The 123,527-nt window shown below is 52.4% G+C and overlaps 2 protein-coding genes across 3 annotated transcripts; both read left to right on the top strand.

The window, feature by feature from the left end:
• The first annotated feature begins 7,468 nt into the window (after positions 1-7,468).
• CA5A (carbonic anhydrase 5A) lies at positions 7,469-40,979 on the top strand. 2 transcript variants are annotated; one of them, XM_028502067.2, is made up of 7 exons: positions 7,469-7,705; positions 13,607-13,804; positions 28,144-28,262; positions 30,443-30,538; positions 30,694-30,756; positions 37,744-37,899; positions 40,620-40,979. In XM_028502067.2, the coding sequence occupies exons 1-7, from the start codon at positions 7,549-7,551 to the stop codon at positions 40,761-40,763; spliced, it is 933 nt and encodes a 310-aa protein (XP_028357868.1). In that variant the 5' UTR covers positions 7,469-7,548; the 3' UTR covers positions 40,764-40,979. The 2 variants fall into 2 exon arrangements, with proteins under 2 accessions (XP_028357868.1, XP_035868267.1); XM_036012374.1 differs by lacking the exon at positions 37,744-37,899.
• Positions 40,980-70,969: 29,990 nt separating this feature from the next.
• On the top strand, positions 70,970-109,031 carry SLC7A5 (solute carrier family 7 member 5). The gene is made up of 10 exons (XM_028501742.2): positions 70,970-71,589; positions 86,168-86,293; positions 97,751-97,856; positions 98,536-98,580; positions 98,976-99,099; positions 100,125-100,228; positions 100,691-100,787; positions 102,248-102,397; positions 104,352-104,529; positions 105,767-109,031. Exons 1-10 carry the CDS (start codon positions 71,052-71,054, stop codon positions 105,820-105,822), a joined length of 1,524 nt encoding a protein of 507 aa, XP_028357543.1. The 5' UTR covers positions 70,970-71,051; the 3' UTR covers positions 105,823-109,031.
• The last annotated feature ends 14,496 nt before the right edge of the window (positions 109,032-123,527 follow it).

Below are 123,527 nucleotides of genomic sequence, written 5' to 3'. Positions count from 1 at the left end.
GCCCCCAGCACCCCCCACTCGGCAACCACTGATCCACTTTCTATCTCTACATATTTGCCTATTCTGGGTACTTCATGCTAGTGGCATCATACAGTATGGGGCCTTTTGTGACTGCTTCTTTCACTCAGGATAATATTTCCAATGTTTCTATGTCATCGTGTGTATTGGCACTTCACTTTTTAAAATTAATGAACTTGAGTTTTTAGAGCAGTGTTCAGACCACAGTAAAGTTGAACAGAAAGGCACAAAGATTTCCCATGTACCCCTTCCTACGGCATTATCAGCATCCCTCAGCAGAGTGCTGCATGTGCGGCAGCCAGTGAACTTGACACATCATCGTCACCTGGGTCCGTAGTGTACAGTAAGGTTCACTCTTGGTGTTGCACATTCTTTGTATCTTTTGCTAATATTTCCTCCCAGTCTGTGGCTTGTCTTGTCTTGACATTGTCTTTCACAGAACAGAAATTTTTAATTTTATTGAAGTCCACTTTATCTATGATTTTTTTCATAGATCATGCCTTTGGCATTATATCCGAAAAGTAATTGTCAAGGTCATGCAGGTTTTCTCCTGTGTTATCTGCCAGGAGTTTCATAGTTTTGTGTTATACATTAAGGTCTGTGATCCGTTTTGAATTATTTTTGTAAAGGGTGTGAAGTCTGTATCTGGATTCATTTCTTTTGTATGTGGGTGTCCAGTTGTTCCAGCACTGGTAGTGACTTTTTTCTCCATCATATCACCTCTGCTCCTCTGTCAAAGATCAGCTGACTGTATTTATGTGGGCTAGTCTGTCCTGTTGATTATTTGTCTGTTTTCTCACCAATACCACGTAGTCTTGATTACTGTAGCTTCATTCTTTTTTATGACTGAATAATTACATTTTGTGATATACCACTTTAATTTGCTCATTGATGGACATTTGGGCTATTCGTGTCTTTGGGTTATTGTGAATAAAGCTGCAGTGAACATGTGTGCACAAGATTTGTGTGGATGTGTGTTTCATTCCTCTTGGGTACATGCCTAGGAATAGAATTGCTGGGTCACCTGGGAACTCTGGGTTTGACTTATTGAAGAAACCACTTGACTTCCTAAATGATGCTCGTCATTGTTTGGGAGTGAGCAGATGCTGACTTCTGATTCCGAGAGGCCCACAGGCAGAGGAGCCGCCAGCCAGCCAGCACCACCTCGCCAGCGACATGAGGGCGCCACCTTGGAAGTGATGCTCCAGCCCCACATGAGCCATCCCAGCCGACGCCTCCTGGAGCAGAGAGGGGCTGTCTCCCCCGAGCCCTGCCCACATCATAGGTGTGTGAGTTCAATAAGTGATTGCTGTTTCCAGCCATTGAGTTTTGGGGTGGCTTGTTAGGCAGCAATAGATAACTGGAGCATAGGCTTCCACACACACTTTATATTCCAACTAAAAACCTCCTTGCTCCTGGTAAGAATTTAGAATAAATGACTGGGCATTTTCCTACAGGACAACATGCACTGATTGCGCACCTTATATGTGACTGTACAAGCAACTAACAGCCATGCGTTAGGGCTCAAAGAGGTAATGAGCTCAAGGCCATGTACTTGAGCCCTGAGTGGCTGTGCCACTTGCCATATTCTAGGTAGGGAGCACTTACACCATGCATGTCATGTTAGTATCCTTTGGAATAGAGAAAAAAATTAACTAGCTTAGTAAAAGGAACTTACAGGCCCTGGCTGGGTAGCTCAGTTGATTAGAGCATCATCCCAATATGCCAGGGTTGTGGGTTCTACTCCTGGTCAAGGGACATACAAGAATCAACCAATGGATGCATAAATAAAGTGGAACAACAAATCAATGTTTCTCTCTTCCTCCCTCTCTAAAATCAATAAATAAAAAAATTTAGATAAATAAAAGAGCCCTGGCTTGCGTAGCTCAGTGGATTGAGCGCAGGCTGTGAACCAAAGTGTCACAGGCTCGATTCCCAGTCACGGTACATGCCTGGGTTGCAGGCCATGACCCCCAGCAACTGCACATTGATATTTCTCTCTCTCTCTCTTTCTCCCTCCCTTCCCTCTCTAAAAAATAAATAAATAAAATATTTAAAATAAATAAATAAAAGAAACTTAAGGATTCACATAAATGAAAAGTTTGGAGGTGGACTTGCATATCCTAGAGCTTACAAGCACACCAGGGCGCAGAGAGCCAGGTCACTGGTGGAGAGAGAGCATGGGCCTGCAGTTCTGCTTTTATTGAGGTCCAGGCTGGGGTGCAGGTTTCATGGACTCACTCTTTATTGCTGAATTTAAAATTATAAGAGCAAGAGCTGTGGCCAGGTGGCTCAGTTGGTTGGAGCATGAGCTCATATACCAAAAGTGTGCGGGTTTGATCCCCACTGGGGGCATGTATAGGAGGCAACCAATTGATGTTTTTCTCTCTCTTCAGTCAATAGAAAAAAATATATCCTTGGGCGAGGAATAAAATTCATTAACTAATTAAAGTACAAGTACAAGAATGTAAAGAGTGGGAGAAGTAAACAAGTGAGCCACATATTCAGTTATTAAATCAACCAAGATCTCTAAACAAAGGTGTCTGAGTGTGGGAGGTGACCTGGCCCTTTATCTAGGGTGTGGCTAGTACTGTATTAAACTGAGATAGCCTGCTTTGAAGTGGCAATCAAAGCTTAACTGAAACACTCTGATTATGAAAAGAAAAGTCAGACTTTTGGTTGGTTAAGATGGCAGCATAGGCAGACATGGCTTGTCTCTTTGCACAACCACACCCAAATTACAACTGAAATATAGAACAACCATCACTCAGAACCATTAGAAATCAAGTTGAATGGAAGTTTGACAACTACAGAATTGAAGAAACCACATCCATCCAGCCTGGTGAGAGGGAAGCGGAAGCAGAATGGGCTGGTCTCTCACCCACGTGTGGCAGATAAAAATTTGGTAGGGAACTCTGGTTGGTGTGGCTCAGTGGATTGAGTACCATGTTGCAAACCAAAAGGTCACTGGTTCGATTCCCAGTCAGGGCACATGCCCAGGTTGTGGGCCAGGTTCCCAGTAGGGGGTGCATGTAAGACAACCACAAGTTGATGTTTCTCTCCCTCTCTTCATCCTTCCCTTCCCCTCTCTCTAAAAATAAACATGATCTTTCTAAAATAAAATACATTTTTAAAAAATTCGGGATGGATGTCTCAGGAACAAGGAGTCCCAGCCCCTCAAAAGGCCCCCCAGCCCAGGGTTCCAGTCCCAGGAAGATAAGTTCCCACAATTTCAGGCTGCAAAAACCAGTGGGGATTGAGGCAGTGGAGGAGCCCCAAGCAGTTCCTCTAAAAGAACCCACACACGGATTTACTCAGACTCAATCCCTCTGAGCTCCAGCATTGGGGTAGCAGCTTGAAAGGCACCAGTGGCATACAGGGAAAAACTGAAGTATCTGACATCAAGGCAAGGCCATTGTCCTTTTTCTAAATCTTCTCCCCACAGAGCTGGCAAGCTGGTGCCATATCTGAGACTCCATCAACCTGACTAACACTGTTTGACTCGCCTTGGAGATCCCCAGAGACTCTGCCCCACCCAACTTATAGGCCCACCCAAGCTGCTTTTCCTTCCAGTCTTGGCTTATGCTTCACAACTTCAACTTCCAAAATCCTATCAAATAAGCAACAGCTGGCCTCAATGAGCCTTAGGCCTGGCACTAGCAGCAGCCAGCCTAGATTCATAGCTTGATTTTGCTTGGGACTCTCCAAGCCCAGCACAGGTAGCAGCCATCTCAGATTGCTTTATAGCTCAGGCAGAGTGGCCCCAGGCAAAACATAGGTGGGGGTTGATCTTGACCTGCACCACCTGGGAAACCCCAGGGCCAGCGCACCCAGTGGACAGCTATAGACCACAATAGAGCACCACCACCCTGTCCCTGCCCAGCTGATCTTTCACGCAGGATGAAGGTTTGTGGTCACTGGTCACTGCCAGTCCTTATAGCTGACTAGCCTGGGTAAATCCCTCCCATTGATTTGCTAACAGCAACCAAGGCTCAACTACAAGAGAAGGGTGTACTCAGCCCACACGAAGGGCAAACCTTGAGGACCCAGCTTGGGTGATGGGGAGGCTATGCCACTGGACCCTACAGGACACCTACTACATTAGGTCACACTACCAAGACATGGAGTCAAAGCAGCTCTATCTAATACATAGAAACAAACCCAGGGATGCTGCCAAAATGAAGAGACAAACAAATGTGACCCAAATGAAAGAACAGATCAAAACTCCAGAAAAATAACTAAACAAAATGGAAGTAAGAAATCTATCATATGCAGATTTCAAAACACTGGTTATAAGGATGCTCAAGGAACTTAGTGAGGACTTCAACAGCATAAAAAAGACCCAGTCAGAAACAAAGGATACACTAATTGAAATAAAGAATAATTTACAGGGAAACAACAGTAGAGTGGATGAAGCTGATCATCAAATTGATGATTTGGAACAAAAAGAAGCAAAAAAACAACCAATCAGAACAATAAGAAGAAAAAAGAACCACAAAAAAGAGGAAAGCATAAGCAGCCTCTGGGACAACTTCGAGAGGTCCAAAATCCACATCATAGGGGTGCCAGAAGGAGAGGAGAAAGAGCAAGAAATTGGAAATCTATTTGCAAAAATAATGAAAGAAAATTTCCCTAATTTGGTGAAGGAAATAGACATGCAAGTCCAAGAAGCACAGAGAGTCCCAAACAAGATGGATGCAAAGAGGTCCACTCCAAGACACATCATAATTAAAATGCCAAAGGTTCAAGATAAAAAAAGAATTTTAAAAGCAGCAAGAGAAAAGAGGTTAATTACTTACAGAGGAGTTTCCATAAGACTGTCAGCTGATATCTCAAAGGAAACTTTGCAGGCTAGGAGGGACTGGTAAGAAATATTCAAAGTCATGAAATGCAGGGACCTATAGCCAAGATGGCTCTACGCAGCAAAGCTATCATTTAGAATTGAAGGGAAGATAAAGAGCTTCCCAGACAAGAAAAAAACTAAAGGAGTTTATCATTGCCAAACCACTATTATATGAAATGTTAAAGGGACTTATTTAAGAAAAAGAAGATCAAAACTATGAACAATAAAATGGCAAAAAACCCCACACATATCTATCAACAACTGATTCTAAAAAACAAACTAAGCAAACAAGAAGAACAAGACAGAATCATGGATGCAGAGAGCATTTTGAGAGTTACCAGGTGGGAGGGGGGTGTGGGGAGATGGGTGAAGAAGGGAGGGCATTAAGAAGTACAGATAGGTAGTTACAGAATAGCCATGGGGACGTAAAGTACAGCATAGGAAGTAGAGAAGCCAAAGAACTTACACACAAGACCAGTGGACACAAACAATGGTGGGGGTGTTGCCTGAGGGAGTGGGCAGTGCTAGGTGGAGGAAGGCAAAGGGGGAAAAATCAGGACAGCTGTAATAGCACAATCAATAAAATATAAATATAGGACGAAAAGCCCATGCTCAGGGCTCACACTACCATTCCTCGGTGTTTGTGGTGATGTTGGTGTACACGAGCCCACTCTGCCACCTGTAGGATGAAAGCAGAATGCACATGATTACAGTAGCAGACTGGACCACCCAGGTTTGCGTAAGTGCTCTGCGATGTTTGCACAACAAAATTACCCAGTGACCCGTTTCTCAGACTGTATCCCCAAAATTAAGCTTATGTAGCTTGGAAATTTCTAGAAAGAGCAACAAGAAACTGCAATCAGCAGTTCACTCTGGGAAAGAGAAACTTTTACTCTTTACCTTTGAACTGCTTGTACAGTGTATGGCTTTTATACATATTTTAATGGTAGAGATTTCAGTTTCTGTTGTTGATAGTGATTGAAATGATGTGCAAGTCAGCAGTGAAGGATGTGCAGGACGAGGTGGGTGATGATATTTTCTAAGTGAAGCAGAGCCCTGCCATGTGGCTATGGAAGATAGGGAGACACCAGCCCCCTGGGATGGCCAGTGATGCAATCTACCTTAAGTAAGCAGGTTGAAGATGGCAGGGCAGCCTGGAATGGCAGAGGACATGTCCCCGAGAGGAAAGGGGACCTGCTAGTGTCAGCTGACTGGTTTGCTCATGCCAGGGGATGCCTGTGCTCATCTAGCCCTGCAACACGATGCTTGGTGTGTAGTAATAGCAGTAGTTCCGTTCTAAGCACTTTACTCATATCAATTCATTAAACCCTCAAAGCAATGCAACAGAGTGTTATTTCCCCAGTTATGGATAATGAAACAGAGGAAGAAGTGAAGGAAGAAAGGAAGGAAGGAAGGAAGAGAGGAAGGGAGGGAGGGAGGGAGGAAGGCACCCAAGGCTGGGTATATCTCTAAAGTGACACCGTGGGAAGAAAAGCACATATATTCAAGTTGGATTTTTTTGTGGATTGCAACAAAGGCAATCGAACTCATGGTTCCATCAGTGAACTGGATGAAAGCTACAGGCAGATTATGCAAGGAATCAATGGGATCCTTGGGTTCCTGGGAGCCCACAAATGGACTCAAGGTTCAGAACCCCTGTTCTGTGGGTTTTTCAGATCAAAGACCCTAGGATTCTATGTTAAGTTATGATATCCAGCCCTGGCTGGTGTGGCTCAGTGGACTGAGTGCCGGCCTGCAAACCAAAGAGTCACTGGTTCAATTCTGTCAGGGCACATGCCTGGGTTGCAGGCCATGACCCCCAGCAACCGCACATTGATGTTTCTCTCTCTCTATCTCCCTCCCTTCCCTCTCTAAAAATAAATAAAAATAAAAATAAAATCTTTAAAAAAAATTTTTAAAGTGTCTGTGGAATAAAATACTGTGAAGTCCAAAGTAAGTTCTTTTGTCGTCATGTACAAATATTATAAGCTGTATAATGAGGGGGACCATCTAATTACTGTCCAAATGTGGAGAGTTTTGTGCATGAAAGGAGCACCACAACCTGGGAGTGTCTAAGCCAGCCAGGACAGATTACTTGAGGCAGAACAAATTTGTATTATCAAGCCTTGTCTGTTTTATGGACAGTGGGGACTGGCTGCTTCACCCAGGAGACCTAGGCAGAGAGGTCACCTGCTCACGTGCCCCAACAACCTGGCAGCTTTGGCCGATTCCCATCCCTGCACTTGTGAACCTACCGTTCCTGTGCATACACAGTGTGGTTTGTGCCTGGCCTGGAGCAGCCCTAGGCCAGAGAGCTGCCCGTTCTGAACTAGAGGTCAAGACCAAGAGCAGGGCCTTCGCCCTCCCCGGTGTGTCCTCCTGGACTCCCCTGGACTTGCAGCAGGCCTGCCTCCCTGGCCCTCTGACCCGGCTGCTCACCGGATCAAAGCACGGTGGCTCCAGGGACCTGGCCATGGTGAAGGCCACAAGTCACGGACACCTCCAACTAAACCGAATGTCATCCTGGAAGCTGGGGTGGGTTAAAATTTAACCATCAGGGCTCATGGTTTGCATGAGTTTTTACAAAACCAGCTGGGTCCAATCGACTCCACTGCAGTCCCGATCAACGTGAGGGTGGTAGGAGGAATCACCCTCTCTCTCCCGGGCTCTGCGGGGACAGGCCCAAGATGCTGAGGACCCTGATGCTGGGCAGGAGCCACCTGAAGACCTCAGGTTTCCCCGCCGTGGTCAGGCAGGTGTGGGGGACTCTGCGACAGCCTCTGAGAAGGCCTGAGCGACCATGCTCCCAGGTCTCCTGTGCACAGAAAAACAGGAGGGATGGTCGTAAGTAGAATTTCTTAGAATTCCCGATTTCCCCAAACGTAATCTGATGTCTAATGTTATGGCGTGTTTCAAAATGGAAGACAGTCTGGAGCCAGAATGCTTGAGTTCAGATGTCTGCTCTCGTTCCCTGTGACCTTGGGCAGATCCTTTAACCTCACACTCACGGGGTAGTTGGTAGGGCGAGAAGCTAGGAACAAGACAAGTACCCAGTGCCTTTCCCCCAAGCTGTTACTATGAAACATCCAGCCCAGAAGGACCAAATGAGCCCATTGTTAGAGCTCCGAAACCCCTCCAGCAGAGGACATGCCCAGCAGACATGCAGTGAGTAAACCACCACCCAGCTCTGTCCAGAGACTACCTGCCTCAGCCTCATTCCGGCATCGGCACAGTTAATGCTCTGGGAACTTGGACTCATCCTTTCCTCTTCTCGGGTCTCAGATTCTTCCTCCGTCAAACAAAGGGCCTGAGCGGAAGGCTGATAAGTTGGCTTCTGGTGTAAACACCATATTTTGCCATGTGCATTGCACAGTTTTATGCCCAAATTTTTGAGAGGAAAATAAAAAGGTGTGCGTGATACATGGGTAGCACCTGAAATACCTTGTATCTGTTCTTGTGTTTTGTAATTATTTGTGACACAAAATTTCTCATACTAAAACATGTTCAAAAATAAATGCTAAAATTCCTTTATAATACAAAAACCAAGTCTCTAAATATAAATAAATGAATAATTGAATTAAAAAAATGAAAACGAAAGATTTTTTTTCCTGAAAGTGTGGACCAAAAACATGGGTGCACAATATAGATGGGAGGGCGTTATACACAGCAACACGCAGTGCCCCACACCCTCCAGGACGAAGTGGGGTTCAACTTGTAAATCTTAGTCCTCAACTTGTAAAGCCATGGGTTCCACAACCAGTCGCTCCTGGGGTTGGGCATTAGTTACACCTGTCTGCAGTGAGACCTGGGCATTGCCTCACCTCCCCGAACCTCGGTTTCCCCATCTATAAAATGGGATGACTGTCACACAGGGCCACATGAAAATGAGATGACGTGCGTGGAAAGCCTTGGCACACCCCAGGCTCTCAGTGAGCGTCATTAGCTCTGTCCCATTAATCTGTTGGTCCACACCTGTGGGCAATGCTGAACTCGCTGTCTCAAAATCACAGGGCGGTTTCCAGAAGCATGTTCAGGCTCCCCTGGGATTCCCGTTAGGCCAGAACTCAGGTCTGTGAAGGTGAGGGCGAGCAGCCTGGGGTAAGCCCAGCCCCAAGCTTTAAGAGGCCTGCGGTATTCAGGACCTACAGTAGGTCTCCGAGAGCAGGGAGCCCAGTGACACAGCACAGAGACAGAATCCACAGTCACCAGGACTCGTACCAAACCCCCCCCACCCAGAAAGGGCAGAAATGGAAGCCTTGTCCCAGCCCTAACCCTATCCTTTCAGTTGCCCCACACTCAGTGTGGGGTCCTCAGACTAGCACCCACAGCACTACCTGGGGGCTTGCTACAATTGAGGAACCTCGGGCCCCATCCCAGACCTACCTGTAAACTGCAGACCAAACAGAAGCTATGCATTCACATAGAAAGACCCCCGACCTGTCCCCCTCTGATCCCAGTTCCCAGAGGCAACTGCTATGAGTGGTTTTCGGTGCAGCCTTCTGACACTTGCCCCATGCACAGAGCAACCTGTCCACACACACACACACACACACACACACACGACTTCGAAAAATAAAACAGCACTGCACTGCACATGCTTATCCGCCCCTCGGTTTTCTTTCTTTACCTACTGTAGACATCTCCACCATGGTCTCTCCGCAGCTGTCCCCTTAGTGCTTAGTACAACTACGGGGAGCAGCAGGCCACTGGGACGGAATCTTGGCCCACTGCTTTGTAGCTGTGCACCCCTAGGCAAGTTTCTTAACCTCACAGAGCCTCAGTTTCCTCACCTGCAAAAGGTGGGTGACGAGACATCACACACAGCACCGCCGGAAGCATGAAATGAGGCGAGGTGTGGAGAGGCTTGGACCAGCAGCTGGCACCTTGTGAGAAGTCTCGGCCACCATGTAAGGACAGTAAGTGGGGTTCGACTCGTCAATCTTAGAAAGCTCACTCTCCCACATGTTTGCGCACTTGTGCGGGACGGAGTAACAGCAACTGCATGGAGAGCGCCTGGACTGGTCTGTGGGGCATTGCTCCACGCAGGCCCGCGGGGGCCGCCCGGCGCTGCTGTTTCAGCAATGGACCCCCCAGCAAATGGGGTCCATTCTGCTGAACAGGGAAGACTGGAGCTTGTTCCTCCTCAGTGTTTTGTTTATTGGGATTTGGCAAAACATTTCATTTTGAGAAATAAAAGAAGCTTTATTACTAACAATGATTGAGAATCGCTGGTGGTTTGGCCCAAAGAGAAAAGTCAGAGTTATAAAATGTTCAGAAATAATTCCAGGCACCATTCCAGCTGTGTCCTCTGGCCACGTTTCCACGTGTGCGGAAGCTGCCTTTTACCGGCAGTGGGCATCTCGTCCGACGTCTGTGACCGCGACTCACGGTGGTAGCTTGAGACGGGCCACAGTGGGAGTTTTCAGGGTAGTAATCAGTAAACATTCCACATCAGAGCTTCTTAATCCTCTGCTGAGCTGGTCATTAAACTTTCAGCAGCACACCGCTGCGTGCTCTCAAACATTTAAACAGCTTTTCTTGCTAGTTTGTCTGCCGGGATTCTTGGGTTCAGCGCCTCCGCCTCCGCCCCCGCACCCGCCCCCACCCCGGCTGGGCTGGGCTGGGCTGGGCTCCTGCTGGCAGGGGGCGTCCAGACCCGTTCAGTGCGTCTCTCATCCCTGGCTGCACTGGTCCCAGAGGAGGAGCACTATGCATATTTACTGAAGGGCGGAAAAAGTGTAGAACACTTTACCTTTATCGCTTCCTATCAGAGAGCAGCTTCAGTTACAAGACTTACTTTGCTGACACCAGCTTTCACCTGGAGATACACAGCCAACTTGAGCAAACATTGGAAACCGATTTAAGGTTTCTGTTTTTTAATATATTTTATTGATTATGTTATTACAGTTGTCCCATTCCCCTCCCCTTTTATTCCCCTCCACCCTGCACAACCCCTCCCACCCACATTCCCCCCCTTTAGTTCATGTCCATGAATCGTACATTAAGTTCTTTGGCTTCTACATTTCCTATACTATTCTTACCCTCCCACTGTCTATTTTCTACCTACCATCTATGCTACTTATTCTCTGTACCTTTTCCCCCTCTCTCCCCCTCCCACTCCCCTGTTGATAACCCTTTGTGTGATCTCCATTTCTGTGGTTCTGTTCCTGTTCTAGTTGTTTGCTTAGTTTGCTTTTGTTTTTGTTTTAGGTGTGGTTGTTAATAACTGAGTTTGCTGTCATTTTACTGTACCTATTTTTATCTTCTTTTTCTTAGATAAATCCCTTTAACATTTCATATAATAAGGGCTTGGTGATCATGAACTCCTTTAATTTGGCCTTATCTGAGAAGCACTTTATCTGCCCTTCCATTCTAAATGAAAGCTTTGCTGGATAGAGCAGTCTTGGGTGTAGGTCCTTGCCTTTCATGACTTGGAATACTTCTTTCCAGCCCCTTCTTGCCTGTAAGATCTCTTTTGAGAAATCAGCTGACAGTCTGATGGGAACTCCTTTGTAGATAACTGTCTCCTTTTCTCTTGCTGCTTTTAGAATTCTCTCCTTCATTTTAATCTTGGCTAATGTAATTATGATGTGCCTTGGTGTGTTCCTCCTTGGGTCCACCTTCTTTGGGACTCTCTGAGCTTCATGGGTGTCCTGGAAGTCTATTTCCTTTGCCAGACTGGGGAAGTTCTCCTTTATTATGTTTTCAAGTAAGTTTTCAATTTCTTGCTCTTGTTCTTCTCGTCTGGCACCCCTATGATTCAGATGTTGGAATGTTTAAAGATGTCCTGGAGATTCCCAAGCCTATCCTCATTTTTTTTTTTGAATTCTTTTCTTCATTCTTTTCTGGTTGGATGTTTCTTTCTTCCTTCTGGTCCAAATCGTTGATTTGAGTCCTGGTTTCCTTCCCATCACTGTTGGTTCCCTGTACATTTTCCTTTATTTCACTTAGCATTGCCTTCATTTTTTCATGTAATTTCCTCTAATTCAACCAATTCTGTGGGCATCCTGATTACCAGTGTTTTGAACTGTGCATCTGATAGGTTGGCTATCTCTTTTGTCACTTGGTTGTATTTTTTCTGGAGCTTTGATCTGTTCTTTCATTTGGGCCATTCTCTTCTGTCTCGGCACTCCTGTTACGTAGTGAGGGGCGGAGAATCCATGTTGCTGTATTGTGACGCTCTTTGTAGGGAAAGGGTCCAAGAGGCAACAGTGGCACTTGCTCTGCTCTCTGCTGGATTTCAGTCACTTCCTCCACTTCCCACAAGCACACTGGGCCCTTCTGGTGCTGATTCCCAGGTGGGTGGTTTATGTACATTCTAGGACCCTGTGGGTCTAACGAACTCTCCTGTGAGGCTGGGAGTTTCTCCCGCTGCCGCCTCAACCCCCATAGGTGTTTTCAGTCAGTGGTTTGAGGCTTTATTCCCACGCGCTGGGACCTGGGGTTACGTAGTCTGTCTCGCTCCCTGGGTGTTCCTCCCGGTTTATCCGCAAGTGAATGTGAGACTGCCGGCTCCACCAGCCGCCACCTCACTGGGTCCACCCGCTGCTGCCTTGCCAGCCAGCCAACGCCCTGACCGACCCAGTCCTCAGCCCCCACTTTGCTGGGAGTTCTCTCTGCCTGGCTGCCCGGCTCTGCCCCTCCTACCGGTCTGGATGGGTGTTTCTTCTTTAACTTCTTGATTGTTAGACTTCCATACAGTTAGATTTTCTGTCCGTTCTGGTTGCTTTTTGTTTTTAAATTTATTGCTGTTCTTTTGGTTGTGCGAGGAGACACAGTGTGTCTACCTATGCCTCCATCTTGGATGGAAGTCCAAGGCAAAGTCAGAAGCCTATTTAGGGTTTAAGTGACGTCATCTCTGTGCAGGCCACAATGGGCAGCACCCTCTTATTTGGTGGCAAGGACAGTGTTCCACACAGATGGTTGGGGTTGGCAGCCCCTTCACCCTTCGTGAAGTTTCGCAGATGTGACCTAAAGACCCCACTCTTCCCACCTTGCATCTCCGTGTCAGGGGCCAGCTGAGCCCCCGGTCAGAGGAGGGCTGCCTCTGTGGCTAGCAGCCCCTGCATTCCGTGTATGTTGAGGGTCGTGCAGCCGTGCGAATTCCGTTTGCCTTCAGGGAGGATCTCTGCAGGGGCGTCCAACCTTTTGGCGTCTCTGGGCCACACTGGAAGGGGAAGAGTTGTCTTGGTCCACACATTAAATACATCACGACACGTAATCATGAAAAAAGTCTCATAATGTTTTAAGTAAATTTATGATTTTGTTGGGCCACATTTACAGCCATCCTGGGCCGCATGCAGCCCGAGGGCTGCAGGGTGGGCGCCCGGTAGGAGGACGGCTGTGAGTGCTGTGCTGCTGTGTGAGCACTGCCCCCGTCTGGCTCGGGCCCCTTCTGCACGCAGGGGGCCTCGGGAGAGAACAGACAGCGGAAGGCCAGGTGCTGCCAGTAGAGATCTGGACTGAAGCAGAAGGAGGCCTGCTCTACAAGGACACCAGACAAAGGCCCAGGCCGATTACCCGGCTCTGTGTAGGTCTGTCTCCAAGAAGGGGAAGCGGAGGTGCCCACAGGCGCTTCAGGCTGCTGCTTCCCTGGGCTCAGCAGTCACTGCTCTAGCACACCGGGCCGGCATCTTTGCAACGGGAAGCACCTCTGCTGGGCTGTGAGGCCAGAGTGGGAGCCCTGTCCTCCGATCTTGCCAACCCGCTGTTATGCTACACAACTGTCCTTCTCTCTGCCCACAGTGCACCCTCTGTGGAAGAGCGCAGGCTCCGTGCCCGGGGGGTCCCGGCAGTCCCCCATCAACATCCGCTGGAGGGACAGCGTCTACGACCCGGGGCTGCAGCCTCTGCGCATCTCCTACGACGCTGCAGCCTGCCTCCACGTCTGGAACACCGGCTACCTCTTCCAGGTGGAATTCGATGACGCCACTGAGGGGTCAGGTGAGCCCGAATTGGGATTTGATCCCTTTCTTTCCTTCTGTAACATCCTAGGAGTGGGGTCATGGGCTTAGCACAGAAGGGGATGAGAGCTTTATTTAAGTGTGATGCTGGGGACAAGGAACAGCATTGCGGCGGCATGGAAAGGTCCGAGAAGGCTGTCTGCAGGAGGAACAGAGGAGTGACGCTTACTTTAAAGATCATGATACCAATCTCTACATTCTCCTGGTTTCACTGGGGACGAAACTAGGAGGAACAAAGTTAACTCCCTTCCTTCATGGTTCACACTCCAGGGACTGGGAAGGAAGAAACACCACGCTAATAAACACAACTGTATTGCACGTCAGAGGAGAACAGCAGAGCAGAGCAGAGGAGGGGGCAGGCTTCAGTGTGGCTGCACGGAAACAAGGGAGGAAGCTGTGCTGCCACTGGGGCGGGTGTCCGTGCCGGTCCCCCCCTCTCCACGGGTTCTTCCAGGGTGGGACAGGCCACCAGCAGACACTGACCTGGCTGATGTTTTAAGTTTTTGTTTTTATGTACAAAAACATAAAAACAGCCCTGGCTGGCGTAGCTCAGTGGATTGAGCTCAGGCTGCGAACCAAAGCATCGCAGGTTCGATTCCCAGTCAGTGCACATGCCTGGGTTGCAGGCCATAGCCCCCAGCAACCGCACATTGATGTTCCCCTCTCTCTCTCTCTCTCTCCCTCTCCCTCCCTTCCCTCTCTAAAAATAAATAAATAAATAATCTTAAAAAAAAACACATAAAAACAGAGTGGAGAAGGGAGGCAGAAAGAGAGGAAGAGAAACATCCATGTGAGAGAGAAACATCTTTGATCAGTTGCCTCTCATATGCACCTGAACCGGGGACAGACACCTGCAACTCAGGCACGTACCCTAACTGGGAATCGAACCAGTGACCCTTCGCTTTGCAGGATGATGCTCAACTGAGCCACAGCAGTCAGGGCAACCTGGCTGGTGTTTTAAGTGAACGCCCAGCTGCCATGAGGAAGAGGAGGGATGGAGGACAGGGTGGAACAGGGACCACCTGGGAGCTGTCTGGGATGATTGTGGTGGAGGGCTGTGTGACAGGTGGGCAGGGAGGTGGGAGAGAGACCCCAGAAGCGCCTGTCCCTTTACCGGGTCCCGATGCCCTGAATGGGCTTTATGTGAACCAGCTCATTAAATCCTCTCCAGGATGCTGAGAAGTTTGGGTTGGCTTGACCTCTGATACTTGGCAGGATTGGCTGCTCCATCCCAGCGGGTGTTTTTCAGCCCCCTTCCGTGTCATCATAAGCCTTGTTTACGTGGAACATCTGTTTTGTTTTGGGCATGGAGAATGTTCGTACATGCCAGGCAGAGGGTGCCCACGTGACTGGCCCCCAGGGAAAACCTTGGGCACCAAGTCTCTCATAGGCGTCCCTGGTGGACAACACTTCATGCACGTTGTCACAACTCATTGCTGGGGGTCAGCGTGTCCCTGTGACCTCGTCAGAGAGGGCACTGGAAGCTGGTGCCTGGCCTCCTCCAGGCATCGCCGCATGCACCTTTTCCCTTTGCAGATTTGGCTTGGACCCTCTCGTTGTAATAAATCTGACCTGTGTGTCCGTCTATATGCTGAGTCCTGGGAGGCCTAGAGAATCATGGATCCTGGGGGCCCTGATACATCCCCCAGCCCCCATCCTTTCTGGGCCAGCCCCTGGCCTACCTCCTTTGACATGCTGGTTCTAGTATATCGTTCACTCACCTGTTGCCCAGGCAGGGGAGTGAGCTCCTGAGGGCAGCCTGACCTGTGTGTGCTAGTCTTCTTGGAGCCCTGGCGGAGGGACTGGGAGCCGAGCGAGGCCCAGCCTCCCTTGTCTCGCTTCCGATGGACTGGATGGCTGCAGCAGGGGACAGAGAGTTCTCTCCCCCCCGTGCGCACACCCAGCAAAGTGCTTCCCACGCAGCCTGGCTCGGCCTCTCCAGGTCTCTCTCCTCATCTCATAGGTGAGAGGGAGTTGTGTTTCCTGAGCAGCCACCTGCATGCCTGGGGCTCACGGTCACTGGTCAGTCTTCACAGTGGCCCTCAGGGACACTTCTTGGGTGGGACTCCTTGAGCACAAGGGACAAGAGCCCAGACTCTGGCCAACATAAGCTAAGAAGATTTTCTTGAAAAGCCAAGCTGAGCTCCAAGAGAAGGGAAAGCTGGACACCCAGGTCTTGGAAAGCACAGGAACTGGGCCAGCTCAGGGCTCCGGGGAGCAGGGGTGATCGATTTATTTACTCAGCACACCAACTTTGTTTTCTGCCCACGCTGGCCTGGCCCAAGTTCAATTCCCAAGGAGCAACTGAAATTGGCTTCACAGGTTTAATATGGTTTGTATTATTTTTAAACATTTTATGCAGCAACTTTAGAAGATTAAATAAAGAATAATGGTCCCTGAACTTTTGCTTGATTAATAGTTGTGTGACTAGTCTGACAAGATTGAGAAAAACAGACATGGAAGTAGATGAGTTCACATCCTCCTATATAATTTGTATGTGTAGCTGTGGGTCTAACTGATACCTCTGTAACAGGTTTATATTTTTTAAGTTTTAAAATATAAAAAGGTTTTAAAAATTATTTATTTATTTATTTATTTTTAGAGAGAGGAGAATGGAGGAAGAGAGGGAGAGAAACATCAATGTGTGGTTGCCCCTTGAGTGCCCCCTACTGGGGACCTGGCCTGCATCCCAGGCATGAGCCCCAACTGGGAATTGATCCAGCGACCCTTTGGTTCTCAGGCCAGCACTCAATCCACTGAGCCACACCAGCCAGGGCATAAAATATAAAAAAATTTGAAGGTTACTTTGAACTTTTGTATGAGTATCATTAAGGTACAGCTGACAAAATAATTCAGATTCCCAGGCAAAAAGGTCTGGTGGCTGAGCTTGGCATTCACACAGCCTTTGGTCAGTGGGGGACCCAGCCCCCTGACCCATGTCCCCACCGAGACCACATGCCCAGGGAAGTGGGGTCCTGGGGGAAACTGAGGTTCTATTTCTAGAGGAAGGGAGTTGTGCTGGCCAAACACACACCCTCTTTGAAGAGCACCATCACTGATGGATAACAACACACACAAAACAGACACCACTCTGGAGAGCACTGGGGGACCCCAGTTCTACGCAAGGACAAATGGGGGCTCAGCAGGGAGGTGACTCACTCAGGATTGAATGGCAGAGAAGTGGAGGGGTCAGGTTCAAGCCCAAGTCCTGCTGACTCTAAAGACCCCCAAAGCCCTTCACTGGCCCCTTCTCCTTGTCAAGGGCTTCACTCACACAAACTTAAGTATCCTTTGTAACAACCGTGTGAGATGCATATTATTTCCCACTTTACAGAGGATGAAAACAAGGCTCAGAGAGATGCATGGCTGGAGGCCTCAGAGCCCTCCTGATGAGATTCTCTGCTCTCCAAAGAAGGAAGTGTGAGGAGCATGAGTCCTCTGTGGAAGGGGTCTGCACCCATAACCACAGGGTTCAGGTGGGAGCCGCTGTGAGGGAGGACAGGGCTAGTGCACAGGTAAATGCGGTCATGCTCACGTTAGGTCCTAGGGAGAGCCAGCAGCCTGCTCAGGGTCCAGGTGGGCTCCCAGCTCAAGCCCAGCCAAGCCATGTCCCGTGTGGTCACCCAACAGGAGGGCCAGTGGGCAGTGAGGCCAGCCTGGGCGCCGGGTGAGAACATACCAGGAGGACATCACCCACACCCAGACCCTCCTGACAGGTGGAGCAGGGGCATCTCCATGATGCTCCAAGGGCCCAGTTGTTTATTTATATTATATTATATTATATTATATTATATTATATTAAATTTATTTGGGTGTCTTAGAGCATGTGTGCCTTGGAATCTAGTTCCTATGTCCCACGGGAGTTCAGAGTCAGAATTTAACCTGGGAAACTAGACTATTATAGGTGACAATCCCCAGAGTCACAAGTCAAAACCTCCTTTGGGTCAAGAATTTCAACCTCTTAAATTTTCACCCCAAGCTTGAATCATAGGAGTGGGCATGGCCAGTCCCAACAGCCCTTTCTCTGGCTTCAGCGCTTGGTCCAGGGGTGGGCGTGTGACCCAAGCCAGGCAATGACAGCCAAGAGCTTTTCTTGGAAATGTTCAAGGAAAACCTCTTTTCTGCCTGCCATGTGCTGGGGCCAGCCTTGTGTGAGGCCAGGCCTGGGGGTCCTGCGGGCAAAACAAAGAGGTGGGTAAAAATTGAGGCCCGAGGCCATTGTCAGAGCCTCTGACTGCAGTTGTGCCTGAAGGCGAGCTAGCTCCTGGACTAATCAACCTCTTTTTTGCCTCAGTCAGTTTGATTTAAATTTCAGTCCCTTGTTTTCAAGAGTTCTAATACAAGTACACATTAAAAAGTCTACTTTCAGACTACATTAAGAGAGAGGAAATAGAAGGGAGGCAGCTGGAGAATGGCCAGTTTCAATCTTTGCTCAAATGTAGTTCAGATGGAAAAAAATAATAATAATTCAGCTATAGGCTGGGTCCGTGGCATCCAGGGTGGAGCGGAATGCTGGTAACGCTATGTTGGATTTGACCCAGAGAGATCGGTGGTCTGAGTGTGGTGCTTTAACAGCTGTCTGAGAAGCCAGGCCCACATAAGTTTGGCCCTTCTGAGTACATGGAGACCTGATAAAGTTTTAGCAGCTGGCTTTCTGGGGTGTAGGGTGTGGGTGGAGGTGAGGGGGACAAGAAGCCATGATTTGTAGTGTTTGCTGCTTCCCGTGGTGTAAATACTCCTGCACAGCCAGATGATCCCAACCCCCCAATGCAAAGTCACTGATCATGAGTTAGGAAGAGATGCACGTGGTGAGTTTGCAGGAGCCAGTAAGAGCCTGCCTCACACGTCACCGTCCTGTTCTTTCTTCCCTCTCCTCCCTGCTGCCTCAGATCTTATTTTTGCTCTTGTTTTTGCAAGACATTCACTGTAATTGGTTAAGACTTCCTTTGTGTTACATGTGGCAGAAACTCAACTCAAACTGGCTTAAGCAAAGAAGAGGAAAACTTACTGGCTTAGATTCCCAAAACGTTCAGGGTGTGACTGGGTCTGAATCCCCGCCCCCACCCCCAGCTCTGCCTTCCCCTCGTGGGTTCTTTCCAGATGAGGATCCTGGAGTGGGGCAAGGATGGTGGCCCGTGGCCCCAGGCGGCAGCTTGGTAGACCCCCCAACAGAGTGGCACAAAGGGGTAGCACCTCTTTCGCAGCAAGGGCAGCCCCGGCCCCAGCTCTTGTCCCCATCGCCCCGTTTCAGTCACTCATCTCGGGTGAGCTGATCACAGTGACTCAGAGGGTGAGCTGCCCTGGAGGAAGGTGAGGCCAGAGCAAAGGGCCCAGGGGTGCTGTTCCCAGAGGTAAAGTTAGGCTGGATAGGCACAGTCAGGGCTGTCTCCACTGGCCCTGACATCCTCGCTGCTGACCCTGGGCTTACCTCGGCCCACCCCTGATTCACATCACTCTCCAAGTGCAAGGTCTTTGCACCCATTGTTGCAGCCAGGCCTCTACGTTGACCCGGTCCTGACCCCCACATTTTGGCTTCCCCACCTTCTCTATCGGGTTCAGAGAGGCCCACCCCACCCCGCCACAGACTGAAAGAATTAGCTGGTGTCTCTCCGCGGCCACGTAAATTAGTTGGGTGATCCCTCCCGTGGCTCACGTCCACGCAAGCCAATCTGGTTTTACTTTACTTGTCATTTTCTGTGGAACCCAGTTTCCCTCTTTTTTCTTTCCTACTCCGTTTCCCAGGCTCTTTTTCCAGCCTCTGGTCCCACCCTTTTCAGATTATCTGTCTTTTTTTTTTTAATCTGTCTTCTTTTTTCATCTCTGTTGGAAATTGGGAGCTGCGAGAGCACAGGAAATGGAAAATACAGTGGAAAGAGAGAAAGTACTAAAAATAGTTTCGCAGCAAGAAACTGAGAATAACGAGACACATTAAAAAAACCTGGGTGGACTAAAAGAAAATGCTTCCTGAGCAAGAAAAGAAGTGAGTAGAGAAGGCACACGGGGCAGAAGTAGTTTTGCATAAAATGTGATGACTTACGCTGGGCAACACCAACAGGCGGGACCAGAAACTCAAAGCAAAACAGAACTGGGAGGCCAAGCACATTTTCCGTCCGCAAGGTGGGTTCCAGCAGTTTTTCCGTGGGCGAGGGACACAGGCGCTTGGATGCTCACACCGGCCACAAGGACCAATAACAGAAGTGGAGGCAGCGGCTCTTTCCAGGGAGTGTGCGTGGCCTGCGGCCCAGGGAGCCGGGGCTGGAGGAGGGGGCAGTGAAGGGAAACAGCCCCAGCTGGGGCTTCATGTGGCCCCCTGCTGTCAAATGCCACAGACTGCCTCACAGATGGAGGAAGATCCTTTTCCTTTTCTTAATGAGTGTCAGTGCCGTTTCCACCTGATGGGCATGCTAGTGCAGCAAACGTGTCAAAGGTCAGAGGCCACAGATGGGTCCCAGGGCTCCTTGACGAGACCCCCCTGCTCTGTGAACCAAAGCCCACACGGCTGCAGTAGCAACAGTCACTGCTGCTGCCCACGCTCGGATGCGCACACCAGTGTGCCAGCCAGGGAAGTTTCCAGGGCATCTAATTCTCACAAAACCCCCAGAGATGGGTAAGTGGTTCCCTTTGTTGGAAAAGGACACCCACGTCCAGGATTCAGACCCAGAGCTGTTTCCAAACCCTGTGCTCTCTCTGCCAACCGAGTCTTAAAGAGCCAGTGCGGCCAGTCCTGCTGTGAGTGTGGGCCTGACTCCGGGCTCTGGGCGCCCTGATGTCCCCGCAGCCCACCCACTTCGCTGAGTGGGCGAGTAGGGCGGCAGATGGCAGAATGCCTCTGTCTTCCACGCGAGACCCTTCGTCTTGGGGGCAACAGGGTCCTGGGTGGCCCCTCCAGTGCCCAGGGGAAGGTTCACCTTATTCCTCGGGAGCGGGGGGTGGGGGGACAGCATGGTATTGAGGGCCTCGCTCTGGAGCTGGCACAAGCAGGGTGTGAGGCTGAGTTCCCGCACTCACTGTCCAGCTGGCATGAACACATCACCTGCCCTCTTCGACCCTCAGTCTCCTCCTCTGCAAACTGCAGATTGGAACCCGTCCGTCTATCTGGCTAGTGGGAAGATTCAAAGAGGGCCCCAGCGAACCACTCAGCTCTGTGCCCAGTGAATTGGGTACAGTGCTTGGTAACGATAGCTTCACCTACCGTGGTGCATTCAGAATGGGAAGGCCAAAGCAAGGCTGTGTGCTCTGTTAGTGTCTTCCACCAGCGGGGGCACAGAGAGGACCAGGAAGCAGCTGCTGGCCAGGCCTAGTCCGGCTCTCTTTGGCTGGGGAGGACTCCGTGTGTTTTCAGGACGGGTGGGCAGAAGGAGGACAAAAGGATCCTCCCAGGTCCCTGCGAGGGCCACCGGGACACTTGGCTGCCCGAGGAAAGAGCACTAGAAGGAGGGTCTCATGGCCAAGTGCAAGGCTGGTGTGTAGAACGGAATGGGCCACTACACTTGCCCAGGGTTCTGAAAAACAGAGGGGCCTGTAGAGAGGAAGAGGAGGAGAGGAAGACAGAGGAGCCTGTAGGAGGAAGAGGAGAAGAGGGGCTGTGTGTGGCTGAGGGGACCACCTGGGGGACCACCTCGGGAGAGGAGGGGCAGGAGATGGTGGACAAGATACAATAGAAAGGAGGCAAGATAGAGAAGAGATTTGAAAGGAGCCATGGTGGAGGCCTTGGAAGATGAATTCAAGGGCCTCTGAATGAGAGGCTGAGTAGGGCCCTGTAACACGCTCCGGAGAGCCCACCATGGAGATGTGTCATTCCTCAGGGCTGTTGATGTTGGCCCTGTGACTGAGGACCATACCCACGGGCAATGGCCCACAGCCTCCAGGCCTCGGGGCCCCCGGCTGTGCTGCGGTCCTCGCTGCTCCACCGTGGTGGGCAACTGCCCAGAAGGACGCCGGTCCACACACAGTGTGGTTCCTCCCTGCACGCCAGCCAGCATGCCGGGGGAATTGAGGAATCGGTTGATTTGTTTGGGCAAATCTTGCGTGATGTGTCCATTTTTGAAGACCAGAACATTCAAAGTCTGTCAATGAAGCTCCCCTACTTGGCCACTGCCCACACCTGCACTGTGCTCCCCAACTCATCTCTCATCTCTCCGTGCTTCCTGCACAAGCTTCCCCCCACCCCGCCACGCCCCCCCCTTCTACCAGCCACTCGGACCATCCCCATCCATCTGTGCCCGCACGGTGGCCTCCTCCTCTCTCTCCCTCCAGGCTTCTTATCTCCTGTCCCCGGCTGCCTAGAACCGTTTCCATCTTCATTCTCGGGGCTCAGCTGAACCACCCCTTCCTCAGGGATGCCCTACACCAGTTTAGGTCCCCTCCAAAGACTTCTTCCTGACTGTTACAACACTCATACCTGCTTATGTTCATCACTCGGTGACTGTCTGCCTGCCTCCCTGGATTCCCCACCCCAGGAGGTCAGGATGGCAACTGACAGCTCTCTCCCGATCCCCAATACTTAGCAGGGGGCATGCACACAGTAGGAACTCAGTGAGTATCTGTTAAATATATGAATGATTTTTTCTCTTTTATGCATCTGTGCCTGGCTGAGCCCCTTCTAATGGACAATCTTTCAAGATAATGTTTATCCTTCAGTGTCTTTATGGGCAGGTCCTATCTTGGTACAAAGAGTGGCTGTTTCAGGTGACTGCAAATCTCTGTTTTGATGATGATATTGATGAAAATCTAAACAAATTTTTTAATCGTCACCCAAGGGCTTGCTGATTTTAGAGACAGAGGAAGGGACAGCGAGAATATAAAAACATCAATGTGAGAGAAAAACACTGATCAGTTGCCTCCCATAAGCACATCAACTGGGGACCAAACCTGCAGCCTAGGTATGTGCTGACTGGGGATCAAACCCCCAGACTTTTGGTGTACTGGCTGACACTTGGAGCGACTGAGCCTCCACCTAGCCAGGGCGATGGTGACAATAATTTTAACAAGAACAATAATACCAGTAACAGTAACAGAAAGTGCTGCCGCTAGTTGAGATCTTCCTGGTGCCGGGGGCTCTGCTGGGGAGCATTTTGCAAGCATCACTGTATTTGATCCTCACCATGTTCCGATGAACGAGGTGTCATTAACTTTTTCAAAGTGTGGAACCTGAGACACAGAGAGATAAAACAACCCACGCAAAGCTGAACTGCGTGAAACCAGGATTTGAGCTCAGGTTTGCCCGCCTATAGAACCAGAGCCAAAGCATGATGACCTGAGCATTTAGTTCCGGGGCAGCAATCTGGCCTCCCTCATCCCAGGGTCCCGGAGTGGGGTGGTGCCCCCCCCCACACTGACAATGTGCTGGCACCTGCTGGGCTCCCACTGCCTGGAGGGCATTACAGAGCTTTCTGGTTTGGAGAACACACAGAAACCCTTTGCCCTTGAGCTCGACGGCTTTGGAACATTTCCTAAATCCCAGAGTGGCACCAAGATCAGCCTCCTCCTGGGCAAAGAAGTCATGTTTGTTGCAGTTTTGACTAATTCGAACATCTCAAACATCTCTAACACTTACTTTAAATGTTAAGACAGATGTGCCTGCCAAAAGCCTGCTTATCCTGGTAAAAACGGACTACAAATAGGTGGCCATTGACGGCCACCGCTGGAAGCACAGAGACAGCAGTATCTGGGGCCAGAGCACTGCAGCGGGGAGTCGTCCTGCAGTGCCTTCGGTTCTCGGGGTGTTTGGAGGGTCTGGCAGTCACTGACAAAGTTCCCTGGTGACTTCTCAGTGGGGTCTGATCCTGCTCTCGGAGAACTCTGGGGCGGTGTGCGGCCTCCTCTCTGAGGACAGGCCCTGCGGACAGCAGAGTCTGGGGGCTGGGGCCGGCAAGCTAAAGACCCTCTTCTCATGTAGTGGGCTTGTCTTTTTAAATTGCTTTATGAAGTCTGGCTGGTGTATCTCAGTGGATTGAGTGCTCGCTGCAAACCAAAGGGTCACCAGTTCTATTCCCAGTGAGGACACGTGCCTGGGTTTGCGGGCCAGGTCCCCAGTGGGGCCATGTGAGAGGCAACCACACATTGATGTTTCTTTCCCTCTCTTTCTCCCTCCCTTCCCCCTCTCCAAAAATAAATACATAAAATCTTTTTAAAAATAAATTGCTTTATGAAAGGGATTTTTTTGACACTGTTGTCATTACAAAAAGTCACTTTTGGATTGCCTAAATCGAGGGCTGCAACTTTAAATTGGGTTCCTAACTTTCCAAGAAAAACCGCAGTTTGCTTGAACCCTGCAATGTGAGCCGATGTACTGAACCTTCAAGCAGGCCTGGGTTGGGGTTACCGGGTGACCTGAGGCACGTGACTTAACTCCTGAGCCCAATTTCCTCATCTCAAAAATGAGCAAATAGTACCTGCCACAAGGAGGTTCCGTGTTCCCCAGGGGACCTAAAGCACCATGTGCATTGCCCAGCACATAGCAGGTTCTCAGTGAGTGCTGGCTGGTTAGGTAGCAGCACATACAGCAGGTGCCAGCTGGCCATCAGGCACCGAGAGTCACACAAGCTGGTGGACGTTGGCGCACAGCGCCCGGAACCCAGGAGATGCTAACCAGTGAGAGCCTTGCTTCTTTAATCGGTTATTTCATCCCACACAGAGACATGCCAGTGGATGCATGGCTTTGTTCTTTGAGTGCTTCCAAATTGCCAGGCATCATACTAAGAACTTTGTATGTACCACATCGCTTAATTCTTGCAATGCCCCTCTGAACGAAACTAGGATCGCCCCCATTTTACAGGTGGGGAAATTGAGGCTGGGAGCAATTCAGTAACTGGAACAAGATCACTCAGTTTTGAAGAGATGGGGCCAGAATCTGACAGAGACCCTGCTCCTGACCCCCTACAGAAAGGGCGACACAGCACAATTTCCCAGTTTTTAAACAAATACATGGGCACTTTGCTAGTAGGTCGTCATTGCGGGTCAGGTCTAATTTAAGGGATATTATTACAATTATAGCTTCTTCTCTGTAGTCCGTATCTGCTGGCGTTCTTGAATTTATCATGCTTTTTGATGTGCTCTTGTAGGAGTGAGGCTGCATAGACTAGAATGGCCAATCCTGGAGTGTCTCCACCGATCGGCCACAGGAGGGCGCTCCAACCCAGCTCGAGTAGCTCATCCTCTGCCCACCTGCCCTACACCTTCTTCCTCCTCCCGCGTCCTCGCAGAAAAGCTCCTGTTTTGCTTATCTTCTACGTGTGTTTATATGTTATAAAGCTAGTAAGGGGCAGCAGGCTTCTGGGGGTTTTGTTATGTTTGCTTGGTCTCAGCCCAGGTTTCCAGCAAGTCCCTGGTTTCTGTATGAACGACCAGATGTCAGTTTGAACACGAGAAGGAAATGTATATTCTGGAGGCCCCACTGAAAAGGAACATTCTTCCTGTGGTGGGAGAGTCCCAGGGTTTCAAAGAACAGACTTCCATTTATATTCAGGCTACTGGGTCTTCCAGCAGCAGACAGGCAGGAGTCTGACTAGTAAGAGGATTCTTTAATAAAGAATTCTGGGGGCAGTTTGATGTTGGTAGGGGAGAGCGTGGAGCTGTGGTCCATGGGCTCCAGGCCTATCTGGAGGGTGAACTTGGGAAAGCCTCTGACCTCTGCATCTCTTTACCTGCCAGAGGAAGAAGCCAGGCTCTGTGCTCCCAAGTCCCCGCCCATCCCTGCAGTCTCTGGGTCTGGCTCTGTTGTTGGCAACAGTGGGAAGCGATTTTCTGAAGGTTATTTTTGGTGGGGATCTGGCGGGCATCCATCTGGGGGCGAGTACATGCCTCATGCAGTTTGTATCATTCCTTTTGGAGACATAGGTGCCTACATAGAACTCTAAGATGCTTGAGCTAGAAGGGACCACTAAAACCATTTAGGTACCCATTCTTTTTTTTTTTTTTTTAAATAGATGAAGGAGCTGAGTCCCTGAAAGGTTATGTGACATTCAGTGACCAGCATCATTATCATTGTCATCATCTGGCAGCACTTTACAAAGTGATTTCCCCGCCATTATTTCCATGTATCCTGCCAATGCTCCTCATTTTGCAGGTGGGGAAGCTGAGGCTCGGAGAGACTGAGCAACTTGTTCAATGTGACACAGCAAGTTAGAGCTAAACTGCAAATCCAGGTCTTTAAATAATTATAACGTTCTGTGGAATTCCCTAGAAAGCCCAGGCAGTTCCAAGGTGCTGTAGGAAAGATGAATTCTGCTGTGATACACAGATCAGCTTACTGACTGGATGAATGAACCAATCAGTGAGCTGAATAATCCCACTCACTCATCCGCTGGGTGCCCCGAGTGGGTGTGTCCCGGACTAAGTGCTGAGAATACAGAGATGAACAAGGCAAAAATGGTCCCTGTCCTGGGAACTTGACTGGGTGGTATTTAACTCAGAGCCTTACAAATTGTGTCCACCAGTTTGTGTCCAATTCCACTTTCCCTGACTTAGATGAAACACCCATCACCCCTGCCTTCTCACACTTGAGTTCTGGACAAGATGACACAGATGTGCATTAGTACCCATGGGGTTACCTTCTGTGTGCGCAAGCATGTTGCCAGTCTCAGTGTCTCAGAGCCCAGGGCATCTCCTGAAGGGCAGTTGGTCAGACAACAGGCTCTTGGTCACGAAGTGATGTGTTTTGGTGCACGTGGTCTCTGGCTGCCCAGTGCTCAAACTCATTCTCCACCTCTGGTACAAAGTGCCAGGCAGAAGCGCCACTGCCTGCATATCATGGTCCCATAACTCCTTAGATTACTTTTGTACTTCGAAGGGTAAAGTGGAAAGGGGCACATTTGGTGTCAGACATGGGTTCGAATCCTGCCTCCAATCATTACACCTCAGGGATTACTGGCAACCTATTTAACTTCTCATCATAAATTAAAACACAACACAAAACTACAAAGGCTGATCTGCTCAAGTATCCTCACTCATCAAAGGCAAAAAAAAAAAAAAAAAAAAAAAAAAAACACCACTCTTGTATTTCTAACCGCAGAACATTTCCATTAGTCTTGCAGTTTGAATCCATCTGAGAGGTTTTCTTCCTTCGTGCTCACAGCACTCTTAGCCAGCAACAGATTCAGCGTTTATGAGTTAAAATGTTTTTATATACCTAGTATGGAAAGTGATATTTCTACGTATTTTAAACAATTAAGACATAATTCGTATCTGGGGAATAGAAGATTATCTCATGAAAACACAGAATTTTATGACCAGATGAGAGCCTAATGACCTTCTCACCAACACCCTTATTTCGAGTCAAGAAAGGTGGCGGGAAGCTTTACAACTTGATCAAGAGCAGAGTCATGAGTCATCATAGTCCAGTGTTTCCTGCCACAAATACTTTCTATGGTAACGACAAAACAGAAAATACCACTAGCCCGTCGTATTTGACACACAGAGGAGCTGACGCACACAGGGACCCCGGGAACTCACTCCATGATGCTGCTGTGTTTCCCGGACTTGTCCCAGCCAGCCAGTAGCACAAGCTCACTCCAGTGGAAAGCGAGGTGCCCGATAGTGACCGCTGTATTTGTAGCAGTTGTCCATGCAAATCTAGTAGCAAAGTGCAACTAGAGGTGGGCTAAGCTGTCTACATCAGAGCCACCAAGGAGGTCATTAAAATACAGAGTCCCTGCCCTGACCCTGAACCTCTGGAGGGCCCCCACAGTTCTGCAGCTGAGAGCCAGATTCTGCCACAAAGGTGCTCTCCGAACTCGTGTGCCTCAGGCTAACAGCTCTTGGGGAGGCTACTCCAGGGGGTTAGAGTGACTTAGAAAGGAGTGTTCCTATATAAACTGGTCAGAGAGGAGACTAGATGGAGCTAGACTGCATAGAGACCAGATATGGTGGAAAAGGTAGCATGTTGTAGCTCAGAATTTGTTTGTTTTAAAATTTGCTCTTTACATACTAGTTTATTAAATTATTTGGTGATAGGATTTAAGCCCCCTTTTTTACTCAAGAAACATTTTTTTAAATTAAGGAAGTCTGGATCTTATAGGACGCGCATGCATCTCACAAATGGTTTTTCTTTGCCTTATTGCGGCAGGCAGGGGTTGAAGCCTCTACCGCCACCTGGTGGCAGCACTGGAATCAGCATTCTCTCAGGCATTTACTGTAAGGACCTAAGGGCTGGCTTGGGGCCCTGTGACTGGGACACAACGCCCACCTTCCAGTTTGTCATTTCAGGAGGACATCAACCGGGAGTGAAATCATATGATTTCAGTGTACACAGTGTCACAGCGATACCGCAGCCCACCGAACAGGCAATCTAACACAAGTTCCACTCGTTTCATTTTTCAGGAATTAGTGGTGGCCCCTTGGAAAACCACTACCGGCTGAAGCAGTTCCACTTCCACTGGGGAGCAGCGAATGAGTGGGGCTCGGAGCACACGGTGGATGACCACGTGTACCCAGCGGAGGTCTGTAGATGTCACCACCGCAGCAGTGAATATGTGGGTGCTCCCTATGTGCCCGGCTCAGTGGTAGGAGGACCAACCATCCCAGTGGTGGAGAAAGGGAGGATTTTCTGGGATGTGGGGCTCTCTCTGTGCTCAAACCAAAGCAACTGGCCACCCTGTCCATTCAATCACACAACGGTCCTAAAGGGAGGGTGTTATAAGCACTTTCATGTACCAGAAGAAGAGACTGAAGTTCTAAGTCGTTAGGTAACGTACCAGAACAAGACGGCTGGGGTTCAAGAACAGTTTGTGCCCCTGACGGCTTCTCACTCAGCCCTGTGCTTGCCGGTAGTCGATTTCAGACAGCCCTTCCTGTCCTTCGAGGCATTTGAGGCCTCCTGCTGAGAATCTGAAAAATCTCTGCAATAGAGATCATCCTAGAACAAAGTGATATTTGCAACATTCAAAAATGGGAGTCAGGAAAAACGAGCAGATAAATGTTAGGAATTGGTGTTTGCAGTTATGGTGGGGTGATAACCAGTGCCTTATAGATTTCCCCCAATATTGTATTCTGAAATTCTTCGGAAAAAAATGGAAAAAAATGTACAGGGAGTGAGAGCCCACAAGGCTGCCCCCCAGATCCTATGATTAACGTTTTGCCGTGTTCACTGTATCACACCTCTGCCCACACACCCGTCCCTTCCTCCACCCACCAACCACCCGAATTTCAAATGCATTTCAAGTTATGAACTGTGTTTTTTTTTCAACTTTTTGTTGCCCTTATTATGGAGTAATACTATAGCTAAAATCAAACTAGAGTCCAGCCAAAATAAAAAATAAAAATCACCTGTAGTCGCACACCCAGAGGTGACCTCTGGAGATAGCTTATAAGTAGGGAATTACATCTATAGTTATAATTATACACATATTTACAAACATGGCAAAAGGAACATTCTTTCATCTGACAGCACACCTTTTATCTTCATAACTGTGTATCCTCACCATGGCTTTTAATGAACAATTATTTGAACAGGGAGGTGGTTGTAATTTATTAGCATAGAGGCAAGATCCTGGATGGGACCCGCCAGGAGCTCTCTCTGAGTCAGATCCCTCCTGGCCTTGCCTGTGATGCAGGTTTTGGGGTGCGGTTTCCTGTGGGGGTTTGCGAGGTGAAGCCAGCTCCCAAGATGGTGTCTGTGAAGGAGGGAGGCTGCAGGCAGCACCCTGGGCCCCACTGCCTCCATTTCTGGGAGGTTGCAACAAGGCAGCAGTGGGGGGTTCCAGGTCAGCTATGGACGGGCCTCACCACCTTCTCAGGCCCCAGTGCACGTGGCTGGGAACACCTGACTTGGGAGTGAGGCGCCACCTAGAGCACGGGCGGACCCAGCATCCCAGCAGAGGATCCTGGGGCCCCAGGATCTGGCAACCGTGTGGGGAGGGCCTCGGGGTTTGGGTCACCATTCAGAAAGGCCTCCACAATTCATTCCTGTAGAAGGAAGTCTGTGTGGACACCCAGGCCCTTCTAGGTTCTGAGCCAAACCCAGCATCGCCATCCAAGCTCTCATCACGGGGAACCCAGAACCGGGCCCAGGGGTCCTGGCTCCGCCCCCCCCTTGCCAGTGACCCAGGAGAGCCTGTTTCCCAAGCCATCCCCGTTTTAAAAGCTCCTGTTTTAAATCTGTGTCATCTGGTTCATCCCGATGCCGAATCTGGACTTGGGAAAACGGAAGGAGGGATGCGAAATAAGGACACAGGAAGTTCCAGGGAGGGTGACCAATGTAGAAAAAATGCAATATCTAGGGCATCAGAAATTATTTGTTGTTTATCTGAAATTCGAATGTAACTGGGAGTCCTCTATTTGATCCTACAAAGCACATTCAAGGATATCTGAAACATATGAAAAATAGAAAGAAATCCAACCACCCATTTTTATTTTATAAAGTTAAAATGAACTTCTTGCTCTCCCACCAAAATCACGGAGGCGCTTGCTGTGCACGATGTTGTCAGCCCTCTGGGGGCTCCGAGCAGGCTGCTGGCACCATCCCTGAACCGGCAGCTCGGCGGTACTCCTCACGTCAGCGCGTGGGCAAGTGGGTCTGCCGTGCAGAGGGGCAGGCAGGCCTGCCGTACGGAGGGGCAGCGACAGCTCTGCTTCCTGCCGCACTGTGCCAGGTGTGAGTTCTCTTTCTCCTGTGTTTCAGCTGCATCTAGTTCACTGGAACTCCGTGAAATACCGGAACTACAAAGAAGCTGTGATGGGAGAGAATGGCTTGGCTGTGATAGGCGTATTTTTAAAGGTAATCTCTTGCTGGGGCCTCGCTCTCCTAATGGAGAGAGTGATGCTCAGTTAACGAAGAAAGGCTTTTTAAACGCTGCCTGCAGAGAATGAGGTGTGCCCGGCACCCTGTCCCCAACCTTTTCCAATGAACATGTGTGTGTCTGTGCTGTGCAGCTGGGGGCCCACCACAAGGCACTGCAGACGTTGGTGGAAGTCTTGCCGGAAATAAAACATAAGGTGAGCTACGTATATCCAAATCAGCATAATTGGGAAGGCAAAACTGTCTAGAGTATTGAGTCATTTGCGAGAGGAAAGTGACCAGCGTGGTAGAGAGAGTGCTGCAGAGAGGGCCTGGGCCCCACGGGGGGACGTCGGCTCCCTCCCTGACGTCATTGTGCCCCTGCTCCTCCCGGGGCCTCTCTTCTCAGTGTAACTGGGGTGCTGGACTCTATTTGAGTTTCCAAAACTTCAGTCATTTAGGCAGCATCTTCAAGATTTTTGCCATGTCCCCCTGTATTGGTCCGATCCCAGGCAGGCAATGACATCCATTAGTGAAAATGTTTGTTTTAAAACTGATTGGAATAGATACCTATTAACATTTAAGAGCGCCTACCCAAGTGCTACCTGGCACAGTCCTGGTGGGGGGACTTAGGACCACCCCAGCCCCAAGGGCACGGAGACTGCGGGGAGGGGAAGTCCTCTTGCCACCCCTCTGTGTGGCAGAGTGGACCTTGGCCCAGCTCCCCTGGGACACCTTGTTGCATTAAGCGTGGTTCAAAAAGATGACAAGGACAACAATGTAGCTTTTCTTCAACATCACCTAAGAAAGGACTTTGATGGAGAAGTGGAAATTCCAAAGAAACGCAGTTTATTTGTTCAGTACCAAACAAAAGCCTTCTGAGACAGAAGAAGTCACCACAGTCCTTGAACGCATGGACGGTTGGGGCTCCCACCTGTCTTAACAATGGTGAGCTCGGCTCCACAGGAAAACAGGGGGTCAGCCCTTCCTCGGTTGGTTCTCAGGGGTCCTTTGATCTGTGCGGTGCATTCCCCTTGATGTGGACCTCATGGGACTGAGACCAGATCACCCTTCCCACACCCCACTGCCATGTCTGCCAGCTCAGGAACTCCACAAGGTCAAGGTGTTCAGTGCATCCTCTTCCTCACTGGTCCTCGGCCAGAATAAACCTGGGATGTTTTCCCCACCAGCATCCACCCCCTACAAGTTGTGGTCTCCACCTCCTGGTGGGAAAGAAAGGAGCTGGCTGTGAGGTCCTGTTTACTCAGGGGGGTGTTTTCCTTCAATGGAAGGCTCTGCAGCACCCTCCCCCCCAACACACACACACACACACACACACACACACACACAGGGGCTAACTGAGAGTCTCCTGGGCCAACCGCACCGGAGAGAAGGTGTCAGCGTGGTGACAGAAGACACTTCCTGGGCTCCGTTCTGGCCCTGATGATCATCTCGGGGCCTCAGTTTCCTCACCTGAAGAATGAGTTAGAATCTTAAGAGGTAAAAGGCCCAGCCTTGGCAAGCAGGAACCCACGCTCCAAGGGCTGGGAAGCGTAATCCACGAGAGTCATTTATCGCAGTCTGTGCTCCGTCCTGCGTTCTGTGTCAATTTTTAAAATTGTGCAGTGTTACAAGTCCCCTCGGTGGTGTCCATTCTATCGGTTTTGACAAATGCTCAGGGTCCCGGGTCTCCCACCCAGGACCACTCAGAACGGCGCCCCACCCTGCACACTCTGTCCTGTGGTGCTGGTACAGTCAGGCCCCCTGCCCCCAAGCCTTGGTGACTACCGATTTGTTCCAAACCTGATGATTTTTCTTCTCCCACTTTTATTCTCCCATGTTGTACTGAACGGAGCTTTCTTTGTAAGCCACATCCCCCCTTCTGCAGAGGGATGTGCATTTGAGAGAAGAGAACAGCGAAGGCTGACGGCAGGGGCGTGCATGCACCAGGAGCTGGACTGTCTCTGTCCATGATGGCTGGTGGTCCAGATCGTGCCCTGGGCTCTCACCTAACACTCAGCCAGTGGGGCCGACAGACTCGTGCAGAAGGGGACCTGTCTGGCTTTGCCCCCCCCGCCCCCCCCCCGGGGAACAGCTTTCTGCATCGCAGGCTGCTCTGAATGCTAACGTGCTTTAGGGACAGGACACACAGCTCCTGGGGACCTTACTAGAAACACATAGATGTCCTCTCAAAATTTTAATTGGCTACCCTGGCTGGCGTAGCTCAGTAGATTGAGCTTGGGCTGCGAACCAAAGTGTCGCAGGTTCGATTCCCAATCAGGGCACATGCCTGGGCTGCAGGCCACGGCCCCCAGCAACCCCACATTGATGTTTCTCTCTCTCTCTCTTTCTCCCTCCCTTCCCTCTCTAAAACTAAATAAATAAAATATTTTTTAAAAAAATTTTAATTGGCAAGGAACCAGCAGTGAGCAGAGTGCTGGGAGCCCCTGCTGCTGCTCTGTGTGAGCTGCTGCCTTTGCGTCTACCCTGCAGCCCGCGGGGAGGGAGGACCCAGTCCTGGCTTTTAAAAAATTATTATTATATTTTATTGTTTGTGCTATTACAGTTGTCCCAATTTCCCCCTTTGTCCCCCTCCACCCAGCCCCCCACTCCCTCAGGCAATCCCCACACCATTGCCCAAGTCCATGGGTCATGCATGTGTGTTCTTTGGCTACTCAGTTCCCTATGCTGTACTTTACATCCCCATGGCTGTTCTGTAACTACTTGTTTGTACTTCTTAATCTTCTCCCCTCTTCACCCATCTCCCCACACCCCCTCCCATCTGGCAACCGTCAAAATGGTCTCTATCTATGATTCTGTCTCTGTTCTTCCTGTGTGCTTGGTTTGTTTTTTAGATTCAATTGTTGATAGATATGTATTTATTGCCACTTTATTGTTCATTTTTTTTATCTTCTTCTTAAAGAAAATCTTTTAACATTTCATATAATAATGGCTTGGTAGTGATGAACTCCTTTAGCTTTTTCTTGTCTGGGAAGCACTTTTTCTGTCCTTCCATTCCATTGCTGGACAGAGTAGTCTTAGATGTAGGTTCTTGCCTTTCATCACTTTGAATATTTCTTGCCTGTCCATTTTGGCCCACTAAGTTTCTTTCTTTCTTTTTTTTTTAACTCTGGTAATCTTTTTTTAAAGGTTTATTTATTTATTTTTAGAGAGGGAAGGGAGGGAGAAAGAGAGAGAGAAACATCAATGTGCGGTTGCTGGGGGTCATGGCCTGCAACCCAGGCATATACCCTGACTGGGAATCGAACCTGCGACACTTTGGTTTGCAGCCCGTGCTCAATCCACTGAGCTATGCCAGCCAGGGTTCCACCAAGTTTCTTTTGAGAAATCAGCTGACAGTCTTATTAGAGCTCTCTTGTAGGTAACCGCTTTTCTCTTTGTATTTGAGCTTTGGCATTTCGATTATGATGTGTCTTCATGTGGACCTCTTCAGGTTTCTCTTCCTTGGATCTTCTGTGCTTTCTGGACTTGCAAGTCTACCTCCGTCAGCAAGTTAGGGAAGTTTTCTGTCATTATTTCTTCAAATATATGTCCCATGTCTTATTCTTTCTCTTCTCCTTCCAACCTTGAGACAGACCTCCCACAGCACCTGGGTTCTGCCACTGTCTAACTGGATTTGAGAAAGTTGTTTTTACCTATCTCACTTTCTTCATCAGGAACATAACAATACCCCTTAAAGGGCAGTTCTGAAAATTCAAGGCAATAGTCTCAGAAGGTGTCTGGCAGCTTTTGGGGCTGGGCACTAGGGGGAGGAGAGGGGATCCATTTGTCACTACATACCCACTAGTACTTTTTGCATTTTATCCCGTGTACATAGATGACCTGTTTCCTTCAGGAACTAAGTAGAGCAAAAATGGAATGAACACCCTTTGGCCATAAAAAAGAATGAAACACTAACAGACACCATACCGTGGACGAACCTTAACAATATAAGCTGAATGGGAGAAGCCAGTCACAAAAGCCCACACATTGTATGGCCCCACTCAGGGGCAATGTCCGGAACAGGCAGACCCATGTGGGTGGCGAGCAGGGTAGCGGGCCTGAGGCAGAGCTGGGTGGGGCGGAGAGGCTGGGGGCAGCAAGAGCCACACAGCATTTACCAGGGCTCCTTTTTATTTCTGGAGTCCTTTTCTGAGTTGATGAAAACATTCTAGAGTTGACTGTGGTGATTGAGGGCTACACATATTTCCCTCTGAATATAATAAAAGCCATAAATTGTATACTTTATTTTTTAAAAAGATTTTATTTATTTACTTTTAGAGAGAAGGGAAGGGAGAAAGAAAGAGAGGGAGAGAAACATCAATGTGTGGTTGCCTCTTGAGCGCTCCCTACTGGGGACCTGGCCCACAACCCAGGCCTGACTGAGAATCGAACCAGCAACCCTTTAGTTCACAGGCCTGCACTCAATCCACTGAGCCATACCAGTCATGGCAATTGCACACTTTAAAGGAGTGAATTCTGTGCTATGTGAATTAGATTGCAGCATTGCTGTTTTGAAGACATTCCGAGATAATAAATTACAAAGTGGAATGACACCTGGCACACGCAGTGTGAACCAACTTACTTCCTTCTTGTCAGCAGCTTCACCAGCGTCTCCTGTGTCTGACCGATGAAAGCCAGCTGTTGGTGCACAAGCAAGGGTGTGTGGGCCCTTTGATTTTGCCTTTGAAGGCCAGGTGGGGGGATTTGACAGGCAGCGAGGCCTCCTTCCTGTGGGGAAAGAATGTCTGCTTCCTGCTTGAATGTCGCCCTGCAGTGCCCGGCCTGGGCTGGGGCCGGGGCTGAGGCTGGCGGTGCTGTGCTGCTTGCAGGCCTGTCCCTGAGTCAGCCTTCAGTCTCACCAGATGTACAGAGGGGCGGAAGCCACCGTCCTGGGCCTGTCAATCTGAGGGACCCTGAGGGATCATTTCCCATGCGTGCAAAAGCCTGCTCAGGTGCCGTTGGCCTACAAGGGGGCAGACAGGGGCCCAGAGGCTGTCCTTCCTCTACACGCCCCTGGCGCTGTGCCGGGCAGCATCGGAATAGTAGTCCCTTGCTCCTGCCTTTGCTGGTGGGTTTTCTCAGTGGTCCCAGCCCTAAGCAGAAGCAGGGGTGTCCCCACACCACATCTCTTTTTATTGCTTTTGGTCTCATTTATTCATTCCAGCCTCTTTGCTGTTCCTCTAGCCTCTCAGGGCCTCTACTCTGTCCACTCCAGAACCTACATAGCCTCTTCCGCCACCTCCTCCATGTCTTTGCTCGGATGACACTATCCCAGTGAGGCCTCAGGTCCACCCCCTTAAATCCACCCCCCGCCACTCACACACACTGCCCTGCTTTATTTTCCTCCATCATGCTTATCACTGTGTAAACTGCTAGATATGTGCTTATTCTTTGGCTTGTTATTGCTATCCTCCCGTAAACGGTGAGTTACGGGAGGGCAGGTGGTTTTGCACCCCAGCACCAAAGATAGAGTCAGACTCACTATGGATGCGAAACGCATGTGGTGGGTGCAAAACGCTCGCTGTGAGTGACTGAGTGAGTCAGTGGTGGCATCCGTAGGCATCCCTTGGAGCTCAGAACGGTGGGTTTCTCCTCATCCTTTATAAAGCACAGAAAGTGAGCAAACGTGAATTCTGAAGTTCAGAACACAGGGCTCCCAAGCAGAATGTGCCAGCGGGAGTCCCCGTGGGAGCAGCACAGAAATCCTGGCGCTCAGTGGCCAAGAACACCTGTCCGGGCCCAGTGTTTCCGCCCACTCCCTGGGGTACGGGAGATCCTGGCATAAGAGCCAGGGAACGAGCTTGACGTGGGGCGTCCTTCTGAGCACATGTCCTTACCGCGGCTCTTACAGCAGGGCCAGCTGCTTTAGGAGAAGTTCGGCTGTCTGGAAAGGGCAGCCACCATGGAACACAGTCTGGCAGTTCCTCAGAACACTAAACATAGAATTCCCATAGGATCTAGCATTTCCACTTCTGGGTATAAACGCAAACTAACTGAAAGCTGGGTCTTAAAGAAACAGTGGCTTATTCATGTGCACGGCAGCGTCACTCACTGCGGCCACGGGAGGAACGCAGCCCACGCTCTCTCCGTCGACACAGCACGGGTGGACCTTGAGGACATGCCGCTGAGGGAGCTGAGCCAGCCACAAAAGGACGAGTGTGCACGAGTCCACTCGCACACGGCTCCCACGGGAGCTGGATTCACAGACACAGACGGTGGGGTGGCGGGCCTGGCCGGGTGGCGCAGCTGGTCGGTGCGTCGTCCTGAACGCGGCCAAAAGGCTGTGTTTGATCTCCAGTCGGGGCACAGGCCTAGGCTGCAGGTTTGGTCCCCAGTCAGTGTGCGTGCAGGAGGTAACCCATCCGTGTTTCTCTCTCACATCGATGTCTCTCTCCCTCCCTCTCCCCGCCCACCCCTTCCTCTGTCTCTAAAATCAATGAGCATATCCTTGGGTGAGGAATTTTTAAAAAGTGGAGAGTTAGGATGGTGGGTGCCAGTGCCTGGGGTGTGAGTGTTTAGTGGCAGCAGTTCCGGGCTGAGGGGATGGGAGGTCCTGTGGGTGGATGGTGGGGACAGCTGTACAGCAGGGGTGGCTGGACAGCAGTGGCGGTTGTACAGTGGTGACGGTTGTGCCTCGGTGCAAATGTGCTTGATGCCACAGACTTAAAAATGGTTACAGCAGTAAACTGTATGTTGTGTCTGTTATTTTACCACAATTTTTTAAAGTGTGATATTTCCACAGCCTAGATATATGAAAACAAATAACTTTAAAAGAAAAAACATAAATATTCAGTGGGGATTCGTGTTCTGCTGCAAGTCATAGGTGTTTTTTTTATTTTAATTGTTGTTCAAGTACAATTTTCTATCTTTTACTCCCATCCCAGCCTACCACCCAGCCCTCCCCAACTCCCTCCCATTTCCATCTGCCCCTAGTTTTTGTCTGTGTCCTTCATACTTGTTCCTGTAAACCTGTCCCCCTTTCCCCTGAAATTCCCTCCCTTCTTCCCTAAGAGTCATATGTTCTTGTCGCTGCTTCCAAGTGTGATAACCATGGCCTCACAGTCTTTATCTTGGGGCACACACTTCCCCCGTAGCAACATGGCGGCCACATCTCTGAGATAAAGAAGGAGCCCCATTCCCTTCCTTCCTGAGCCCCCGTATCTCTGCCCAGGCACTGACACAGCCTGTGGTCTGTCTCTCAGGACACGTGGGCGGCTGTGGGCCCCTTCGAGCCCTCCTGTCTGCTGCCCACCTGCCGGGATTACTGGACCTACCCGGGCTCCCTCACCACCCCCCCACTAACTGAATCGGTCACCTGGATCATCCTGAAGAAGCCCATTGAAGTGGCTGCGAGCCAGGTGAGCTGTGCCTGTGGCCAGTGCAGTGGGACCCTGTTCAAGAAACTGCTGGGCAGTGTCACTAAGATGTTGTGAGCGAGCATCATGGGTTTTATCTTTTGGTGCATTTTGGATGTTTCTGCATGAGAAGAATTTTCCAGTTGAAATACAAGCTTGTTGAGATCGGACAGAGGTTCAGAAGTCACAATTCTTCTGATGTTGAGACATTAGTGTGTGAGAGATACAGAGAGAGACGGGGGATAGGGGGTAGGGGAGGAAGAGGGAACTGATATGGGGGAAACGGTTACATTTTGGCCGATATAATCTTTCGTGGCTTAGAGTTCAAACGTGGCAAGCATCCCCAATGACTAATGGTTGAACTTGGCCAATGCTTCCTCTTCAGTCTATGTCAGGGTAAAGCTACTTTGAAAGAACAGCAGTGACATTATAATGGTGACACAGGTGCTTGCTCACAATGGCCCACAATAGGTATTTGCTGGTGAATAAATTAACCAAGAAAGGCAGGCCACAGATGGTGTCGGACAGCCACCGAAGAAGCAGGACCGTGGAGGGAGAAGAGAACATTGTAGTTCGTCCCGCTTCTGTGGATGACAGACCAGTAAGAAACTGGGATTGCAGAGGATTTTCTCAAAGGCTGTATGAAGAAGTTACAGAGCTATATATGCCAAGAGAAAACTCCAGAAGGACCCTATCAGTCAGCTATTGCTGCAGTAATGCTGCATAACAAACTACCCCAAACGCAACAGCATGTAACAAGCATTTGTCTTTTCTGCTTGTGGGTCTGTGGGTTGGCTCGGGGGCTCTCTGCGAGGCTGTGGGTGGCTGGGCCTCACTGACTGTGGTTGGCGGTTGGGTCGGGCCCAGGGTCTCTCCTTCCCCCGGGACCAGTGACTACCAAGGGCTGCTTCTCATGGTCAAGGATGAAAATGCAAAAGGCAAACCACACCACACGTGCACACTTAAGGCGTATACTCGCATCACACCCATTCACACCCTGTCAGCCCAGGCAAGCTGCCACGGCGAGGCCGCAGTCAGTGGGGCAGAGAGGAGGTGAGTGGGTGTTCACTGGACGACCCCACAGTTCACCATGTAGACACGCACCAGAAAGTTGCTGTTCACTGTCCCAGGCTCATGGAGCTACAGTGGGTTTTATTCTCTTTTTCTTGTCTCCATGTTCTATTTTTTCTAAAGTAGATTTTGTGTACACATTTTTTAAAAGCTGCAGTATCTTTGTGTGTGGAAATCTCAAGAATTGGGAGGAAGTCCGTCTGTCCAAGACAGTTTGCGCTTAGGGAGGACGGCCACACAGCAAGCGTGGTGTCACTGGCTCACCGCCCTTCCCAGGGCAGCCGTTTCTGACCAATCACAGCAGTCCCTATCACCTCTGGTTCAGCTACACTCTTTCTGAGGGCTCTGGGTGTTCACTTAGAGGTTCTCCCAGGCTCACGAGTCTGTGAAAATAGTCTTTTATTTAAAAGTCATGGAACGATGCCCTTTGCTTCGAGAGGCCAACCGTCGAGATGTGGGTTGCCACTTACCTGCCCTACCCCCAAACCAGAACTGTTGCAGACGTCAGGAAGGCCTTGATGGGAGAGTGGCCCTAGGCACCAAGGCCCCTCTGTCACTCAACAAACGAGTAATAAGCACTCATTCTGTGTCAGGTGTGTAGCAGGAGAGGGTGGGAGGAGGTAGGAAGGAAGAGGGTGATACAAAAACAATGATGCCAGTCTCTGCCAACTGCTGTCTGGTGAAAAGTGGATAGTTTTAAGGCAGGGTGGTAAGGCAATATACAAAAGTACAGAGCAGAAGCCCCTTACCCCGACCAGGGGAGCTGGGGTGGGGGGTGTGTGCACCCCCTGGACAGTAGGAAGGAGACTGCCAAGTGGAGGAGAAGAGAAAGGCTGCGTTTCTGAGACAGCCCAAAACATGAGCAAACCAGAGCACTGAGCTCAAGTACCTGGAAGACCGTGTGCACCGTGCCCCACACAACTCTAGAGGGCGCTTCATCAACCATGCAGATCTAACTCGCTCCATAAGTGGTCACAGTGAAGGTAAAAATGTCACTTCTGCATTAATTCAACATGTGAGTTATTCTCACAGAGCTCATAAGTACTTTCTGAGCACAAATGAGATGATATATAAAAAATAATCTTTTTGTTCCTTGAGTGAAAAGTGAATCAAATATTACTTTAGCATTTAGATTGTATGTATTAGTTCTCCATCCCTGTGTAACAAATAGTTTCAAAACTTGTAGCTTAAGAAAACGATAATTGTTATCTCTCAGAGTTGCTGTGGCTCAGAATTTGGGGTGATTCTGGCCTAGAATCTCTCGTGGAGTTGCAGTCAGTCTACTAGGGCTATAGTTTTCTGAAAGCTTACCTGGGGTGGGAGGATTTATTCTCAAAGTGGCTCACGCAAGTGACCTGCAAGTTGGTACTGGCTGTCAGCTCAGTCCCTTCCCTGGGGCCTCCCCGTGGGGCTGTTGGCGTGTCCTCACAACATGGTGGCTGCCTTCTCTAGAGCGAGTGACCCAGGAGACCGTGGTAGAAGCTGCACAGCCTTTCCTGACATTGCTCAGGAGTCCCCTCTGCCATGTTGTGTTGGCCACACAGGGCCATCCCGACTCAGTGTGGGAGGGGACGACACAGGCACGAGGGACACCCAGGAGCAGGCTCGCTCTGTCCCTGCACCCAGATTACTCTGGTACCTCTCTATTCCAGCTGGCCGAATTCCGCACGCTCCTGTTTTCTGCACTGGGTGAAGAAGAGAGGATGATGGTGAACAATTACCGCCCACTTCAACCCCTGATGAACCGGAAGGTCCGTTCATCCTTCCAGGCCACGGAAGAGCGCACCACATCCTGAATCTGTAACATCCGAGTCAATGGGCAGAACTGACTATGAAAAGATGTAATGTTTTTCAAGTCTCACAGTCGGATCATATGCAATCTCTGAAATTAAAAAAGAGGGCAGAAATCATTGTTTTCTTCAATGCATGTTCCAGTTCTGATGAGAAGAATCACTTCAGAGAAACTTGAGTGTGATGGGGAGTGGTCGTCAGGGGCACACACTGTCTCAGGGAGTCACAGCGGTGCACAGCAGCCTCCGGGGCTGAGGTCGGCCGCCCAGCCCTCTGTCAGGTCCATGCTGTCCTCTCCCCAGGGGCCAGGTGTGCGCCTTCTGTTTCTCCACCCCTAAGGCCACCCGGTAGCTCCCAGGCAACAGAGTCTGGGCTGATGTCCTTTCACCCAGTTCCAAATGTCTGGGTGTGCCTGTCCTGGGGCTGCTATAATGAAGGACCCCAAACTGGGGGGTTAAACAACAGAAATGCTTTTCTGAGACTGGAGTCTGAGGTCAAGGTGCCAGCACAGCCAGATTCCGGTGTGATCCCCCACCTTGGCTTACAGGCGGCCCCCTCTCCCTGCGTCCTCACATGGCTTTCCTTAGCTCAGCTCGTGTGTGCAGAGAGTAAACTCTCTCTCCCTCTTCTTACAAAGCCACCAATCCCATAAAAAAAAAAGTCATGACCCCTTATGACCTCATTCAACCTTAATTACCTTCTAAAAGTCCCATTTCCAAATACAGACACGATGGAAGTGAAGGCTTCTGCATATGCCTTGGGACAGGGAGGGGGAGGTGCTAGGGGGACAGTTTAGCCCATAGCAGTCACCAATTGTGGCTTTAAAACAAGGGAATGTGTTGTCTCACTGCTCTGGGGGACAGAAGCCCAAATTTAAGGTGTCAGCAGGGCCAGTTCCTTCTAGAAGCCCTAGGGGGAAATCCATTTCCTCACCTTTTCTGGCTCCCAGAGGTGCCTGCAGCCCTTAGCTTGTGGCCCCCGCCCCCGACTTCAGAGCTGGAGAGCTCTCCAAAGCGAAGGCTCAGGACGAGCCGCCATGTTATTGTGCTCGTGGTTTCTCCTTGTTGTTTCCTTTTAATTGTGGTGAAATACACATAACACAGACATTGTCATCTTAACCATTTCAAGTGTATAATTCAGTATATTAAATATATTCACAATGTTGGGTAATTATCACCACCATCCATCACCACAGCTCTCTTCATGTAAAACTGAAACTCTGTACCATTGAACAAAAATTCTCCACCCTCCCCTCCCCCTAGCCCTTGGCACCTACCATTCTACCTCCTGTCCCTATGACCTGGAATGCTCTAGAAATCCACATGAATGGAATAATGCCATGTTTATCCTCTTGTGGCTGCCTTGTTTCACTCGGCAAGGTTCATCCATGTTGTATAGTGTAGAATGTCCTTTCTTTCTCTTTTGGAGGCTGAATAACATCCTAGTTGATAATAGATTTTTATTTTTGGAGCATTTAAAATATTCCCCTCTGACAGAGACGCGGCTCTACAAATACCTAATCCTGTCATCTTCCAACATTATCTTACAGGCAGGTAAACCAGGAAAAACAGCGCAGAAAAATGAGCAAATGGTATTCTGTCTAACCAAGGGGCATCGCTACACTCCATCTCATTTCGGGAGATTAAAGAATAAGAGTACTCATGAGAGTCCCCACATAACATCTAAAATCAGAGAGAACCTATATTATGAATGTGGTTTCTTTTGGCAGAGATTCATATTTTTCCCCCAATTGCAGGACGTCCTGTGGTGCCCACTGGGCGCAGTCTGGCCTGGAGTACTCAGTGCTCTGGCCCCACCCCAGAGAAAGCAGGCCTGAGGGTCCTCACACACGTTCTCTCCTGGGAAACAGAGCTGCTCGCGAGCACCCATCATGTTACCGTGCTCTGTCCAGAGCAGCACGGCAAGCCTGAACATTTGTTTACAAAGGCCCCAGAGTCCGTTTTGTTTCACCACAAAAGAAAAAAGTTGGGGTGCATTCGCAGTGGGTCGGGGCATGGATGTGCCCCTGGGCATAGGGCTCCAGACAGGTGGACAGCTTCAGTCCTCAGGGACATACAGTATCCGAGAGGGAAGCAGATATTTTTAAGTTCGGTTTGAACCCCAGAATATTTCTTGTCTTTTGAGAAAATGTAGCCATTCTTGAGGCTCTAGTGAAGTGGGCTGTAGCCCGTAAGGAGAGTTACCTCTGACTGTTGTAACAAATGACCACAACTTGGTGACCTCCTGCCTCCCTCTTACAAAGGCCCTGTGAGGACATTGGGCCACCGGATATCCAGGATAATCTTTCCCCTCGAAATCCTTAACTTACCCACACCTGTAAAGTCCCTTTGCCATGTAAGGCCACTTAGTCACAGGTCCTGGGGATCAGGATGTGAACATCTTGGGCTATTTTATTATTCAGTGGACTGTACAGGCAAAACCTGTCTGTAGCAACTTCAGCCAAGCTGCATGCAGCCGCCATGATGAGATCGGTCTTTGCTGGGGGGAGGGGGAGGGGGTCGACCGGGGAAGGTGCAGTGGAGCGGGGGCCAGGGCGGGGGTGGGTACTGGGAGTGTTCCGGAGCTGTGCTATCCTATAGCACTTTCTGTGGCGGTGGAGTCCTCCAGAGCTGCACTGTCTTACATACAGCAGCCCTTGGGCACATGCAGCCATTGGCACTTTAAATGTGGTCATTGTGATTCGGGGCTAAGTTTTAATTGTACGTAAGTTTAAGTAGTTAAAATTGAAATGCCACACGTGGCCAGCCCGGGGCCACCTTGCTGGACTGTGCAGCTCTCTATCTTAACCTGGGCGTTGGTTACATGGGTTTGTCTGTATGTGAAGCACCACTGAGGTGAACACTCAGTATTCATGCATACTTTACACACTGCACAAGATGTACATTACACGTCGATTTAAGCGACTACTTCACTTACCCACTCAAGAGCTCAGTTTCTGAGCTTCTGTGGGAAGGAAACGAGGCCACCTGGAATGTTGGCTCGAGCACTTCCAGGAGGAAGCAAAGCAGGCGGGAGATGAGGGCCCCAGGATGCACTGACAGGGGTGCGGGGGCTGCTGGATCCAGGATGTCACAGGGGTCGCTTAGCGGGGTCGCTTAGCGGAGGCCAGGCAGACAGGCCCTCCTTGGCCTCGTTCCTTAGCTACCTACAAAGCACATCAGGAAATAGGCCGCCCCACCCTGGCAGCCAGTGCCACCGAGAGAAGTTGACTCCGGTTACTGAGGCAGCCACAGGTAACCCATTCCCAACAAAAATGGTTTGAGATAAAATATGTTTGGTTCTAAAAGGATTGAGTTCAGAGAGGATGCTGGGTGAAAGAGGATTGGCTTGAAGGAGTCAAAGTAAGTGTTGAGAAAGGAGCCTGATCAAAACAGACACATTTGTATTCAACTTGTAAGCTGCCGTCCCTGCGCACTTAAAATCGACGATCAGGAGTTCGCCGCCCAACAGCAGGGTGTGCCCCGGCCGGTCACAGTCCACACAGATCTGGCCGCGCTCCCAGACAGACGAGGGCTGCGTGTTTTCACGTGTATACAGCAGTCCTGGACCTCCCCTCATGCGTCCGGACCTCAGGGGCCCGGCCCTGACCCTCAACGCTGGTGTCGCCCTAGGTCTGAGGGAGGGTTGTTGTGAAGCTCCCCGAGCCACTGGGTTGCGTGGCCAGGGATGACACCACAGCAATCCTATACAGTTGTTATAACAAGTTCTACAAAAGTCCTATACAATTACCCTTGTGGGGAAACTGAGGCTCACTTTGGGGGTGGAGACTCTTGTGATCTCTGGACTATCGCTTCTTCTGGGACCCATGCAGCCTTTCGCTTTTGCCCTCTCTGATGTGCGCAGTTAGATGAAAGAAGGAATGCAGCCTTACAGCAAAAACACGAAGTCCTGAACTTCACACTTTACGGAGAAATTGTATTCTACAACCAGCTGCAGTTGTATTTACAAACTCCATGCAAAAAAGGCACCTGCTCACACCTCCTGCAGCTTATAATGAGAGCCGCATTCTCAGGCAGGGAGTGAGAAGAGGGAGGGGCCCTGGAGTGAGAGCCTGTGGAGAGCAGCTGGGGGTCAGTTCTCCGTGGGGCATTTCAACAGGGACTTGGGGACAGAGAAAAGCCCCATGTCCAGAGGAGCCTTGCAGGAGGGAGAAAGGATTGCAGGGTCCTGAGCTCCGTTCCACGCATCACATGGTCGTGCCATGCTCCAACAAGAACTCCAGGACCAGGTGGGGCTCCTTTCTCTTCATTTTTCATGTTGATGTAGGTCTTTCCTCCGAATGCACAAATGTCTTTGTCTCCTGGTAGACGTTCTCTGTTGTCAGTTATTTTTTAAAAACTGGCGTTAGCCTTGAGATGCAGATTTTCCTGGTAAGCACACCGAGCCTGATGCAATGCCCCGGGAGGAAAGACATTGATCTTAGCCCTCAAAGCACAGCACGATAAAGCAAACACCGCCGCTCCCACTCCCTGTCCGGAGCGGCGGCCAGGCGAGGAAGTCAAGGTCTGGGGGGTTGTGGGATGGCTCTCACTGTGACACCATTGTGATTCAGGGTTGTATTGTGGAATTTCTGGCCCGACTTTTAAAGTTCAAGGCTTCCTCCCTTTGCTTTTATGTTATTTTCTCGTTTTGTAAAAATACAAACGTGTGAGAAGCTTGCAGGTTTGTGGCAAAGGCTGTCCCTCCTTCCCCTCCCTTCCTTTCTCCTGCTCATTCTTGGGTGATTGAGTAAGAGTGGGCCACAGGCCTGACTAAATCCCCTCCTTATTGCCCCCCTTGGGACAAAACCCACAGTTCTTAGGCAGTGACCCTGCCCACTCTCCCCCTCCACTCCAGGCTGTGCGTTCTGTGCCAGTGAGGAATCCAGCTGCTCCCCATAGCTGGTCCTGGCCAGACTGGACATCCCCTCTCCCACCTGGTCAACCAACAGCTGCTTCTCCTTCTGCTCTCAGCTGAAACACCCACTCCCAGGGGCCTCCCTGGGGCCCCCAGACTGCACCTGGTGCATAGCTGTACCCCAGCGATAAAGGGGTCCCTTGTCCCTTAGGTCTTGTCCCTTTTGCTGAAAGGCACTCACCAAACCCATCTCAATACACGGCACCTCCATCCACCCAGCGTTCAGGCCAGCCTAGGGGAAACCTCTCGTGACCCCCCGCCCCCTGCCCCCACATCCCAGTGTCAATGGGTCCTGTTGGCCACACCCCCACCCTAGTGCATATTCCAGATCCACTCACTGGTCTCCATGTCCTCTGCTGCTGGCACTCGATAGCTCCATCTCTAGCTGGAATTATATCACTAGCCTCCTGGTTTTCCCACTTCTTTCCAGATTCTCCCCATTCCCACCTAATCCATTCTTCTCTTAACAGTGCTGAGATTTCAGAGGGGGGAATGCCAACCTGATTTTCTGCCTCCCTGTTCAAAACCAAGGCTTTCTATTACACCTAGAGTTGAGCACAAACCTCTCTTATGTCAACCTCTGAGCATGGGGCTCTCCTCTTGGCTTCCTGCCCCCAAAGCTGTTTGCATGTCACCTGCACCTTCAATCTCCTCCTCAGCCTCTGCCTTGGCCACAGGCCTCCCTGCCATCCTCTACCCCCACTACATGGATCCAGACTCATCTCGGTCCACAGTAGCTTGTTACCACATTTGTTAGCTGTTCACTGCTTGCTTCTCACCCTGGGAGGTAAGCCCTACGAGGGCTGGACCCTACGAGGGCTGGACCCTACGAGGGCAGAGTCCTCAGATGCTCTCAGCACTAAATAAACATTCACAGAGGTAGAAAGTGAATGAGGTGCTCCAGCTTGTAAAGTTCAGTGCTCCTTGACGCCCCCAATGGGCCGTGTGCACTCTTGTCATGCTGTTCTCTTTCCTGGGAATGCCCTTCCCCTTCAAGGCTCAGTTTATAAACTTTTTTCATCATTCAGGCTCAGTTCAAGTGCCTTCTCTTTTGTGATATTTTCCTTGACACCACCCTAGGAGAGGTCACCCTCTCCTGTGTGCTGCCGCATACCCTACTGATGTGTGCAAGAGTGAGTGAGGGGGAACAGGTGTGGATCAGTGTGGATCAGCACAGAGTAACCTGGAGCAGTGTGGGGCAGCATGGAACAGCATGGGGCAGCGTGGAGCAGCATGGAGTAACATGGGGCAGCGTGGAGCAGCCATAGTTTCTGGAACCTCACAATAGGAGGCATTGTGTAGAGTGGTGAATATTTCTAAAGTACAGAATTGAGCTCTCAGCTCCCAAATCTGCCTTCAAAGACCTCTTGTCCCTGACCTGGTGCGTGTGGCATCTGCCCTGTGGCCTTGTGTCCAAAAGGCTGAGAGGAAGGCCAAGTAGCCTGAGAGACCAACTCTGAAAACCCTGTCTGCAAAGAGTACAGGTGTCTCCAAACTCTATAGAATTGTAAGAGTGGCTTCCTAGCTCACGCACACCTACCCTAGTGCTAGCACTGCTCAGTGCTGGGGTGTGGCACATGGGGCGAGTGCTCCCTGCAGTCCAGGGCAAGGTCAATGTGAAAGTCAGCCTATCTTCACGTCCACTAATACGCAGGCTGTTACACTTGTGAGGCTGAGCAGTAGGAATGCCTGGCTCCCATGTCTATGGAAATGTTCAAATGTATGTCAACAGGAAAAAAAATCTTCTGTTTCCGCCATGCTTAGGATATATTCACCAACTGTTGCATTGAAGATTGAGGCTGTGTATTTTTTCAATGTCAAGGGTATTCTCTTTATCAAAATTTCCTGTGTCAGTTTGGAATACTTTTTTAAGTAACAATGAAATAGGGGAATTAGTTTTAAGCGAAGTAAAATCTTCTGATCCTTTTTACTGAATTCTGGAAATTCAGAGGGGACCACCCCATAGGGGTTTCAGGTCCTTGAACACATTGACACAAATCAAAGCGGAGAAATCAGGCACGAGGGTTTTCATGTGTATCCACCTTACATAGTCCCTGATTTTTTTCAGGACAAGTTAGTGTGGAAGACAAGTGGGATACATCAGTGGCCGAAACCACAAAGTACCCAGGCCTTGGCCTGGGCGGAGCTTGTATCCTTGGGGCGGAGCTTGTATCCTGGGGGGGGGGGCAGAGAACCCATGAGGGTGGGTAATAAACAAGAGAGGGGTGTGCTAGGGGTGACCAGGGCTCTGGAAAAAGCAGACTGGAGGCAGAGAGCCAGGTGGCCTCGCTGAGAAGTTGACACCTGAGCAAAGACTTTCAGAGGTTCAGGGGGCGAACTGTGCAGAAACTGGGGATGGTTTCTGGAAAGTTCCGGAGCAGCAGAGAAACCAGGGTGGCCAGGGTGAAGTGAGGAAACAGCAGTGTCAAGGGAGGAGGAAACAGAGGGGACAGGCCCAGAAGAGCCTTGGGAACCACTTAGAGGTGGGGCTTCCCTGGAGGAGAGGACCCTTCAGAGCAGGCACGTCTCACTCCTGTTCTTAAGGAAGGGAGACTCAGGCAACCTGCGAACGCCCTGGCAGCCTGTGCAGCGATGGGGCGAGAGGAGTGGAGGCCGGAGACACGCGTACTGCGAGCCGGGCCTGCTGGCCGTGGGGTAAGAGAGAAAGGGAGGTGTGGAGGATGAAGCAGTGTTTGGTGCCAGTGGCTCGGAGGACAGAGTTGCCCTCGTGCACGGGGAAGGCTGGGGGTGGAGGAGAAAGCTGATCAGGCCAGACATCTCCCGTTCCCTGCAACTCTGACTTTACCTCGTCGTTGTGTGAGCTCCGCTTTTGTTTAGTCGCAGCTTGTTTTCCCATTTCCCACCTATTTCTGGAAATGAAAAAGGGCAAAATGCAGTTTTTTTAAGAAGGGCAAATGTGTCGCTGAGTGGAGAAAGATGGAAGTGACTGGGGTTGGGCCCTTGGCCGACAGGCGTGGCCTGGCGGGCCTCAGGGAGCCAGAGTGCTGTGGGGGTGACATGTGTAGCACCCCCAGAGTGGAGTGCTCAGAAGCTTTCGGGCAAAGTGAGCAGGATCTCATCTGGTTTCTCCCAAGGAAGCTTTCCAGTCACACGGGGTTGACAGCAGAGGCAGCCAAGACCTTCTATCACACCCGTTGGCTGTGCCCACTTGGGGTGAAACTGTCAACAGGGACAGGACACACGGTGCCAAAGCCCCCTCACCCAGTCCTTGCCACTTCCTTCCTGTCAGCCACCAGGAGCTGACTGACCGCTGGAGATAGCTCATCACCCCTGCCCCTCACCCCATGATGGAGGAAATGACAAGGTGCCAAATGTCCTGGAGACGGCCCGCCTGGTGAGGAGGAAGCCCTGGGTCCTGATGATGTGCAAGCTTCCATCAGTGTCTGCAGAACAGCCTGGGGGAGGCCAGCGAGTGAGGCCTCGGGGCCTCAAAGGGCAGCATCACATCCGTCCTGTCCCTCCCTCCAGCCATCAGCTGGCTCTGCATGGACACCCCTTGCCAGCTTCTGCTGGCTTTGTGTCCCACTCACTTCGGAGGCATCTGCACAGTCACAGTATCATGTGACCATCACTACTGTCTAGTCCCGAGACCAGTCATCACCCTACAGAGAAACTTGGTCACTCCCCATCTTCCTCCCGTGGTCCCAGCAACTGCCAGTGCCCTTTCTGCCACTGTAGATGGACCATTTCTGGACATTCATGTAAACAGAACCATACAGCTCCATGGGTCTGGCTTCTTTCACTGAATGTTTTCACAGTTCACCCGTGCTATAGCATGTGTTAACGCTTCATTTCTTTCTGTGGTTGGAAAATATCTGTTGTATGGTTATGATATATTTTATTTAGCCACCTGACTGCTGATGAGTAGGTCTGAACTCCTCGTCTGTTTCCTACTATTGCCTCTTCACAATCTTCAGGAAGCCAAATGCCGTTTCTGGGAACACTGACAGGGCCAAGCTAGGGGACAAAGCTGAGATGCAGGCATAGCCCTCACAGGGGCCAGTCACAAGCCCAGTGCCTGAAACACAAACTCCTTTTTCCTATAACTTAGCTGCACCCTGAGTGACACCACTAGCTCTATAGCCTCCAGCGTTGCTTCTCACCATTACTCAGAGTTCCCCAGGGCTTTGGGTACCACCTGGAGGTACAGACACTCTTACCCTGTGAACTGCAGAAAGTTGGGTGGCTTTGCTGAGCATTTGAATGCAGCCAAAAAGATTCTGTGAAAGAAGGTCACAGAGTCCTTTTTCTCACAAGAATGGGGGATTATTCCAATCAAGGACAACGAATCTGCGGGGAGCCACCAGGAGTAGCTGAAATACAGCTTTTTTAACCGAAAGAGTCTGCATGCTTGCAGGTTTGCTCCTGGAGGGCAGGAGACCTGCTGGCCGGTGTGAGAGGCACCGTGGGGCCCCAGCACCGCAGCTACGACTAAGGCTCACCCTAGGTCTGAAGCTGGCTTGGCCACTTAGTAAATTACTAACTGCCTTATTTCTCTAGCACAAATACACACCACTGGTAGGATCTAACTAATACTGATGTAAGAGTTAAATGACATCAAGTATCTGTAAATCCTGGCCCAGCTAAACACTCAGTACGTGGATTGCTGTTGTTGGGCCCGGGAGACTGTCCCCTTTCCCCTTGAATTCTCCTGGCTGGTCAAATAACTCAAACAACACACAGCAACCTAACAGAAAGTTACATTTTTAATATGTGCACGTGGGGAATTCACATGTGCATGAAAATTTCAAAGACAGTGAGGCAACATTGGGCATATATGACCTTGTACAATAGACAAACGGGGAAACCGGGGTCTCGGATTTCAGAAGTGAGAATGAGTGACGTGTGGCTGCTTGAAAAAAAGCCAAACACACACAAGTTAATTGTTTGCCAGGCAACTCAGGAACACTGGGACCCCCGGAGTAATGCAGCCAACACCCTTGGAGCCTTCTAACTAATGCTAAGGTGAAATGCTTAAGGTGATTATGCAAATATTCCTTTTCTGAAGCAGCCTTTCCTAGCTGAGTCTCTTTAAGAAAAAGGGAAGTAAAAAAAACTCTTCCAGAGTTTGTTGGGACCCCCACAGTTCCCTCTTCTGAAACTCCCCTAGGAATGTCACAAATCAAAATCAGCAGTGGCTGTGGAGAGAAGTGAGTTAGTAGTTGAGGGGCAGGGGAGCTGCAAAGAGAGAAAAGAACATAGATTAACTGGAAGACAAATCCCCACCCCCACACAGAGAAAAGAACCAATGGGAGCCCATTGCCCGACACCCCCTTAACCAGTCCCCCATTCCTGGGAATGAATCCATCCGATATAATTAACAGGACAAAAGCCACTTTCTCAGTCCTTCTGTCCCAGAGCTGTCTAGACCCCCAAGCACAACTGACCCTAATTGTTTTATGAGCCTTTATCCTCAGGACAAGAAAAGTACTGGAAGCACCCGGAAGGCGCAGAGGCTCTGGGAACCCACGAAACAGGACAAACCAGACCACGACCGACCGCAGGACGCTGCACCCAGAGATAACATCTGAACAAGCAGCTGCCCAACGGAAACATCCTGCGGCACAACCGCCACGAAGCCGGGACAGCTCGAAGCCCCACCCCTCGGCCCTGGAGCCCCTCGCCCTCTCTTGGGAAAGTAGAAATAACACCTTTACTCTCTTCACGTTCTTCTCTTTATGAATTTTCACAGCCTGTGTCACTGACACCCCTAGCAATAATGTCTTTGCTTTATTTGATGGAAAATGTTAATCCTTTCTTTTTACACAAAAGTCCCGTTCAGTTTACACAAAAGCAACATCCTTCACTGATGGCTATTATGAGCTCCACCTAGATTGCGGTGGCTGGGGACAACCACAGAAATTAAGCTGTTAACCCTTGTGGTTAACCTCTGGAGTGTTTTCAGAGTCTGTATAGTGATATTGAACCCCGGTTTCACTACCATGAAGAGTTTAAGACTGCCTTTTCCAATTCATAATCTCCAAAGCTTGGGAAGAAGACCTTTAATGTCAAACAGAATTTGGAGCTTTGAGTGTCTCTGGAAGGCTTCTACAAAGTGTTCAACAAGTGCGTTTGGAGTTTCTCCTTGTTCAGTACACAATTCAACTTTTGACCAGTTCACTTTGGGAGGCAAGAACTCCATTATCATTCTTATTAACCCTTGAATGTCGGCCTCTAGTTGGAGAGCCTGGGAGAGGGTCTGACCAACTGTTCCCCCTTGGGGGGCGGGGGGCATTCTTCAGGTGGTGTCTTAATGGGGGAACTCAAGAGTTAGAAAATTTTCTAGTTTTAAGTTATAATGAACACGTTTAGCAACTGATACATGTAAAAAGGTATTGTTTCAGGAATTGAAGCTATGACCCACCCAGATTCCAGGATTCCACCTTTGTGCCCTGGAGGGCTGCAAGCCACCCCCTTGTGCTCCAGGGAGAGAGGTCTGCTGCTCAGGACACAGATAAAGAACCCATGGCGAGCAGATGAAAGGATCGAGGAAAATCGCCAGGTGGCTTTTATCTGATTAACCTTTTCCCTGAATTCCAAACCCCTTACCTAGTTTTTTCCTGAATTCCAAACCCCTTGCCTACACTTTTTCTCTTTATAAAAAAGGTTGACTTGAAATTAAATGTAAGACAGTCTTTTAGGATATAACCTACCATCTTCTCGGATTGAGGGCCATCTGAGTAAAGCGCCCATGAAGATTCAACCCTTGCCTCTACTTACTGGTTCTGGTGGGGACAGGCCACATGAACCCGACCTCCCCGGCTCAGCCTGGCCTGTCCGACAACCACAGTGTGCCGTCACGGGTCTCAAGTGCTCCCTCAGTAGCCAGTCCAGCTCCTGGCATGTGGGGCTGTAACAGCTATTAACTTTTCTAATTCCCTCTGAAGTTTGTTGGGTCTTCTGAGAGAGAGAGGGTAAGAGGGCTTTATAGGTTAAAAGATCGGCTGCTGTCCCGGGTGTTACAGAACAACGGGGTCCAAGGACAATATACTATTACCGACACAAACTCCCCCTGGTTTGTTATGTCTGCTACCAGAGGAAAGATGTCTCTCAATGGCAGAGATTCATGAAAAGGAAAGGAAATGTCTATTTAATGCTATACAAACTTAAAGTAGTGACCTAATGTCTTCATCAAAATCCCAAAGTCCCTTAAAACACCCACAAACACACACAGTCCTTCCTTCCCCGCTTTGCCCAGTCTGGGGTACCGTATCTCAGGAAAAGAAATAGAAGTCCGTGGCTCAGGCAGCCCTGGGTTCTTCCCGGTAATCCATGCTCGGCTGGTAGGCCTCCCTCTGTTCCCGGCACTGTCAGCTGTGTCGCCGTGATCTCTGCTAAAGCTGGGTAATGGCTCCCCCTTCTAAAGCTTCAGGGGTCCCCGCTCTGGCAAAGCCAAGTGGCTCTCCTTTCTGTTGCCACAGCTGTGTGGTCCTCTCTGCACAATTGTCACAGGTGGGCACAGGTAACCAGGTTCTTGGTGATCGGGACAAAGAATTGAACCGAACACCCAGAGTTTTTTTTTTTTATTTTTTTAAATTTTTACTTTTTTTTTTTAAAGATTTAATTTATTTATCTCTAGAGAGAAAAGGGAGGGAGGGAGGGAAGGAGGGGGGAAGAGAGAGAGTGAGAGAGAGAGAGAGAGAGAGAGAGGCATCAATGTGTGGTTGCTGGGGGTCATGGCCTGCAACCTAGGAATGTACCCTGGCTGGGAATCGAACCTGCGACACTTTGGTTCGCAGCCCGCACTCAATCCACTGAGCTATGCCAGCCAGGGCTACGCCCAGAGTTTATAGCAGAGAACATGGGAGCAGGCCAACTCCAAGCAGAGATTGACCTCACGGGCTGGAGGGACTCTACTCTTATAGGGCGGATCCTTCCCAGCTAGTTTTGCTGGGCTTTTACTGAGCATGTACAAGTAGTTGTATTACTTTAAAGCTACAGCACATGTGGTCTCCCATGATCCTCCCCTATTGGCCACCAGGGAAGAGGGTCCCACAATGCTACCGAATTGACCCCCGTTTCTCCTGGGGTCCCCCTGTACTAGGTTCGCCTTTCCCTAAGCCAGAGAATTATAGCTCTCCATGTTAGAGATTGGTGAAAAGGAAAGGAATTATTTACTCAAGTTACACAGCCTTAAGAGTAATGACTTAATGTCTTTGTCAAAATCCCAAAATCCCTTAAAACACCCACAAACACACACAGTCCTTTCTTCCCCCCTTTGCCCAGTCTGGGGTACTGTATCTCAGGGAAAGAAGTAGAAGTCCATGGCTCAGGCATCTCCTGGTTCTTCCCAGTAATCCGTGCTCGGCTGACAGGCCTCCCTCGGTTCTTGGCACCATCGGCTGTGTTGCCGGGATCTCCAGCTAAAGCCGAGTGGTGGTTCTCATGGCTGCAGCGGGGTGGGGGGGTTGGGGGGATGGGTCCCCCTGTACCAAAGGTGCACGAGCTTCCTTACATGGCTGCAGCCGCATGCTTCTCTTCAATGGCCGTCAAGTCTGGGTTTAAATATCCTCCAGCTTTACTGGGCTCCATGATGAGTCTGCGCAGGGGCGGCCCCATGTCATGGAGCCAATCAGCTCCGAGCGCTCACGCAGGCGCTGTAACTAGGGGGGACCTGCCCCCCAGTTATGACCCGGTGGGGAAGTTATTTCCATTCCCCTGGCTCAGAGCAGGGCCACAGCTATTTAACATATCTATACAACCAGTTAAAGGTTATAGGTATGTTAAATGACCACACCAGAGGTTAGCTGCAAGGCTGATGATATTCAAAACAGCTCTCAATGGCCCTGCTCCCTGTGTCCCTTCCCCCAACCCACACCTGTGCAGGGGAGGGGTGAGGACATCCTAATATTTCCTGGATACCTTGAGTTCCGGACCCCATTCCAAATCCCTATTTGGGGCCCCCTCTTGGCTGCACCCTGTTACAAGGGGACACGTGTTCTTGGTGGTGCAGGGGAGGACAGGATGCATTCACCAGGGACGCTGCTCACGAGTCACTGAAGCTGGGCAGGCTTGTGTATGAAGCCTGGGACACAGGAGAAACCAAAGGGGACAGCAGTGGGTCTTTCTGCCTTTCCTGATGTCCAGCTTTTATACAAATTACCTGGCCACTTCTTAGCTTGGAGGTCAGGCCTGGATACCCTATGTAACTCTTGAGAGAAAAGGGAAATTAAAACAGGCAGCTGGGCATTTAGGGGCTCTTCTAGGGAGGTTGGAGGATACTTAGGGTGTAAGAGGTCTGACTGGGGAACTGGAGTTAGGTTTCAGTGGGGGACCATTTAGACCAGAAGATTCTCTGCAGTCAGGGGCAGGGAGTTGTGGGGAAAAAGACTCTTGGGTGTTCTGCTTGTGTTCTTTTCAAACTGATCTTCCCATAAACACCAACGAGGCAGTTGCTTATTATGAGAACTTTCTACAATTCATTTTAAATATAGAAGTGTCTCTAATTCAGTCTTGGCTGGTGTGGTTCAGTGGATTGAGCACTGGACTGCAAACTGAAAGTGTCACAGGTGGGCACAGGTAACCAGGTTCTTGGTGATCGGGACAAAGAATTGAACCAAGCACCCAGAGTTTATAGCAGAGAACATAGGAGCAGGCCAACTCCAAACAGATATTGACCTCATGGGCTGACGGTGTAACCAGAAAAGACATCGGCATTTGGGCTGCCTGTCACTACCAAATCCAATAAGCAATGACAGTGATTGAATCTTCTATAGGCGCTTTATTTAGAAGGCCCGAGATCCGAGAAGATGTCGGATTCATACCCTAACAAGCCATCTTACTCTTTCTTTCCCGGCCAGATCTTTTATAAGGGGGTTGGGGGAGGGCAAACAAGGTGTCAACAAAAGCCTTTGAAATTCAACAGTTGCCTCCAAGTGGAGAAGGGTGGTCACTTGCTTTTTCCTGATACAGATGTCTCCAGGTCAGCTGCTTATTCTCAGGCGCCAGGATGGGCCTTATCTGTAGTTACTGAAACAAAAACTTTACACATTCCTTGCTAGATTTGAGTATTTACCTTAAGCTAAATTTTCCCAAGTCTTAAGCGCCTATCATTCCCCACCATTAGTATTAAACTATCTCATTTCTATGAGATCAGCTTCCTATGGAAGTATTTACTTTTCTGCCATGCCTGTTGCTGGACACTGGATTGTTCAGCGGGGGTTTTAGGAATACACAAAACTGCCGACTTACATAAGGGGGCAGACTGTATACAACAACAAGCTATGATACTGAAGAAAATGACAAGGATGAAAACAATAAAAGCTTCTCGAAGACCAGATATGCTGGGCAGCCAGGAGGTTAGTTTAGACCAATCAATGCCAAAGAATCCTTTTCCCTGTTTTATATTGGACACCACATCATTTATTTGCTTTACTTTATGCTCTCTAAGCTGTGAAGTATCAGTTAGGTTAAAACAGCAGAGTCCCTTAAATTCCTCACATCCATGATTATGTCTCAAAAGAAGGTAGTCTATAGCTGCACGATTCTCCAGTACTGCTTCTCTGGCTTGTCCTAGTTCTTGAGTAATGGCACTAATAGCTTGAGACATGGCATTTAAGGCTTTCACCATAGCACAGGCTAATCTACTCATTTTTACATTAAATAAGTTACCATGGTTGACATTACAAACATAATTAAGGACACATTCAACAGGGCTAAAAGGTGTAAGTCATTGATGCAATCAGGTGTTAAGAGAGACATTCCGTCAACCCGGGTTAAGTGGGGCTTCTGAGGTATAAACACCGTCAGTCTTCCCAGAGAGCATGGTTCCCCAGAGCTGTTTGCTGAAACATAAGAATAAACTGTTATTCCACATATCAGGAACCATCCTATTGGCAGCTTAACATGGGCATAAGCATAAGATACATCAGTGGTGGTGGTGGTGCAACTCATCTTCACACCTGCTGAGAGCACAAGACAGTTTTAGTGCAGTTGACAAAAATTACATATTCTCTAGCTGGGGTTACATTAGCGACCTTTAATGAAAACATTTCCCTGTCTTTTATATTTACCACCGGTCCCCAATTATAAATGTCAGAGTAGACCATTTTCTTTTCAATATGCTCAAACATAGTATAGTTTCTAAAGCTTTCCAAAGGGGCACAGACGCCTATAAGACAGGAAGTGATAGTGTTACGGAACACACAAGGGGGGCCAGGGACGATATACTATTATTAAAAGAAGGCCCCGGTCCGTTATGTCCGCCGCCCTAGGAAAGACATCTCTTAATGCCAGAGATTCGTGAAAAGGAAAGAAAATGTTTATTTAATGCTATACTAACTTAAAGTAGTGACCTAGTGTCTTTATCAAAAAAAATCCTAAAGTCCCTAAAAATACCCACAAACACACAGTCCTTCCTTCCTTCCCCCTTTGCCCAGTCCAGAGTACCGTATCTCAGGAAAGAAAATAGAAGTCCATGGCTTAGGTAGTCTTCTGGTTCTTCCCAGTTAGAACTCCATCTCGACTGGGAGACCTCCCTGGATTCCCGGCACCCTCGGCTAAGTCACCAGGATCTCTGCTAAAACCAGGTGGTGGTTCCCCCTTCTAAAGCTGTGGGGGTCCCCACTCTGCCAGGCACGTGGTCCTCTCTCTCAGGGCTGCAGGAAGGGAGAGTCCCCACTCTGCCAAAACTGCATGGTTCTCTCCTCCAGGGCTGCCACGTGGTTCTCCCTCTCTCAGGGCTGCAGGAGTCTCCACTCTGTCAAGGCCGCGTGGTTTCTCTCTCAGTGGCTGCCGTGTCTGTGTTTAAATCCCCCGCAACAATCTTCTTCTGCAGCCCCATTTCCGACTCCTCCTACACTTGGGCACACTTGCCCTCAATCTGCTGTCTTCTCCAGCTTTTCTGGTAGCCATCGTGGGTCTGGGCAGGTGTCACCCCATGTCATGGAGCCAATCTTCTCCCAGCTCCCATGCAGGCGCTGTAACTCAGGGGACCTGCCCCCCAGTCCCGTCTTGAGGGGGAGATCCCTTTCCATCCCCATGGCCTTGAGCCTGGCCATAGCTATTTAGCATATCTAAGTGACCAGCCAAAGGCTATAGGTATGCTAAATGACCATGCCATGGATTAGCTGCAAAGCTGCCCTGCATGTTCTTGCTCTGTGTGCCCCTTCCCCAAACTCGCACCTGTGGGGGGAAGGGGTGAAGACACCTTAAAATCTCCTGGACACCTTGAGTTCTGGACCCCATTTCAAATGCCTATTTGGGGTCCCCCCTCTTGGCTGCACCCTGTAACAATAGTTTGTTTTACATAAGTTCCTCCTGCAAGACAAAAGTCAGAAATATTTAGGACATTTCCCCCCAAATATACCCAGATGTTTTCATCTCATTTGAATAGAATAAGTTGTCCATAACAAGGGGTCAAACAGGAGGTAATGAAGAGAACATGTCACTGTTTTTCAAAGATGACTTTCAGATCTTCTTCCTGTGCTTTCTTTATTCTGGTGTGATGAATCGAAGGTTTTATTCCTGCCAGCTTCACTGCAGCTGGGGTGGTGAGGAGTATATCCCAAGGTCCAGCCCACTTTTCTTCTAGTTGATTTTCTGGGGATCCTGTCCTCCAAATCTTGAGCAGCACCTTATCTCCTGATTTGAACGGATGCAGTGGACCTATGGGAGAGAAGTCCCTAATACAGGCAAAGTTAATCATCACAACTAAGGTCTGATTTAAATATTGCACATATTTTTTTTTCTTACCTTCAGATTTTTATCTATATACATCTTTCACCCCAATTGTGACCTGAAATGGCTATCTGGACACAATTTTATAGGGACTCAACTGAATCCCACTTTGAGGAGCCACCTTTATCCTGAGCAGGGTAATAAGTAAAGCCTGATCCCAATGAAGATGAGCCTTTTGACACTTTGGCTATATTTTTCTTCAAGGTGTGGCTCATCTTTTCTACTTTTCCAGAAGCCTGGGGTCTCCATGCCGTATGGAGTCTCCACTTAATTCCTAGGATTTTACTAACCTGTGTGATTTCTGAAACAAAAGCAAGTCCATTATTGCTCTGAATGCTGTCAGGGAGACCAAAGTGAGGGATTATTTCCTCTAATAATGCTTTTACTACTTCTGAAGATTTCTCTGTCCTACTGGGATAGGCTTCTACCCATCCTGAAAAGGTGTCCACAAAGGTTAACAAGTATTTCCACCCTTGGACCTTTGGCATCTGGGTAAAGTCTATTTGCCAGTCCTCGAATGGGCACTGTCCTTAATATTGCTTTCTTTCTTTTGGTGGGGTTCTGTTTTGGGGTTGTTCTTTTGGCATATAATACATCTAGCAGTTATTTTTCTTATTGCTTTAGAAATTCCAGAACCTGTGAGCCACAGTTGACATAGGTGGTTGATGAGTCTTTTCCACAGTGCGTGGCCTCGTGCAAATGCTTTATGACTGGCTTGACTAAATGTGTAGGAAAACAGTATGGCTTCTTTCTAATTCTTTTCTATTGGCTATCAGGACCTTTTTCATTAAACTCTATTTCTTAACTTTTTCTAAGTCTGCAGTCAAATATTCAGGGTCAAATTTTGACAAGTCCAGAACAAGTACTAATGGCATCATAAATATTCTTTTAGCAGCCTCTTTTGTTGCCCGTTCAGCCAGATTGCTTTCTCGAGCCACTTCAGTTCCCTCTCTTTGATGCCCCGGGTAGTGCATGACTGCCACCTGTAAGGGTGCCTGGACAGCTTCTAATGACTTTAGAATTTCGGCTGCATGCTTAATTTCCTTTTTATTGGAGGTTAACAGTCTTTTGTTTTCTCAGATGGAACCATGTGCATGCAAAATCAAAAAGCTTACCTTGAGTTGATACACACATTCACTCTCTTTCCATGAGACAATTCTAGCACCCTTGTCAATGCAGCCAGTTTAGCCTTCTGGGCAGAGGTTCCTGGCAGCAAGGCCTTGGCCTCCACTATTCCTTGAAGTCACAACTGCATATCCAGCTTCTCTGCTTCCTTTGTCCATATAACTGCTTCCATCTGTACAGAGAGTCCTGTCTGCTTCTTCTACAGGATGGTTCTGCAAATCAATTCTGCTAGAATACATTTCATCAGTTATTTCAGCACAGTCATGTATTAGTGCAGCTGAGTCAGGGTCTGGGAGAAAAAGGCAGGAATTACTTTACTTACAATTTTGAGGGAGACATTGGGATTGTCAAGATGAAAGGGCTTGGTACCTGCCCCTTCTTTCAGCAGTCAGCCACATATTTCCCTTTTGCTCCAGCAGGCTCAACACTTGCTTCGACATGTAACTGGCATAGGCTGCCCCAAGGCAAACTTTTTCAGTTTCCTCCAAGAGCTCGCAGGTGGTTGCCACTCTCAAGCAGGCTGACCACCCCAGGACAGTGTGATTTAATATCCTTGACAATTATGCGATGGATTGCAAATGTCAGTAAGCATTTGGGTGAGGAATTCTAGGGCAACACCCTGTTTCTCACACACATGTCATTGAAAGGGCTCCAGTAGGCTTGAAAGCCCCAAGGCTGGTGCTGAAGCCAGGTGCACTTTCAGAGACTCAAAAGCCTGAGTGCACTCCTTTGTCCACTCTAAAGGGCTATATTCTGGTCCCTTCAGAGCCTCACACAGTGGATTAGCAGTGAGCCCAAAGCTTGGAATTCAAATGCAGCAGTCACTTGTCATCCTCGGGAATCTCCTTAACTGTTTCCTGGTGTTGGGAGGAGTCCTCTGTGGACTTTTGCTGCACAGCCTGCACTTACTTAGACTTTCTGTTCAGGGATGCCTTTCCCATTCCCTCAAGGAGGAATCTTTTATAATGTTCTAAGAGATAAAGGCCAACCCCTTAAGGGTCCCAGTTGGGCTCAGTGACAGGTATTGCCCTGGGAAGGCCCAGAGCCCCATCTGGATTTTCTTGGCTTAACCTCCGAGCCTCTTCATTTGCCTTATCCAACACCAGCCTCTGCTCATCCCCCTTACTGAAGCAAATAACTCAATAAGGCTCCTATGTCTGCCCAATTGAAATGATAAGTGGCAAAAACTGGAGCGATCAAATCAGTCATTTTAGCAGGGTTATGTCCCTAAGAAGGGTTTGAGCTTTTCCAGTTTAACAGATCCAATGTACAAAACAGAGTATGTGCCAGATAACATCTAGCAGACTGGCCTTCCGACCTTACTCTAACAGAAAAAAGTCTCCAAAAAGAATATTGCCCTGCCTTGGTAGGGGCTTTTCCTCCACCGAATCTGGTTTCTTGACTGATTCAAGACAGCGATGCCAGTTCAGGTGCACTTTTCCCATTTCACTCACAGGAGTGGATCCCCTGGGGCTGCAGGAACTCTGACCAGCCTGCAGTGGTCTTAATACCTAGATCTTCCTGGACCCTCTCCTCTGACCTTCTATCTTTCATATGTAAATTCTCTTTTCTCTGAGCCATTAACCGACTTTCCTCTTTTTTTTTTTTTTTTTTTTTTTTTTTTGCTTTTTAACGCTGCATGCATCTTTATCATGTAAACCCAAAAACTTCTAGATAAGGCAATTTGTCCTACTTCCCTGATTTTGACAAAACAACTCTAGTTACAGTATAATACAGTAATTTAAAGACCCATTCAGTGACCAGCGCTCTCCTGAGTCTAAATTATACAGGACACAAACAGAACAGTACTACAATAAAACAACATACGCTTTCAATATATGCTGATATGTCGATCAATTTACCAGAACCCACCCCAGCGGGCTGTTTTTCAGAATGGAGGGTTCCCCCCCACCCCCCCATATTACCAGATGGAGCTCACCGGAGCTCCAGAGATGTCTTTTTGGACCAGACAGATGTCCTCATGGACCAGATGGAGCTCCAAACAGACGGTACCCAAACAGAACAGATGACTTAAATTGTGACCCAGGATTTCAACCTGAACCAGAAAGTGCAACGATTCAATCCAGTGTGATGCACAACTAGAGGTGCTGGTGTCACAGGTGGGCACAGGTAACCAGGTTCTTAGTGATCGGGACAAAGAATTGAACTGAACACCCAGAGTTCATAGAAGAGAACATGGGAGCAGGCCAACTCCAAGCAGAGATTGACCTCACAGGCTGGAGGGACTTCTATGCTTATAGGGCGGATCCTTCCTGGTTAGTTTTGGTGGGCTTTTACTGAGTATATACAAGTAGTTGTGTCACAGGTGTGCACAGGTAACCAGGTTCTTAGTGATCGAGGACAAAGAATTGAACCGAACACACAAAGTTTATAGCATAAAGAAAGAGGGAAGATTTATTAAGTGATAGTACACTCCACAGGACACGGGAGTGGGCCAGCTCTGAGCAGAGAAAAAAGGGCACGTGGGCTGGGGGATTCTATTCTTATAGGGCAGAAGCCCCCTTGCTAATCTTTGGTGGGCTTTTCCTGCGCAGGTACAAGGAGTTGGATTTCAAAGCTACTGCGCATGTGTGGTTTCCTATGATTTTCTTGATTGGCTACTGGAGAAGGGAGTCCCACGATGTTATTTCATTATAATGATATTATAATGAATCAGGGGTAGCGCGCAGGCGCATTCTATGATTCAGAGTTATCCCAGAAAACAGGAACAACCCGTCTTAGGAGTTCTTTGTCATGTATAGATGTTTTCTACCTCAGCCCTGCAGGGGCCTCTGGAGCTTCCTTCCTGACTATCTCCTGCCTCAGTTGCATTGCTTTAAAGCTACTGCGCATGTAGTTTCCCATGATCCTCCCCTATTGGCCACGAGGGAAGAGGGTCCCACAATGCTACCGAATTGACCCCCGTCTAGGTTCGCCTTTCCCTAAGCCAGAGAATTATAGCTCTCCATATTAGGGATTGGTGAAAAGGAAAGGAATTATTTATTCAAGTTATACAGACTTAAGAGTAATGACTTAATGTCTTCATCAAAATCCCAAAGTCCCTTGAAACACCCACAAACACACACACAGTCCTTTCTTCCCCCCTTTGCCCAGTCTGGGGTACCATATCTCAGGAAGAGAAATAGAAGTCCATGGCTCAGGCAGCCCCCGGTTCTTCCGAGTAATCCATGCTCAGCTGATAGACCTCCCTGGGTTCCCAGCACCATCGGCCGTGTTGCCGGGATCTTCAGCTAAAGCCGTGTGGTGGTTCTCTGCTAAAGCTGCGTGGTGATTCTTCTCATGGGTACGTCGGGGGGTGGGGGGGAGTGTCACCCCCACTCTGGCCAAAACACGTGGTTCTCCTCACTGCTACAGCCGCATGGTCCCTCTTCTTACATGGCTACAGAAGTCTCCACTCAGCCAAAACCGCATGGTTCTCTCTTCAATGGCCGCCAAGTCTGGGTTTAAATATCCTTCCAGCTTTACTGGGCTCCACCATGAGCCTGCGCAGGGGCGGCCCCATGTCGTGGAGCCTATCAGTGCCAAGCTGCTCTCACGCAGGCACGGGCGCTGTAACTAGGGGGAGTTGCCTCCCAGTTACCTCTTTCGGGGGAAGTTCCTTCCATCCCCCAGGCTCAGAGCATGGCTACAGCTATTTAACATATCTATGCAACCAGTTAAAGGTTATAGACATGTTAAATGACCACACCAGAGGTTCGGGGCAAAGGTTAGTTGCTATGCAAATTAGCTCTGAATGGCCCTGCTCCATATGTCCCTTCCCCCAACTCACACCTGTGGTAGAGGGTGAGGACATCCTATATATCTGTCTAATATTTCCTGGACACCTTGAGTTCTGAACCCCATTACAAATCCTTCTTTTGGGGACCCTCTGGTTGCACCCTCCTACAAAAGGTTGCCAGTTCGATTCCCAGTCAGGGTGCATACTTGGGTTGCAGGCCAGGTCCCCAATTGGGGATCTGCAAGAAGCAATCAATTGATGTTTCTCTCCCTTTCTGCTCCTCTTCCCCTCTCTCTAAAAATAAATAAAAATAAAATCTTAAAAAGAAGTTTCTCTAATTCAAAAATCTGCCTTCTGGTCATTGACAGGTAGGATCCTCATCAGTATATTTATTCCAATATCCACTCATTCCAATAAACCTTTTAATGGAAAGACCTGAGGTTACCTTCTCAGGCTTAGAGTAAATTTTTACCATGCACATTAAAGGTGTCCCTGGAGTGGGCTCATAGTGTAGTCCCTGTGATCTAAAAATTTACTCCAAAAGAAAATCAGAGAAAGCACAGACCTTCGTTACCTAGGCTACAAGGATCATGTCATTGTGGGTGCAGTGTCTCGGGTCTCCAGCCACAAACCTGCTAACTTGTGGCACCGGGCAGGCGCTCCTAGAATGAGATTTTTCCAGCACTTGCAACTAACAGTGGTTTAGACAACACAGGCCCCTAATGGCCTGGGATCCCTTATGAAAAACTCCCCCGAGATGGCACAGCTGGACAAAGAGGCACTTGGAGCCCCGCTGTATTCCACTGACAACCAGGTGCACCTGTAAGTGCACCTTCCAGATGGTGCAGAAAATATTTTCACTGGTCACTAAGCCCAGGTCTTACAATATAGAACAAGATGAAAAAAAACACCCCACCTCATCCAGTTTTTATAGGAACTCACAGCAAAGCTTGCCTGAAAGGCATTAGTCTAGGGAGAACCACTTAACTCCCCAGTCTAGGAGGCTGGCTCGAACAACAGGCTTACAGGCTTCTCTGCCTGTGTCCTCTTCCTGTGGAACCTCCTTCTTATGACAAACAACATAAAAGGCATTGACACAGGGGAGGAAAAAAAAAAGACCAGCTCTGTAGAAAAAGATTGATAAAGAAAACCCAAAAGTCAAGAGGCCCAAGAATTAGCTTCATAAATATTTTTCTGCCAATCTAAATTTAGAAGCGAGAAAAAGGACTCTCGCCACTTCTCTCTTGTATGAAACCCTGCAGAAAAAGACCCGAGCTAGTGAGTGACAGGGAGACGGGAATAACGGTCACAGTGGCGGCCGTCCCTGAGGCCAGGAGCATCCCAGCCTGAATGCTCCTGGCTGGCGTGGCTGAGCAGACTTTGCCTTCACCACTTCAGTTCTGGCTGGACAAATAATTCAAACAACACACAGAGGATTAACAAGAGGAAATAAATTTTTTAGTAAGTGCACACAGGGAATTCACACAAGCATGAAAATTCCAAGGACAGTGAGGCTGCCTCAGGTATCTATGACATTTTGAACAATGCAGAAAAGGGAGGAAAGGGGTCTCAGATTTCAGAAGTGAGGATGAGCGATCTGCCGCTACTAGAGGAAAACTGGAACTCACACAGCAGGTAAACTGTTGCTAACCAACTCTGGCACAAGGGCACGGGGCTGATGTGGTGAGCATGCCTGGAGTCTTCCTGACTAACACTAGCGGGGAATGCTGAAGGTGCTTGCTGATGCCAAGGTTCCCTTCCCGAAGCAGGTTTTCCTGTCTGAATTGCTTTATGAAAGAGGGGAAGTAAAAAATTCTTTTTGAGTGTGTTGGGCTTTCATTGACTTCATTTTGAAATAATCCGAGTGCCAGAGTGGCATGTTCCTGGGGACTTGTTCCCGGCCCCACGAGAGACACTGCGTCTGCTGGACCCACAGCCTAATTTTGGATGTCGCTAAGGGCAGTCCCACCTTTTCAAGCATGCAGACAGGAAAAATGAGCAGCTGAGCACAATAAAAGCATGGCTTTTTAAAATAAATTTCCAGAAGAAAAAGGACACATGCTATGTGAAAAGAACACAAACAGCTCTCCCATATGGCTGAGAACAAACCCAGCAGGGCAGCCCTGTGATGGGGGCAAGCTCCCACATCGATGACTTCTCAGGCACATACTTTCTGGGGAAAAGAATGAGTTTAAAAGAAGAGCAAGGATCTAACAGGGTTATAAGTACTCGGGCCATCACTCTTGACTTTCTGGGGGTGATTAAAACCACAACCTTGAAGCCCTGGCTGGCGTAGGTCAGTGGATTGAGCACAGGCTGCGAACCAAAGTGTTGTAGGTTCGATTCCCAGTCAGGGCACATGCCTGGGTTGCAGGCCATGACCCCCAGCAACTGCACATTGATATTTCTCTCTCTCTCTCTCTCTCCCCCTCCCTTCCCTCTCTAAAAATAAATAAATAAAATCTTTAAAAACAAACAAACAAAAAAACCATAACCTTGAGCATCAGGAAAACTATATATTGCAAAAACAAACAAAGAATTGTCTACTTTACTCCCTTTCCAACTCTCTACCACCTTGTTGCTCTATTGTGGTTGTGTGTAAGGAGACAGAACAATGACACAGGTTTAACCTGGTTAGAGAGGGCAAGCTGTGAACTTCTCTGCCCTGTGAGATATTGTATCTGTCTTATTTCATTTAAACCTCAGACAAGTGCTATTACTTCCCATTGTACAGAGGTAGGAGCTGAAACACAGGCTGACACGTGGTCACGGCGCTAGAGCTTCCTTCTAAAGCCAGGCCACTAGCCGCTCTGCATGCATTTAGGTAAATACAACGTAAGTCAGCTGTATATGCAGGGCTGCTGAGGAACGTGTGGAAATAAACAAAGGAAAACCTCATTCAAAGTAGAGTCCCCTAAAGTGAAAGCTCTCACACAGGTGTTGTACCACCCATCACAACTCACTTTACGAACTGGTACAGAAAGAAGCTTACTTCTCAGATCCAGAGAGGAGGAAGATTTTCTCCTCACCTAGCAACAGCCAAGCCAATGAGAAACAACCATCACGCTGAACTCTTGCTTTCCTCCAACAGACTTTTGCTCCTACCCACCCCTCTCAACTTCCTCCTTTTTCTCCATTAAAAAATTCCCATCCCCCTCTGTTCTGTGGGCTTGCCTGTGGTTGGCATGCCCTGAACTGCATTCCTCTGCTGTTCCCAAATAAACTCATTTTTGCTGGTAAAATAACTAGCTGTTTTATTTTCAAGGTTGACAAACAAGTACAATGCAGAATGGGAAGCAAGGCTTTTAAACCCTGTAAGACAAGGTGAGCCCACTGTCTCTCAGGGCCAAGGGTCTGTCTGCAGTCAGAAAGCTATTCTTTTTTTTTTTAAGATTTTATTTATTTATTTTTTTTTAGAGAGGGAAGGGAGGGAGAGAGAGAGAGAGAGAGAAAGAGAGAGAGAGAGAGAGAAACATCAATGTGCGGTTGCTGGGGGTTATGGCCTGCAACCCAGGAATGTACCCTGGCTGGGAATCGAACCTGGGACACTTTGGTTCCCAGCCCATGCTCAATCCACTGAGCTACGCCAGCCAGGGCCAGAAAACTATTCTAATGTGTTTTGTAACTTTTATTTGCCTACAGAAATAACAGGCTTGCTTTAAGAGAAATACCCCTGGAGATGGCTTTTGTTTGGAATATTTGTGAAACTCAACCCACTTTGGCTGATTAAAGATTTCTAGGGCCATTCAACTCCCCTTGGGCACGGGGGCCAAACCTTTTCTCTCCCAAGGCCCAAAACATCAGAGTTTGCCCCTCCCTACAAAGAGCAGTCAGGGACTAAGCCAGATGACCAGGAGGGAGACGTTCCATGGGGTCCCACTCTCCCCAAGGTAGAAGAGACGCAAACCATGGCAAGGAGAGTAATGCGCAGCTCCAGCGAAAAGAGAGCCAGAACCACAAGTCAGCTTTTGTATTCTTTGGGTGGATTTCCCTTCAGATTAACAATGTAAAGGGAATATATGCTCATAGAAAGTTTAGAAACAACAGGAAAAGACAAAAAAAGAACGTCATAGAGCAAGTCCTCACATCACGTGGTAAGTTGTCCATAGGCTCTGGGACTGGAAGCAAACCCAGTTTTACCACCAGCTAACGGATACAAACAAGAGTTAAGTTCCTGTGGCATCTCGTCTGTGTTAAAAGGAAACAATATTATCGGAGGACCTGCTGTACGTAACCCTCCTCCACCTGAAGATGGCTGCTATAACCATTTTGGTATACAGTTAGTCAATTTTATAGCCATTTTATAGACACTATTACTACCACTACTGGCTACTATTTGTTGAGTTCTTTCGAGATAGATGCTGTGCTAAGTGCTTTACCCATATAAGTTCATTTATAGTAGGTGCCATTCTTCCCATTTTATAGCAAGTGAAACTGAGTTCCGAAGAATGGGGTTTGCCCAGCTTCCTGCAGCTGGTGGGCAGTGAGGTCCAGGTGAGAACTCAAAAAGCCTGACTCCAAGCCCATGGTTGGAACTACTGCCATAAACCCCCCCCCCATGTCCTTCCCCATGGTTTTATTGAGATACAGTTGACATATAAAATTGTTAATTTAAGGTATACAAACCTAATGATTTCATATTTTTTAAATTTATTTTTTAGGAAGAGTGGGAGGGAAGGAGAAAGAGAGGAAAAGAAACATCATGTGTGGTTGCCTCTCGCATGGCCCCCACTAGGGACCTGGCCTGCAACCCAGGCATGTGCCCTGACTGGGAATCGAACCAGTGAATCTTTAGTTTGCAGCCCGTGCTCAATCCACTGAGCCACACCAGCCGGGTCTGATTTCATATTTGTTTATAGTGCAAAATGGTAAGTCTAGTTAACATCTATCACTTCATGTAGTTATCATTTTTTTTTCTTATGATCAGAACTTTTAAGATATTCCTTCATAGCAACTTTCAAACCTACACTGCAGTGTTGTTAACTGTGTAGTCACCACGCTGTACACTACATCCCCGGGGCTTACTTGTCTTGTAACTGGAAGTTTGTACCTTGGAACCACCTCCACCCTTTTCCCCACTGCCCGTTTCCTACGGCCCACAGTATGCCCTCGGGAATCTGAAGATCACCAACAGTGTGGAGATAATCGGTGAGAGCTCAGAAGGTGGGCAGAAAAAGCGTGAAGGGCAGCCACTCCTGTGGCCCAACCCCCAACCTGTCATCTGGCCGCTGGAGGGCCTGTGGCAGGTTCTTCTCTCCTCAGGTGACCCCAGAGCCTCTGGGACCCCACACAACACCCCCTCCAGATGCAGCTCTGCCTGACTCAATTGCAATGGGCATTTTCCTCCAGGGCGGCTCGGCTTCTTCAAAGCCAGGCCTTCCTGTCCCAAGATGAAATGTGCCTCCTTAGAAGGCCAAGTTACACCCTATACTTGCGAAGTACTGCTTGCTCCCACAAAATGGCAGCTTCCCCAGATCTCTAAAAATGGACAGGAGGTCGGTCCTAGTTCAGCCAAAGCACCCCAAGAGTCCACCAAATGGGGCCCCGGAGTGTTGTACCCTATTGTTTCACTCATGATATATCATGGACATATTTTTTCAGCAAAGATTATTTTACATCTTGATTTTTAATGATTGTACTGCATTCTATCATGTGGATATAGCAACATTTACCAAAGCAAAGCTGTTGGATGTTTGGTTTATTTCCAATGTTGGCTATTACATTTTAAAGCTGTAATAAGCAATCATGTACACAGCCAAAACACAGCACACTTATTTCCTTAGAGAAATTCCTAAAAGTGAAATTACTGGCTAGACAGGACACATGGTTTTAAAGCATTCAACAGAAACTCCCAAATTTTCCCCTACAGAAATATTCCAGATATTCTCCTCTCCAGCCTCGATGAGAATAAATGACACAACTTCCAATAAATTACTTGTCAGGGCTGAGAATCTGTGTCTGAACAAAAACTGATCACCAGTAGATGGCACTCTTTCTGTTATATGACTAGATGACAGCAGTGGTGAAGCAGTGGGATCTTGGGATTCTGTGAGATCTTGAAAATTGTCGGGGGATGTTGTCACCCTTCAGGTTGTTAAGATCTCCTGCAACTTCCCCGGGATCCCACAGGAGAGGCGCCGACATTCCAAGTGTCCCGGCGTTCTCTCTGTCTCCCTCGCTAATTGTCACTTGAGGGAAGCAGGTTCCTTCTGATGGGCTCTCTGGGCCCTTGTAGCCCCCTTAGCCATCACGGCTGTAATTTTACATTTCTGTGTGTGATTGTTGATTGCCTCTCTCTCTTACTGGAGATGGCATTCACTGTTGTGTGTCTGGGTCCTGGTGCGGTGGCTGGCACAAGGGGATACACCCTGCAGGTGTTGGCTGTGTGAACCCAGACAGAGGTGCTTGGGACCTGGCCTTAGAGCTTTGCCAAATGATGCCACTACAGGAAAGGGTGGCAGAATGACTGCCACCTTGTAAAAGTACACATAGGTGTCGGGGGTCGTTAGAAGGCTGGGGTTCCAGCTCACTTACTGATCAGTGACATCACCGCACCAAGCCTCAGTTTCCTCGTCTACAAAACGGCTCTAATAATAGCACCTACTCTATTATTTAATAGATTCCGAGGGCTCAGCACAGTGCCTGGTACCCAGTCAGGGCTCTGTAAGTCTGCTTGGCCTTTGCAGGCCAGCCTCTTGCCCCGCAGCACACACCCTCTGAAAGGACAGTGAGAAGGGTGCAGGGATTGTGTTGTATTACCTCAACATCTTCCAGGCCGGCAGCGACTGGGCGTTCCTCTCTGACTACCAGGCTGCCCTTCTTACCTAAGGCGCCTCTCACATTCTTCAAGAACAGGTCAAAGCCCCTTTACCGGCAGCCTGCCTTTAAAATTCCTTGAATTTCCAAGTTAGAGTTTTGGGCGGAGTACTCAAGGTTCTCCTTTGTCAATTGAACTGAGTTTATGCAAATATCTGGTTTCCCAAAAGCCTGTCACCGCTTTTCAAAGTGTGTGCCCCTGAAAGCTGCTCTGAATGCTGTTCTTTCCCATTTCTCCCAGGGGCAGGGAGATTTCCCTTGGGATAAATGGGAACTTCTGTACTCAGAAATGAGACCAGCATATACCTTCAGAAATCTGGCTCACTACTGAAATCTGATTCTGTACCCCACGCCCCAGCTGAACCACGAGCTTCCCCTAGAAGGGGTCGTTTTGATCCTCCTCTTCCCAGGAGAGTGGGAGACCCTATTACGCCAATCCATAGAAAGGAGGCCGGCTCCCCACTGAGCCGGGGCGCCCTTCAGGGGATAGGCAGGCCTTCTTTGAGCCCCAGAGTCACCTCAGATCCCACCATTCCTCCGCTGTGGCCGCGGGTAGGCCCTGCTGCACCGTCTGCTGCCAGTCTGGGACCAAAGGGGGGGTGGGGGGGTGCCGGGGACCTACCAACCGCGGAATAGCGTTCAGAACCAAACGGAACGCAAGGGTCCCGGGGTCGCATAGGGAACCACAGGTATACTAGGGCTGAACCACGGGTGGCCCATATCTATCTTAAGGATCGGTGGGGCATAGTCACTGAATTGCACCTGGGGGAACCTGTGAAGTGGGGGCCTGTCCTGGTAATCAGAGAGCGAGCTGAGCAGCGACTGACTCTGACTGACTCTATGGAGGCACCAGGGGGCGCTGGCGGGGCGGAGTGGGGCTGGGGCCGGGGCGGGGCTGGGGCCGGGGCGGGGTCTGAGAATTTCAAAAAGCTCGGAGCAGCTGGTCCTAGCCGCGGACCTCGCCTCGTGTCGGGCGAGAGCGGTGCGTCCAGGCACTATGGTGGGCGTGGGCCCTAAGCGACGCTCGTCGGCGGCCCCTGCGGCGGCAGAGGAGGAGCGGCAGGCGCGAGAACAGATGCTGGAGGCGCGGCGCGCGGTGGGCTCGGAGGGCTTGGAAAGCGAGGGTGTGACTCTACAGAGGAACATTACGCTAGTGAACGGAGTGGCCATCATCGTAGGCACCATCATCGGCTCCGGCATCTTCGTCACACCTACCGGTGTTCTCAAGGAGGCCGGCTCACCCGGGCTGTCGCTGGTGGTGTGGGCCGTGTGTGGTGTCTTCTCCATTGTGGGCGCTCTCTGCTACGCCGAACTGGGCACCACCATCTCCAAATCCGGCGGTGACTATGCCTACATGCTGGAGGTCTACGGCTCGCTGCCCGCATTCCTCAAGCTCTGGATAGAGCTGCTTATCATCCGACCCTCCTCGCAGTACATCGTGGCGCTCGTCTTCGCCACCTACCTGCTCAAGCCGCTCTTCCCTGCCTGCCCGGTTCCGGAGGAGGCCGCTAAGCTCGTGGCCTGCCTCTGCGTGAGTGAGTATCGGCACGGAACCTGGCCTAGGTGGCGGGGGTGGGGGGCGTCCCCGGGCCATCCCGCACCCCTGGGGCATCTCCTGAACCCCCTGCTGTCTTCGTATCCTGTCCATCCCCGCACCCCAATGCCATTTTGCATCCCCAGACCATCCCCGCGGCTCTAGGCGAAGGTACTTGCCCTGGAACCCACGTGCGTTTCATTCATCCATTCATTTACACGTCATCGTGCGCAGTACGGCAGAGTTCCTTTCCCACGCGTCTTGTGGGCAGTCCCCTTCCCCAGGTTAACCCTATCCAAATTTCTTGTCTGAGCTCCCCAGGTGCTGCTTCTGGAGATAAACTGTAGTTAATTTTTTTCCCATTCATTTTCCTCTTCAAACCAGCTAGCTTATCAGGAATCAGTAGAAGCTGACTCACAACAACAAAAAAAGCAAACAAACAAACCAAAAGACACAGTAATACAATTGTGTGTGGGGAGCAGTGTCCAGTCCCCCGAAGATTGCTTTGAGTGGTAAAAGAAAGGTACTTCCCCATAGATTAAATTTGTGTGTATTGGGTAGGACTGGGGGCCCCACGCTGTGCTGACAGCCATTAGCCGTAGTCCCAGTGTTGGTGGGCACTGTGCTAGTGTATTGGTAGACACGGTCCTGGCATGTTGGTGGACAAGGTATTAGTATGCCGTGGGCATGATCCCAGTGTGTTGATGGTCTTAGTCCCACTGGTTGGTGGGCATGGTCCCGGTATGTTGGTGGATGCATGTTACGTAAAATTTCCCAGGGACCAGAGACTGAAGAAAGGCTGACAGCATCATTACACTGAGAGTTTATGAAGGGAACTTCGCATAGGAGGTACATCTTGGGCATTGGCAAGACAACATGGCTATCATCGGTGCCACCTGGCCAGTGCTAAGGAATTGTATAGGACAGGGCAGGGTGATTGGGGAACTTGGGTGTGACCCGCCCCAGATAAGAGGGAAATATGTGACATACTTCCCCAGAACAGGGCAGAGGCCTGTTCCAGGAAAAAGTCTCTGAGACGATTATAGGACGTAATCTCTGTTTTGGCTTGGACCTAGCACTGCGGTCCAGCGGCGGTCAGGCCGAGTTCCCCTTCCCTGGACCAGTGTCCCCTCCACACTACAGTGTTAGTGTGTCGATGGGCATGGGCCTAGTACGTGTTTCACCTGAGAGGGAACCAGACTGGGGGAAATGGCTGCTCTGCAGAACAGTTTTCTTATCGGGTCTCAGAAAACAAGTCATTTGTAGCAAATGCCATGTGATTTTCATTTCTTTTCAGCTATGGGCAGTTTTTCCGCCTACCTCTTGGCCAACCTCGAGGGAGGCTTGCAAGATGGAAGTGTCCTGCTTTCAGACCTGCCACCTAATTTGAAGATTTGCCCAAATCTCAGTCATGCATTTAAGTACAGAAATAGCCGAGTACATCACGGTTTTGAGTCCTAGCCGTGGAGTTACGGGAAGTGGCTTCTGCCTGGCCCACCTGCTGGTTCTGCTGGGCTTGTGGGGCACGTGCACTGAGTTTCCTGCATCCGTCTCGCTGTGCTATGGGGGCCGGTTGTTTAATTAATTATTTTATTTCTTTTAGGATTTTATATATTTTCTTTTAGAGAGAGGGGAAGGGAGGGAGAAACAAAGGGAGAAATATCCATGTGTGAGATACATATGTCAGTTGCCTCTTGCACGCCCCCAACTGGGGACCTGGTCTGCAACCCAGGCATGTGCCCTGACTGGGAATGGAACCAGTGACCTTTTGGTTTGCAGGCTGGCACTCAATCCACTGAGCCACACCAGCCAAGGCTATTTTTTATTTTTTAAATAATATGTGTATTTATTTATTCTTTGGAGAGAAGAGAAGCAGGGGAGAAAGACAGGGAGAAACGTCCATTGGTTGCTTCTTGCATGCCCCCTTCTGGGACCAAACATGCAGCCTAGGTGTGAGCCCTGACCAGGAGTCAACTGGCGACCCTTTACTTTACGTGTGTTGCTCCAACAAGTGAACCGCATCAATCAGGATTGGGGGCAGGTGTTTCAGAACTCCAAGGCGTGGTCCAGAAATGGTGTATCCAGAAGGCAGAACTCTGCACAGCTGTTTGCCTGCTGAGGTCACACGCTGTCCCGAGACCCTGATAGGCAGCCATGCCAGGTAAAGGGGCAATATTTGCCTTTTGAGGGGGCAGGGGGCTGGTGTCTCAGTGGCGTGGATCTCAGCTTTAACAACCTTGGTCCAGATCAGGAGTAGTTACGGCAGTAGTTGATGTGCCTCAGAATAGGAAAGCCTCTGGCTTCTGGTGGACTTTAAGATGAGAGTTTTATGGGATGATGCACTGGACTGGCTAAGGAAAAGCCTCTAGAAAGGCAAGGTGACTTTGTTGGGTTGTTTTGTCGTTAGGAGAATTTTAATTGCTTGATTTTCATCGTTGTTAGATATACGATAATCATGTTTGAGCCCGCAATGTAATGAAAATGATCATATCTTTAAAGGGTTCCCTCTTTAGTCTTTAAAAATGGATTCCTTTTTAAAACTTTTGGGTTTAGTAGGTGAATCCTTCTGGATTCTAGAGGGCTGCAATGGACGCACTGTAGGTCACTTGTGTTCTGGTATTGCCCGCCCAGTGGTGCCGGTCATGCCAATAGGTCCCTTTTCCATGCGTACATCAGCTTTCATAGCTCTTTTTCTTTGAACCACCTGTGTGAATGTGTGACACGTGTGTGTGTGTGTGTGTGTGTGTGTGACTTTTTCTGATGGAAGGAGGATTTTCAGTAACACAGAGGGGTGTGTCATCTGCAAAAGCCAGCACTAGCCTAGAGCCTTGCTCGGTCTGGAGAGAGCTGTGGGCTGGTCCCAGGCTGACAGGACTCTGCTTACCAGGCTGGCACAGCTGTTCTCATCCAATGCAGTGAAAGGTCACGGTGTGGACCACGGAGTGGACTTCTGAGAAGGCAGTGAGGGTTTCCACAGAAAAGCCACAGAAAGCTCCTGAGTGTTCTGTAGTTATTGCACAAAAGCTGGGTTCAGAATTTTTCCTTAAGAAGAGAGAGGGGGCCCGGCACCACTTTCTTCCTGGAGCGCATCCCCGCAGGCGTGTGCCCCAGGGTGGCCTGCGGCCCTGGCACCGCTCTTTCCAGCAGCGTGTTCCGGAGCACAGTTCTCATTTTGCTGCCTGATCCTTTCAGTCCCCTGGGCATATCCCGCAACAGTTTCTTTCTGCTTGTTAAAAAATTGTGCTGTGAGCCCTATCCTGGTTGCCCATTTGGCTGGAGTATCATCCCATACCAGGGGGTCCACCCTGAGGCCCGTCGCCCACATGCAGCCCAGGAGGCTATAAATGTGGCCCAACACAAGATCACGAATTTACTTAAAACATTATGAGATGGGGTTTTTTTTTGTGATTACATGTCACAGTGCATTTAATGTGTGGCCCAAGACAGCTCTTCTTCCAGTGTGGCCCAGAGACGCCAAAAGTTTGGACACCCCTGCAAGGTTGTGGGTTTGATCCCTGATTGGGGCATGTCCAGGAGGCCATAGATGTTTGTCTGTCTCTGTCTCTCTCTCTCTCCCCCCTCCCCCCTTTCCTTGCTCTCTAAAATCAATAAATACATTCTCAAGTGAGGATTTATAAAAAATTAGTTTCAGATCAAAAACCTATGATTCTATAATTAACCAAGTCTGTAAAACTTAAAAATAATTGTGGTGTGAAATGGCTTTGGTGCTTAGAATGATCCTAGGGACAGTATAAATGGGGGAAAAGTCCTTTTGCTTGTAGGTCTGGCAGAAATGATGACACGGTTCTGGTGTTTTCATCTTATTAATGAGCTAAAAAGGCAAGAGGCTAGATTCATAACTCTGTAGTGGCCATGGGGGATTTGACTCATGACCAGGTTTATATGGATTATTTATTGCTTAATGAAAAGTTGTTAGCAGTTGCTGAAATCAGTTTATCCCTCCTTCCAAGGCCCCTTTCTCCATAAAATGTCTGGAGAGGACTCTGCTAGGGGCCTGGGCTGGGGGCACAGATGAGGGCCAGGGCAGGGCCTTGTATGTGAGAGGGGCTGTGGTTCGGAAAGAACTGTGGCCTCATTGGTCCTTAATCTCAAGGGAGAAGCTCTCAGAAGGGATCTGAATGGGTCCACCTCTCCCTCGTTGAGTTGTGCAAAAGACTTGGGGCCTGTCTGAGTTGTGATTGCTCACGCCCACGCAGGACATGTAGGTGTCAGGGAAGTGGCTACAGCAGACCCACTGCTTGCTCATCCTCCTCTTTCTCCATCTGAGTTGGGTGGAGGGTGGGATGGGGTGGGGGTGGGGGAACCTTAGCTGTTGTTCCTCTGAGGACCCATGACCTGAAATATTTCCCCTGGTGTCAGGTAGAGCCTGCACTGCACGTGGGCAGGCCCTGAGAAGACTAGGCCATGACGGGCTTAGCGATTGCACTTTGGGACACGGTGCATTGCACACGGTGGCTGTGGCTTATTCTTCATACCGCCCTCTGTCTGATACTTAACTTGTAACATCTCAAGCTGCCCTCGAACTTACTCTTTTCTGGTTTAGAGAACAGAAGGAAGAAGAGAGAGGGTAGAGAGAAGGAGAGGAAAGCCAAAGGTGCGTGCCAGTATTTCTGGCTGGGGCTTGAGCGGATGAGATGCTCAGCATGCACATGTCAGCCCCGCTGGCCTCAGGGCGGTGGTAGGGGTGGGGGTGGGGAGCAGTGCCAGCCTGCTGTCAGCTCCTCTCGGGCGTAGATGAGGTGCAGCTTGGGTATCTGAGCCATAGCCAGCTGACTTGCAGGTAAGTTGGTCAGTTGGGGTGATGCCCAGAGTGGGGGAGGAGAGACCATAATAGCACCCCCTAATTCCCTAGTTTTCTATCTTCCTGGCTCATTTCCATCAGCTCCAGGTGATGGTCCTGCTTCTGGGCGGTGTGGGACCCCAGACAATGTATCCACCTCTGTCCTCATGACTCCAATCAGACCTGTCACAGTGAGGCCTAGTTCTAGGTGTCCAGCAGCCTGCCAGCCACCAGGGCTGAGCCCTTTGATGTATTAGGCAAAGGCTCCTGTGTGTTTCCAAGGAGCCAGCTAACCCAGAATCACAAGCCGTGAGCTCAGTGCAGACAACAGCCCAGTAATTAGCACTAAAATCCAACTTGCCTGCCAGACATGAAAGTGGTCTGGCTGTTGGAGGGAGTCAGGCCAAGTCACAGGACTGGGGCTGAGTCCTGTCTGATCCTTTATAGAAGGGTTTGAACTACGCCCCCCCCCCCCGTACCCCCCGCCACTGCCTCACCCCCGAGGGAGGTGGTGGATGTGGGGAAGCATTTCAGACCCTGTTTCCCTGGGTCACAGCCCCTTCTGACAATCCCTTGGAATGTGCGGGCTCTGCCCGGAAATGTGTGCCAGGACATTTGCTCGAAACTGTGTGGTCACAGGGTGCTCAGGCCCCCAAGACCTTGGCCAGGTTGAAAGCCCCCTCTACCCCCAGGAGAGGCCCTGATCAGACACAGGTCTGATGTTTTCTAGCTGATGTGCTTGGATTCCCCTCCCCACATGCTCTGCACCTCAGCCTGTGAAATGAGTGTTGTCATTCCCATGTTATAGCTGGGGAAACTGAGGCAGAGGTGGGCTTTGAGTGTACACTCTGCGCCCACCTCCACACTCAACTGCCTTTAGTCATCAGCAGTGTGGGGACACAAGACCAAGTCTGTGGGGAGGGTGGTGGGTGCCAAGAGTCTGGAATGGTGTCGGAGCCCACGTCCAGACAGCTGGTTGGCAGAGCAAGGACACGTAGGTCTGAGGTTCGTCCATATGCTGGATTCCTGGGAAGCGCTTCTCCCCCTGTCTGTGGGGTGCCAGACTCCTTATACACTTCTCGTCTTTCCATCGAAGTTGCATGGCAAACGAGCTTCCCGGGCAGGGCAGGCTGAGAGCTGCGCCACGGCTTGCAGCAGCCCTGTGGCCGTGGGCCCTGTCCTGTGGCCACACTGGCCTCCAGTTCCTGTTCCCTTCTTCCATGACTCACAGCAGGTGCTGGGGACTGCAGGGGCCATGTGATCCTATACCCCTGGTCGGTGTCACCTTCCAGGCCCTTGTCAGGACTGTGGCCAGGGGAGTGGCCCAGAGTGCACCTGTTCCCACCTCTCGGCTTTGCCCTGCCCTGTCCTCACCAAAACGACTGCCACTTAATCCAGCAGCTTTTTGGGACTGGAGGTTGGGGTCCCATCTACATCATGGTGGGAGGACCCTGCCCAGCTCTTTCCTCGATTCTGGTGGGGTGCTGAATTCTTGCCCTTGCTCTGGAGACTGGGAGATCCCAGACAGGGCATTTCTTAGGATGGAGCCCACCCCTCCCCCAGTGGGTTTTGCCTGCTATGTGAAGAATTAGCACTGACTTCCCATTCGGGCTCTGTGAGAGTGACGCACGCAACCCGATCTGTGCTCCGAGTCACTCTGACTGCGGTTGCTGGCTGACATCTGTCGCTGCTGAGACTTGATCATTTGTAAGTTACTCAAAGGGTAGCCAATACAGAAGCACGGCCATCTCCTGCAGGCATGAGCCCCATGGCCCACTGCGACCCTGTGACCAGCCCAGCATAGTATCCAGGTCTGTGTGAGTTGCCCACGACCAGCATAGGACTCAGCCCTCGGCACTCACACGGGCTGTGTCTTCACCTGCTTCCTTTCTGGGGGACCCTGTCCGCCCGATCCAGCTGGATGGCCAGGGCTGATGCAGAAGGCTGTGGGACAGGGGCCAGGTGCTTGGCTTCTCTGGGCCTGTGTTTCAGAGCCCGGGGGAGGATGGGGCGGGTTGTGCCCATGGAGGATGTGCAAGTTAACCATCCCACCAGCAATGGTCAGGTGTCAGAGGTGCCAGGAATTAAATGTGACAGATCAGGTGTGCCCAGCGAGGGGAGTAGTGGGGGTCCAGGAGCTATGACTCCTCCAGGTGCGGAAAGGAGGCTGCAGGTACTTTGAGTGCAGTGGCCGGAGTCGGTGGGGCCTGGCCGGAGCCACTTCTGATGGGTCTCGGTGCCCTGCACACTTGCACCTGTATGGTATGGGTCTGGGGGCGTTGAGACCCCCTCAGAGCTAAGGGAAAGGACGAGTTGTGTGGGGGGTAAGGGTGGCTGGGAGGATGGAGGGGAGGGAAGGTGTCCCCCTGGGCCAGCCTGTACCTGCAGGGGCTGTCTACTGGCTGGGGCTGAGGGGGGCCAAGTCGAGGAGTCTGGGGAAGGGGAGGAGCCGAACCAGAGTTTGGGTAAGGAGCATTTTGTTTTTTTAAAAAAACCACCTTTATTTTTATTTATTTTTAGAGATTTTATTTATTTTTAGACAGGGGGGTGGGAGGGAGAAAAAGAAACATCAGTGTGTGGTTGCCCTCTTGCACGCCCCCTACTGGGGACCTGTCCTACAACCCAGGCATGAGCCCTGACTGGGAATCCAATAGCAACCCTTTGGTTCAAAGACCGGTGCTCAGTCCACTGAGCCACACCAGCCAGGGCAGGAGCATTTTGTTTCAATGGATTGGTGGGGACAGGAGGTTCAGCTCATCACTGCAGAGGCACAGAGGTACATGAGGGTCTGTGTCTGGCCTGGTCACAGGTAAACGGGGGCGTTGTGTCCTGTAGGGGTAGAGGGAGGGGTTTCTCCGAGGGACGTGACAGAGGGGCTCTCAGCCTCCACTATTCTCCAGCGGGGCGGGGCTCCGTGGGGTCCAGTGCCGTCAGGTTGTATGAAGACCCTCTACTGGAGTGCTGGGCCAGGGCCTGTGGAGCAGAATGGGGACTGGGCCCTGTCCTGGGGGGTCTCACCCAGAAGGAGGGAGATACATGTGAACATGTTCTATAGCTCAGTTCAGGGCTTGTGCCTAACGGGGGCCTGCAGGCAGGGTAGCTGGGGGTCTGGCCAGCAGCCCAGGGTGCTTAGAGCAGGCACTCATGGTCACTGCTCTCTGCGCGTCCCACACGAGACACCTCAGCCCAGAAAGTAGCAGACGCCAGTCCAAGGCCCTACATCGTAACAGCAGCCTGGTTCAGGTATGTGGGGCAGAGTCTCCCCTCACCCTGGCCGCTTTGAGGGCGCACAGTAGACTTGTATCTCAGGTATGCTCGTGTCGGGCGGGGCCGTACGGGGTTTGCCCCCATCAGTGGGTCTTAGGCCTGGCTGCACCTTGGAGTCACCTGATTAGGACTGATGCCCAGGTCCCCTTTGCAACCTAGCAAAGTGAAGCACCATACAGGTCAGGGAGCTGTGGTGGAGCTTCTCATGGGCAGCCAGGGTTGAGGCCCCTGGCTGAGTGTCCAGGAGACCTGAGCATACTCACCCTGCTCTTCTGATGAGTGCTGTGTCACTTTCAGCATGTTGGACAACCTCTCTGAGCTGTCTTTACCCCAACTGTCAAATGAGGGTTGAGTACTACACGTGTCCTCTCAGCCCTCGGGTTCAGTGTCTACAGAAGGTTTTCTCTTCTTTTTCCTCTTTATTTCTTCTAGCATAAGTGCTGGAGGAACAGAGGGTTTGGGGAGGAGGTGGAGTTTCTGTCCACAGATGCATGCGTGTATGCCAGTGGTAGAGACTCCTAACTGCTGAGAACCCTGCACACACAGCTTCATCTGTTCTCAACCGATCTTCACGCTAGCAGTGACCAGTCCTATGAATACCAATCCTTAATGGGGTGCCAGACGGTGTGGGTGAGCATTACTCACCCACAAAGCAGGCTGTGGTAGTCTGTCTTACTGGATGAGGAAACAGGCTCGGACATACTAAGTGACCCGGCCAAGGTCACACCCCATGTTAGAACTCCCTCAGGTTTCAGAGCCAGGGGATGGGCCTCTTTCCTGTCAGCTGTCTGTTCTTAGGTTTAGGGGTCCTGTGGGACCCTCTCTTTTCCCCAGGACTCTTACGTCCCACGACCAGTGAATCAGAAGTTTCTGTTCGTGGGGTTTCCCGCTCACCCCGGGACTCGGTGTCAGTGGATTTCAGAGTTGACTAAGCTGTCTCTGGTGTGTTTGGAAATGAATGTGTGAGCCTTGTTGCAGACGCTCGCCAACACCTGCACGCTGGGCTGGGATGAACTCTGTGGTCGGGCGTAACCCAGCCCTGGTTAAAGATGTGAACATGAGGCAAACACGTGTTCTTGGGCTGGTCATGGGAAATTTGAAAATGTGATGCTGGTCTATTAGTAATATCTTTTTTTTTGAAAGATTTCATTCATTCATTTTTAGAGAGAGGAAGGGAGAGAAAGAGGGAGAGAAACTTTGATGTGTGAGAGAAACATTGATCGATTGCTTCTCAAATGCCCCTACTGAGGACCTGGCCTGTAACCGAGGTTCGTGCCCTGAGTGGGAATCCACCAGCGACCTTTTGGTTGGTGGGATGACACCCAGCCCACTGAGCCTCACCAGTCAGGGCCTAGTAGTGTGGTACCTTTTTGCAGAAATCAGTGAATGGAGACCCAGGGGGCACGCTGGCTTGAGGGTCCCAAAGGACCCTTAAAGCCAAGAACACTGGCTTGAGGGCCCGGTGTGCCCCCCGGACTCCAGATTTCATGTCCTGCCTCACCCGTGGGTGGCGGCCTCTTGATTTGCTCCTGGGTAGGTCGGGTTCCACCTGAACAAAAGTCCCTGCTCCTGGGAACTGCCTCCTTTTCCCTCAGTGGCCGGCAGTAGAGATGAGGTCTGGAGCCCTCGTCAGCCTGAGCTGCTCAGGGTTCTAGCGCATCCTGGCTGTGAGGCTGGCGGCCTTGTGTGTGCCAGGTGGATTTAGGTGAATACGGCAAAGGCAGGACAAGAACTCACAGTGACTGGGCGCCCCTTCAGTGGTCAGTCCTGTTGGTGTCGGCTCTCCTAGCCTCCCGGGTCACACCATCCTGTGTGTGGTCATTGGCCTTCATCCTAGGAGCAGGCCCACCTGTAGCCAGGGCTCAGTCCAGGACCCGGTGAGTGCCAAGATGTCCAAGTCAGCAGACTGGCCATTTGCCTGAGCTTGGGTCTCTGACCAGCTTCGGTAGCAGAGGTCGACAGGCATTTTGTCTCTCAGGGCTTGCTGCCGAGCTCTGGGCCAAACGATGCTCCTGTGCCTGGCGTCTCGGCCCCTCCCGGCCAGCTCCTCACAGCCGGGCCCCACCCTCTGCTGAGGAAGCATTGCTCTTAGGTCCCTGACTGCCTCTGCCCCAAGAATTGACCCTTTTTATCAAGGACTCTCAAACCTCATGTAGAAAGCACCACCCAGATGGGGAAGCAGAGAGAGTGGGGTGTCTTGAGCTGCACTAGTGGGCAGAGACCCCCGAGGCCACCATGCTGAGGATCAGGGAGGGGTCCTGAGCAATAACAGATCCAGGGGAGGAGCCGCCGTGTGTCATTGCGTTTGTGCCCAGCCAGTGTCCTTAGTCCTCAGCCCTCAGGGATGGTCTCCCCTGGCAGTCTGCAGATGACTGATCTGAACTGAGGCACCCAGTCAGGCCAGCACAGCTGGGCTCTAACTGTAACCAGGTGTCCCCGGAGGCCAGGGGACAAGAGCAGGAGGCCCAGCCGCCAGCCGAGGGGGCTTCCTGCCTTCACTGGGCAGCACTTCGGGCCCATAGGGCATACCGGACAGGAGGATGGGGGTTCAAGTAGAGCCACCAGGGAAGAAGGAGGGCAGGAGCCCCTTAGCAGAGGGATGGTGTCCCTGCAGTGCAGTCCTGGGAGCCTGGCTCCTTTGCTGAAGTGGAGCCAGATGCCCCTGCCAGCCACCTGGGTGGGCTGTCACATCAGGACGGAGAAGGGGGCGGACCTGAATGAGCCGGCAGCATCCAGCCCAGAGCTGCCTCCTCTCCAGGGGGCTCTGGGCCTTATCTCCTTCACCCCAGCTGTCACCATTTGAGAACGCAGCCATGCCTATCTGGGGGTGCTGGCACAAGGAACCCTGGAGAGGGCTGGCTTCTAGCCAGGTGCCCTCCTGATAGTCAGTCACCCATCTTTATCAGCCTGCTGGTGCTGGTTGGCCGTGCCCTGGAGGGCCCCATGCTCTCCCCACCTGCATGTGGCACAAGCATCAATGCTTTCTCCTCATCTCCCTTCCTGGAGGGGCTGTGGGTTAGTAGTCATGGTGACGACAGCAGCAAGCCCTTCTCACATCTCTGTACCCAGCACCCCCATCAGTGCCCATCAGTCCCCGTCCCACAGGTGTGGGAACTGGGGCTCAGGGAGGCCGGGCATCTTGTCCCAGTGGTGGAGCTTAAAGCAGGGAAACTGGGCTGCAGTCCTAGCCCACCGCCCCCTCCCACGGCTGCTTTCGCTAAGGCTAGGAGACACTGTGTCCCGATGGATTCGCCTATTTACTTAAGATTATATTTCATTTTGAAATTTTTAAAAAAGGAACACCATGAGAACAATAAAGTATGTGTTGACCCATCAGCCAAAGTCAATGAAAATGGAAATTTCATCATGCATTTTGGTTCTCTTTAGAAAGGAACAAATACTATAAAGTCCTCTTTGTTCTGTGAGCTGGTTCCTTTCCCTCCCAGGCTGTAGGCCATCAGCCCGTCGCTGGTTCACAGTCTGGACATCTTTAATGTCTTGGGATGGCCCTGTGTTCGGGGAGGGAGCGCCTCAGTGCAGAGTGGCTCTCTGACACGAGTGGGGCTCAGCCCTTGTTGGTGGGAACAGCTGGGTGGGACCTTGGAATTGGCAGGGTGTGCGCCCTCTGTTATCTGTGGAGGGGCCTCTTTCTCACCCTAGTGACAACTAAGACCCACCCCCTGTGTCAGTGACCAGGGCAGTAGGAGAGCCCACAGGCCGGGGGCTCTCTAGGCAAGCTATCTCCCCTTCCAGGAGCCTCAGAGTCCTGCCCTGCCCCTGCTCACCGTGCGGTGGAGAGACCCCAAGTGGGGCGAGTCGAGCAGAGGTGACAGCCAGAGCTGGCTGCACTCGGTGGTGCCCGCAGTGCTGCTGCACTTTCTGAGGCCAGAGAGCCCCGTGAGGAGAAGAGGAGTTTGCCCTGGGGGCTGGTGGAGAGAGAGCAGCTGCCTGCCTGCCTGCCTGCCTGCCTGGGCTGTGCCTTCCCGCTTGCCCCGCCCCCCAGTGGCAGTGAATGGAGTGATGCAATCTTCACGCTTCTTGCTGCATTGGAAAAGCTGAGTGTGCTGAGAGGAGGACCCTGGGGCAGTTGCGTCAGGACTGTCACTCAACCACAAGAAAATGGGAGGCTGACTCAGAAAAGCCAAGGGACCCCAGACCTGCCCTTTCGCTGTGCAGGGGCTCCCTGGGACTCATCCGGTAGCAGGAAGGAACCTGGGCTTGCCCTTCAAGCCCTCTTCATCCTGGCCCCCAGCCAGGGACCACTAAACTGGAAGCACTTACCAGGAAGCCCAGAAAGACGAAATTCTACTATTCCCTCCCTCTCCCCACCCTGCACTGTCAGTCTTATGGGGGATGTCAGAGGGCCCCGCGGACCTGGGTCTCAGTCTTGGGAATACCCCTTCCTCCTTGGACAGGTGATTCCTCTTATCTTCTTTTTCCTCTTCCGTGATGGGAATGGCAGTGCTGATGTGCTTAACACAGGACAGCGGTCTTCCCGTTGGTCCTGAGGGCCAGGACCGAGCATGTACCCCGCCCCAGAGCCATACACTGAAGGCCACAGGTGCTGTTTGCCTTGTGCGGCCCCTCTGAGCCTTTCTTTCAGTTCCTGCTGCAAGAGATGGCTTCAGTACTGTGACACGGGCACTTTGTCTCGAACCCCACGTCTTCACTGCCTCATTTAAACCCCTACCACCCCGAGGCGGCTCATTTTACTGTGAGCCTCTGAAGGTGCAGAACAGCCTGAGAGCCAGGGTCTCCGCTAGGGTCCCCACAGGTAAGAGCCAAGCCAGGCCCTTATGGCATGGCTCTTGGGGGAATTCTGCATATTTCAGTTTTAGGATAGCAACCAAAAGCAAATACTTTCAAAACATTTTTCAGCCTGAACTTTCTCAGTGCATGACATACAGTCTGTCAACCATTGCATCAGCCAAGGTTCAGAGGAGTGAAGGAAAAATGAGAGGGCGGTTGCTGTTAAGTTGTCAGTTCATTTCCAAGAGAGAGCGGCAGATTGGTGGCACCCTTACTCCCACCCAGAGCATGCCGGGAAGATTTCCTGTTTCCCTTCCACCTGGACTGGTGGGTCTCCTCCAGTTAAGTAGCATGGATTTATCTCTTTGGACCCTAATCTTCAAATAGTGAAATTACATGTAATTACTTTTGCTGGGGAAAGATGCCACCTGGGTTCCCAGCCCTGGGTTAGTTCTGTCTAGAAAAGAGGAAGGACAAGCAAAAAGTCTTTACAGACTTCCTTACCTTATTGAAACCTTCTGAGGAAGAGGTGGGTATTAGGGGAGAGGTGGAGAGAGGCCCTTCCCCTGGGCTCTGCCATGCTGGTTAATGTTTAATGACCAGCCCTCCATGAAAAAAAAAGGCCCCATCTGTGCCCCTGCCAGTTCTCTGTGTAAATGCTCCCTGGGCGCCTGGTGTTCCGCACCCGTGGGTGGGGAGCTGGGATGAGAGCGAGGTGCACTCACCTGAGAAGCGAGGCGACTCAGCAGCACATAGACCTGAGTGTGTGAATGAGTTAGAAATAGGGAAATGGGAAGGCATTGGTGTGGAGTGTTTCATTGCCTTTGTTTTAGTATAATTTTGTTGCATTGTAAGTTTACGGGGTAGCTTTGTGAACTGCCAGCTCTCGAGATCCCTGAACAGTTAGTGGTGGCTCCCGAGCATGCTCATACCCGCCCCAGCGCCCCTGAGCGCGGGGCACGGTCTCCTCCCAGGTGCCCGGGCAGCGCCTGCTTATGTCCGGGAGTGTTCACCAGCCACCCTGTCTCCACCTCTGTGCCCATCCAGGTCAGGGGGGAACCACCTGTGACTGGTGCAAGTTTCCGTTTCAAAGTATGCTGTCACAGCAGAAGTAGAACTGTAGTTTCCTGTACCAGCTGGGACCACCCCGGTGTGGCTGCCCCTTGGCCCTGGGGCTATGGCATTCACCTTCTACCCCCATTTCAGGGGTTTGTGGTCCCACCACTTGGCTTGTCACATGGATTTGTGCCAGCGGGGTACCTCACTCCCCTGTTAACTCTGTGGGGTTCCAAAAGATTCTCTCCGAAGAAAGAGTTTCCCACCTTCAAGAAGTTTGGTAGGCTGTATGTGAACCCAATAAATTATGGTAAATGTTGAGTGGGTGCAAAGAGGTGAATGCAGTCCCCCTCCAAATGGCAGTTAGCTATTTAACCTACACTCTTAAGATAGGCTCAGCTCAACTCAGGGGTGTGGAGGGTGGGGGAGGAAGGGAAGGTACCTGTATTGATTGGTGTTCCCTTAGAAGATTGAACTTCATTCTTTAAAAAAAAATCCTTTGTGACAGCCCAGGGGTACCTGCGACCACAGCTTAGGAGCCTATGATTCTTAGCCCTTGACCTTGGTCCTAGTTTGTTGTCAAGTTTATCAAAACAAGTCCTGGAGGATGAGACCCCACCAAAGGGGCTGGGTTTCTTCTCAGCCTGCCCCTGCGTCATGCTGACCATCTGTCCAGTGGGACTCACTCGCTGCCTTTTCTCCACAGTGCTGCTCACGGCCGTGAACTGTTACAGCGTGAAGGCTGCCACCCGGGTCCAGGACGCCTTTGCTGCGGCCAAACTCCTGGCACTAGCCTTGATCATTCTGCTGGGCTTCATCCAGATCGGGAAGGGTGAGTGCAGCCCCGGGGCCTTCACAGCTGTCTTCTGAGGCCCTGCTGTGCTGGGGTGGGGGTGGGGGCGTTAATAGGGGGGGTCCCCCTTCCTGAATGCAGCAGCCCTCAGGTCTGGCATGCTAGCATGAAGGGTATTCTTTGAATCGGGACACTGTGTGCCAGGTCACACCATCCCAGGAGAGGCAGTGATATTGACTTAGAGAGACTGAACATCATCCAACACATTAAATATCACCCAGAGCAAACAGGGAGATATAGATTCCCCCCCCCGTTCCGAACCCCACTTTCCTACCCACTGTTGGGGCTGGGGAGGGGTAGGGTGGGGACTTCTGGAGAGAGCTTAGCACTGTGCCTGGCATGTCGTGAGCTGTTGCTAGTTTAGTCTCCCAAGGTAGATGTTGCACACAGGAAGCTACCCAGATGGTAGGTGCCCTACAGACAGGTAAGTCAGAGCTGCCCCCCAGGGGAGGATGCAGAACAGCCCAGCCCCCAGCAGGGCCCTCGTGCCCACAATGCCCCCACACACCAGCATCTGCCATGCTGACCTCTGCCCTGTAAGCATCACTCTGTCCCATCCCATATGGGTCGCCCACAGCGTGGCATTTGGTGACGGTGCATCCTCTGGCTATTGGGCCTTGTTCCCTGTGAATGTGCTATGATTTGCCCATCATTCTATGGGCAAGGGTGATGTGGTCCCCCTGTTCCTGGCCGCTGTGGAAAGCCCTGTCAGGAACACTTCTGTAGGTGTCTCTTGATGCACAGAAGTGCTGGCTTCTCCTGCAGCGGGTGCACAGCTGGCCCAGGTCGGGCGTTGGCTTGGACCCTGCAGTGGAGCCACAGTGGCGGTCCTAGACAGGCTCTGAGAGCCCCTCCACAGGAGGTCATCATGAAGACACACACAGCCAGCCCCTGCAGCCCTGTGTCTGGAGGGGCAGGTGGGCACTGGGGCTGCGCTCTATGTCTGCGTGCTGTTAGAAAGCGGGGGCCGCAGAGGACAGCCCTTGTGTCCCCTAACCCACCAGGGGCACAGCTGGCCTGATGCAGTGTCACAGGGGGAACCAGAATCTGAGCCACTTCTGAAACCCCACGTAGGCACCCTCTCACATCAGCTATCCTTCACTGTGAGCCCTGGGCAGGAGGTGGCTGTTGTCTTGTCATAGCCCGTCCTCTCTCACACTTTGGAGCTGGCTAGCTGTGAATTGTGTGCTCGGAAAACCCCTAAAGGCCTCACACCTGTGTCCTCTGGGCTTCTGGCTATGACACCCAGAAATCCATGCTTGCAGTTCTGGGTTGCCTCGATTCCTTCCCTCCCCAGCCCTGACTGGCCACACTGGGCACTGTACTATAAAGGGATCTGGTGTCCAAAGAGCATGGGCTGGGCAGGGGGCATGCTCATGACTCGAGAATCGGGTGCACGTGGGTCTGCAGTGGCTGCCACATTACCTGCCCTTGCTCGTCCTCTATTGGAATAGAGAGAAGCCCATGGTTCTGGTGCACGCTGACCTGGTGAGGTCAAAGCAGGAGTCCAGATCATTCAGCAGGCCATCTTTGTTAAATGCATTAGTATGTGTGAAGTCTTTAGCATGGCATTAGTACCTAGTAAGAACCAGCTCCTCCCGTAGCCACAATCATTGTCATCGTGGAAGGGAAAATTCCACTGATATGTGATCACTCTGTGGAAGGTAGCCTAGGTCATCACCCCAGGAGCTGGACCTCGTGGGAGTGTGCATCTGACCAGTGGCATCTGGTTCCCCAGGAGGTCCTTGAGACACTCTCTGTGGGTGAGCCCAACAGGCATGGCTGGGATGAGCCAGAACCTGCCTTTGGTCCCTGCCACCGCTGCTCTGGGTGCTTCCACTGTGCTGGGGGGCCTTCCTGGGACTTTAGGCTCCAGCATATTCCTGAAGGCAAGACCATGTCTTACTCTTTCCTTCTTGGGTCTCAAGGGCCCTGTCAGGGCCTAGTAACTCCCTGGCCTCATGGAGAGTAGTTAGGACCGACAGGTGGGAGAAAAAACTCGGTCATGCACCCACTGCTTTGTCCAGCTGGGAGATGGGTCATCGGATAGAAGCCTTGCTTGTGAAGGCTTTTACTTGGCTGGTATGATTGGATACAGACAGATGAGGAATGTTGCGGGGGGGACCTGACTTTTGTAAAAACAAATTTCAGTAGGAAGAGCAAAGAGCTTTTGTTCGGCTTGAATGTATAATGTGTTTATAATTCCGTTGCTGTTGAAAACATCCTCCCCCACCCACCTCCTGCCCGAAGCAGTTTCTTTCTGAACTCGGGATACAGTGCAGCGTCTGCAAAATTCCTGTCTCCTGTTTTTAAGAGATTTACTTTGTTCCCAGATGAATGCCTTCCTTTCTGGAGGATGCACGGTTGGAAATGTTGACCCCTTTCTCCCACAATGTTTGTCTGACTCTGTTTCCCCCTCGGGCAGCCTGCAAAACCCCGTGGGTCCCCGTGCTGCTGGGAAGAGGGCTGGCTCCTCTTGGTGGAGGCTCAGCTCCACGTGCTCAGGGTAGCCACAGACCACCCTGCTCGGGCCTGGGCACTCTCTCCTTCACTCCCCCAGCATTAAACCCATCTTCCACCTTGGCTCACCTGGCTCCTGGGGCTGCAGGAGGGGCTTGGGCATGGGGCCCAGCCTCCCCAGGTTCAAGTCCAGCTGGCTGTTTGTTAGCCCCAGTTGCCATGAGACCATGAGCAGTCCTGCCCTTGCTCTTCACCAGAACGTTCTCAGGCTCTGAGTGCAATGAGCACACAGCCCTGCCAACCAAACCCCACTCTGTGCTTCAGAGACGTCAGACACACAAGACCAGGAAAATGCAGACGGGGCGATGGGGCTCCAGCCCAGACCTGGGAGGCCCTGCTGAGGGCAGGAGGGCGTGACTGCACGATGGGCTGCGATCTCAGGGGCGGGAGGGGAGTGGGCTGCCCTTGTGGCTGGGGTCGGGGATGCCATGGTGCTGAGTGTGTGGGGACCTGTGCCACCTAAGGTGTCAGGATTTGCTCCTGGCCTTTTCAGAAGGCTGTGCAGAGGTTGGGTGGGCATTTTGGATCTGGGTGGCTGAAACAGCCATCTCAGGAAGTGTGGGTGGGGGCGGCTTGGTGTGGGGAGCCACAGAGAGAAGCGGATGGACATGGTGGGCAGAGGGCACTTTTTGGTTCAGGACATGCCTACCATTCCCTCCCCTGCTTTTGCCATTTTTCTTTTGTCTGTGGGCTTATCTACGACACCCTGCAAGGTCCGCCGCCCCAAGGTCAGGCGGTCCCAGAGCTGAGCCGCTTTTCCAAGGCTGGAGGGTGACAGTGGGGCATGGAAGACTTATCCCTCATGCCCAGGTCCCTTCCGGGCCATGCACAATGGGACGCTTGTGGTTCTGCCTGGCGGGAGGCCTGTGGTGTAGCATCCGGTGGGAGAACAACCCGAGTCTCCTTGAGCAGTCACACAGCGATTGCATGGTTGGGCAGATAAAAGGTCCCACAAAAACACTTTCTTTCCCTCCCACGTTGTGTCTGAGCAGGATGCCCTCACCCTGGAGGTCATGGGAGGAGGCCTAGTCCCCCAGCCTCCACGGCAGCTCGCACGAGCTCGCCTAGCCACTAGGACATGGTCCCCAAGTGCCAGGGTGGCACTGGGAACTGAGACACTTAGACTCCGAGCTGGTTATTGCCTGTGCCCAGTACTGCCCAAAGTTACTGGGAGGATGGGGGGTTGAGAAAGCACAGGAGATGCCGCTGGCTAGAAAGACCAGCCTCGCAGTGGGGAAGGCCTGGGCAGCCCTGTGAATAACCACGTGCGCCCAGGGCTGGAGACTGGTCTTTGAGTCGTTTTACAGTTTGCATTTGGTTCTTAGGTTATTGGGTCAGGGCTTGGAGAAGCAGTGGCCTGCCCAGTCCCACGTAGCAGTGTCAGCAACCGCACATGGCTTGTGATGTTGGGTCCCGTGTGCAGGGATGTGAGCTCCCTCAGGAGCTCTGTCCTACCAAGAACGTAGTGCCAGGCTTATAGGATGGGGGTGGAAGAGGCCTACGCACACAGGCCAGGCAGCCTGGAATACCCAGGCAGAGGCAGGGAGGAGACCCTGGTCCTGGGAGGGTCTGGGTCTTCAGTACAGCTCTCCACCGGCAGGTCTCTTTGTTTATGGGAGCCTTAGTTTCCTAGTCTGTGAAATGGCTACCCTAGCAACAGCAGCCCCAGGCCATCAGGGCCTCTCTGGCTGCTGTGAAATGTTGCCAGGCTGTGGGCTATCCTCCCCTGCTGGTAGGGGATCAGCATATAAATGCTCCCAGGCCCCACTCTCCTGCTTAGGAAGGACTCAGGGGCACCAGTGACAGAATCTGCCTCAGAGAGGATTCGCAGTGACTGCAGGACACTGTAAGGGGTGAGGGCGAGGCGGGCTGGGCTGGGCTGGGCTGGGCTTCTGTCACCTGTGCCCCTGGAGACAGGGACAGGCCTCAGGGCCCCCCCCCCCCCCCGAGCCAGTCTGCCCCTCTGAAATGCCCACAGTGGCAGTCACGAGGCAAATATGGGACACCCACCCCCTGGCCCCCGTGGAAGAACTCGTGGCAATGTAGCCATGATCGAGGAAAGGTTGGCTGCTTTCCCGGGGGTGTTCTTTGATCATTTCTAACCGAGTCCTTCCTTCGGGTCTGCACGGCTCCGGGCCTGCACGGCTCCGTGCTAATCTGGCATCCAGAATCAGAACAAATCTGCAGTCTCGTGCTTCTTGTGCTGCCCTCTGGGACGAAGTCGGACGCCTGGGAGTTGGGCTGTTTCCTGCTGCTGCCCTCACTCCCTGTGCCCTGGGCGGGTAGCTGCACAGGCAGAGCAGTTGGGGCCAGGGCTGCGACAAGAATGGGGGTGTAGCCACGAAGCTCTGTGCTGGCCTGGTTAGTTCTCAGGGGTCTCCTAAAAAGCTGTGCAGTTGGAAAAGGGTCCTTTCCTATTGGGATTTGAGGCTTGAAGCTGATCGTGAGGCCAGGGGGCCGGCTCCACCAAGAGTTTAAAAGATACACCATGGACAAACAGTAGCCCCGGTGAACAAGCGCTATGCTCCTCTCGGCCAGTCCGGATTCCTGCCACATCACCGTTCCCAGGCGTCGGACAGAGCCAAAGTAGAGCAGGCACTGGACTTAGTCCCTCAGCCCAGGGTAGGGAGACAGATGGGAAAGTGGGATCCCCGGTGAGCCGACCATGGGGGGTGGCCGCTGCGAGGGTGCTGGGTCTCCGTGCTTTCTCCCGCAGTCCTCTCAGGGCACAGAGAGCCGACTGGCCAGATGGGACTCGGGGCCCCAAGACGTGCTTGACCTTTCCACCATGTCTTGACCATGCCCATGAGGCACAGGGTAGTAAGCAGCAGGGCTCGACTAAATGGAGCAAGGCCTGGTTGGTCTCTGACTGCCATGAGTGCTCGGGACTGCATAGCAAATGACACAAACTTGGCGGCGGGTGAGCTGAAAACAAGACATCCGTGCCCTGTGAAACCTGTGCAGGGGGAGCCTTGTCTCTTCCAGCTGCCAGTGGTTCCTTGGCTGGTGGCATCATCACCCATTTCTGCCTCCGTCCTCACTGGCCGCTTCCTGTGTCTCTCCTTTTCTGTGTCTTCTAATGACACTTTCATGGGATGTAGGGGCCACCCTGATTCATGACCTCATTTTGAAATTCTCACTTTAATTACATTTGCAAAGAGCCTTTTCTGGGTCAGGTAATATTCTGAGGTCCCAGGTAGACATGAATTTGGGGGGACCCTGTTCAGCACATTCCACGATGTAAATGGCTGTCGCATGGAAACCCAGAGGGTAAAAGTAGGACCAAAGGCTGAAGGTTACAGTGGTGGACACTCGCTCAGCTGTGGGGATGACTTCCTCACAGTTGGCGCCCTGAGCCCCTGGCCTGGCAGCGGTGCCTCTGGGCCAGCTGAGCCCTCAACCTGTCAGGCTGTCACGGGCTGGAAGCACTGGGTGGGGCGGGCCTGGTCAGCCCTGAGGCTCTGGAATTCTCTCGAGCTGCACCCCAAAGATGGCTATTCCCACACTGGTGATGTTGACAGGCTGAGTGTGGGATTCCCTGGCTTGGGGCCCAGACAGAGCCCTGTGGAGCCTTTGGCCAGGCCTTCCCCATGCACAGAGGCCAGCTGAGGTCTCACAGGCTGCAGGGACTGGGGGAAGCTCTTTGTTCCCTGACTCCGGACCCAGAGGGCTGTGCATCCCCCAGGCGGGAAGAAGGAGAGATCCTGGGCCTGTCCCTACTACGTGCGCATGGCCTCAGCTGCCCTCCCCCACTTCTTCTGTTAGTGAGGAAGCTTCTCCGAGGGGGGAGGGCCCGTTGCACATCCCAGGTTGATGACAGTTTCCTTGGCTGTGGCTGTGTCTGTGTGATACAGTGATTCAGGCTAGTTTTCCCTGAAATCAGCTCCCTGGGGCCTTTTGAATGTTCCCAGCCCAATTACTCTGGCTCTCTGGGGGATCCTGCAGGCTGGAGGCAGGCACTGCCTGGTTCCCAAGGCAGCCTGTGACATTGCAGCTTGCCAAAGGGTCCCGCATCTGGCAGTGTGTTAACTTTCTCACTCCCGGCAACCCTTCCGGGCGGTGCTGCTAAAGACTGCATTTTAGGGTAAAGAAGGCAGACTGAAGATTCAAGAGCTTCAGGGGTGGAGAATGCACGTTAGAGGCAGCTTTTAGTGTTGTTGTTGCGTGACAGGAGTCATCCGCAACGTACGGTGGGGTCCTGGGGTTCCCACACCCTTGCCCCCAGTCCCCGTGGGAGGTCCTGTGCTGCTCCTGTCCCTGTCTTCCCAGTGGACGGCAGGAGGGGGAGCATGAGGCTAGGTCTCAAGTGGAGGAACTATGCAGTCATTCATGTGTGTCTCCCTGGGCCTGGAGCTCTATATGAAAGCAAGGATCATGCTCTGGTTTGGGGTCCACGGGAAAGTAGACATGGGGCAGTTAGTGGGTCTGCCCTGGCTATGGGGAGCAGTGGCACATGGGCCAGACACCTGTCATCCTCTGTCTAGAGTGGAGTCTCAGCCCAGCACTGTTGTCTTTTGGGGTCATCTGCTGTGGGACCACCCTGTGCATTACAACATGTTGAGCAGCACACCTAGCCCCCCACCCCAGCGTCACAGTCTCTAGTGTCTCCGGATGCCACTGCGTGTGGCCGGGTTGCTGGAGTGGGTAGGCGGTTGAGAACTGCCGCGTGGAGTCCAGAGTTCGCTCTCCTGCTGGGAAGGAGGAGCCCTGTCCCCGTGCCGCTGCTAATGCACAAGTGGAGGTGTGACTGCCTTCACTTGCTTCTTGCTGTTCTGGAGACAGGCAGAGCCATTGCTCCTGAGCCATCGCCTCTGAGCTCCTTCAGGCTGTGCCAGCCCTATGGGGGCCAGGCCGAGTGCCGGGCAGAGCCAGCAGGCCTGGCGCCCTCTCTGTGGTGCCCACTGATGGGCGGAGCTGCGGGTCTCTGCTTTGGGCCAGAATTCAGCACAGACAGGCTGAGCAAGCCCAGGAGCTCTGCCGCAGGTGCACATGTGTGCTAGGCTGCTCTCAGCAGTTCACTCTCAGATCGTTCCCTCTGTCCCTGATCCGCAATGGACCACACTGTGCCTGCGTGAGCTGGGAAACAGTGAAATGACAGGGCAGGGGGACAGCTCAGGGGAACTTGTAACAGGTTGATTGGGGTCCAAAGCAGCTGAGTCCTTGACTGAGCTTTGCCACCACCCCCACCCCACCCCATGCCAGGAGAGAAGTGGGAAGTCTGCCAACTGTGCTCAGGGCCGCAGGGACTGCTGTCCCTCTGTGTGCCTGGATCTCTGCTTTCCTCCAAGAGTCTTGGTAGTGAGGCCTTGGACAACCGAGGAAGGTCCTGGCAGGTTACCCCAGCCACAGCTGTCCTAGGAATAGAAGCATCACGGGCTGGTTGGGAGGGACCTGGCTGAGGCCCCAGGTACAGCCCAGTGACACGCTTCAGTCTGAGTTGGTCAGAGCAGCTAATAGTATTCATTTATCCGGGGTTTCAGAGGCTGCAAAATCGAGCTGTAAACCCTAGCAAATACCGTTCCACAGCAGGAATTCTTGTTCCCAGTGTCACTGGCTCAGGTTGATGGCTGCATGTACCTGTCAGACTCGGAGTTGGCCATCCCTTGATGACAACATCGAAGTCACCAGGCCTTAGGGCTGGAAACATGTAAGCCTTCCCAGAAAGCCCTGGGATGTATTTCAAGCCTGGAGTTTTGTCCTCCGCATGTGTAGCATCCATCCCCGTGTAGCGGCGTCTCCCACCCTTGCACTTGCGCACGAACAGTGTCAGCAACTCGGGGCCGTGCTTGGGGTGGGAGCCAGTGTTCACAGCTCCACCAAGATCTGCATCCCGCCTATGGGAAAAGAAATCCAATCTGAATAATAAATACGAGGTGTACAAGTATATCCTGCCCTGGCTGGCGTGGCTCAGTGGACTGAGTGCCAGCCTGCGAAACAAAGAGTTGCCGGTTCGATTCCCAGTCGGCACATGCCTGGGTTGTGGCCCAGGTCCCCAGTTGCGGGTGCGTGAGAGGCAACCAATTCACATTGATGTTTCCTCCTCCCTTCCCCTCTCTCTAAAAATAAATTTTTTTAAAAAAAGTATATCCTAACAGGAAGATGGGGCAGATTCATGAGAAAGTTATAAATTCAAAGCAAGCCTGCATCACTTGTAAGGGACCTTTATCATGAGAGACCTTTAATGTTCCAAAAGTAGTGGTAAGTCTGACGCAGCAGCACCCTGTTGCGGAAGGGGGGCGGTATGTGACCTTTTGCAGATCCAAGCCAGCAATAGCAGCCCCGGGCAGCAGCTCTAGCATCCTGGGGTGCCGTGGCCTCTGGCACACGCATGCCGTACCTGGAGATGAGACCTATCAGCTGCCCCGGCATTCTTGAGGACTGCCCTCATGATCCCAGACCAGCTGCATGCCAGCGGTCCCCACACCCCCCTGGGCAGGTGGCCTGACCCCCAGTTTCCCTGACTGTAAGACAGATGCTCCTCTCCCCACATAGCAGAAGCATGTGGGCAAGGCCCCGGGACAGGCAGGGCTCTGCGGGCACAAAGGAATGCACATTACAGAACATTCCACAGGAGAGCAGCTGGGAGGGAGCACAAAGGAGCTCCCACTGTCCTGAGCTGGCTCCAAGTACTGCCCCCACCCACCCGGCCTGCTGACCACCCTGTGACCGGGCAGTCCTGGGACCAGGCCTCCAAGACAGATCATGTGCAGGCGGTTCAAGGGGTGAGGTGCCGACTGCCGTGGAGCCTGTTCTGGTCACAAGATGATGGCCTCGTGGGCAGGGTGAGGGGAGCTGTGGGTCCCATGTTCATCCCCGACCTCAGGCGGGAGATCAAAGGCGTGAGCATACCCTCGGGGTTGGAACAAATAATCTCCGGGACAGAATTCAGACGGACGGACAGACGGGGGCTTCTCCCCTGCTGCAGCGTGTGCCATAGGAAATTCACTGCTGCCTTGAAGTGCAGGCTTTAGTCAGGTAAAGTGTCAGGTTATATGAGAGCCCCCTTTCACAGGTCCCTCGCAAACTTCACATACTGTCCCCCTGTCCTGTTTCCAGGGTGACTGAAGGTGTCACTTTTGTGGAAAGCATAAGTGCCCTTGGGGACCTTGGGTCCCCAGTGGGGTCCTTCATCCCTGTTTCCCCAGAGACCTGCTGGCCCACTGGCCACTGGTAACACTGACCCATGTAGCAGCCTGGGGACTATGTCCCACCCAGCTTGGGCCAGTTGGACCTGGACAGCAGCTTCTCATCAGGGTCGGGCACAGACCCTCTTGCGTAGAGCCACAAGACTTAGTTTGAAGCAGCCCCCAAACTAAACTAACAAACAGTCCATGTTTGGCCAGGAGTTCAACTCGCTCCTCCGGTGTCAGGTGAGCAAGAGGCAATGGGGCACCTGCATTCCCCTTGGGGGTGCTTTTGCTACTGTTTTGAAGCCCTCCTGTGAGTGCACGAGTGTGCCGGAGCCAGGGGGGCCAGGGACTGAAAACCCAGGGGCCTGGTGACCCTCCCCAATGCAGAGAGGAGGGCCAGCCTGCCTGACTCCTGGCCTGTGTCTGTCTGCACCGGCTGATGGGGTGGCCCCTCCTCACGGAGTGAGTCCATCCAGGCCCACGTGTTCCCACATTTTACAGTGTCTACTGTGCTGGGCTGAATGGTAACCCCCAAATACATGTCCATTGGAACCTGTGACTGTGCTTGTTTTTGGAAAAATGGTCTCAGATGCAATCAAAGTAAGGATCAAGATGAGACCACCCTGGGTTAGGGTGGGCCTTAAATCCAGTGAGTGTCCCTGTAAGAGACAGAAGAGGAGACGGAGAGAGGAGGCTGTGTGAGGAAAAAGGCAGAGACTGGAGTGATGTGACCATAAGCCAAGGACCCCTGCAGCTCCCAGGAGCTGGAAGAGACAGGGAGGACCATCCGCAGAGCCTCCAGAGCGGGGAGTGTGGCCCTGTGACACCTGGATTTCAGCCTTTTGGCCTCTGGAACAGGGAGGGAAGAGGCCTCTGTCGTCTGAGCCCGCAGTCTTCTGGCATCTGTTAGTGCAGCCCTGGGGCACTCACGTGGGCCTCGCTGGGCCATGGTGCACGTCAGACGGGCTTGTCTCTCCGTGCGCTCCAAAACTGAGACTGTGGGGCCGTGGGATGCGGGGTCCTGCCCGCTGCGGGTAGGAACGGTTGGCAGAGGCATGAGCCTGAGCTGTCCAGACCACACCCCCTATGTCCAGGGCCCAGTGCGTTGTTAATCTGGGTTAAGGACCAAGGCCGAAATCCGGCAGCCCCGCCACACACCTGTCCGGAAGGTGCCCAGGTTGTGCAGCCCTGGGAAAGAGAGTTACGGGCACCGTGGTGCCATCAGCCTGTGCCGTCCTCTTGTTCTGTTCAGTCCCTGCTGTGTTCCAGGGTCTGAGTCATTTCTGGGTCATTTTGTGCTCACCAGGCCATGAGGAGGTGGCATTCAAGAGTTCCATCGCACACACAAGAAGCCCGGCGTGGGTCCCCCGGCCTGCGGCTCTTGAACTGAGGTCTGTGGGGGACCATGCTCTGAGGTGACCAGGGCTGATCAGCCCCTCCCTCCAGACATGTCCCTGCATCCGCCTGGGCTGTTGGCACTCGGAATGGCCAAGGATCTGCAGAGGCACCATCCCCCTCTCAGATGGACCACAAGTCCCTTGAAGGCCACATTCCTCCAGGTCATGGCAGGGTCATGCTCACCTTGCCTGAGCTCCGGACCCTGGGGAAGCCAGGACTGTGTGCGTTGGTGGCTCAGTGGGTGCATTTAATTTGTCACAGTGGAAAGATTTCACCACACTGTTTTTGCCTGTTACTGTATTTTGTTCCAGGGCCATTCTGGAACTTACCGCGTGGCCTCTGTGCAGAGCTCTCTAACCCAACCTTTCTGTCTGTTCGGCCTTTGCAGGTGATGTGTCCAACCTGGATCCAAAATTCTCATTTGAAGGCACCAACCTGGATGTGGGAAACATCGTGTTGGCGTTGTACAGCGGCCTCTTTGCTTATGGGGGATGGTAAGTTCCAGAATGTCTGGGTCTCTGGGCCTTGGGACACACAGGGCAGGCCTGAGATGTCCAGAAATCTGAATCTCTCGGCCACGTGCAGGTGGTTTTAGAGAGTGGCAGGAGAGCCTCTCAGAGCTGCTTGAGCCCCATGCATCCTGGGAAAGCACAGGGCAGGCCCCGTAGCCGCCCTTGGTGCTGTGCTCCGCTGTGCCTTGGCTCCTGAGAAGGCGGCCCTGTAGATAACCCTTTGCTGAGGGGTGTGAAGCATCTGCACTCAATGGGCTGGGCCTGCTGGGCCTTGGCTTCTTCCTCGCCAGGTTTCCCCCAACACTTTCTGTCCCACTGGGTCCCCAGCTGTGGCCCCGCTCTCAGGCCGGATCCTACTGGGCCACAAGAATGGCTGCCATGTGGCGGGCAGGTGGGGGGGGTGAAGGTGCTAGAAGGCATGTCAGAGAGCGGACAGAGCCAGCCGAGGCGGCGGGCCTGCTGGGGTGACGCTTTTCCCAAGGGAGCAGGACTTCTCCCTTGCCCCCAGCTGTTCACCGAGATGGGCCCCAGTGGTGGGGGAGGGGTCTCCTCTCCCCTGGCTCAGAGCCGCCGGCAGGGGCTTCCCGTGGAATCTGTGTCCTCTTGCCCCCCAGTGACTCTGGGAGGACTGTGTGGTTACACCCTGCTCTCTAAATTCTAGGAACTACCTGAATTTTGTCACAGAGGAGATGATCAACCCCTACAGGTACATGTGTGAACAGAGACGTTTCCTTTTGTTATTTTAATGTGAGAGAAGGAAGAAGCTAGTCCCGGCTAAGGACCCTTCTGTGGGCCCAGCCTGGTCTCAGATGAAAGCAGTGTGGGGCCTTTCAGGAGGGGCCTTGGGGTTGGGATCCTGCTGGGGTGAAGGGGCGCTGGGTTTTGACCTCAAACCAGCCACACAGTGGCTATGTGCCCTTTGACATGATTTCCCCTCAGAATAAACAGGAATGCCCGTTTGACAGAAGGGGAGCTGAGGCCGGTGGGGTTGAGTCCCTAGCCCGGGTTCATGCAGCTGCCAGGCCCCTGTGTGCCAGAGCGTCTTTGGGGCTGGTTCTGTCGGGGCTGCGCTTGGATGACCTGCCCTCTCGTTCCTTCCAGAAACCTGCCCCTGGCCATCATCATCTCCCTCCCCATCGTCACCCTGGTGTACGTGCTGACAAACCTGGCCTATTTCACCACGCTGTCCACCGAGGAGATGCTGACGTCAGAGGCCGTGGCCGTGGTAAGATGACCAAGGCCGGCCCTGCCGCCTCTGAGCCTGTGACGTGGAGCAGACCAGGCCCCTCGCCTGTAAACCGCACTTCTGCACGGAGGGGTTGAGCTCCTCTCTGCGGAGTCTGCCAGAAAGTGTAGGGTGCTGGTTCTCAACCCTGGCTGCTGATGCCCAGGCCGCACCCTAGGCCAGTTTTAAGTCAGCATGTCTGCGCGATCCCGGCATCAGTCCTTTTTAAAGTCAGGTGCGAAGGGGGTGAGTCCATTATGGTGGTTTGGATGGTCCAGTCCCCGAAACTGAGGTCTGCAACCCAGAGCACAGGGAGGAAAGACTCGGTGGCCTTCTCCCACCACTGCCCATGATACCTGGAGCCACCTCTGCTGGGCATTCCGGACACAGGGTTCAGAGGAGGGAGAGCAGAGTCCCTGGGCCCCATGGTGGCGGCAGCAGCCGAGCACCTTGTCAGCCTGCCAAACCCAGCAGAATGGGGCCCTAAGTAGAGCCAGTGGGCCTTCGAATGCCCTGCGGGGATCCTGTGGGCTCCCTTCCCGTAGTGTCCTCCCCAGCCACGTCAGCAGGTGAGGGTCGGCACCCACTCGCCTTCTCCACCCTCTGAGTGAATGCTCACTGAACCCTGCTCTGGGGCAGGCCGTGGGGACCCAGCCAGAGACAAAGCAGGTTTCCTTGTGGAGCAGACATATAAATGGGGAGAAAGCCTGGCACCTGGTCAACCCGGTGTGCTGCCAGGGTGAGGAGCACCCAAGGACAGTGCCAGCACGTGGGGGACGAGGGGTAAAGCACCACTGCTATTCTAAAGAAGTCTCTGCCCTGGGACAGCCCCCCACGGTCCAGACCCCAAGGAGTCACTCGTGTGCAGAATCCTTGCGAGGAATGTGCAGGAGGGCGGCAGACAAGGGGGCTGGGCCGGGCTGGGCCGGGCTGGGCCGTGAGGACAGCGTGCTGTCCGTGTGGAGCGTCAGGCTGCGTGCTGGGCATCCCAGAGCTTCGCTCACTCGTGCTCCGCCTCTGTCTAGGACTTCGGGAATTATCACCTGGGCGTCATGTCCTGGATCATCCCCGTCTTTGTGGGCCTGTCCTGCTTTGGCTCCGTCAACGGGTCCCTCTTCACATCCTCCAGGTGAGCCCACCCGGGACCACCCTTCCACACTTGGGCTCTGTGGGAGCTCGGGCAGGACCGGGGGGCAGGCGGGTGTAGTGCTGCACGCTGCTTTTTAACATGAGTTTTAAATGCTGTGCGGGGAGTGTGTGTGTGTGTGTGTATGTATGTCAGTACATAGCTCTCCAAACGTTCCAGTAATACAGAAGTAAAGGAACATGACTCTCCCCTCCCCAGAGGTGACACAACTGCTCAGCTGCTGTGCCCTCTAGACTCTTTCGTGGGTTCATTGTGCACCCCGCCTTCGGGGAGGGGGACTGAAAGTGAGCAAGGCCCCTGAGTTTCCCCATTGCCAGCGAGTCGGTCAGGGACACCAAGAGGCACCCGTCCGGGAGCCCAGCGCTTGGGCATAGGCACCCTCTACTGCCCACCCTGCCTGGGCTGCTCGGAGACGAAGCTGACCGCCAGCTTTTCTGTCCACAGGCTGTTCTTCGTGGGGTCCAGGGAGGGCCACCTGCCCTCTGTGCTCTCGATGATCCACCCGCAGCTCCTGACACCCATGCCCTCCCTCCTGTTCACGGTAAGCCGGCAGCACCGTCCGGTGCCCCCTTCTCCGGGAGGACTGCAAGCAGTTTGAAGTGCAAACCCGGGGTTCCCCTTAGGGATCAGTGTTGAGGGCCCCCCAGCAGGAGCAGGGGTGGGGCGAGGCTGCAGGGTCCATCTGCAAGACGCCCTCCCCGCTCTGCCTGGTGTCACCGGGACGACAGGCCAGGGCGGAGACCGAGATACAGATCAGCTAACAGAGTGTTTCCTTGTACAATGCCCCCCGCCCCCCCCCCCCACATGCTCCACTGAACAACAAAGGGCGCTAGATCTTTTTTTATGTTTCTAATTGCAAAAATAATACCACAGTAGTTATTAAAAAAACACCTTCAGACAGTCCAGCACACGTGAAGCAGAAGCCCCATTCATTCCCCAAGGGAACCGGAGTTCCTGGGCAGCTTCCGGGCCCCAAGCCTCTCTGCCCGGAGCGCTGCGGCAAGTTCACAGATGCGTGTGCACAGCGCTTGTATTTCCAGTGAGATCACACTGTGCGTGTTTTTCTTCAGCTTGCCTTACGTCTCTCCTCGCCCAGTAGACACGATGTTATTCATTCTCTATTGTTTTGTAACAAATCACCCAAAACTTAATGGCCTAAACAGAAAGCATTCATCACCTCTCCATTTCTGTGAGTCAGGAATTCAGGGCAGCCAGGCCAGGTGGCCCTGGGTCAGGGTCCTTTGTGAGGTGGAGACAAGACGGGGTTCGGGGCTGCCGTCCCGTCCGAAGGCTCTGCCCCAGCTGGCGGGGCCACGTCCAGGATGGCCCCTCCCACAGCTGCGGGCAGGAGGCCGCTGTTCCTCAGGATGTGGGCTCGTCCTCAGGGCTATGTGGATGTCCCCACCGACAGGGCAGCTGGCTGCCCCCTGTCAAGGGCAAGGGAGCCGAAAGGAATAGCAAAGAGGAAGCCACCATGTTTTTATGACCTCGCTCAGGAGTCACACTTGTCATTTCTGCCTGGGTCTGTGGGTTAGGAGTGAGTCAGTAGATGTAGCCCAACTCAAGGAGAGAGGGCCAGGCCCCACTTCTCAAAAGGACAGATAGCAGATGACCCTGGGACCTCTAAAACCATGCAGAACTCAAGTGCAGTTTTGAAACCCTGGCCTGGCATCCAGTGGCCCGAGTGTCAGCAGCTGACTTACATGAGCCCCGTGCTGGGCACTCGGGGCGGTTCTCAGCCATGGCTCTTACAGACAATGCTGCAGTGAGTGTCGGGTGTGGGCATTTGCGCCCTCCCCCTGGCAGTGGCGCCTTTGCTTTCTGAGAACTCGAGTGTTGCTCAGACTAGGTCTTCCTTTAAAGCGGTAGTGCACACGTGCCGTCAGCCCCCTGCGGACTCGTCCCAGCGTTGGGGTGGCCTCCGTTGTCCAGGGCCGCCCTGTTCCCAGCTCTGGCCCAGGCCCTACGAGGGCTCACACTTCCCCGTCTCTCTGCTTGCAGTGCATCATGACCCTGCTGTATGCCTTCTCCACCGACATCTTCTCCGTCATCAACTTCTTCAGCTTCTTCAACTGGCTCTGTGTGGCCCTGGCCATCATCGGGATGCTGTGGCTCCGCTACAAGAAGCCTGAGCTGGAGCGGCCCATCAAGGTGAGGGCCCGGCCGTGGTGGGCATCCCAGGGCCGGCGGGGGGCTCGGTGGGTCATGCGCTGAAGAAACCGGGCCCACATGTCCCCGGGGGCCCTGTGTTGGGAGCCAGCTCTGCATAGCTTCTTGGTTCTGCCCCTTCCGGCATGTGTCTGGGCAGCCACCATCCTCCTGTAGAGGGTTCTGGTGAGGATCCACCAAGATAAACCTGTGAACGTGCTGCTACACCCAGACGTGGAGGGTAATTCACTCAGCCAATGACCGTTAATTGGGAACCTTTAGAGTGCCTGACAAGGGGGTGATTCCACGTTCCGGGGCTCATCAAAGGACAAGATAGACTCCCCGCAGATCCATGTCCTCCTAGAGCTTATGTTCTAACAAAAGGGAGAATGATAAACAAGAACCCTGTAGTGCCGGTGGGCATGTGATGAGCACTGTGGGCGCGGGCAGGCGGGCAGGCTGGGCCTCACTGGCCTGGGAGCCGCTGACCAGGACAGCCGGGGCTACTGAGAAGACGGCACATGGGCAGAGGTGTAGGGGCCACATGGAGGGTAGGAGGTGACGTGTCCTACCCGCCGCCCCGCACAGATGGCGCTGCCTCTGTGTGGAGAGTTTGGGGTTAGGCTGCCCGGGAGAAAGCCGGGGTGACGGCTGAGCCTGGCCTAAGGGGAATGCAGCTCTCCTCGTCAACCCACTGCTGGGGGGCAGCTGCCCGGGGGTGGCCTTGTCCAAAAAGAGGGACCGGCGACGTCCACGCTCCTGCGGGAGAAGTGCAGTGAGCACCTCGGGTGCGACTCGTGTCAGGGGAGTTAGAGGGACGGACTCATGGTGGCCACTGGCTAGCAGCTCTCGTCCCTTGTCCGGTCCCCAGTGGCATTTGGCTGTCCCATTTGGCACCTGCCCACAGGCCACATCCTGGTGTCCCCCACCCAGCAGTTTCGCAGAGGCCAGCAGGGCCCGGTTCCCTGCTTGAAAGGGTTCTGCTGGGGCACCGGGGCCACCTGAGTTCTCTCTCCACGTCACCTGGGTGTGTGGTGGGCTCGGCCCCCTGTCAGCCTGTGCCTGCGGCGGACTCTGCCCTCATGCTCTCCCGGGCACAGAGTGGGCTTTGTTTCATTGTTAACCTGGGCTGGGGAAGGGCATGCAGTGGGGGCACCCGGTTGGACCCTCGCTAGCCCTTCATCTCCCGGGGCCTCCTGTCGGTGTGCAGACAGACGGCCAAGTCTGCGTGTGGACGAGCCCACCCCAGCGCAGGAGCAGGGTGGGGGGCAGGGCGGGGGCGCCTCCGCGGCTGGTCTGCTGTGAACGCTGTGGCCAGGCCTGCCCGCTCGGGGCCGTGCAGACTGGAGTCAGCCTGCCCACAGAGGCTCTTTGAGAAGGCGGCTGCCCCTCACTTATTAGTGGGTGGCGGTGGCCTTTCCAGAAGTGCCCCCCACCCTTGGGTGACTGGGTGGGTGCTGGGCTAGGGTTTCTGCCCTGTGATGTGGGAACCAGCAAGGTCGACCTCCTCTGACCTTGGGCAGCTTTGAGGGACCAACCTGGTTATTTGTGTTCACGGTCGGCACCGTCTGTGCTTTGAGTAATTACTGCCTGGTGCCCTGTGCCAAGTAAATGGAGAACAAGAGAGGGTTTCAGTTCCCCGGTGACCCCCGCCTCTTGGGAGGCCGGCTTCAAGGAAACTGATGTGGGTCAGGCTAGAAGAGGGAGACAGACAGGAGTAACGGCCCTGGGAGGTCGGAGCCACTCTCGGACCAGGTCGGGGGCACGGGCTGTGCTCTGCGGGCTCCCCTGGGGGATGCCGAGTGCCCTGAGGAGGAAGACAGCTCCTCCAAGGTCAGGAGGGCGGTGGGGGTGCAGCACTTTCCGTGGGAGGGACAGGACTCGTGCTGCGGGACACGGGAGGCGTGTGGAGTGAGTGATAGGTGCCGACCGCCCTTGCTCCCCCCTCTGTCCCCAGGTGAACCTGGCACTCCCTGTGTTCTTCACCCTGGCCTGCCTGTTCCTGATCGCCATCTCCTTCTGGAAGACCCCCATGGAGTGCGGCATTGGCTTTGTCATAATCCTCAGCGGCCTGCCCGTCTACTTCCTTGGGGTCACCTGGAAAAACAAGCCCAAGTGGCTCCTCCAGGGCATTTGTGAGTATCTCCCCAGTGCAGCCCGGCAGCTGGCGCCTCTCTCCATCCCTGCTCAGGGTCCCCCAGCACCCCATCCTGCAGCAGACTGCTGTCTCATCTAATCCCGTAGCTGGGGCAGTGGGGAGGGGTGTGCTCATGGCGCTGACCAAGGGTTCAGACGCTTGACGTGTCCAGGGGTGACGTCTGGCCCATGTATTTCAGGGATAAGACGCTCAGCTTGGCACCAGCTAATCTCAGAACAAGGGATTCCAGAAAACCAAGCTGCTTTTGCCAAGTAATGAAATACCACTGCCTGTCACCAGCTTAAACACAGGCTGACCCAGAAAGGCAGGGAAGGAGAAAATGGGATCTCTGCACTGAGGTCACAGGGTTAACTGACAAGCCAAGTTTAGGAGCCTGTGCTAAGGTTCCTAATGTGACCAGCTCCTGGGAAAGTCACTGGTGTTAGCAAGCCTGCACCACAGTCACCTTGTCCTGGGTGGCTTACAAAATCCCCAGGATGGCTGTCTTGGAATTCTGATTGGTGCCTACCCAGCAACTAAGACTGCCAGTCATTTCAGCAGACCTTCGCCTCTAACCCAGTCTAGGCTCCCTGTTACTACTCATCTTGCAAAACCTCCCCAGGCCCTGAAGCAGGGCTCTCTGCCTTGAAATTGCCCCCACAGTGTTCACCTGGGCCCCTTGCACACATCCCTCTGCTCTACCCCCTCTGCAAGACCACAGGCCTGTGTCATCTGGTGGTGAGCAGTGACCTTGCTTTTGGTCCTGGGTGTCTCCAAGGCAGTGGCCCAGGTGTGGACAAATGGGAAGGGCCCATCAAACAGTCCCCCAGCATCAGGGCTTCTTATCCCTTTCATTTCTCCCGTGATCCCAGGGTTTTGAAACGATGAGGGGTGGGGCCAGTGCTCAGCCTGTTGCCAAGTTCCCAGCGCCGCCCCCCTCCCCCACCCCCAGTGATTTCTAGAGTCACTGGAAGAGGTGCGGCAATTCTCTGCTGCTAACGCGGAATGCGGGCTACTGCCCACTGGGAGGGAGGCCCTCAGGCCCAGAGCTCACATTTTCAGATCAGGAGGTGTCACATGAAGTTCAGGGTTTCTGGCTTCTCTTTCCTGAGCCTTGGAAGTCGTAGTGTCATGAGCCTGGGTGACCTGTGGCTCACGGCACTCACGGGTGCCCCTGGACCCCAGGCACGTGATTGCCTGATACCCGAGTAACTCTGCTCTCCCCTCCTCTGCAGTTTCCATGACAGTCCTTTGCCAGAAGCTCATGCAAGTGGTCCCCCAGGAGACGTAAGGGAGAAGAGCCGCGACTTGCCATGCGGGCCCGTTTCTGGGCGGATGGAAAATGCACAAAGATCATTTTAAAACAACTCACTAACCTAAAAGCAACTCAGCCCATCATCCTGGCAGCTCAGCTGAGCACCCCGCATCGTCCCTCCACCAGGTCCGGTGCTGGGGACACTGTGAAAACTGGTACAGATTCAGTCCCAGAAGACGAACTTTTATCAGTGAGCCTTCAAGAGCGCGCGGCATGAATGTGGAACTGAGAAGAGGCTGGGCCTTCTGACTGACCATGTGGGGTCCTTGTCCTTTTCCACCTTTGTTTATTTGAATTATTTTTTTAACTTAATTTTTAGGTCAAGTTGGTGCCACAAGGATGATTATTTTTTAAAGAAACGGGGACGGACAGGTAGGGGGACTCTTTTGTCCCTTTACACTGCCAGCAGAATGATGTGCCTCTGGGACCGGCGCCTGTCGTGGGCGTGGCCCCGGCGCCAGCTTCAGGCGCAGTCTCGAGGGAGGAGGGATTCCGAGAACCAAACACTAGCTGCCAGTGAGCCACGGAGACTTGGCAAGTCCACTATGTGGACAATGGACTATACCGACAGATGCATGTTTGGTGTTTTTTTCTTCTTTGTCAGTAGATGTAGTGACATTGGGAAGACTAACCCTGGGCTTATGTCTCTGCCTTAAAGACCTGAGGTGGATCCATCCCTCTCTAACCCCTAGAAAGGAAAGAAGATCTCAGTGAAATGGGCAGCCCCAGCTCCACAGAAAGAGTCAGTTCCTGTCGCTGGTGGAGTTCCAGGTTGAGGTCATGGGCAATCTGTTTGATCCTGGAGCTCCCACTGGTTTCTGGACTAGACCTTGGTCATTCGGGAGGCCATGGGGCTCCTGGCTTTGTGCCTCCTGCCTGGCATGGCGGCCTGAGCAAAGGCACAAAGGCAGGAGGATTTGGGCCCCTCCTGTGGGCAGCACACCAGGCCTGGTTTGCAGGTAATGCTGCCTCCCAATCTGTTCTGTATCCAGTTTGGGAGTTAACTCAAGTTCTCTCAGACAAAGTCCCAGGCTGGAAACCTAGCAACAGATGCCATCAGGAAGGCAGATGCTCAGACCCTTAATGGGCTTCTCATCTATGCCCCCCATGCAGCCCCTCCCAGGATATCCAGAATTGGCTTCAGTGGGTGGATGGCAACCCCAAAAGGCTGACTGGGGCTGTCTTCAGCCCCTGGCCGGGGCACCATCATCCCCTCCTGCCACTGGCACGGCCTGCCCCAGACTCAGTTCCAGTCCACAGAAGACGGAGCCATGCCTTGCTCACTGCTCCAGCTCTGCACCTGCTGCGGCGGCGGCCCTGGCTCTCCAGGAGCCTGGCTGCCAACACGGCATGTCCACTGCCTCTCCGGAGAGGCTTTGTCCCCGGGCTCCTGTGGTGTTTGGCCCAAGGGAGACAGCTGAGGCCCAGCCGACATGTCTGGCAACCAGCTCACTTTCCTGAGCTGTCGCTACGCCCAGGAAGCCATCCTGGGGAGCAACATTCGCTAAGTTCAGGTCGTCTTCCTCTAGGCCCTCGTCTTAGGTGCTGGGGCTCTGCCTTGGTCTCTGACCACTTACCTTTTCCGAGCAGGAGGTAGAGCTGGGTCCTCAGGCGTCAGGCCTCATGGCTCAGCCATGTGAGCTTCCAACGGCCCAGCCAGCCAGCTGCCCCCCACCTGGGCTCCAGGAACCCCACACAGTCCAGTGGACCTGTAGGAAGCTGACAAGGAGCTTTGGAGATCTGGGCTAGGCTAGGCCTAGAGGCTGAAAGGAGTCAGCCAGGTGTCTGTCTCCCCCTGCCCACCACTCCCTGCTAGAAGGAGGCAGAGCTGGTCAGGAGACCTGTGCCATCCTGTGACTTCTGGTGCGTAAGGACAGGCCTCTACCCAAAGTCTCCTTATCTCAGGGCGATATGTCATTGATCCGGGGTGGAGCTCCACGCCTGAGGGTGGAAAATCCCTGAGACAAGCTGGCTGGACGGGCCATTCGAAGCTGCAGAGACCTGACTGCAGACTTCTTGTGTGGGGCAGAATCCTTGCCCTGGGCCTCAGTTTTCTCACCTGCGAATGGGGGCAGTGGTCAGTCTGTGTACCACCTGCCTGGTAGTCTGCACATGTCCCAGAGACTGGACCTTGTAGCGACTGCAGCCCCATGCACAGGTGGCAGGGTGCTGCCTCAGATGCATGGCCCACCTGCCTTTTCACTGGATCCAGCAGCAGCTGCTAAACAGACAGTTGGCCTCTCCTAGAGCGGGAGGGGGCACTTGAGCTCCTGTCGTGCTTCCAACCTCTGGCTCTGGAGCGATAGGTAGGGCCTTGCCAGATGTGGGGAACCAGGCAGCCCTGTCCAGACCACGGTGGCCGCCCCACAGCCATCTTCAGCAGCCTGCGGACAGGTGTGCGTCATGGGGAACTGGGGCACTGTCACCCCGGCAGGGCTAGACTGGGGCCCCAGGGCCCCCTATCCACACTGAGGCAGGGGCTGGAGCGGGCACTGAGAGAGGGGTCAAAGGCAGTTCTGAAGTGCGGCCGGCTGTCCCCAGCGCCTGGGCTGGGACCTCTGCTGAAGGTGGGTGGGAGGCCCAGTCTGTGATTCTTGGGGCTATGCTTCCCAACTCAACCCAGCCCAGGGACCCACCTCAGCAGGTAGGGACTGTCCGGAGCTGCATCCCGAGGTGCCTGCCTGCAGACACCCCGGGATCCTGCCGTGTTGGCACCTAGGGAGCAGAGACTTTGCTCTTTCTGACCATTCTACTGACTTGTGTCTGGAGCGTTCACATTTGTGAGGACTAATTTTTTTTTTAACCAAACCCCGGCATAACCAGCAAACATTTGTCCAGTGTTGTGCTGTTCTGTTTTGTCCTGAGGTCTCACTAACGTGTAAGATGCTGTTGGCGCCGTGTTTATTTATTTGCAGGGCTAGGTAAGCCTGGCTCCTCCGGCATATTTCTGCTGTCTCTGTGTCCTTGTCAGAGTCCCCGCCACATACATCAGTGCTGCCACTGGGACGTTCTCATCGGCCCGGCCGGAATACCTCCACCATGTGATGACGTGTGTGGCTTCAGTGTCTCTCTCTTCTCGTGTTAATGGCTAACCTGTTACACTTGGCTGGTTAGGGATGGGGAGTTTTGTTTTATAGTGTGTGGGTTTTTTGACTTTTTTTTAAAGAAAATGATCAGAATTATAAGTACCGCCTGGTGGCCTTTGTGTTCTTTCCTTCAGCGTCAAATTCTGGCGTCACTCACTCACTCATGGACACAGCCCCCAGGAGGCCAAACAAGGTGGCCATAGCCCCCTCAATGGGTGCTGGAGGCTGGGAGGGAGGCCAGGGGGCTCAGCAAGAATTCAGTCAACCCCTTAGAATGGGCATCGAAGTCAAGTCCAAGAAGGAGAGTGGAGAGAATGTTCTGGGCCCAAGGTGGGAGGAGTTTTGCCACAGGCCAGTACCAGGAGGCCAGGGCGGAGACACGCCAGGTTGAGGTGGGAGGGAAGGAGCAGGCACATTTCAAGTCCAGGACACCCTGAGAGTGCCTGGTGTCCACGGGTGGCCTGGGCTGGGAGCCACACCAGCTCTTGCACAGACAGCTCTCATTCAGTGGGAACAAACTCCACTCCGAGCATTGGTGTCCAACCCGGGCCTGGAGGACAGGCGGGCCGAGGGTGTGCTAGAACTGGAAGAGTGTTGCAGGGCGGCACGGCGAGGGTGAGCTGGTGACCACGGTGACTGTCCAGTGAGCCTCGGCCAGGGCACGGGCGCATGGAGGCTGAAATGGGGCCTCAGGTTCCCCTGAGGGGGCTTCTACTCAGGCATTGGAGCCACCAGACAGGCTTGGGGCAGGAAGTGCCACCTAGAGCCACCTGCAGTGTGCAGAGACCCTCTGAGCACCAGGTCCCAGTGCTGCTGACATCGTGAGCATCGTAGTCCCCAGGTCTCAGTCACAGACTGCACCCTGCATACTGGACCCCAAAACCAGGCAGGCCCCTACATGAGCACATGGAGGAATTCTCCCCCTCCCTGCAGGCCGGGTGGGGGTGTGGAGCTAACAGGTGGCCCTTGGGATTTCACAGCTCTAGTGGGCGGGGGCTGCCTGTGCAGGGCTGATCGAAGCTGACTTGCCTCAGTTACACTCACGAGGCCAGTGGGTCAGCTGCCCACAACGGTCCTGCCGCCCAGGCTGCCTGAGTATCCACTTTCTGCTGGAACCCCAGGAAGCCTGGCTGAACAAAACCCCCCGGAGGGCAGCGCTGTATGATTCACAGATCACAATGCTTGAGAAGTGTACTAAAATCCTACGACCGTTGGCACAGAAGCATTTGGAAAACATAATGGAAGAGGTGAAAGGTTGGGAATCTCATTGTGACTGCTCTGCAGCCCTGGCTGGATCTGGCAGCCAGCCCTTCCCCCAACCCTGGGACAGGCTCTCCTTCCACTGCTGCTGACGGAAAAGGGTCTGGACTTGACCCTTGACTCACACTTGAAAGGGCAGTTCTCAGACCAACCGGAACAAATGGTCCTACACGTGTGGTCAGAGTATAGCTGTCTGGTCCAGCTCTTCCTCTGAGAGACTAGGTGGGAATACAGGAGAGCTTGAGACAGATAGGAGAGGACGGGATTGGGAGGGAGACAAAACGTCCACAGGGTAAGGGTGCTGGGGACACATTCGAGCAACAGCTACAATTACTCAGCCACCACGAATGGAGAGGAATGGGTGTTTGGAGGAGGAAGGGGGAGGGAGAAGGCAAGACAGGGATGCTGGCAGCAACAGGAGGTGACCTCTCCTTGTGATCCCCAAATTCTTAGGAAGCTCTGCCAGGCTCACCAAATTTGCCATGTACATGTGTGGAAGCAGTGAAGGGAGTTGGTGGGGCCAGGCCATCAGCAGTGAGGCAGGGACCTCTGACATCGCAAAGCCACCCTCGCCCCTGGAGTTAGAACCACCCTGAGAGTGGGTGTGGTGGGCAGGTCGTGGGAATGGCCGTGACATCTGGGCCACGAGGGACAGCTTGGAAACGAGGACCCCAGGAAGGGATGGATGCTCCCACCTTGAGAGCCCCCCGGCCATGCCCCCTGCCTCTGCACAGGACCCCTTTTATGCCTCCCAAACATACAACACTTCTCCAGCCTCTAATGAAATCATAAGTCCTGGTCAGTCTCTGAACACCCTCCAGAGGTGGGCGCGTGGGAGGGGCCCTAAACCGAAGCCCAGGCCGCTCAGTGCCATCACAGGGGACGCAGCAGGTCCTCACCCCGGGAGCTGCAGTCTGCAGGTGCGAGGGCTGTCCGCAGGCGTGAGGCGTCTCCTGCCAGAGCTTCTCCAAATCCCCTGCGTGCACGCCCACACCGGACAGGTTGTGTGCTGCCCTCTTCACGTCTTGGGGTCCAGTTTCAGCAAGACGGAGTTCTTTCTCTTCCAGCCAAGGGGTGACTTAATTCTGCAAGTAGGAACTCAACTGTATGATTAAAGTTAAACACTTAAATCACATAAAATGTCCTGGATGAACACATTGTTCACAAAACTAGTTTCAACCAGTTTGACTGGAGAAAAAAAATCCTCTGGGTCAAAGAGGGGCACAGAAGGTTCCAGAAGTATTCTTCCCCTCACTGACCTTTATGCAGGCTGCGGTGGAAAGGCGCGTGGCCCCCAGGATGGCTCTCACCCTTCCCAGTGGGGCTCCAGGGCCCAGAGTCAAAGCATGGGTCCCACCTACCCACCTCGTGGTCCCAGCCCTGTCCAGCTCTGACGGGGGGTGGCCATTCTGTGCTCCATGGAGCCCTGCACTTCTCGGAGAAGCCTCAGCCCTTTGACGGCTCTCACCTGACCCGAGGTTGGGAAAGGCACGGGAAGACTCGGCCAGACTCAGTCTCCTTGCCTGAGGTTGCAGGGGGCAGCCACACTGCTGGACAGTCCACAAAGCTGATTGCTCTAGTTAGTGAGCGTTTGCCTGACATTTCCAAAGGGCCTTCTCTGCTCCTCTGCGTGTCCCTGGGCATGACACCTGTCCCTGCCCCACTCCTCTTGTTGCAGTGACACTTCTCCAGGCTTCTGACACCCTCACAGAGAGCCCTGCCTAGTTCTCAAAGAGCCATGGGGAGGAGGCCCTGAGTTCCCACTTACTCCATTCGAGCTGCTCCTATTTTATTTCTGGGCTCAGCTTAGTCCCTCGAGTCGGGCTGCAAATTCCACAGGGAGGGAATTGTCAAATATAAACCAAATCTGGACCCAGAAAGGAGACAGTGTATTGGAAAGGATTACGGCAGAGGGGATGGGCCATCACTACTGGGACAACACTGCTCTGATGTGAGATGTGCAGCATCTCGGGGGCTGGCGGGGTGGGGGGTCTCTCTTCTATGGGCTGGGGGGTGGGCGAACAGGATGGAAGGGGCCAGAATCGGGGTGGAGTCGGGGCAGATGGGAGGGTGGAAGGTAGGGAAGGTTTTCCCCCAGGACAGCCTGTTCGCAGAGGGGCTGTCTGCCGGCTGGGGCCGAGGGGGCCAAGTCCAGGAGCCAGGAAGGGGAGCAGCCGAACCAGAGTTTGGGTAAGGAGCATTTTGTTTCCATGGATGGGTGGGGACAGGAGGTTCAGCTCATCGCTGCGGAGGCACAGAGGTACACGAGGGTCTGTGTCTGGCCTGGTCACGGGTAAACAGGGGCGTCGTGTATCTCCGAAGGACGTGACGAGGGGCTCTTGCCCTTCTCTGTTCTCCAGCGGGGCGGGGCTCCGTGGGGGTCCAGCGCTGTGTGGTGCATATGGGCTGTTTGTGCTGCTGCCCCTGAGCACGCTGCCTCACCCCAGCCACTCGCCCCTCCCACACTGCCCTGCACCCGCACTGACAAACGCCCGTCATCGGCCATAGACCTGGAGAGCCTGACCTTGCTTTCCTCTGTCCTTTGTGAGCTCCTGCTGGCCTCAGACCCTGCGGATGGGTGGGCTGAGCAGGGAGCCCGAGTCCCTGGAGCAGGGGGAGTATTTTCACCTGGTACCCATTTGTGCCTGTGGCGTTTTGAATCAGGTGTACGACTCACCCATTCGAAAAACCAATACTTTTTAATAACTTTTAGAAATCAGCAGGCTCTCTGGGATGCTGGTGCTGGTCTGAAGTTTGATTTAGGTGGATGGAAATGTATTGCGCTGCGCATGTAAGATTTACACCCGTTTCAGCGTGGGTGTTTGAAAGTGTGCACTAGATGCTTTGCTGCCTGGCCCTTGCCCTGATCTTGCTGTGCTTCTCCAAGGTGACCCGCAGACCCTAGGACCCCGCCTGTGTGTAGACGGGGGTGTCGCTTCCTCTCCAGCCTTGGGTGTCTATCTGACTTTGGCCTGGGAGGCCTGACTCATCAGGAGCCACACTGAGGCGTAGGAGTCCCAGGCGTGGGGAGGCGGGAGAGGGACCAGGGACTCTCTGGAGGTGCAGACTGCCAGGCCGCATGGGGGCATTCGCAGCCCGGGGGCTACCTGCCCTCTGCGGGTGGGAGCCTCCAGTACCAGCTGCGGGAGGCGCTGGGGCCTGGATGCCTCTGAGAGACCAGGAAACCCAAGTTTACTAACTCACTGAAGTCCAGATTCACTGGTTCTGCGCCCCTGTTCTCATCCTAGCTAGGCCTCCCTGGGAGAGACAGTCCGAGTCATCTTGGGACATAACTGATGTCACCCCGGAGGAGAGAGGTCAGGAGCTCCCTCTGGAATGGCCTTCCGGGCTCCACACCCACGGCCCCACCTTGCTGACCCAGGCGGTTGCCCTGGGCGCTCGCTGCGTGACGGTGGCCCTCACCACGCTGCTTCTGGAGGCTTACTCACTGAGATTCCTCGTGATTGCCAAATGACAAAGATGTATCTCCAGGCGATGTGAGTCAGAGTCTAGAACTGGTAGCAAATGGCTACACCAGGCTCATGGGGCCAGTTTGTTATACAGATGGAGAAGCTGAGGCCCAGAGAGAGACAGACAGAAAGATCCTCTCTCTGGGCGAGACTCTATGAGCCACAGATGAGATAAAGGGCACAGCCTGAATTCCTGTTAGAATGTCACCTTCTTTATCAAAGAGAATGACCTCGTTGTTTTCATTAATTATATATTTTTAATAGATCATATTTTGTACAAAATAATTCCAAAAGTTTGCAGGATACATATTAAAGCAGGTTTCTGCTCCCCCACCCGCACCCCCGTTCCCATCTCTCTTCCCAGGGCTCCGGGGTCCTTGCGCCCTGTTCAGAAGGGTGCCGAGCACCCAGGGGACAACGATGCCGTGACCACAATGAACTTAAGTACTGGGCTTCGACAAGTTACATTCCAGGGGACAGACAGAAGGAACTAGAAACGCCACCCCTGGGGAAAGTGGAGGGCCCTGGATGGGAGCTGCTGCAGCTGCTCTTTGCGAAGGAAGGAGACGGGGAGGGGGGTGGGGGGGACGGATGTCTTGGGAAGGGGAAGGTCTAGAGAGGACTCATGGGAGGGCAGTGTGGGAGTTTGAGACAGGAGGCGGTGCTCACTCTGGAAACGTCAGGCTGGCCTGCGTTTCATTTTGGGGACGGCGGGTGTAGGGTTTGCTCGAGTGGCAGGCCCGGGGGTCTGCAGTGGCCGCCCCGGGGCCACGACTCCTCGTTCCTCGAAGCCAGCAAGGCCGGTGGCTGGACGGCATGTGGGTGCTGGGGGGTGAGCCACTGGCTGCCACCTGCAGAGGAGCCCGTGAATGAATTGTTCGTCTGCAGGGCATGCCTGGGGGTGAGCCGCAGGTCTCTGTCCTGAGCCCTGTTTGTCCACCATTTCTATCCTTGTCTTGAACAGACACGAGCCAAGTGCCAGGGGCAAATGTTTGAAAGAAATAATGCAATGGCTGTTGCTTTTGAGACAAAGACTCACTATCTTAAATGTCCCTAGGGCCTTGCATATCTGCCCCCTGCCTGCTTTTTAATTAATTAATTAATTAATTAATTTAAAAAGATTTAATTAATTTATTTTTAGAGAGAAGGGAAGGGAGGGAGAGAGGGAGAGAGACATCAATGTGTGGTTGCCTCTCACACGCCCCCTACTGGGGACCTGGCACACAACCCAGGTCTGTGTCTGGCCTGAGAATGAAACTGGCGACCCTTTGGTTCACAGGCTGGCACTCAGCCACTGAGCCACACCAGCCAGCCCCGTCTGCTTTTTTAATCTCTGTTGAGCCACCCTCTCCTTCCTTTGATGCCCCAACCCATGATGGCCTTGTCTTAGATGTTAGAGTGGCCCACGCCTGGGACACACCCAGGGCCTTTGCGCACCTGCTGCAGAGCCGCTGCCTCTGCCCCCTCACATGCAGTGTGTGCGGCGGCTGCTCTGGTCATGCAGAGCCCCTCGCTCCGGGCACGGTGAGCGCAGTTCTCTGCCCCCTCGAGGTCTATAGAACGTTGGGGATCCCCTACTCATTGGCTTCTCTTTTCCTTGCTCATTCGTAAGAACATGCTGGATGCTGGGGATTCCTGGAGACATTTAGATGGAAGCCGGAGAATGGGGGACATGTTATCTTGTTAGTCTGTCCAGGATCTGAGATGGTCATTTCTGTGTGAGATCCCAGCTCACCACCCTCCAGACAAGAGAACCTGAGCAAATTGCTCACCTGTCTAAGCCTCGGCTTTCCCACCTGTGAGGTGGGTATGGCAGGAGGACCCATCCATCTCCCAGGTGGGTGAGGGTTGAGGGAAGTGGCTCCACCACCAAGCACACCCGTTTTCACTCCAGAATCCTCCTTCCTTCCGGGCCTCGGAGCCCAGTGCCTGCTCCCGGGGAAGAGATGGGTTCTTTGCAGCTCCGCTTCCTAAGCTGCAGGTGCGAGGCTCCGTGAACCCCGAGGAGCATTTGCTGGGGCCCCTGGGGAAAGCTGCTGGAGGAGACGTTTTCTTCCTCTGGGCAAGGCTGAGCGCCCGCAGTGTGAGGCCTGAAACCACTACTGCTCTGGCTGCGGCAGAGAAAGAGGCCGACATGCCAGGCTCAGAGTCCAGCGGACCCCAGAGGAGCAGTCACCAGAAGCGCTCCGGCCCTCTGGAAGTCTGTCCAGTTGCAGAGATCACTGAAGTTCCGACAGCTCACTAGCCCTGACAGAGGCCATGGGGTGAGGGAAAGAGTTGTCACAAACCAAGATTCTGAGCACAATGTCTGTGCCTGGGACACGGACATCAGTGTCATTATCATGAGTGTGAACGCTCATGTCCCCTCCAGGAGCCGCCCGGGATGGCGGGTGTCGGCCCCAGGTCTATTATCCAGGCTGCTGGAACCAACACTGTTGGGTGTAACCCAGTGCCCACCAGGACTGCCTGTCCGCGTGGCCACTGTCCCCTCTTACTGAGCCCTCCTGGACTTGCTTTTGGCTGGAAGGGGCTGCTCACCCTTAGCTAACCCCTCTCTGTGGGGTGCTGGCATCCAGTGATGACCGGGCACGTGGAGGCCCCTTCACCCCAATTTAGGACAACTCTTAGAGCCACCTGGCCCCAGAGCTCCCATGGGGCAGGCTAAAGCCTCTGTTGTGACGGCATGCCGCATGATGTCTCCTGTGCCCCGTGCCACCTCCCTCACAGCTGTGCTCCCTCAGGCCCCCCGGGAAGGCTTCGTATCACACCTTGGTCTCAGAGTCTGCTTCCGGGAGCCACCCAAGAGAGGCCACACAGCCACCTCTCGAGTCCTGTGGAGAAAGGAGCTCGGGCTCTTCCCCTCACCCCTCTGTCTTCCCATCTTCAGTAGAACACCCATACGGTGGTCACAGCAAAAGCCGGAGGAAACCTGGGAACACGGGAGTTGGCAGTACCAGGCCCCAGAGCACGGCGGGTCCCGATGCTGGGGAGGACGTCCTCCTCGCCGTGTCGCCCGCGGTCCATTCCTGCTCTCCTTCTGAGCCCTCCTGAAGAAAAACCTGGGCCTCCCATCAAGCACAAGGCGCTCTGGGCCATCACAGAGAACTTCAAAGACAGCAGAGCTTGTTTCTGCCCAGGTCCTGAAGGCCCCAAGCCAGGGTGTGGTGGGCAATCACTCCTTCTAGGAGGAGCTCAACTCTTTTATCCCAACAACCTGGACCAGTTTGATCTGGCTCGGTGCATATTTTTCAGAACCCTGCAGGCGGTGAAAAATTCCACTCAGCAAAACCCCTGGATCATGCCCGCTTCTCGATCCCCTGCCCTCTCTCATTCCACTCCCGAGACTCAGGCTCAGTTTTTGGCTAAGAGGACCGAGGTGTCCAGTAATAACAGAGCTCCAAGTGTTCGTACTGTGCCACGGAGGGGGTGTAAATGAGGTCAGCCCCTTCGGGAGCAGCCGGGAAGCATTTACTAAATCTAGTAAATGATTCAGCAATTCCACATCTGAGGGTGGGTCTACCTGAAAGGTGTGTGTGCACACCCCGCAGGCCCGTGTGAGAACGCTGCTGTTCTGGTCACATCGGCCCAAACAGGGGACTCTCTGGAAGTCCACAAATGGTAGAAAGAGAAACGGTGCTTTGCGCATGTGCGGCGACACTGACCAGTGCCGAGAATGGCGACCCCGCTGCCCACGGCCATGTGCAGGAGCGCCACACGCCTGCTGTCGGGGGAGAGAAGCCTGGGCCCGGGCCGCCTGCTGTGTGACCTTGTCCCCAGGAAGCTAAAACACGGGGGACATCAGTGGAGTGACGTGGCAGGTGGCGGTGGCCCTGGGGCTGCTGGAGCCGCTCAGCACAAACCGGAGTTTAAACAACAGACACGTGTCCCCTTGCAGTTCGCCAACAATTCGAGATCAAGGTGAGGCAGGCGTGGATCCCTCCTGGGGCTCTGGGGAGGATCCTTCCGGTCTCTTCCAGCATCCGTGGCCCCAGGCAAACCTTGGCTTGTGGCCACGTCACTCCGGTCTCTGCCTCTGTCCTCACGTGGCCCCTCTGCGGGTCTGTGTCCAAATCTCCCTGCCCCTGTCATTGGATTTGGGGCCCACTCTACTCCCCTTCAACCTCGTTTTTTCTTGGTCACCTCTGAGAAGACCCTATTTCCAAATAAGGCCACATTCTGAGGTCCTGGGGCCTGTGAATTTGGGGAGTTTGCCATTCAACCCGACGTACGCTTGCTGGAAGGGGAGCTACGACTGCAGTGCGGTCCCCAGGGGCCTCCTGCGTCGTGCTGGTCATGCTCCGGTTCTGGCTCCGTGGCAGTGGCCCTGGGGAAACCCATAAGCTGTGGATGCTCAGAGTGTGAGCCCTTTCTTATCTGTGTGTTACGTTTCAATTAAAAGTTTCCGTTAAAGAAGGGGGTCACAGAATATCAATCTCAAGGAAAATGTACATCTGTTCATTGCACAAACAGTTATTAATACTGTTAGTTTCCTGGGGAGTCAGTAACAAAATACCACAGTTCTGGAGGCCCCAGTCTCACTGGACCTCAACCCAGGTTGGACCCATTTCTTTGCTTGTGGCCTCTCTCCAGCTTCAAAGCCAACAGCGTGGCACCTTCTCTCCTCTCTGACCTCCTGCCTCCTTCTTCTAAGGAAGCTGTGATGACACTAGACCCTCCTGGGAACTCCTTCCTGGACCACCTCCCCGCCTCAGGATCCTGAACTTAACCACATCCGCAAAGTCCCTTTCGCCCTGTAACCTAACGTATTCACAGGGTCCGGGGTCAGAAGGATTCGGGCATGGGCATCTTGGGGCTGTCACTCTGCCAACCTCTGAGACAGGGAGTCCGGACAGGTGAGCTGCACCTGAGTCAAGCCCATCCTCCCACTTTGCCCTGACCCCTGGGTGGGTCTTTGGGTGGGGTTGTATGGTGCTGGGTTGAATGGAAAGGGAGGTGACTCACAGGGCTTTGAGAGCTGGGGCTCGGTGTGGAGTTCGGGGAGCTGAGGCAGGCCAGATTCAGACGTGCCCTGCAGCCCCGGCTGTCGGTGAGGTGGCTGCAGGGCTGTGCAGCGCAGGAGCCTGGGACTGGGGAGAAAGAGAAGGGGCGGGTCCTGGTCCAAGTCTCACATCCTAGGAAACTCTGTAGCCCCCAGACTCTCACACCGAGATGGCCCAAGTTCGAGACTCTGTCAGGGACTCAACATTTCTGTCCTGACAGATACATGCCCGTCACCCGCAGGGACAGATGGAGATCCTGCCAGAGAAGGACGCTGGCACTCACTCCAGCACTGGGGACCCAACAGGCCGATCTGCATGTGGGAACCAGTAGGACTCACTTGTCCTCATTTTCCCTGTGTTTCCCTGACTTGTTCATCACCTCTTGCCTAGAAGCCTCCAGCGAACTGTCAGTGGCTAATCCATCGATCTCTCACCTGCCAAGGCCTTCCTTCTCACAGGCCGATGAGTCAGCACTCAGCCTGGCTGCCCGGCGGGCCTGTGCGTGGGGCCCAGCGCTCAGCCTGCCCACGGGAACTTGTGGGGCATTTTCTCTGTCCTCGGGTGAAGTGAGGGGTGCTCGGGTGGCCGATGCCAGTGCATGGACCCAGGTGCTGACAAAAGCTGTAAGTTTGAATTCAAGCTCCTGAAAAATGTTTATATATTTCCTTCGAGAAGATGTAAAGATGATGCAATGTTTTATGTGACAGCAAGAACATTCAGTATTATCTTGCTTATAAATATTGCAACGCAGCCTTGGATCCAACCTGGCCCGAGGTGCTCAGGACCTCCCTCCCACGTGGCCGTGGGTGGAGCTGGCTCAGTGGAAATGCCAGCAAGTGAATCCATTACTGGCGGACCCTTTGCTTGAAGGGGGGGCCTGGGCGGGGTAGGGTGGGCATTTTTCCTCATGTGTGATGGGCCCTCCAGGGAGAAGCTCTGGCAGACAAACCCAGCCCACAGGTTTGCTCCTCTTAGGCGATGCGTTCAGGGTTTTCTTAAGCAATCAGTCCCCATCACTATGACCATCTTAAGACTATTTTCTTTTTAAATCCTCAGTGAAAGCAGCCTATAGGTTTTGGAGGTCCCTGTACCCGTGTCCTGCACTGCTGTAACAAAGAGCCACAAGCGGTGGAGGAAGAGGGTTAAACAACAGGTATTTATCCTCTCAGCTCTGGTGAGCCTGAAGCCCAGGTGGGGGCAGGCTTCGGGCAGAGGGTCCAGGGGGCTCCGCAGGTCCCTTGGCTCCTGGCCGCGTCACTCAGCCCCTGTCTCTGTCTTCAAGTGGCCTCTCCCCTTGTCTGTGTGTTGCTGGGTGTTTCCCTTCTCTTCTCTTAAGGGACATTCGTTGGATTTAGGACCCACTGTGATCCAGGATGACCTTCTCTCGACCCTCAACTTAATTACATCTTCGATGTCCCTATTTCGGAATAAAGTCACATCCTGAGGTTCTGGGTGGACGTGAATTATGTTTTGGTGGGGAGCGCCCCATTAACCCACCAGAGACTCCAGGCACTCCTTGCAGCATCCGCCTCTCCCTTCTCCCTATGTGAACATTTCCAACCTGGGTCCATGCAGAAATCCCTGGCATTTTGTAAATTGTCCACCCATGCGAGAGTCCACCCAGAAACTTGAACCAGACTATGTACTCATGTGTTGGGGGAAGGGGAGAAGCTGGGATCTCAGAAAACCTGACAACGGCCTCCATCTAAACCAGAATCTTTAAATGTTGGAGCCGAATGACCCTCTCTGCAGACAACAGCTAATGGGAAGCTATGGGTAAAGCAAACAGACCCAGTGGGGCCTCGAGGCTCCTGAGGTGGGAGGCCTCCCCTCTCAGCTCTCCACCCTCACCTGCAGGGCACCATCCCAGACAGCCAGGGTGGGAGGGGGCCGGGAAGGGGGCTCTGTCCCGGGCTAGCCCTGGGCTCTTGGGCCCCATGTCGAGCCTCTGGGCCTCTGTTCTCCCAACATGAGGGTGACCTCGTGGGGCCGCCATGAGGATGAAGAGCTAACTGAAGCTGACACCACAGCTGGGAGCACAGTGCCATGCTCTGCCCTACAACCAGGTGCCTTCAATCTCATCGTGCGGCTTTCTGTTGTACTCAGAACAAACCCCAAATAAATAAGGCCCTGGTGGTCTGTGCCTCCGCCCCTCTCACTCCCCTCAGTCTCTGGGTCGTGCTTCCCATGCTGTACGCTCCGGCGGTGCGGGCGGAGCAGGCTCAGGCTGCCCCAAGTTTCCCTTCACCTACCACCCCTCAGCCACGTGGAGCTGGCCGCACATCCGTGCTCAGTGAGGCCTTTACAGAGCTTGGCCTGATCCCACTGAAGCACCCTCACATCTTCTACCCCAGAGCAAACGTGCGTAGTCCAGGCATATTCCTCGTTTCGTCTCTAGAGGAAACACTGGGATGGGCCGAGTACTGGAGGAGAGAGTGGGCTCATTCTGGCTCCGGAGTGAGGTTGGCATGAGGGGTTGCTCCTTTCCTTCACAGCCCTCTTGCCACCTGTCCTGCAGCTCCCAGGTGGGGCTGTGCATGGGAGGCCTCAAAGGGGAAAGAGAAAGGTGTGCAGTCCATATCCCGCTGTCCTGCCCAGGCTTTAGGGCTGGCCATGCTCCTCCATTGCTGTCACAGGCTGAACTGTGTCCTCAAAAATTATGGCCACATTCTAACCCCTAGTACCTGTGGGTGTGACCTTACTGATGTCATCAAGTTAAGATGAGGTCATATTCAAGTTGATGGACCCTAAACTCAATGTCAAATGTCCTTACAGGAAGAGGGAGACTTGGGACACAGACACAGGGAGGCTATGTGATGACAAAGGCAGAGACTGGAGTGATGCAGCCACAAGACAAGGAAAGCCCGAAGCCCCTGGGAGCTGGAAGAGGCAGGAAGGATGTTTCCCTGGAGCCTCAGGAAGCCGCACAGCCCTGCCGACAGCTTGATCCTGGACATCTGGCCTCTAGAACTGGGAGAGAGAAAATGCGTTGTTTGAAGCCCCCTGTCTGTGGCATTTCATTAGGGCAGCCCAGGACACGCCCACAGCACTCCCCACTAGGCCTTAGAAAACTCACTGTCCCCTTGTGCTGGCACCCCTGCGTGCTGGAGGGTGCCGCCCCGCACCTTCCCGGCCCCCTGACTGCTATCCATGCTCTCACTGCTCAATGCAGGGACATATGCCCTGCCTTTCTTCTGAGGGGCCCTGCCACAGCTGTGTGATCTTGGGTGAGCTTGCATGCCAGGCTGCGGCCACCATGGGATGGAGGAAGCACCTGTTCTTCTCATGGGGATGTGAGAGAAGGGCCGGAGGAAGTCGTGGGTGAGCCTGGAGCAGGCCTCAGCATCAGCCAAAAGGCCTAAGACGGATGCCGCGCCCTGAGGACACCACGTGTCCAGAAGACAGTTGGGGGGTGGGCGTGCATTAGTATCCTGGGGCTGACACAACAGAAGACTGACAGAATGGGGCTTACAAAAGCAGAAATGCTGTCTGTGCCAACCTGGAGGCCAAGAGTCCGAAATCCAGGTGTCACGGGACCATGTTCCCTCAAAGGGTCTTGGGGAGGGTCCTTTTCCCTTGTGGCTGCTGGGCGCTCTAGGTGCCCCTTGGCTTGTGGCTGCCTTACTCCAACCTTTGCCTTCATCCTCACATAGCATTCTCCCTGTGTCTGTGTTTCAAATAAAAAGACACTAGACTTTGAATTTAGGGGCAAGCTGATATAGAATGACCTCATCTACACTTAACTCATTACATCTGCAAAGACCCTGTGTCCAAATTAGGTCGCATCTGAGTCTTTGGGTGCAGGTGAATTTTTCAGGGACATGGGTCTCCCCACAGGAGAGGACCATAACTTGCATTTGTAACCAGCTTGCGGAGTGTCTGCTGCAGGCTGTTCCCACTGCTCCCTGTGGAGCCCCAGGGCAGTCTTGAGCCCTAAAAAGCCCTGCTGGATCCAGCCTTGGTCAGGGCAGCCCTGATTCCATGGGGCCTGGGCTTTCTCCTCATTCCATGCGTTCCGCGAGGGTGACTTTTTCCAACAGGGCTAATACTCCTGCCCGGCAAGAGGATTAAGGGAGCTCTGACATTCAGATGAGACAGCAGATGGCTGTCACTTCACTGATACCAGGTGGGCTTTGCAGGCGTCTGTGAGTCTTCTGCAGCGGGTGGTTTCAGACACATCATTGTCACGGCTGGAGACTCGCTGACCTCTGCCCATTGTTCCCTGGCTACGTAGCCACAGAGCCTGAGTGAGGAGCAGCTGGTCAGAAAAGGAAAGCGGCGGGTGGGAAGTGGCGAAGGTTTCCCACTCCCAGGGCTCTCATCCTGTTCTCGGAGGCATGGGGTATGGGGCAGAACAAGTTGGGATACAGGGAGCTTTTTCTCCACCAAGTGCAGCACCCTGCGCCTCAGGGCCCCCCTCCCTGGTTGTGTCCACTCCCTATGTCCTCCTGGGGCCAGCACCCTTTGCCAAGCACAGACAGTTCTCATCCTAAAAAGGGATTAGAGCGGCTGTTGCTCAGAGTTCCAGCCTCTCATCACTCAGTTTTCTTTTCTTTCTTTCTTTTTTTTTAATTAAATGTTTTAATCTTCACCTGAGGACTTGCTTAAAGGGGAAGGTGGGGAGAGAGAGAGGAAGAGAAACAACAATGTGAGAGAGAAACATTGACGGGTTGCCTCTCACTCGCACCTGGGACTCATCCTGTGACCCAGGCAGGTGCCCTGACCAGAAATCCAACCCACAACCCTTCAGTTGACAGGACGGTGCTCCAGCCAGCTGAGCGCCCCTGGCCAGAGCTCATTGCTCAGTTTTCTGAGCTCAGCTTCAGGCATTAAACTATTTTGGTCCCTTCTTACCAAGTGTTCAT

Source organism: Phyllostomus discolor, chromosome 12 (assembly GCF_004126475.2).
Source record: "Phyllostomus discolor isolate MPI-MPIP mPhyDis1 chromosome 12, mPhyDis1.pri.v3, whole genome shotgun sequence".
NCBI classification, from domain to species: domain Eukaryota; kingdom Metazoa; phylum Chordata; class Mammalia; order Chiroptera; family Phyllostomidae; genus Phyllostomus; species Phyllostomus discolor.
This window is presented reverse-complemented; position numbering and strand designations above follow the sequence as displayed.

Bases quoted from the DNA above. Each gene is read 5' to 3' on its own strand.
- CA5A (XM_028502067.2), top strand. From the start codon at position 7,549: ATGCTGAGGACCCTGATGCTGGGCAGGAGCCACCTGAAGACCTCAGGT. The intron at 28,263-30,442 runs GTCTGTAGATGT...CCTGTGTTTCAG, and splicing joins ACCACGTGTACCCAGCGGAG to CTGCATCTAGTTCACTGGAA. The intron at 30,539-30,693 runs GTAATCTCTTGC...TGTGCTGTGCAG, and splicing joins TGATAGGCGTATTTTTAAAG to CTGGGGGCCCACCACAAGGC.
- SLC7A5 (XM_028501742.2), top strand. From the start codon at position 71,052: ATGGTGGGCGTGGGCCCTAAGCGACGCTCGTCGGCGGCCCCTGCGGCG. The intron at 86,294-97,750 runs GTGAGTGCAGCC...CGGCCTTTGCAG, and splicing joins CTTCATCCAGATCGGGAAGG to GTGATGTGTCCAACCTGGAT. The intron at 102,398-104,351 runs GTGAGGGCCCGG...CTCTGTCCCCAG, and splicing joins AGCTGGAGCGGCCCATCAAG to GTGAACCTGGCACTCCCTGT.